Source organism: Amblyomma maculatum, chromosome 7, assembly GCF_055883805.1.
Source record: "Amblyomma maculatum isolate TAMU_Amacu chromosome 7, ASM5588380v1, whole genome shotgun sequence".
In the NCBI taxonomy this organism is placed as follows: domain Eukaryota; kingdom Metazoa; phylum Arthropoda; class Arachnida; order Ixodida; family Ixodidae; genus Amblyomma; species Amblyomma maculatum.
This window is the reverse complement of record NC_139350.1, coordinates 128,473,849-128,610,163: the sequence shown is the minus strand read 5'-3', so window position 1 is coordinate 128,610,163 and position 136,315 is coordinate 128,473,849. Positions and strand designations below refer to the sequence as shown.

Here is a 136,315-nt window from a genome sequence, read left to right as displayed (position 1 = left end):
AACAAGACAACTGTGCTACGACCACTATATACCAGGGCTGGGACTCCACAAACAAATAGCAGCAAAATGACGTAGAGACCAGCAGTGCACTGACACAAACAAGAAAAAGTATGGTCATCTGGATTCAAAAACCGCGTACAAACCCAACCTTAATGACTTTTAGTGTTCTATAATGCAAAGGCCCCCCCCCCCAATGTCGGCCGCCAAAATATTACCTCATGGATAGCCAACTTTCAGCGCAGGTCTACAAGATAGCTGTGTGTCTGCCACCTTCTGAAGGGTCTATACAGTCGCCCAAAGCATCTTTTTTTTGACCAAGACAGATGCACATGGCCACCTTAACATGCTTTCACTACATTAGTTTTCTTCATAGTGGACGTGAAACAGAAGAGCAATGTCGCTATTGAGAATAAGAATACCACTGATGAGCACGTAAAACCTAAGCGTAATGAAAAAGATGAGAAAACTGGCTCTTTGTCATGATTGCACAACATTCCATGTTCAAAGTGAAGACAACAAAGCGAATATTAATGCCAATGACACATGCCAGTTTACATGCTCATGATGCAAAATCAAATGTTACATGTCTCGATTCACCTTGCTTGTTTTGATTTACAAATTTCACAACGGCACTAATTCATTCAGGTCAGTAACTCAAGCCTCAATTGTTACTTGGCCACAGCTCATTTTGAAACAGTGTCATAAATCTCTAGACAAATTGTAAAAGTGTTCAGCAAAAGAAGGACAGGCATTTTAGCATATAAAGATGGACATGTGGCCTCGCCAGAATTGTAAACATATTCTAACGTCGCTAGAAAATGAACCCAAAACACAATAAAAAGACAAACACAAAAGCTCCAAATATATCCCAGGCATCCAAATATATAGTAACATTCATTTCTCAGCACTACAAAACTCTGATGGATTAGCAGCCTGACTGATGGATTAGCAGCCTGACTGCCACATGTAAATAATTTTTTATTCTTAAACGTGACTTGCAACATTTCATGCAACTTCCAAGCTATGCTATAATAAGCTATATCGCTGCGAAAAAAAACCAAGCACAGAAACTAAAAATTCTTTTAAAGAGTATGGCAGACCATCATGGTTGAGAAACCCCTACATCAGCCACATATATTTTCATCCCATGTAAACATACCCCCCTACTTATGACATCATTTTACATTTTCGGGTTCTAGAAACTGTGTAACACAGAAAACCGAGCTCTCCTTTGTGGTTACACTTAAATATCCAGCTTTTAAGCTTAACGCTGTAGTTGTAGACCGGTAATACTTTGCAGATTTTGAATACTGTGAAAAAGCTCAGTGCTTTGTATAAATGATTGTGATGGGTGAAGGCAAAGGTGTTCCACTTTGTCTTTCAGTGAAACAAGTTTTCACTCCTAAAACAGTCTTTGCTGTCAATGAACTCTTGTAAGTTGATTTTGTAAAACCAAAACATAAGTGTAAAAAATTCTACCATGATTGGCTAGAACACTGAAGTTTGCTAGCCAACTTTGAATTCTCCTGAATAGTTAGACCAATCAACTAGCCAGCCAAAGGAGACACGTTTGATACCAGCTGCATTTTAGTGGAAACAGAACCTAATGTGCTCGTGTACTGTGCGATGTCAGTGCGCATACATCCATTGGCTTGCCAACCGCTGAGATGTCCCGAAGAATGGCTATTTTTGACAACAGTACATAGATGGTAGCACAATTAAAATTTTATGCTTCTTTGCGTTACATGTTTTCCACAAGATGAGATGTATAATAAAACCTCGCTGATATGTTATAAAAAATTGGGGAAAGGAACATATCTGGGAAAATGTATGATCTAAGCTGGCAGATTATGAGATACTTTAACTGTAAAATGAGGTACAATGTCATTTAGAGTTGACACTTTCACTGCATAAGGGTGTATATTAGCATTTCTTGGCATCAAGAGTGAACAGCTCATTTTTTGAAATTCTCGTAGAATTCAGTCTATATTTCAGTTGTCCTAAATGTGGGCGGGATTTAATAATCCAGTTTACAGATGACATTGACCAGCTCAGATTGTTTGCTTGGTTGCTTTCGGATGCTTCACACCCTTGCACAAGTGACATGTGGAAAAGCCATCACGGTGACTTAGTCACTGTATTTTTCTTCATGCTACGTCCCCCAGAACCGGCCCGCTCGTAGGTAAGCCTATAAATGTGCTTATCAAATGGTTCACCCTTATGCGCCGAAGGCATACAAAGAAGCCACCACATTTCTCCTAGTCAAATCATGTTTCCTCGGGAACGGGCACCTCGTATGTTAGCTCGTTGGCCTTCTTTGATGCTTCGCCCCTTTGCACCGAGGCACTGCAGGAAAGCAACCGTAGCGAGCAAGCGCTGCTGTTTTATATCGCAAGTGCCCAGGTTTAGCCCCGTTGCACATTAGAACATGTCCAGTTGATCACCAAATGAATGATACAACCATAGTTTGTCGAGCAGGTGGAGGAAGAGTAAGAAAGGCAGAGAGGTTAACCGGAAGAAGAAACTGGTTTGCTACCCTGCACTGCAGGAAGGGGGCGAGGGGATATAAAGGTGAAGGACAAAAGGGAGTATAGTGTGCGGCAAAATCCGTGGTTCTCAAGAAGCGGCAGTTGGTCAAAATTTTGTATGTAGTAACTGGGAAATCGTGTAACTCTATGGGAGGTTTTATTGCCCACGATTTTGAGCGTATGAAACAGGAAATTGTAAGAACCGGGAAAGTATCAACGAGGCTCTACAGTAGTTGCCCACATCTGAGGTGGGTGTATTTTTTTTTTAAATGGCAAAAAGTCAACGCTCTCACCTCATGCGAATCATGCTGTGGAGAAATTATGGTTTGATGGCAGAGCAAATTCTTCAACTTGTGTTTGACAGTGATGCCGAGAGTGACATCTGCAGTGATAAGGATGCTCCTTTCAGTGATAGGAAATAACAAAATGCAGATGGTGACAATGATAGTAGATAGAACTGGTGTTCAACAAAATATATGTTGTTCTCTTTACACTTCATATGCCTATTATATTCACACCTTTAAAATGTTGTCACGGAGTACATAACTGAGAACAAAATAAAGCGAAGCTTGTTTGTCTGCACATTTTCTACCAAAAATTATGATGGTTTTTATACAGTGCAGCAAGTGGTCAATGGCAGAGGAATTGTAGTGCGGAAGCCAAGGGCTTAAAGAACCCCTGATAGTTAAATTTATCAACAGCCCTCTATTACGATGCCCTTCCTAGCTTGAGCTGCTTGGGACATTAAGCCCCATAAACCAAAAAAACTAAACCATCTGATGCAAAAAGAAAAAAAGCTTGTTGCAAGGGTCACCAATACACCACTGCATGTCCACCATAAAAAAAGAAAGAGCTGGGAAAATGTATCCAAAAGAACTTGTCCAATGCAACCCAACACATGTTTTGAATGGCCATTCACTGTTACTAGGTGGGACCCAACTGATAACTGCAAAGGGTTAAGGAATCTGGCACACCCACAGGACACTATTAACAGCACTGATGAAGCCTTGCTTTACACATATATACACGCACAATGACACCCACACACACACATGCATACACATACAAACACTTTAAAAAAAAAAAAAAGACGGCACAGTGAAGCTACTGAAGTAGCGGCACTTGATTGCAATGCATAGGGTTTTGCCAGGACATCTGAAATGCACATGGCAATATAGTTGTCTGGCCTGGAAACTAAGTGTGAAAAAAAAAGACAGCAGAACCTGGCACAACAGTGAATACTGCTCATGTGCACTTTCAGTAAAGCTAGAGCCCATTTGCCTAACACAGCTTCCACAAGAGCAGGATCATGATGCTAGCCTGATGAGGAGCACATCCCCCAAGATGAGTACAGTAATGTTTCAGACTTCGGTAACAAATGAGTACAAATAAAAAATGATGCCCAAGAGATTCCACAAGGCAGTTCCACCCACATCACTGCTCTCAGATGCACACTATCTATTTCCACTTGTTACAGCGAGTAAGTTCTTTGGCAGCACAACAGTGCGGGGCGAGATAGCTTCAAACAAAACGAAATGCAAAATTAAACACATGTGCAGTGTGTCTTTATTTTTTATTTGTCTGTCCGGGTTGTAAAAATTTTCTTGCGCGAACTATTTGACTATCCTGACTCAAGACACTGACCACAAGGTAACTTGTAATGGTAAGTTTTTTGTAAGTAATTTAACATCTGAACTTGCATTTTCTGGAATCGGCGAAAAACTGCAGTAGGCTGCAGCAGAATTTCTCGTCATAATGAGCAGACCACCTGATTTGACAGGCTGCACCATCTGAACAGCTGTGAGGCAGCCAATGTCCCAAACAAAGCGGGGCTGGGCCTCGCAGTTCACCAGATGGCACAGCTCATCGAATCGGTTGCCGCACTCACCACAACAAAAAGTTATTCCATACCCAATTGGAGTTCTTTGCAGATTCCAGAAAATTCATGCAATTTCTGATTGTTAAATTACTTACCATAAAATGTAGACAATCGTGAGCTATTTTGTAGTTGGCGTCTCACCCCAAATACTAGTCTCATATTTGGAACAGGACGATTCTTCATAACCAATATATATATATATATATATATATATATATATATATATATATATAGAGCACACAGTAGCTAGGGCACAAACAGGCTTTGAAGGATACTTAGTGGTCGTGCTTAACTACGGCAGGTTATGTGCTTCCTTTACTTGTACCCAACACTGCACAATTCTCAAACAGCAACCAGAACCAATGGGCCCCTTTCATAAGCAGTAACTCGACTTCACCTCAATGCTGCATACCCCACTAATGGTGGACCAGTAACTATTAGGAATTTTACATCGCAACCACAATTCATGAGATTTATGCAGCAGATTATGTTAGCAAAGTTCTCCTAGAGCACTACATGTATCTGTGGAGCAGTAGCATGCTATGTTTGAGGGAGTACAAAATGCGGTAAAGCCAAATTAACGAATTATGAAAGTTTTCTACTATAATCCATGAATAAGGCTAGACAAGGAATGAGAATGACAGTGAACAAAAGCTACGCCACTTACATCTCTAGACATCAATGATGTAGAGGCAAACTGTTAGCTAGCAGGGCAGGGTGCGAACATGAAATCTCGCTCAAAATTTCACGCTCTAGAATTCTCACTGCTCCACTTCCAAAGCTTGTACAAGGTACACCACCCTGACTGCAACTTCCCGCTCCCATCAAGTATGCCTTCCCATGCTAGTGGACAAATTCAGCAGACAAAAGCAGATGAAGTCATATGTTAGGTAGTGAATGTGGCACTTGGGAAGTAGCAGTCGGGAACACATCAATTAACGGAAGAGCAGTCACGAACAAGCATGTATTCCAGTCTTTCTAGGTAGGTTTCACAAAAGCAGAAAAATGCATGGAACCACTCTACATGCCCACACATTTGGCAAGCCCATAATGAAATGGACACGACAAAATTAAGCGCGGCAAAACCACCAACACAGTGCTACTGTGCCTCTTCTCGATACCGCTGTCTCAAGAAGCCCAGTGCTGCAAACTTTCACCACTTTCTTTCACTTCCCTACACCTCACTGTCCTTTTACTCTCTCCACTTTCTCAGCGGCTCACAATGCATTTTATATTCACAGCCAGCTTTACTTTTTTGCTTCTCATGCATGCCTCACACTTAGCTTCACAGCCCCACTCCCACCGTGGCATTGCAGAAGGTGGCTTCTCCTTGCAGCTCACAAGCCCGATGGTTAAGCCATCTGAAAGAGCACCGTTTCATTGCAGTCAATATTCGTTTGCCTCTGAATGCTGGCTTTGTGCGATTACACCATTACACATGTGTGGCTGTGAGATGTCCTAGACTGCATGCATGCCATGATGTCATTACTCCACTGAAAGCATGTATGGTCACATGCTTTGTTGCTTTTTTAAAGGTTCTTTACTATATAAAAAAATAAAATAAAGTACAGCCTTCAATGGAAGGCAAAATGAGGCCGCAGTTTCCCTTACAATATCCAAGTTTACTATGGTGGGGTTCTACTGCATGTCTTTCCACGATTATTTGGAAATCACTGACAAGTAAAACAATTTGGAGACAAGTGGTTTTTCATTTGTGTAACATGTTCTCCATCACTGAGTAGCTTCAAAGCAGCAAGCACAGAGCTAGCTGAGACATGAATTTTACTGACTTTCTAAGAACAATGCTTTTCTGTGCAGTGCATGTGGCCCACAAATATGCTGAGTAAGTTAACTCTCCTCGCCCAACAAGGCTGCCATCAATTCCACAAGTGACAAAGCAATGAAAATGAATATTATTAAATGTGTGACGTAGGAAGCACTGGGACACCAGAGAAGAGGCAAGTGGCACTAGAGGTGGATTCAGCACAAAAAATAAAGAAATACACATACTGCCAACATGTCAGTGGTGAGTAGTACACTGCTTCAGGTTCACTGGCAATGAATTTTAACAAAACGTTCCACATGTTCAACTAGCATGTTTGAGGACACTTTAATAAAGCTGCTGACTGCAGTCTGCATACAGGTAAGAATGAGGTGCATTAAAAAACGGAAGCATGGTGGTCATGACAAAGCAGGGATGTCAGAACTAAAAAAAAAAAAAAAAATCAGTCTAGAGGCCGCGCACCCACCTTGACTGCATAGAGGGGTAAGGTAGGAAGGAGGTGTGTTACTGAAGAGCCTGCCATCAAGTCCCTCTCCCTTTTGCAAACACAAATTCTTACTAGACATTCCTACATGTATGCAAGCCTTCAACAATAAAAACTGCACTCATTAATTACTGATGACAATGCAAAGCATGCATTCTATGTTTGGCGGCAAACACACATGTCACCACCATCTGCCTCTTCTCTCAATTCTGTGCTCAGGTGCTCTTGCTTCAATCTCATGTGGCTTTTGGTGGGGCATTTTTCTGCTGCCGCTGCAGGACGAGAATGCACAGTGGCATTATCTGCCATTCCTGATGGAATGCACCTTTTTTGTTTGTTATATAGTGCACAGCTCAGAACAGAGAGTACAGCAAACATCCAGCCAAGCATGCGAGCAGTGCAGCAGGCCAGAACTCCCGAAATTTTGTGGGTCAACCCATGGAACTCTTGATGTTGGAAAGTGCCTGATGAGAACATTAGAACAGGGTGCCCATTTTTCACAACTTTTGTAGTTTGGGTATAATTCAAGGTGCATGGTATTGCAAATGCCCTTTGAATGACCTTGAGCAGAAAGGGAGCCTAAAATGCCTAACTTCATTAAAACAGCCTTCAAAAGAGATGGAGAACATATCTTTACTCCTGGACTATTAAAAAATGCATTTGCTAAGAGAACCCCAACCTGCATGAGTTGTCAAATGCACCATTGTCAAAGGACATAAAGTAGTTAAAGCAGGCAACCATAGCATAAAGGCAGTGAGCTTAGTTGGCATTGACAAGTTAGCATATTAAAGAGCACAGGTGCAGCTTTTCCAACTACATAACAGGTTTGTTCTTTTAAGAAAGCCTGTCTGCATACTAAAAACTTGGGCATCTCAGCAAGGCTGCCCATCGCATTAGTTTGGAAATTGATCAGAAGACGATGACATCTGGCTGGCTGTACTAGATGGATGTCTTTGAATATGTGGCAGGGCAGTGAAAGTGGTGTGCAAAGAAGCCATATGCAAAACTTCGTGTATTTCTTTCATCCTCAAGTACAGTCGACGACCAATTTTTCGGACTTATTAGGGATCGCGGAAATGCCCGAAACATTAGACTCCCCAAAAATTCAAATGCTATAAAAAATTACTTTTCATAAACTTCCAATTGCCCCTACAGTGGAGGAAGGTGTCAACAGATTTGTGCCCATTCTGATGCTTCACAGTCTCGTCGCACAGTATTTACACAGACGACAGGTAGCAACCAGCATTCGATGGCCGTGCTGCTATTGGTATGTCACGAGCGAATGCACCGACAAAAGTACAGACGCGAAGGCAAACCTGCCACCGTCAGTTTGCTGAACCATCATGTTTTGAAACTGCTTCACTGCACTATTCTCACAATGCATGCAGTGAAGCATACTCAAAACACAGTAGGGCCATCTGTGAAGAGGCACCGCTGCTATATATGCTCCTTTATGATTTGAATGTTGCTTTACTCGATCACATTTTTGACCCCCTTGAAGCTTGCGTCAATGCATTAATGATGTTCCACTGTTCATATTGTATAAGCCCGTTATACTTCCGACACGGGCAGAGGCACATTACTTATTATTAATTTTGGGTGGCATCACATATTGTATGGAGGGTTGGCTAATTGCAGTGGTGCCGCTGCAAGTGCGAATGAGGTCCGAAAACTGGAGCAATCAATCACTATGCATTATGATATTTCAGGCGTTCATTACACTAGTTCTATGGAGCATGTCAAGGTGCCACGAAAAAGTCTGAATAATCAAGCATGTCCGAATATTTAGTTGGCAACTGTATAGCCATTCAAATCAATGAACGCAGACCCACAGTGGGGGAAAAGAAAGAAAGAAACATACGAGGAAACAACAGGTGAGGACTGGCCATAAAAACGAAACTCTGTCTACACGAAGCACAAGCAACATGAACTGAGACATAATATGCATAAGGCAAGTGAGCAGCTTGAGGCATCGATTGTGGCATGTGGGGAGGATCACTGAATTCAGGTGGCGCTGCTTTCAAAATAACTTCCATGTCAGAGTAAGCAGAGTAACTTTTAAAAATTAAATGTAGGATTGCACGACTTTGTAAGTTTCTCTCCTGCGTAAACACATACACGAACAGAACAAAAAAGTGAAGGCGGCGACGGCAGCTGAAAAGTGGTAAAATGTCAAAGTGACATCAAAGTGTCAATCAATCATACTACAGTTCCTGAAGTAAGAAAAATGTCCAAGTGTCCCAGTGCAGTGTCCCAGTACAGTGCTGAGTGGAAGGCTGGGTGGCAGCAAGCATAAGGAGAATGTTGACATGAAAAAGCAACAGGCAAGGGGCAGAGTGGCAGCACATAGGATAACATTCTCAGATAGAAGCAGGATATGGCATGTCCTAGCGTGATGGATTGCTGTCCCTGTCCTTGCTCGTAAGTTTCTCGATAAGCTCTTGCAGAGGCACTAGCTCCCGCCGATCAATGAGTCCAAACTCCTGGACAAAGAAGATAAAATGCTTGAAGCTCGTGTTGAGGTGTGCCTCCTCGCCCAACTGCACCACCTCCGAGAAGTGCTGGTGGTAGATGTGCGCATACACCCGGAACAGCCGCTTCAGAATGGTCTTGGCAATGGAGAAGAAGTTCTTGGGGAACGGCACGCCTGCATGTCATACAAGCACACATATTAGCACGACCACGGAACAGGCTTGAGAACCCTTCAAGAAAAATTGCACTCACAGAACAATTTACTTCTATCACGCAATCACTGTTAAAAATGCTTTCCTTCAAAGCTAGATGCACGAGAGCCACTATTGGTGGCAGAATTCGAAGTTGTTCATACTAATGCAGACATCTACTTTGCACAAAGAAGTTTTCAATGTGTGTACATCATCTTTGCAACACTTTAAACACTCAGTACTTAGCTTCACAATCAGCAACTCATTATTTCATGGTATGCCATTACATATAGCACATACTGTTCAACGGTGCAAAAAACATTCAGCATCTGTGGCTACACACCCCTACAATGACACCACATACACCATTAGTCACCGCATTTGCAAGGAGTTTCATTCCGAAAAAGGCACCTCCATGCAGGGCAACCTGATTTTACTTTGCGCAGTCCTCCGCCTACTTAAAAATACAACACAAGTTATAACCAATTTATAAAACAACTATTCTTTGCACTTAATTACTACAAGGCAGCGCCAGAATATGTCAACCAAAAAGCACCAATTAGAGTAGACTCCCACTAAGATAAAGCTGGTTAAGATGTATTCTCGAATAAGATGAACACTGTAAGACAACAGGTTGGTTTACAACAGGACTCAATATAAAAAAAGAAAAGCCTGCTTAACATTAACTGTGTGTGTCCTTCGGTTAAGACGGATTTTCGCAGCGAAAGCGAACCACGGCAACCCCACCTAGTGGCACTCGCACTGACGGGGTTCCACACAGCACCGTCAAGGAGGAAAAATAATAATAAATAAAAATCCCCACAAAATGGCTCCCACACATTACGGCGGAGGACTGCGGAACAGATGTTTTGCAGAGCACGCTTGTGTTGGTGGATACTTCACACGGTTAGACCTCAGCAATGTGCAAGTGTCATGCGCCGCGCGTTGCCTCCCGTAGGCTAAAAGGAGCACATGCACAACGAGCCGTTCATTGTTGAGGCTGAAAGCCCCAGGGCTGCATTTTCAAGGAGACAGTGTTGCTACGAGAATTGTCACGGTGCAGAGATGGCCAATATGGGCACTACACACATTGCTCGCGGCGTACAGAAAGGCCCGTGGTATGCCTGCTCATGAAGTAGGTAATGGCTACGCTGCAGGAGTGAGATAAACAGCTACCCTACTGGGCATCATCATTGCTTGGGGCAAAATGGATAGTGAAAATAAGAAGAAAAAAAAGCACCCACTTCAGGATACAGTAGAAAAATGAAACTGTGAAAAAAAGAAAAGAAAACACTACACCAATGCAGTCTTTAAGAAGGATAATGTGAGATGGTTACATGCCTCAACCTTCAGCTTACTTTATGCATATCCAACATGTCACATGACAGGATAAATCCTTCAAGACATATCTCGTTTGCCCTAGTTTGCTCCCCTGCTCTCCTCTTACACAAGCAAACTATTGTGAATAAATTGTCTGAAATGCTTGCGTGTGGACAGAAGGAAGTCAACAAACACATCTGAAATGAAGGCACTGAAGCTGGAGCCTGTGAACTTGTCTGAAAAACTGAAGAAAAATGCTCAAATTTCTGTGGATGTGAGCCCTTAGTGTCTTCAAGGACGCTGATATGAAGAATGGCATAACTCTCCTCGTAAAGGATAGCAGTTTGCACCGAAGTATCCTCGCTGTGGAAAGCTTATTATTTAATGTTTTCCATACCATATATTTGGACACCTGTTGCACGACCACATATTTTGAAGGGACACTTCTCTTTACGTGAAACTCCTGATAACACGAACCAATTTCCTGATCCCTGCAAATTTGCCTCAAGTCTACTTAATTTATGGGAAATTATAAAAACAGCACTGCAAAGGATGGGAAGTGGTAAGGACATTCATTAGGAAAAGCAACCTCGCAAGAACAAAAGTGATAAATCAAAGGCAAATATTTTATAAAAGCGACTGCTCCTGTAAAGCTAAATTTTAATTTGATTCAGTATTATAATATCCAAACATCCGACTTTCTCTACCCAACACAAAAACATGTGAAAAAATTTGAAGCCCAATGCATGTCTAGCTCAAGCAAGCAATTTTCACAATTACGAAGACATCAGTACTGCTTGCTAAAATGAGCCTACGCTCAAATCATAAAGATGTATGTACCACTGCTACGAAGCCCTTTACTGCCTTCGAAGGTGCTATGTTCCCATTTATATTAACGCGAGCTGGCCTAAAATTAAACTTCAGAAGATCCTACGCAGAATATCAGTTGATATTGTTTAAAGAACCCCGCTGTGGTGGTGCAGTGGTTAGTGCGCTTGACTACTGTGCCCAAGGATTCGGAATCAAATCCGGGCCACGGCAGCCGCTTTTCAATGGAGGCCAAAAGCAAGGCGCCCGTGTGCTGTGCAATGTAAGTGCGTATTAAAGACCCCAGGCGATCGAAATTACTGCAGCCCTTTACTATGGCATCTATCATAGTCTTAGTCGCTTTGGGACGCTAAACCCCACAAACCAAACCCTATTGTTTAAAAAGCTAGCCAAGGTGAGAATTCTAAACTTGCTCATTTGGTTTACCTTCAAGTTCCCAGCCAGTGGCACTTTCATATAGAACCTCTTCGCATCAAATCAAGCTCAATCGATCAGTCCTTCTTCAGCACTTCCGCATGGAAAGTATTTATTAAATTCAGTCTTTCCCAAGCTGGCTTTTGCACTTTCCAGAGTTCCCACAGAATATTCAACCTCAAGTTCAAATAGAAGTGGCAAAGTCTAGGTTATAGCCACCTAACTCAAATGGCCAAAAAGAAAATGTTCATTTTTTTCATTTTCCAGTGTTCGTGTCCTTTGTGTCCTTCAAATTTACATACAATTCGAGGAAAATTATAGGGTTTCAAGGATACAAAGGGGTAATGACCAGGAGGGCAAGGAGACATTTTTTTGGATCACAGACATTACGAATCCTTTGACCCTTACTCAGTTCCCACTTCCCTCCCAAAGGACATAATCGCTGCTCCCTTTTCTCTGGCCTTTCAGTGGAAATAGTTGGCCTTCACAAAGAGAATTATGCCATTCTTCAAGATATCAGCATCCTCGAAGACATTAGGGGCTCACAACCACACAAATTTGAGCATTTTTCTGCAATTTCCTTTTTTTTTTAGACAATTTCACAGGCTCCAGTTTCAATGCCCCTTCAATGTCACTGACTTCATCTCAGTCCATGTGCAGGCACTCCAGACAATTCATTCACAACAGTTGGCTTGCACAGGAGGGCAGCAAGCTAGGGGAAACAAAACGCATACAAAAGCAATAAGGAAAGGGGACCTGGAAGCACATCTTGAAGGATTTATTCTGCTGTGTTGCTTGTTGCTGCTTCCAGTTTTGCCCATGCTGTCCCTGTCTTCCATTGTTCATCCAATGGGTACTCCTATAGCAGCCTACAAATGTAGCCTTTTTTTTTTTTAAACGAATAAACCAGCTTAACCCTAATTTTCCATGAATTTAAGGAATGAATAAAAATTTAAGGAGATTCAAGGGTACCTGAACCTCTTTTTTTAAAGTTAAGGACATTTCAAGATTTCAAGCCTCTGTGCAGACCCTTGCACTTTCAAATTTTCCTTTGATATATTCAAGCGAAAAGCTTCACTAGGCTAGTCAACTCTAGAGTCTCGCGTATGCCGTGTTTTCAGAATAGCCCCAGCTGTGAGCACCAGTTGACCTTCGCCGGAGCCGTGCGCTCCACTCATGCATCGAACCAAGTGAAGTCACGGGAGAGGCGCGGGCTGTCAAAGCCGCCGCTACCGCTCAAACGCAGGCAGTCGACATGGAAGACGATGCTGAAGTGGCGGCTTTGAAATTGGCTGAGAAGAACGCGAAACGCAGGGTTCAACGAGCTGCTGAAACGCCGGATGAGCGGGAGGCTCGCCTTGCTAAACAGCGACAGAGAGAGGCCGAACTGAGGACGCAGAACAGACTTTGCGCAGAAAGGAAGAGCGGAATGAAAGGCTCCAGGAGAAACGAGTGACGAAGACCCCTGAGGAAAGAGAGGAGCGCATAGCGAAATGGCGACAATGAGAGTCTCAAAAGCGGCTATCAGCCGTGCGAACCACCAGTTTAAGCAGCCAGCAGAGTGACACCGACGACGCTTTTCGCTTCTGATATCCAGGCTTAACCAAGCTAAGCCACCACCAAACATTTTTTATACTCTGCAAACTGCACTGCTACACAAACTGGAACTGCCACCAAGACTGGGTATTTTTCTTAGGTCTAAAATTAAAAAAAAAAAAAGGAACTTACTTTAGATAATTATTGTTCCAATCCACAATCCGATGAACACAAGAGAGCAGAAAGAAGACAGCCGATGACTGTGAGATGATTTAATGAATCGCAGCAGGCCTAGCGCGAGCGCTCCTGCCCGCGCCGCTGCCCGCTTCTTCCTCGTCCGTAACAATATTAGCCCTGGTGCTATATAGGGGACTACGGCGTACACCAGGTAAGAGACAAAAGGCTTCAATTAGTTCACGAACTAACTATGTTAATTAAATTTCTTAATTTTTATGTTTATTTACAGAATTCAAGCTCATTCTCTAAATAGTATTGCCACGCAAAAAGATTTTCTTAAAAAATATTTTAAGTGTTACAAGGCCTACAAAGCCACCCTGGTAGGCAGCTTCACATAGTTGCACAGCGACAGCAGCCCGGCCACAGCGCAGTGGCTGCGCTGTGGACATTTCCTGTCCCCCTGCTAGGTAGCTGTGACAGCGCATTGTCCTGTCTACCCTGTTCCTTGTGTCCCGTTGTTCCACGCTTAAAACTTACTTTAAGGAGACATTTGTGGGCCTTGTAACGCGCGTTACAAATTTTGAAGAAAACTGGTTTTCATGGCTATACGTTATGAAGGATGAGCTCCAATTCTGCAAATATAACATGCCCCCTAAAATGAAAATTTAAAATTTAATTAACATATTTACTTAATTAGCAAACTAAATGAAACAGTCTACCTCTCACCTGGAGTCCACCGTAGCCACCAATATAGCTCCAGGGCTGAAATAAACCTAAAGCCAGTTAGTTACCTTTACCTGAAAATTTTGGACCTTCTAAATAAACAGCCAGTATACTGCCATTTCACAGACAAGTCAAACCTACCAGTACACTGAGTAAAGTAAAACTTCATCAATGAATGAGCATATATGCACTGTCATTGTAACATATATGGGAATGTAAGCCAGTTCTAACAGTCCAGTTCTTGCCAAGGAGTGACTGTCCAATCTTTATCTTTGTCAGCTACCTCAAACTACCAGTTAGAAAGTCAACCTGCTACAAAAAGAAAAGAAAAGTAAATATGAATCAGTTATGTGCACTCAAAAAACTTTTTTCCCAACCACTGACAGCTGTTCAATCATAGATGCCAGTGTAAGCAATCAGTTACCATCATCACTCTTGAATCACTGATAAAATCTATTTCCTAAAAGACATCAAAATGAATACAAATGCAGCTAGAGCTGTCCCTGAAGCCAATGCTTATACAGCCGAATCTAGAATTTGCAATGTCATAGCCACCGTTCAGCTGTTGACTGCAGTGTCATAGACATTTACACATGACTGGGAAGCTGGTTGTTTTCACTGCTGTTCTATGGAAGTGGCTCCTCTCATTAGTTGGAATGCAGCGACATCAGAAAAAAGATGTCAGTACAGTTCATATTTCACGGGCACTTTGAATGTGGATGTTTTTTAACATTCCATTGTGATTTTCTCAACAATGCAGCCACCTTTCTATGCAGTAAAAACATTGGCCATGTTCCTAGGAAAGGGTCTCAACTTCTTTATATATATGTTTCCCTTGTGGCCCTCTAAGAAGTGGTAACATTGGGTATGCCTTTTGTTGTCCTTGTGCAAAAATGCTTGCATTTTACTGAACTGGTGGAGGTGCGGTCTTGCACAATGGAAATTGGCAAAGGGAGTGCCAAGTGGCTTAACCCCATCATGCCCAAATTATGAAGTAATCTGGAAAAAAATAAATCTTTGCCTGCATACTGTGCTAGCCAGTGTACTCACATTCAAGGACCAATGTCAAACATTTTTTAGCTCTGCAAAAACGTTAAGAAACAGGAATGTCGCTAACTTAGAAGAGTTAGCATTTGGGCTATTTTAAACAGTTGGCATGAATTGTATGAAAAACAATTCGACAGCCTAGAACCAACTGAACGACCCAGAGACAGTAAAAAGTTTTTTTTTCTCCAACAAATACCTTCAAATTTGTCTCCCTGAAGTTGCCAGAAAACATTAAATAGTACATTTTTTCATGTTGGCAGGAAGTCACATAATTCCTCCCCGCCCTTTTTTTAGGTAGGTTCACAATGATGGCTGGAAAGCAATGAGTACTGAGAATATTTTTGCAACAAAAGTAGAGTTTCACATAGCTGGGGCATCATTTCAATTTGCTTGGTTTGAATCCACATTGATAAACACTTACTACTTTATGCAGCATTTATGAATTTCATATTTGCCCCCCTTTTTTTCATGGCCAGAAGTAGCATACATTTTTGCCACCTGATCAAAGTGCATACATTTCTGTGTATACTTTTTTTTTTTTTTGTGATGCTGAGTCAGTCTAGTTTGTAGTTTGGCTTACTTTTTGTGTGTAACAAAATCATACTATATAATATTGGGGGAAAAAGTAAGGTAAGCGTTTACCTACTTGCCTTTATGATTTTTTTTTTTTTATGCTGAAGCACGGCCGGTCTCGAGGGAGAGCACGTTTCTCTTCTCTTACGGCCTCTCCAATGGGGTCTGTTTCTACCGCCCGCCGCGCCTCGGTGGCGTCGCCACCGCTCCACTGCTGCTCCTCCGCTACAGCCGTTCACGCGCAAGGGAAACGCGCGCTCGCTTCCCGCGTCAGTTGCAACCGGCAGATCCTGACATTTCGCCCTTACAAAGTCTGTCATCAGCATCGAACATTTATCATGTACGACGAATAAAATACAGTCAACAATCCGCTCACGCGCGCACTCCTTCGTCAGTGCGGCCGAGCACGGTCGAATGAAGCTTCGGGTACACTTCAACATTTTTTACCCCTAAGTTTTGTACAAAAATAAATTTATCAGGCTATGTAATCTGCCTTTGAATGTTTTAAGCAGGTGTAGCGCGACGTGACGTGAGTGCATGGTGAACTGTTGGGTGGAGATTCTGTCAACCACTAACGTTTTCGTTTAGATCAGAAGAGGCACTGGCAAAAAATCATGGCACGTCCCAGATTCAGAGTAAAGAACAAAAATTTACTCGCATAGTAAAAATTTCACTTGTCTAGTGGAGTGGGCTGTTCTAGCTTCGTTCAAAACATATCAGTCGGTTGAAAGACCGAAGATGTATATGTAGTATCGCGACTACTCTTAATCAAGGAAATGGGCATAAGCAGTTAAGCAGAATCGAAAAGAGCGGCAAACAATAAAAAAAATTGTCCTTCAAAGTTACACATTGCACTTATACTCATCAATTCATCAAAATGCGACCTGCGTCTGGAAAATTCAGGCTCAAAATTTTCCTGCACGGCTTGTACACATAAGGAGTTGGCCTCTCGGTCTTCTCTGTCACTTTCCTGGTATAATTAATTGAGAAGAAGAATTCTGAGAAATTTTTCAAATATCAAAGAAGCGGACCTAATAACATAGCTATTGTCAATTCCTTTCGGGCAACTCAGTGTTGAGTTCTGAAATGCTGGCTGAATCAGGAGCTTAAGTACTTCGAGAACATTTGTGTGTAGTAGGTGCACGGCAGCTTTTTCAAAAAAAAAAAAAAAAAAAAAAGAAAAGCTTGTCCAATAGGGCAACAAGCTCTGGTTTCGGATAATGCAGTCCACTAGAACATTGTCCTCGTAGAAGAGCGTACTATATGGGGCTGCTTCTTTCCCTAGTTTCAAGAAGAATAGCGCAAGCGTCACACCCGAAGTTGATTAACTAAACGATATGTCCAGCGACGTAAGGTGAACCGGAATATGTGACAGTGGGAAATGGGATGGTAGGAGATGCCATCACTTCCTTCAGTGCCTTGATTTTGCTCTCAGATGAAACGCCGGTCTTGACAATGTAGTCATGTGCCGCTAACTGTTCCGGCCCTCGCATCTAGCCTATGTCATTCACTTCCGCACATTAACCTATACTTTCCCGAAGAGAGTCTCAATGGGTCGCTATATAAGGCTTGAAATGAGTCTTCAGTGAGAGTGTCCTTCTTTAACGCTTTAGAAGTTTCTTGCATACTTTCGATATAGCAGGTGAACTCATTTGTAAGTCACTGCATCGATTATCACCATCATTTATTGGCCTTTTTTTACCACTTCGAGCACAAGTGGTGTCATGAATATCAAACCGTTTTTTGCTTTCATAATAAGTATAATATCGTGTAAAAATTTCATTAAAACAATGTGTATTTGCAAAATTAAAATAATGTTTATAATACCACACATTGCCTAATATATGACTTGTAATAACATTTAAAACTCAACCCTACAACGTTTACTTTGACTGTTATACTAATAATTTATATCATGCAAGCATTTCGCAATTTACATTACATTTTTATGAAATTATTTTCATCTTTGGTGCTACATGAATGGTTTCGCATCTAGCGCTGAAAGACGGTTTTGCTGTTGTAGAGTTGCTGTCATGTTAGCCTTGAAGAAGCTTCGATGTGATCACTGCTCATTCAGTTTTCTTTTTGTTCCTATTCTTGTACAGGCTTGGGGAAAATTTGGATTAAAATGGACAAAAGTAGCTACCGTGCCGCAACGTATGCCATGCTTGTCGAACGTTTGCTGAACGACAGTGTTTTTTATATCTGTTCACGTGTGGTACGTTGACGACATGCCGCTGCAGCATCTACCATCTGTGCTTTTTAATCTCGGGGCTGCACTCACCACGAAACTCGCGAGCGACAGCGCGAAACCAGGCAAAAGCCACCTGCCGCCGCTGAAGCAGACGCGGAGCGAACGGTGAGCAGGTCGCGCCCCTTGCGGTGGCGGAGAGCGTAACTCAAGGAGAAAAGTTCCCATTGTTCCCGCGGCGATTGAGAAGGCCATAAGAAAGAGCGCGCAGACTGGCCGTGGCTGAAGATGTACTCGAAAGCTTTTTTTTTTTTTTCTTTTTTAATATTCCATTCATATTCAAAATTTTCAGTATTCGCCCACATCTAAATTTAAGCTGCTGCCCTCTTTGCGCCTTTTCTTCTCTTCTCATAATACCTGGTAAGTTTTGATGCATCTTACCTCTCTGCTAGCCGCATAAAATAAAATGTCATAACATGAACATTTTTTTTTTTTTTCCCTTTCTTTTAATGTATCTCGCGAAGCAGCCACTTCCAGCCATGGCACACGTGATTGGCCATGCTGCCTACACTGTGTGACGGCAGGCACTCCATGTGCTCATTAGCTCAGAGCCTGTGTTGCTGTACAGCATTCATGTGTTGTCTGAATGTAGGTCATAACTAGCCATTAAGGCAAGTAGGTAAATGCTAACCTTACTTTTTTCCCTAATATTATATATAGGGGTTGGACTTCTCCCGAAAAACATCGATAAAGGTACACCAAAAGCATTTTAAAAAGTTCGGTTTAAACCGAAAAAGGTCAGTACCTTTTCATGCACACCGCAAAACTGTCGAAGACGGGAGAACATTACAACAGTGTTCAATCCAGGGGCATGATGTGGGACAGTAGGATTGTTGGTTTAAGCACAGCGGTTGAAGGTTTTAAGGCATAGTTCATGGCCTCATGAATGGGTAAAGAATGGCAGCCGTGCTTCCCGACCCTCATAAACATATCAAGCGTCTGAGGAGGGGCACTTCGAGCGGTGGAGGTCAGACCAGAGCATTTGCAGCGCAAGTGCTTCCAGAAAATCGCGAAGACCAAAACCCGCCAGTTTCTTGCCACGTGACACTTCTCAGACACAAGCTGAAAGAAGCGCATTTGTTTTTTAGGTGATTTGGTATATCCAAAAATTTGATCATAAGAAATAATAATTCAGTTACTCCTTTGTCTAACGGGTGGATTTGTTTCACATATGCGTTTTGTCATAACGTTAATTTTCATCACGACAATATCATTCTTTTCCAGGAGCTTAGTTATATAAATGACCAACTGTACATTAAATAGAAGTGCATAAAACAACATGCAAGAAAAAAATCCAAAATGAACACTACTTCACTTTTAACTGTAGACAAATCCTTCTTATCTCGCCGAAAAAAACTAAACTTCTTCAGCAGAAAATAATATTAACCAAAAAAATCCCAAAGTTGTATTTGCAAATATAAGCACCGAAAAAAGTCAGCCGAATATTTTGAAAATAAAAACCGAAAATTACAACCTCTAATTATATAGTACGATTTTGTCACAAAAAAATAATAAACCAGACTAGACTGACTCAGCATCACAAAAAAAAAAAGAAAAAAAAGTAGGCACTTTTTGGCCTGAATTGTATGAAAAACAATTCGACAGCCTAGAACCAACTGAACGACCCAGAGACACTTTTTTTTTTTTTTTTTGTGTGTGATCCGATGCACATGCGCATAGCTTTGATGACCGTGCAGTGGTGGTTCACGGTCTTCTATCACATGTCTGCCAAAAGCAAAGAAAGTGAAGTGCATTCAAATGACAAAGCAGCATTTTTGTCTCCTTCTCATACGGCTTGCATGATCTACTATTACTGCCATCTTGTCTCTATCCGAACTCGTTAATGATGCACTTAACAGCAATTTTATAGCAATAGGCATGTTTTTGGACATAAAGAAAGCTTTTGACACTGTGGACAACGAATTTCTATCCAAAAAACTTGAAAGACTTGGCTTTAGAGGTTTGGTGTTGCAGTTTCTGAGAAGTTATTTATGTGATCATTCCCAAAGGGTCCAAATTGATGACGTCTCGAATGTGCTAACGGTGTTCATGGGAATTCCGCAAGGCTCGGTTCTGGGACCTATTCTTTTTTCCCTTTATGTGAATGACCTTCCTTTATATGCACAGAACTCACATGCCATGATGTATGCGGACGACACGACTATGGTAGTTACCGCCAAATCGCTAGAAGATGCAGCAATTGTGCTTAATAAGGAGCTTCAATGCATTAAAAACCTGGTTCCAATCTGTCTATCGCTGAACACCGAAATAACAATATATGACTTTTAAATCACCGCATAAGCCCACGTGCATATCACCCTGCAGCTTGCATATCGAAGAAGATGAGTTACAGCAGGTTGACACAATCTCATACTTAGGAGTGATCATGGATAAAGATTTTAACTGGCACCACCACATTGATGCCCTGTGTAAAAAGTTGTCATATTCTTGCTATACATTAGCAAAAGCATCTAAATATTTTCAGACTAATACTCTAAAAACATTATATTTCAGTTTGTTTCAATCACATCTGGCATACTGTATTGAGGCCTGGGGTCTTACATACCCATCGTATATTGATCCTCTGGTAAGGCTGCAAAAAAGGGCTCTTAGAATGATCAACTTCGTTGCACCTAGAACTCCATCGCGGCCTTTATTGAAACAAAATAACATCATGTCACTAACTAACCTAAGAGACTATCGCTTAGCAATTTTTGTAAACCACATTGTTTGAAACCCTATCACCTTTCTTGTAGTTTCATTCAAGTCCCCTCCATCCAGTTCTCGTTCAGCTGCACACGGAAAGTACTTACTTACAACATCTAACAATCATTATGGCCATAGATTATCTCCGTTTTTGTGGAGTTAAAATTTGGAATGCTATCCCATGCTCAGTCATATCCTTACCTAATACATTTAGAGCACTGAAGAATTTTTTCCTCCATACAGAAGTGTCTCAATAAAGTGACTACATATTTGCATACTCTACCTGTGGCATAATAATCTGAATATGATACTTTTTTTTTTTTTCCTCGTTTCATTACTTTTGTCATGTAATAGAGTTTTAGTTTGTATAATGTTGTTTTGTATTGTAGTTGTTTCATCCCGCGCTGGTAAATCTGTATTGTACTTCCTTCCCGAGTCGTCAGTGGACATACTTACATCCATTTTGGGATCCACGACTAGCCTCTGGCTAAGGATCCTTGAGTGTCTGATGTAATCCCTTGTCTACTTTGAAAATAAATAAATTAATAAATAAATAAAGAAAGAAAGAAGCAAATGTTGTCTCTCAGCTCATCTGTGATGTCATGGCCCCCATTGTGTGGCTGGAACAAAAACCAAAACTTGAGAGAAACTCTGAATCAAATTATTTAGCGGATGCAGGTGAATTCCATGTGGTGATCTATGTATACCAATGTCCCACACACTATTTTACAGAAATAAATCCTTGATGAAAAATTTGGTGTCTCCACTTTTTCCTTATTACTCCTTAGTGTCCCTTTCCATCAGCCCCTGAATGTCAGAAAGGGCAAAAAGGTCAAGCTCAATAGCAGCGCACCTATTTTAGATGGAAACAGGGCCTCGTCGTCAAGCTGGTCCTGTACCCAGGTCATGAGGTAATCGATGTACTTGGGGGCCGAACATTTGATGGGTTTCTTGACAGTCTGGCCATCCGCCCAATGGTATTCGTACTTGGGACCCGCCGACATGACAGCACAGCTACCCTCGGTACAGAACTCAGTCACTGTCCCGTACAACATGTTGATCTGGTTGAAGAAGTCCACCGTGTTGACAGCCACCCACTCGTTGAGGTCTTCCCCCTCAGGCAGCATGACAGCCAGGCGCAAGTTGCCCGAGCCCAGCGTGGCTGCTGCTTGCTTCATCAGGTCATACTGGTGTGTGCCTTCGGGGATGTTCTTCTTTGGCTTGAAGGTCTTTGAGGAGCGGCCCCCACTGCAACAGGAGGAAAGGGTACAGTGACCTGGTTATTACAGGCATCCCATGTCAGAAAAGTTGAAAAATGTGCAAGTGCCCTTCCATCATCCATTATTGTAAAAAGTCTAAGTCAAACTGACACCCCAGGAGCCTATGACTTATATCAAACCCTTCACTAAACAAATTATTGAACACCTTTGCATTTTGGGGCCCCATTATAAAGATAGATAGCCTTGATGCTCCAGCTTTCTCCTGCATTAATTTTTCAGACGTCAAAATTTTTGACAATGGGCAAAAAAAAAAAAAGCACTTATAATTCCTGTATATTGTGAGCCCTCCATGGATCTTTCATTTGTGGAAGAAGGCCAGGTCGAGACGACAAGGCAAGGAATGCCGTGTCTGGCGTTTATTCCGATGGACAAAACCCAAGCGCGTGCCGAAGCCGGCGCCGCGGGACGATGATGATCGTATGTACAAGAGGAAGATCATGGTATGTACAAATGAAAGAAGATCCGTGGAGGGCTCACACTATTCATCAGTTCGTCATTATGGCTGCCAGCCTAGACGAAATCAATCTGAGGGACAGTCCATTTGCTCATAACTATCTCCTCAAATCATCCAAATATACTTTATGACAATACAACTATCCTAGGAGCCATTTAATAAAGTTCTTTGTCGACTAAGGCTAATGCATTACAATCACATTACTCAGCTAGCTTTCATCAGTTTTCCTTTTTTTACTGGATTCAAGCCTTGCCCATGCAGTGCATTGCAACACTAGGACTTTCCATGGGTCTTTGGCTAACCAGAAATGAACCCTTCCTGAAATGAAAGCCCCTGGGTCTGTTACAGGCTTCCAAGGAAGAACAAAAAACTGGGAAAAGAAAATTGCTGCCACAAGGCTGCTATCACATATAAGCCTCATGCAAGCACTCTACACAACATGAACCAAATACAAACAGCACTTGTAAAGTAAAGGCCTAACACACATTACATTTTTGGTCATGCCAGCTTGACCTTGCATTCAAGCTGCTATTAAGATCTTGTAGGCATGATGTACTACATCCAAGTCATGACAAGTGTTAAAGCTTTAATACAAATCAAGATTTACCAACACACATTCAATGGTCAGAATAGGGCAATGATATGCTCTTACTGTCATCAACCTCCTAATCCTGCCAGGTTATTTAGAAAACATTTTCTTGAGCATGCTCCCTTCTTAAAACAACTATGAAAGTTGAATTCTTTGCAGCATAACATTTCCAATTGAGTATGAAATGTCTCAAACTTTTTTCAAAGCATTTATACACATTTTCACGAACACAGCTAGTAGTAGTAATAATATGGTCCCTTCATGCCAGAGAAAAGCATGGCTTTTCCCAGAACATTATATAAATATGGGTGACCTGAAGTTTTATGGTGTGCCTAGGAAGTGCTGTAACTTTTTTCTTTTGTAACATGAAGGTGATTTTTCGCTGTGGATGATGAAGAAAATACCAACTCTGTATAAACATGCATTCTGAAGAAAAGGGCGGCAATTCCATGAGCCTGTATGCGCGTGGCATATGTGAATTCCTAGTTTTTGAGCCATTCATGTTCTTTTTGAAAAGTAGGTTATTCCAAATATACATAAACAACTTTCAGATTTTTCTTGAGAGTCAATGTGTGTATGAAAAGGTTAAGAAATGTGCTTGTACACCATAAAAAGCAACCTAAGACGCAAAACTTGTAAACACTTCAGCTTGCAGTGCTACCTTCACCTTGACAACGTAGAAACCAAATGCACCGAAACTGTCGCTACAAGTGTACACATTGCAACAATATTGTGATATACTGATGAAATGTAAAGACTTCACAACAAAATTGTTTTAATTAGCAGTCTAGGTTCTCAAGTCAACCTTGGCTGTCTGGATCAGCACTCTCGGTCTCTACTTACAAACGTAAGTGAAACACTAGAATGGTTTTCTCAGGCCACCTGTACAGGATGATCACGGTCGGGTAGCTAGCATTCAATTTTTCAATAATTACTCCATCAACAGAATAGGGCTTATTCAGCCAAGTGGACGAAAAAAAATCTGGTCTCTTTCCATTTGCTGCTTGAAAAGTGGTTGTAATCAGGGGCTCCGAGTATAAAGTAACTGGATTTCAAAACTTCACCTGCAACTACACCTAAGCTTACCACCCACCACTGTTTGAACCATTGTTATCTTAGCAACAAATATTCTAGTGACATCTACAAGTACATTAAACACAGACAGTCTGCTTATCGGCTAGTATCACTTGTGTAATCATGCACAAGCTCATAAACAAAGAGGATGAATTCATTAACATAATTAGACCAGAATGTAAAGTACATTTAAATTATATGGCCTTCATTGAAGGGCCACCAAAGACTTGAAACACATCTCTAGTTGAATAAAAAAAATCGCATCCCATAACCAAATCCACCGATTTTAATTATATGCCACCAAAGACCTGAAACAAATCTCCAGCTCTATAGGTGGTATGCAGTGGCACACACGTGGCGCCCAACTATGCCGCTGGCCGCCATACTTGTGGTGCACGTAGCAGACGAACATAGCATGCTTTCTTCACTCAGCGCATTCAGATTGCCTTTTGAAATTCGCGAGCCCGAAAGATTCGGCCGGCCATCGCCGCCGGTGAAGCAGCAAGAAATTATGTAGCAAATAAACGCCACTTCGGGTGGACAGCTGCACTGCTTAGTTCCGCTTGAGCTGAGCTAGACCTAGAAACAGGTCCAAGGACACCATGGGCTGACTTGAAACGCAAATAACGGTCAGGGGCAGCAGCGCTTCCGTGAAATCGGAGAGTCGGAATTTGGAAGCGTTATTGTTACCATACTGGAGAAATATTTTTTTTTTTTATACAAAAGTTGCTGTCCGCTGTCGCAATTATGTCGCTTATTAAAGCACCAAACTGGGCTAAGTGCATGATCGTGGTTCCTTTTTAAGTTGCGCGCCGTACGTGTACTGTTAACAGAAGTCGAATTACGAGTGTGCAGCCCATGCTCGGCAGTCCGCGCTTCATCCCTGTTGTGTCTGCCTTTCGTGTTGGCATCTGTAAACAGTGTTTGTACAGTGCAGTGATCGAGTTAAACTGATGGGTTGCCGAGCTAGGTGGGGAGCTTGCATTATCGCCCTGGCGCAAGCATAGATACTAAGCATATGCACAAGAAACAAAAGTAATTGCCAGGGTGTCTATGACATCCCTGGGAAACAGCGCATGTCCCAAGGACTCAATAATTTCAAGGTCCAAAATAGGACGAAGTCACATATTTCATACCTACAGCTTTTGGGATAACTTAATTGGTGCCCATTCTGCGCTTATCCGGGATGCACCTTGTCCAAAACGTTCGCAGGTAACCCCGAGGGTAAACTCTGAAGCGCTATATATAGGTTTCATATGCAGAAGAGATCGAAATCAAGGGCAGCAGATACGTCGTCTAGAGTAATGCAACAGTCCCGTAGACCCGCTACAGAACAACATACGGCTTTCCAGATTCACGGAGTGGCTATTGTCACCGTTGCCCGAGCTTTTTTTTTTTCCGGAACAGAGGGAAACCTAGTCCCACGAACAACGTTCGTCGCTGCACCATTTTCGCGTACCTCGGTTCGAGCAGCGCTAACCAGCGCATGCACCCACCCTAAGTGCCATTTCTTAAGACTCATTTTCACGAAGCTATCAAGCGCGGCAATTACAGGCCCGGTTAGAAATGCATGCGGAGTCTAAGTGACCACATGAATGTGGCACACGAGCCACCTAAGACGACGAAAGCAGGCTTTTGGAGCAGTACTGGCAGGAGTTCGTCTGCTACGTGCACAGCAAAAATGGCTGCCGCCGGCATAGTTGGGTGCCATGTGGGCACAGTGCATACCACCTATAACCAGATCCATAGATTTTAATCACATGGCCTTCATTAAAGGACCACTAAAGACCTGAAACAAATCTCCAGGCCAATAACAAAATCGCATCCTATAACCAAATCCACAGATAAAATGAATTTCTTCTGGTTGCAAGGTTTGTCAGATCATGGCAAGGCAGTCCCCTAAAGAAGGGCACACGCATTCTTGACCATTTTTTTCAGCTTCTGCCCATGTGACAGATGGCTCAAGCTCATCAGTGACATACTTTTTTGTACGCATACTTTAGCATTGTTTCCAAAATAAAGAAAGCAACAGAAATTACTAGAACTTGAGCAGACATGGCTATAGAGGCACATTTGCTCATATCTTGTCATTTTAGGCTCATATTCTTAGAAAAATGATGTGCCTATCAGAGCATATATGGTTCATAAAGGTAGATATTTCAATACTTTAGAAGCCTAAGTACAATGTATTTTTTTCCACATATTTCCAATTAAAATTTTCTAATTTACACAACTCTAATAAAGTGCCTCCGCAGCTACATCCTTCGCTGCTTGTTTCCTAATTGCATAAGCAACACAAAGTTCACCAAGCTATCACCCAATGTCTGTTGAGGTGTCACTGCACACAGCTTCAATGATGCATATTTCTAGCATGACCGAATGACAGCCACTCGACAACCAGACACGAGAAATCTGTCAACAGTCACATTAAAACACTGGGAATAGAAAACCCGCGTGCACTTCAACCAAAAACTCAGCGATTGTGTACCAGCCCCGTCTACACTTCCGCACTTATTCCCGTCGTTTCTCTACACCTATAGATTGCGATTGGGCTGCTGTAGCGTCGCCGCCGCCCGAGTACGACGCCACCCACGTTTGACAACGGGCGGCAGTTGCCCTCGACGCCAGGCCGGCTTATTTTTGGCAACAAAAGTGGCTGTCGTCCGCTAGCCGAGTACGGGTCAGCAAAGTTCACAGTGCACAGTTTCTCATCCTCCAGCTCACATCACGGGTGTCGACCAGACCGCATGCAACGTCACGAAAGTCGCGTAATCGAAGACTGACCGCCATGCGAACCAAGTCGACGCGACACGCGTCGACTTGACTCTGTTCGTTGGCGTGCCTCTCGGCCGTCTAAAGACATCTCGAGAGCACACACTGCACCATTTTTCTATGCAAAACAGGTTGCCGAACTCCTCACCAGATCGCAAGAAAACGACGCGCAACGGAACCGTAAAGTTGCTCGCATTTACCCTTATACGGTATGCATTATGTAGAACACTAAGCTGGAAGTTTAGATGCGGGCTAAGGGTTCTCTCGTAATAATCCTACTGTATCCCTGTATCTGTATGCTGATTTTATTTCCAAAGAAACACCAAGCAAGGCGAAGTTACGCGCGCCCCACAAATCGGTCATACAGCTACACCGCGACAACAAAGTTTTCAGAGTGTAGACAAATTTTCAAGGGAATGAGTCACTTCTCATTCAAAGCATGCACAGGTGAACAAAAATAAATAGAATTAAAAAGTAATACATGACCGAGAAATTATTTCAGTTCGCGCGGTTCGTGTACTTTTTTCGCCCCAGCCTCAACCAAGGACTGTCAACTGACCCAAACAATTCCCCAATGCTAGCATATGCCAGATAGAGCCAGGCAATGGCAAACACTGGTCAGACGCTGCGGAAAGCCAACCATCCATAGAAATCATAGCTTACGCATAGCGCGAGACCAGCGTAATCTAAAGCACAGGAAGTAGGGAACCCTGCAAAGTCTCAAGTAACAGCAACACAGACCGCAAAGAAGATGAACTCTGCAAGACTCGCACGAACAATCGAACATAATCGGTACGTACGCTGGAATTACTTCTGAAATGGCCCGAAGGCAACATCGTGCTCCGAAACAAGCAAGCTTGACTTAGGACTTAGCCAGTAATAGCGCGACGTCCTTGCTCTCCGGATCTGTGCTGTTCAACACAAATAAGGTCACATAACACCAAGTCAACAAAGCAAGAGGCTTTCCCCTCAACACATCTATTCAACCGCAGCTGATCTAAGCCTACCAAGTGACGTTTAATCACAGAACTGAAAATAGTAGCTCGCGCGAGAAGACAAAACGGCGCTCCCCCACCACGACCCCCCCCCCCCCCCCCTCAGACAACAAAGACGTCCAAAGGTGTAGTCTGAGCACTGCCAAGGCCGCACTGGAACGCATCGAAACTTACAAAAGGAAGCTCATTTCGAAGTCGAACGTCGATTGATGTTCTGATGCAAAGTACCAAATCCCAGCGATCACAGCCACTCGCGTTATCCGGAAGTGACCATGTTACGCACGAAACCGTGACCAAAAGTACCACCACCAGTAGCTGGCTGCGTGCGATTTCCGAAAAGTGTATCCGGCAGTTCCGGCCGGATTCACGCAAGGAGTGCTCATCGTGCACAAAACGTTGGGTAATTGTTACTTTCTAGAGGGCGCTAAATAAAAGTACACAATAAGTTGTAAATTTATTTTGTTCAGTTTACTTTCATTGTTTTGCATTTGTATACACCATACCATATTTGAAAAGTTTTATTGCAAGTTTATTTGAAATTTATGGTGCCAATATGCAAAAAGCACGATGAATAGGCGCTTAGGTGCCTATGTTTCGCATGGTTGAAGCATGCAGCCAGAAAACAAAAGCAATACAAATTGATGTTTCAAAGCGTGAAGTACAAATGCACGCATACATTTTTCATTCTTAAATACTTTTCCATTTTTTTAATAATAATTAGTTTCGGTTTCATTTTGCGATGACGTTGAGGTAAAAGTAAATGATCGGTCGAGTAACATGCGGAGCAGAGCGTCTTTATTGGTCTCCTTCGTAAAGCTGCAGTTCTCTAGAGGGATAGAACTGCTAGAACACTGACACCGTGACACTGACACCACTGCAGCCACAGAAGAAGGAAATAACTACAGCAGACTGGCGAGCGAGATTCGCCTCGGCGCGCAAGCTTCCGGTCGGTATTGGTATCACTGAACACGCCGCCCGCATACTCGCGCTAAAGTGCTCTAGAATATTTCTAGAGCACTTTACTCGCGCTACGTGTACACCTACACGTGTACCTGCACATAGTCCGTATTTTGACGACCATGGGTTTTTGGTTGCCATGCTTCTCGAATTCTGACGACTTGCCCTTCTCTGAGCGGCGGTAGATCGAGTGTATCGAGAGCGCTGGACCTGATGATTTAGCACGAGCGTGCCATGGTGCATTGTTGAAGTCGGGCAACGAGTTCAGAGCCATTCTTTCTGCAGTATTTCAGCTGGTGGCCGACCCATCGACCATCCTCTAAAGGGGTTGCTCGATCTGTAATTGAGCAGGTCGTGCCAAAAATCATATTTCCCTTCTGTTGTTTTCTTTACTATATTTTTTCCGCGAGGCCATTTCATCTGGGTAACCTCGATTGGGCTTGATGTCATGTGCTTGAAGTCGCATACCTCGTCGCTAAGACTGCGAACTCTCGACATGCAAACTGAGGGTCACTGTCCGTGCACCTTTCTGCAAGTATATCATATCTGGTGAATATATGGCACAGTTTTTCGACAACTGTAGCTGCTTATATGCCAGGAAGTTTGAAAAGGCATCGTGCACGCTGCAGGGTTCGGCGCGGTGCCGTTTTTTTTTTTTTTTTTTTTTTTTTTGTGCCTGTGTTTGAGAACATTTCTTAGCAGGGTGCTGTGGTGTGTACTGCGCGGAATGTTCTGTTTTCTTTTAGTGAGTGCTTTAGAATTACTCGAAAGCGCGCGTTCTTCATTTGGCCTCCGCTACACTCTAAACTCTCTGCTGTTCTCAATCCAGGACCGCCGTTACACGCATCCTCCTTCTGTCCCATCGATTCGAATTTACTGCAAGGACCCTACAAAAATCAATGAGTGCGTCTCAAGCGTGAGCACCACAACTACCAGATGCCCCGCAGAGCAGATGTCGAAGCGGAACTGGTGGGAGCCAGTGTTTTCACTCGTTTAGATGCCAGTTCTGGATTTCATTAAATTTCATTTCATGACAAGACGGTGAGAATTTTGCATGTTCGCCACTCCCTTTGGATGATATCCATTTTTGAGACTTCCGTTTGGCATAGCACCCGCTCCTGATATTTTCCAAACGATCCTAAGTGAAATCATTGATGGGTTATCAGGCATGATCTGGGGCTGTACAAGAAAACAGCACGTTGAAAGGTTGGAAACTGTGTTGGAAACAGCACGAAAGGAAAGCCCCCGTTTGAAGGCAGCAAAATTCAAAATTGGAGTCAGCAAAATATCATTTTTACGGGATGTGATTACTCAGAAAGGCGTACGGCCTGGTCCAGATTTTATTACGTCCATGCTTAATATGTACCGCCACCTACTGATAAGCAGAGGTCCAGAGATTACTAGGCATTGTGAATTACTTCGCAATTTTCTCCCCTCACTGGCAGAGAAAACAAAACTACTTCGGGAATTGATAGAGAGCGTTTTTTAATGGGCTGAAAATTATACAAAACAATGGCAGATGCTTTGGAACAGCCCTTATAATATAACGCTACAATGACTATTTGAAGCTAGTAGCTTACGCTACGCTTCACGTGTATAAGAGGAAGCAGGTGGCGGTGGCCGCAACGACAGGGTACGACCCCACGTCGATGAAGTGGGCGCAAATTATTCCTCCTGAGGTGGATCTCGGCTCCATACACGGTGAGGTCGAATATCTGAAATCACGGTGAACCACGTGCGGAAGAAACTTGCGAATCCGAAACTACGAGGGGTGGTAGAGTGCGACCCCCTGTCAATGAGCTGGGCGCAAAATCATCCCTCCTGAGTTGGAGCACTGTCCCATACCGAGGAAGAATATCTTGAAATTATGGTGAACCAAATGCGGAAGAAGCTTTCGAATCCGAAACTACGAGGAGCGGCAGCCGCCGCCCAACAGCAGGCGAACAAGTTGGGGACGGCCCCTAAAGATATGGAGCCATGGCAGAATCTTGGGGCTCCGTACTCAGACGGCACCATGGAAACCGACGCAGACACCGCGTATCCAGACAGACGAGCTCGTCATCGTTTAAAAGCAAACACCACCTTGAATATCCGTATGATTTTCGGCCCGGGGGACCTCGGGAAGGCGCTGAAACACCTCACCGGTGTCATGGCGGGGGATATTGATTTGGCCGGTTCCTGGACCAAAACGTTATCATGATCGGCACGGAGAATGGAGCATTGGTTATCAAGATCCTCGGCAACGTGATACTGAACGACGGCACGCTACAGCTCCCGCTCCGCGAAAACTTAATTAAAGCCCGCCGGTGAGTGATGTAAAGGCACGAGGACAGTAGACGAAAACGAGACGACCGACTCCCTCCTTCATGCGATTGGGTAGAGACACCGACAAATCCTGACGGTCTGCAAGCTCGGATCATCGATTGTAGCAGTGGTAACCATTCAAGAGCCTCTTCCAAACGCACACCCCTGAGAGAGCCGGGCGCCGGGCCGGGGGACGCTTGTACCCAATTTTACCGGTGGGTGTCCGGCGGCGGGTTTCGAACTGACCACCTCCCGCAGCCAAGACGGGCGCCCAAACCACTCGGCCACGACTGCGTCCAGTAGTAAAAATAGTACCCAGAAATGTGGCGCACCAAACACAATCACATGAGAAGAAACACAACATAGGCGCACACTACCAACTATAATATGGATCTGAACACACACTTCCTCTTCACCACTCATGTGGTGGAGGTGTACTTGAGTGTAGAATTTGCGACTGTCATGCTTGGACGATGTTTGAGTTCTGCAAGGAAGAAAGTGCTTCTTCTTCTTCTTCTTCTTCTTCGTTATAACTATCTCTTTGGCAAAGAAGAAAGAGCCCCGCTAGGGTGGTACAGTGGTAAGACGCCCGACTACTGTGCCGGAGCACCAGGGTTCGAACCCGGCCTCGGCGGCTGCGTTTCGATGGAGGCGAAAGGAAGAGGTGTCCGTGTGCTGTGAGATGTCAGCGCACGTTAAAGATCCCCAGGTGGTCGAAATTACTCCGTAGTCCTCCACTACGGCTCCTCTTTCTCTCTTTCCGCTTTCACTCTCACCTTCCTCCCTTCCCTTACGGCGCGGTTGAGGTGTCCACAGAAAACAAGTGAGACAGTTACCGCGCCTTTCCCTTCTTATAAATTAATCAAGATGTGTGTGAAGAAGGTGTACTTGGGTGTGGAAGACGATGAGTGGTGAAGAGGAAGTGCGTGTTCAGATCCATATTATAGTTGGTAGTGTGCGCCTATGTTGTGTTTCTTCTCATGTGATTGTGTTTGGTGCGCCACATTTCTGGGTATTGTCCGGTAGCGTTGGGTCCAGAGATTCCCAGAACCTGGATGCACTGCTTGCAGGCCTGGTCGAGGAAGTGATTTGCAGGGGGAAGTTTGTACACAACCGGGTAACTTTATACAGGCTATTTGCAAATGGGTACGCGAGTCTATCTATCCGCGCTACGCTAGCTGGCCGCCAAACGCCGCAACAGTGGTCCCCGCGTCCCCGTAATCGAACTGGCGCGCCTCACCAGCTCTCAAAAACCGTTACTCACAGCGTTCGGCTGGGCCAAGAGCTCTATCGCACGGAGTAGCAAGAGACAAGTCACTCGGACGCAGGACACGCGCTCGACATATCGAGCCAAAAGCGCGCCCTTTTCCACACACACAAATAAAATACAGCAACAGCAGCCTCCCTCCTAACCCCAGTTTTGGCGAATAGGAAAGCTTGAAACTGCAGTAAAATTTTCATCCTCACACTGCAACCGTCCGCAAAATGCACAAAATGTGCGCTACACATTGGAGGCTATGTGGCCCTTTCGCCGTCTCTCCGCATATCCGCAACAGGTCTGAGCCATTACCTCTCAGATAGCTTCTAGACTGGCACGCGCCTCTCTGGCACGGGCTGCATAATTCACTTTACCACCACTACCACCGCTGCGCCAACTCTACCGGCCGTGGTTGCACGCGTAGTACCACTTCTCTCCTCACGGACGGTCTCGAGGGAGAGCGCGGCGCTCACCCCGAAGACAGGCCGTGCTCTCCGTTCTGTCAGAAAACATGCGCTGCGTCGCGGAGTAAGACTTCGCGGGTAGTTCTGATGTTCTGGTTGGGGGGATGGTAGAAAGGGGGTAACGTGGTGCTTTCAACTGTCTCCTCTATTGAGGGAATCACCGCCGTTGCACCACGCGGGGAGTGGGAATTAAAGAAAAGAAGGGTTGGTCGTGGCAAAGAGGCTACTCGTGGCTCTGCAGATAGAAAGGAAAGGGAAGGAGACACGCCTTTGTCGCCATGCCGTGGCGTGTATTGTCAGAGCAGGGATGCGGTGGAGTGAAAGAGGGAGGGGGGGGGGGGGGGGGGTTGAATGAGGTTGCCCATTCTCCGTCGGATTAGGACAAAAGCACGTCACCTTCCTGCCTAGATGGATTTATTGAAAGGAAAAGGCAGAGAGGTTGGCCCGAATAATTCAAATCTGGCCTGCTACTCTGCACTGGGGAAGGGGAAGGAGAGAAGAAGGTCATGATGGGTGACGATGTGGGAGAAGGCATATGAAATATATATACAGACACAGCAGGTTGCTTTACAAACGTGAATCAAGTCCGCTGGCGCTCAAATAACGGCAAAGAGCGCGCACTGCCTGGACGCCCTTCCCCTTGTCCTGCCAAGCGCCCAGCAGCAGTTCCTCCGACAGAGGCCTCTTGTCTAAACACTTCAAGGAAGCAGCTAGCACATTTCTTTCGTTCGCATACTCTGGGCACACCAATAATACATGGTCCACAGTCTCTGGGATGCCACAAGTTAAACATTCCGGTGAGTCCATCTGTCCAATTAAATGTAAGTACTTGCGCGTGAAAGCCACGTTTAAACGAAGTCGATGTATCAAGCATGTCTGATGACGCGGAATATCACGCGGAACATTAAATTTAAATGTTCGATCGAGCCTTCTTAGACGGATGTGTCGGGCGTCTGGTTGAGCCCAGTAAGCTGCTGTAGCAATATTCATATAACTCTTTAGAAGACACGTCGTATCCGCTCTTGAAAAAGGCACAGCTGTTTGGAAGCCATTGATGAGTGCGCTTTTCGCTTCAACATCGGCCTGCTCATTCCCATGGAGGCCGCAGTGGGCAGGAATCCATTGAAACATTATCATGTGGCCTTGCAGCTGGGCAGATGTGACGAGCTCCATAATGTTTAGTGCCAGGGACTGATAAGCAGTGTGGCGTAAGAAGTTTTCCAAAATTTGTAATGCAGTCTTCGAGTCCGTGAATATACACCATTTTTGAGGTGGTTCCCCACATATATAGCGTATAGATTCCTGAATGGCTACAAGTTCGGCAGCGGTTGATGTAGAGGTATGTCCCAAAAGGAAATGCAGAGTAGTTTTCTGAGCTGGTATGACCACAGCTGCAGCGGATGCCTGTGCTGACACAGATCCATCGGTGTATACGTGAATATAACTGGGATATTCTGACCAGATGTGTGCCAGAGTAAGTTGTTTGAGTCCACTAATTGGTACCATTGATTTCTTTAGTATTCCGGGAACACGAAGGTGCACCAAAGGTTTATCCATCGTCCATGGTGGTTGGGTAGGACGATATGGGAGGGCAATCCTGTCGGTACTTGCGACTGATGGCAGCGGAGTGCACTTGTAAAACTGCAGTCCGGCCTCTCATCCAGAATCTTGCTGAGTGGGTGAAAACGGTGTCTTGTAAGTGCTCGTAAATATACACGAAGTGGTTCGTGTGACAAGTATATGGACATTGGGCGAGCTTGTGCCTCTTCAATTGTGCCTTTGTTAGAGGTGCATCTGGGCAGTCCAAGGCATATTTTCAGTGCCTGCGCTTGCACGCTCTCTAAGTCCGCAAGCAGGAAATGCTCATACTAGAGAGTACTGGGAGACTGTACCGGATGTAGCCAACAAACAGACCCTCGTAAAGCCGTATTAAGGAGCGCTCAGTTGGACCCCATTTGATGCCAGCTATGTAACGAAGTACATAGCAAAAATTAATTAGCCTCTTCTTCACCATAGCAATATGTTTCGACCAAGATAGTCGGTGGTCAATAATTACTCCCAAGAATCTGTGCCTGGAGACGTATGGTATTACGACTCCATGAAGGGTAATCGGGTAGCGGCTGACACATTTTCCCGTAAACGCGATCACTGCACACTTTTCTGCCGCTAAAAATAAACCTTGACGCCGTAAGTACATCGATGTTGATGACACAGCTCGTTGCAGTCTCGCACGTAGTTGTGGGCGCGTCGAACCAGAGGCCCAAATGCAGATGTCGTCAGCATATGCACTTATGTGGATGTTAGTTGGCAGTTCACTCACGAGGCCAATTAGCGCAACGTTAAATAAAGTTGGGCTGAGAACTCCTCCCTGTGGAACTCCACGACCGACCTGAAAGTGGGTAGTATTTCCTTCAGGCATAGTCATGTAGCGGCCGCTGAGATAGCTTACAATCCACAAGTACAGCCGGCCACCAACTCCCACGTCGTCAAGTCCATCAAGAATAGCTTCACGGAGGACGTTGTCGTAAGCTCCCTTTATATCTAAAAATGCAGCAGCTACTAGTCGACGGTGACGCTTTTCGTGTTCTACTGTCGCCACAAGGTCGATGACGCTGTCAATGGAAGAGCGTCCGCGGCGAAATCCAGTCATCATATTCGGATAAAGATCATTACTCTCTAGATACCACTCAAGTCTTGCCAGCACCATGCGCTCCATAACTTTTCCAACACAGCTTGCTAGGGCAACTGGCCGGTATGAGGTAAGTTCGAGAGGAGGCTTTCCAGGCTTCATAAGAGCAACCAGGCGGCTAATTTTCCAGTGTTCAGGAACAGTACTAGAAGCCCATATATCATTGAAATAATTAAGTAGTGCAGTTTTACCATCCTTGCCTAGGTTCGATAAGGTTCAATAAGTAATCCCGTCAGGACCAGGTGCAGATGAATGCCGACAAGAAGCAAGAGCGGCGTCTAATTCAGCTATTGTAAAGGGCACGTCCTATTGATCATTCGGCGAAGGTGGTGCAAAAACCTCTGAAATTGGTAACTGTGCCTGGTTTGTGCCCACAACCATTTTACAAAAATCTTCAGCTACGTCAACTTCATTGCAGCGTTGGTAAAGGGCCAGGGCACGAAAAGGGTGCCTTTCTCGCGGAGGTGTGCGCAAGCTTCTCGCAACATGCCAGATACGCGACAGGGGCTTACGGGGATCCAGTGATGAGCAGAACTGTCTCCAACGTTGTCGTCCTAACCTCTCCAGGTGACGCAAAACTTGTCGTTTAGCTCGGCGAGAAAGTGCGAGATCTTGCGCGGATTTCGTTCTTCTGTACTTCCTTTCAGCCCGCCGACGGATCGCGCGAAGCCGCTCGAATTCCACGTCGATGCTGGACACTGACACCGGCACACTAACATAGAGAGTGTTCTCACTGAGAGAGGAAGTAATGAATCCCTCTATTTAAGATGGTGACTGGAGGTCCACGCTGGAAGTCTCCACCGCTGCCCTAAAGGCGGGCCTGTCTGTGTATTGCACACGAGGTGAAGTGGCAGGTGCAAACCACTTGATGCATATGTACGTAATTGGTATGTGATCACTCCCATGTGTTTCCACATCACTACACCAAGAAACGGAGGGATGGAGGCTTCTGGAAAAAAACGCCACATCCAAGCAGCTGCTGTAGGTTGTTCCGCGTAGAAACGTCGGTGAGCCGTCGTTTATATTGACCTAACCTGCCTAACCTTTGCTGTAGAGCCCCAAAATGTTTCTATGCAGCGTGACAAAAACCAGACTTCTCTGGCTGGTTTTATGGCCGCCGGCCGCTCCCTTTCGGACGATGGAACCACGAACGAGGGTCCTGGGTCGAGGCCTGCAGATACAGAGAGCTTCTCCTGCCTCTAGAGTCAAAAAGGAAAGAAAAAAAAACACTCAGCGGGAGACCAATCGAATAGCGCGCGTTTTCGAGCTAATGCTTCCCTTCCAAGAAGAGCGCGCACCAGAAAAAAACAAACCTGATGCGCAGTTCACTCCTCGGAAACCTGCTGAGAAATGTCCCCAAACACAATAAAGCGTGCACAGACAATGCAACAAATGCTAAGAGACCGAATAGAGGAGGGACCTAAATCATGTGCCTACTCTTAATTTAGATTTTTTCTTACTTATAATGAGTGAGGGACTCACCCAGTCTGTTGGTTCATCTACTTTACAACGATACCATCCTTCAGCATGCGGTTGAAGTCATCTTGCAGTGGTTGAAGCAAGGATTGGAGGACTCGACGCGCTGCCTGTACACTATGAGGCTTGCCATATTCACGCAACACCATTCGGTATCGGCGCTTGAAACAACCGGTGCCGCTGAGAAGCTGTCCGTGCTCGGTACTAGTTCCTGGCTGCTGTTGGTTGTAGCGTAGGTAGTCCACTAACTAGTGGAAGTTCCCAGGGTTTCACTTGCTTGTACTCCCAGTACTGATAGCGTTCTTTCTTTGCCAAAGAAATCTCCTTCCATCGTCTTAACGCCAATTATTACTTTTGTTTTGATGAGTCTTCCCCTTTAGGAGCGGAGCACTGAGTTTTTAGCCTTCAGCGCGAACCTTGGCTCTAGACTCTCGAATATCACGTACGGTAGTAGACTGGCTCGAGAGCCCGTGTATAAATTGAAATCTATAGCTTTCTTAGCAATTTTCACTTGGACTATCCAGTCGTTTTTATTTTGTTTTTTTGGCCTTGACGCTGCAATCTGTGACATTGAGGATCTCGGCGTCCTTTTCACTGTTTCTGACTTCACGAACTACGTCTTAGATCTGCAGCACGACGCAAAATTATTTTTTCGTGGACGTTTTCGGCATTTCTTTTTTCAAACGCAGGGTAGCTACGTGAACCATTTGTGCGTCCATACCTGTATTTGAAGGTACTCACATACTGTCGCTGAAACTTTCCTTCTCTACGCTGTCGACTTGTTGTTGTTCCTTAGACCAGACTCCGCTCTTTGCAGCGGTCACGAATTCTGCTGCCTTACACACTTCTTCCACTTTCGCTATGGTAAGCTGATTGTCGCAGAGTAATTTCTCAGACTTTTTCGTTGGTTGTCCAGAAAACAGTTTGGTCATGAATCACCGAGCCTGTTAAACTTCCAAGTTGCATCCATCAGAAAGTTTCCTTAAATCCCTGGTGAATTGTTTCGAGGTGTCATCTGCTGCTTACGTCGATCCGATGTATAAACAGGTAACGTCCGTGAACTTATTCCTCTGCGCTGCGCAGTATTCGTCGAACTCGCTTATGGCGGTGGCGCAATCATTCAACTTCTCTTCGTCGCCGAGCGTGAATTCATAGACTTCGAACACCTCGTCGCCGGCGACGATGAGCAGCAAGGCTATCTTCGTCACAACTGTGGCTTGTCATCATCCGTCGACGCTGTGTTCGATCTTCTGCTTGAAGATTTCCTAACTTCTTTCAATGCCCGCCGTTAGTCTTAACCGGTCAATTGACGCTTCCGAAAATCCACAGTGCACTTTTTCAGTTCAGGATCTGGTTTATTCCTCGTCTGTGGGTCTCGCAGCAACATTTAAATTTCTTCCCCCCTTCCCCTTCGACCTATGTCGTTGAGAGGCAAATGACGGGCCGAGTAGCATGCGCAGCACACTGTCTTTATCGGTGGGCTTCGAACAGCAGACTGGCGAGCAAGCAATGAGCGAGAGGAAGGCACCTCGATTGGCGTGCGGGCTTCCGGTCGGTATCACGTATCACCTACCACGTCGCTCGCGTTCCCACGCTGCGCGCATCCATGGTGCAGATATTTCGCATATGACGACAAAATGCGCGCCTGCAGTTGTCCTGTTCCAATTATTAATTCGCGTACTCGTCGCATGTGCGTGGTAAAAGAATGGCACTCGCAATTAATATTTTGTCTTGATGTAGTTGCTTCATGCTTGAACAATTAAAAAAAAAAGCGCAAAAAAGAGGGAGGTTAGTTTGCGCTGTCAAGCAAGGCGCGGGTGATGGGTTTTTGAACTTAGGGGGGGGGGGGGGGGGGATGGCAAGGACAGAAGGGCGCAGCGGCTGGAGAACGCAGCAGCTGATGGACATTCGAGCTTAGGCATCACGCTCTAGCCAGGTAGATCACTGGTCCATAGAGGAAAAAACTCGCTTTCTTTCCTCCGTGGGATAGGGACTTCCCTGACTTTTCTTCCGTCATACATTAGAGATTCAGCTGCGCGGCACTGCAACGCCGAAATAGAGGGGCTTTAATTAGAACAGCCAATACGGAGTTCAAGCGCGAGCACGTTGTGACTGCATCCGCCCCACAACGACCAACCGCAGTGCGACGCTCTGGGGGCCGGAATTCAGACTCCCGCAGATAATTGAGATATTGGCTTCTCCAATGCGCGTCTCGACACAGATGCACCGAACATTAGAATGTTATAAAATGCAAGCTGCATAACGTTTGTGTGACATAAAAAATGTATAACATTCAAAATGAAGTATATTCTGATGCAGTCTTTTCAGTGTTATGAATTAACTAATAATGTTTTATGCTGTATTATAAACAATATTTTAATGTTACAAATAAACAGTGGTTTAATAAGAATGATGTGGTCTAAGCGTGGTTTAAACTTAGACGAGCGAAAGCTATACGAAGCATGGCTTCGCATGGTTTAGCATGGATGTATGCAGTTTGACGGTCTGAACGAAGGAGGCCCGCTCAAGCTTCTCCTTAAAAGTAGACAGTAGATGCGATACCGCCTTTAACACCGCTTTTTCATACCGCGACTTTTTAAAATATAACTTTTAGTTGTTTTTTGAGGAAGGAAGATTTATTTTGTCTCACTTTTCGGCGCACACATGCATTTTATTTGTAAATAGTTTGATAGGAAATGAAAAGAGTAGTATATGTCTCACTTTTCGGTGAACACCCACAGAATTTGTAAATTGGACTACATATAAGGAAAGGAAAGGCGCAGTATCTGTCACAGTCTTCGGTGGACTGCTGAAAAACGCCATAAAGGATGGGAAGGGGTTTGTAGTCAAATGTCAAGATTATTTCGACAAACCTAGACACGATTGTAAGTTGTACTCCGAATAGTAGAGCTCACGCTCTAATAATCATCTGTAAGTTATAATGTTTGAATAATATCTACAAACAACATTGCAAACATATTTCAAGCACTGAGTCCCAGCACTTTCCTCCTTTTCTTATAGTAAAGATGATTTTAACTATCATTTGTAACTAAATGTGTGAGATGCGATGCTTGTCATATAAAGTGCACAGACAGAACCATTACTTTGTTAGAAAGCTTTGCTTATTGCCCATTCGCCACTATTACTCATAACACCCCTCAATGATGAATATATAAGCTTGATCTTATATGGTGTTTGTTGAGAGGTGAGTTCTGTGCTGTACTCCAGAGCTCAGATATCACTCTCCTTTCTACCTTTCCTAAAGCGTTCAAGTGGCGTGCCATCGCCAGTGGTAGGACAACAATGCTGTTTTAGCATGTTTAGAAATGTTACATTCATGTTGCGTACGTGTCTGCATAGGCGTTGTTTAAATGTGCAATGAAAGGTTATTCCAACGTATATTTGTAACATTGCTAAAGCTTTGGAAAAAACGACATTAAGAACATCTAAATAACGGTTCATCCGAAACAAAGATTTAACGTTGCTGTAATGCTACGCTGGGTGTAGTTTGCTTGTTTGTTTCCTGACGCCGGGTGTCCAAGCTAACTTGACCAAAGGGCTAAAAAATAAAATACCAAAGACAGGCGAATGAAACCAGTTGCATAGTGTTGGTAGCCACCTTGCTTACCACAGGCATTTTTTTTTGTTTTGCAACTAATTATTTATTCAGGTTTAATTAACTAAATTACTAAATATTCTCTTTAGACAATAAACCGTATCTGCAAAATCGAAGAGCATCTTCACTATTCAATTATTTTCGATAAGGAAAGCCTTATGTGTATCCCAAAGACGAAACCCGAGCGTGCAGTGCCTGCAGCGCCTGCAGTGCCTCTCGGATGCGTTGTTTTACTAATGTTCAAGAGACGTCCAGTTTCCGTGTTACACAAAAGCGCATTTCTTGGGTGCAGATGCGTCTGCCGTCCGATACAGACAAGACGCAGGAACTTGCACCGAGTCTTCACTGCGGTTAAGTGAAGCGTGGTAGAGGCAATAATGTTCCGATTTTCTGGCTTTAACCCAAGAATACATCCTTGTTAACGGAAAATACTTGAGGGTAAATCGCGTCAGCTGCCTAAGGCGAGGCTGGTTCAAAAATGACTAGCCCTATAGACTATGGCAGAATTTACATGAATAAGCACTTCGTAGTTTTTCCACGTTCGCAATTGAAGGCCCTCCTGAAGTCTGAGGCGTTGACGGCAACGCTGCACATGTCAAGGCCATTCGGATGCCCGCAGAAATGACTGCAGTAACTAATGTAGAACGTCTGCGCTGGCGAAAACTTTTCTAGCGACTGCAATCTCATTGCAGAGAGATCATCGCCGGAACTCCGCCTTAGAGCGGCCAGAGAGACCTCAAGGGCGAAGAGGTCAGCCACGGTCGACTTCTCAGCTCTGGAATGCGCCTTGTCCAGGGCGCACGGTGTCTGCTGTTCCCACCACGAAGTGTTGTGCCCTTCGGGGTCTAGGCTCCTTCCGCGCTCGTCCACAGCTCTCACTACCTGCCTTGCCAGCTGAAAGCCGAGGCCACTGAAAGTCATGAGGCCGGATCCCCCGCTGAGATAGGACGGTGGCAGCAGCGCTGCGATACCCAGCTGGACAGTGTTGAGCGAGTAGAAGTAGACAGCAGTTCCGGAGCGCCATTGGTACCTGGCGGCCAATAAATTTCCGTAGTGCGGGTTGTGAAGCGCCGCCTTTAGGGCCTCCTTCGACAGGAGCCACGTCTGGAAAAATGTTTCGTTGCGGCTGCGGGGGAAGGAGGCGTAGAGCAGGTTGAGATGCTCGACGTCCATGAACCCTTCCGGCGGCCAGAGGCTGGCGCGGAGACGTGTGCGAAGCTTTGAGGGGGCCTTATTTTTTGTCCAGTTTGAGAGAAGCGTGGAAGCGGCCACTTTGCCGAGCAGCGTTTCGGATGTGCAGTTGAGCACGTGTGATATCTTACTCTGCTGGCCAGCGTCAAGCTTTTCATTGAAAAGGCGTGCAGCCTGGACGATACCAAATGACTCGTGGACGGCCAGGAAGCAAAGTGCGTAAGTCATGTCGCTCCTCGAGGTACCTGTGTCGAAAATGTCAAAGCCGGTATTCGCAATCCAAATATAGACGTACGAGAACATCCATCCTAGAACGTTCCACAGTCGAGCGATAGGAAGATCATCAATCAGGCGGAGTAATTGCGTTAAAGAACGGTAGTTTACGATCATTATCTGTGTTCTAAATGGCGACTTGATGGTCGTGTTTATGTACTTGTCGAGGAGCCGATTCCAGTCTGTCGAAGACATTGCCTTTAAATAATTCTGAAGCCTGTACAGTGTTATAAACATGTCGTATTCTGCACCAGCGCCTAGAAAAGTCTGCCTGACAGCAACTTCGTCGCGGTGCAGTTCTTCAACCTCCGCATCTTGGAGTCGTACCGTGCCGTTGCTCAGGAGGAGTGAAACATGTCTTACAAGGTGCGCGTATACTGGCTCGTCGAGTATAGACAGTTGCTCCATACGCAGAAACTGCAGGGGTCCGGGTTCGCTCAAGGTTATAATACTGCGGCCGTTCACGGAGAGGACCTTGAGGTCGAACCACAGCGCCGCCCTCCAGTTGACTGCAAGGTCAAACAGAATGTCGAGAACGTCCACCAGAAGCAGCTTAGTGCTCATCGCAGGCCAGAGTATTCCTCTCTCAGTCATAAAAGTAACGAATGCCTCCATAGAATCGACTTCAGAGCTCCGACCCAGGCAAGCCGACAGCGCCATCAGAGCTTTGGCAGGTGCCGAGGTAGCATCGTCTAGTGACACATTTGCTCTACTAAGGCTTGAAATGATGTACTTCGCGTAGAGCTGATCCTCGGTGATCTGATGCGGTGGTCGTCTGTCACTTCCGCACACGTACCCGTAAAAATCTGTGCACGGGTTTACCGACGTGTCAAGCGTGCGGAGCAGTTCTCGGGCGTGTTCGATGCAGTCGTCGGTGGAACACACCGGTCCAGTAGCTTTGTGTACCCGGAGCAGCAGGTAGGCGGTGTAGCTGACCACGACTGCGGCGAGGCCGGCCAGGACGAAGCAGCTGACACGCTTCCTGATTGGGCAGCGCTTTCTCTCGCGCATGGAGGAAGAGGACAGCCGCCGGCAGCCATTCCTTCGTCCCTGCGTGGGCAGAATGGGGATGGGAACAAACGAAGGTGAGCAGGGTGCACGTGGTGCTCTGGCCCCCAGCGGTCAAATTTCATACTTTTGGCATAACCACTTTTAGGGGAAAAAAAACAAACGAAATTGAAGCGATTGTTTTGCTGGAGAAAGTACATTTAATGGGGCGTATTTGGGAACCTGCTGACATGGCTGTTCTAGTGCCCGCCGATGTTTCCGGATTACAATCCACAGGCTATACAAGTCCATAAGTTGAAATTTCGCGTGGCTATCTGTGTGTGGTGACTACACGATTTCCTTTTTAGAACGCAGCTCTTTGGCGCACGTTCCTGGCTATCTGTGTGTGCTGACTACACGATTTACTTTTTAGAGCGCAGCTCTTTGGCGCACGTTCCTGGCTATCTGTGTGTGGTGACTACACGATTTACTTTTTAGAGCGCAGCTCTTTGGCGCACGTTCCTGGCTATCTGTGTGTGCTGACTACACGATTTACTTTTTAGAGCGCAGCTCTTTGGCGCCAGAGGTGGGCATTTGACCTCAAAAAGTGCAACCTCACCTCAACCTCAATAGAAATTTCCTGACCTCACTCAAATTCAACCTCACGCTTTGGTTGAGGTTTGACCAGATGACCTCACCTCAATTTTTCTGATGCCACCACCGACCTCACTCAACCTCACCTCAAACTCAAACTGTGTGTTTGAGGTCGGTCGCTCGACCTCAAAAAAAGAAAAAAAAAAGAAAAGGTTTTTCACTTGAGAACACTAACTATAAAACGTCATGGCACAAGCCCTGTGCGGTGACACGCCAGAATCACGACATAAATTTTAAACAACATTGAATATGATGAGGCTTACTTGTAAAGTAAAAAAATTGAAATGAACATTTGCCAGCGGGGCTACTGATTCATAGCAGGCTGACCTAATAACGGCAGTATAATTGGTCAGTTTCAATCTTCAAATTTTATTTTTATTTGTTTTGATATGGTCACTTTTGACATAATTCCAGCTGTAATGCTTGTGTGTCCTTGGCGCTGCTGGATACGAACCCCCGAAGGTCTGCAGTGAAACGTCGCACATATCTGTGACCGTCAAATAGTGTTTCCTGATAACAAGCAAGTCATAATTTCTTGGTGAAGACATTTTCTTTCGATTTGAGATCGAATCGGATGACAAAATCACAAGCAATCTAATGTTTCTTCAGTGTTACGTCTCTGTTACAAAACAAAAAAAAAAAAGGAGATCGGCGACTTACGTATATATGAAAGTTGTAGTACCATAACATTCTTTTATCAAATTGACTTTTGACGTGGGACTTATCACAAGAGGCGGACAGAACAAAATGTTGCCATATGCAGAGACGCTTAGTTACGAAAAGGTAAAGCGTGCTTGACTTTTGACATTGCGCTACTTTCGATAATCCTGACGAGTGGGTTGTGCTGTATGGAACAAACGCCGTGACAAATTATTGGAATGATTACCCTCCCTTCTACTTATAATAACTAACGGTGAATTTGCAGCCCCAAAACATTCCTTTTATCATTTATGTAAGTTAAAGAAATAATACGTTGGATTAGGGATAATTCGCACATTACCTTGAGATGCCGAGAGAAGCTCAAAAGCTGGTTTCCTTGTCCACACAGTTTCTTGTCGCAGTGAATGCATTCCAAGTTTACAGTGCTTTTCGTTTCTTTTGCGTGGCTAATGTAACGGAAATGGTCTTCGATGTCTTTGTCAATTCGACAACTGCGCGCGCACACATCATCGTCGGTATATTCAGATTTTTTCGCTATATCTGCCATAACCACACCTGCCATAACCGCAACCATGTCATGCACCCTCGACGCCGAACGCAACAATGCGATAGACCTCGAAGAAGAAGGGCAGACCTCAGCTGGAAAGGGCGGAAACTTCCGTCATAAATTACAGCAAGTCGCCGACCACGGCATGGCTGCGTGTCTTCGCTTGAAAAAGACGGCCACGGTAAATGGCGAAGAACACAGCATGTTGTTTAGATGCTGCCTTTTTTTTTTTTATTTTTTTTGCCGATTTCGGGCGGCTCACCGACGCCGGTTGGGGGCGACTTCCAAGCAGACGCGTTCTAGGAACGATTGGTGTCGATGAGAACGTGGGGCTGAGACACCAGCTTCTAGTCGCGACGAGAGAACCACGCCCAATGGGAGAATGAAGCGCGAACACTTAACCCATGCTACGGGAGTTGTTTCGTTTTTCTTCGACTGCACAATATCCGTCAAGAGAGGAAGACTAGCGGGTGGGTAGCAGGGTGGCAACGCGTCTACACGGGGGAAGAGCAGAACACTGACTGTCGTGTGTCCCCCCTGCGAAACGATGAGATGGCTGCATGGTCGACAACAAGCGACAGAAGTCCGCGCAGCCGCCGCGGTGTTCCGAGAAGCGAGAAGGGCCTGTCTTTATATTTCTTTAGACCAACAGGGATACGCCAGTCGGAGGTATAGTGCACACCCAAAAGCTAAAGAAGCAAAAAAAAAAGAAAAAAAAACGTTGCGAAAGGAAGAATCTGAAAATTGTCTCCTGATTTTTTTCTTTTTTTTTCTTAGGTGGAAGGGGGGGGGGAGGGTACGACTGGCCGTACCGCGGAAAAGCGGCCGGTTGTGAGTAAACGCGGGTGCACAAACGCGAGAGGGGCACTGGTAAGTGACCACACAAAACGAAAATAAGAAGTGAGGAAAAATAGTGGTGGTGCAAGTGTACTGAAAAACTAAAGAGAAGAGGAGACGCAGACCTTCACTCGCGCTTTCACACGCTCGAGCACCGCGCACACATCTCGCTCTCTCGCCCAGTGCCACTTTCCTTGTAACTCTCGGCCCCGTTGACAGAAACGCACTTAAAAATACGTAAAACTCACAAACTCCCACAGGCGCGCATATGTGCAGTGGCTTACTTTCCAAGAAAGGCCGAGGGGTTCCCGGGTCCGCGCTTTGTCCGCTAGTTGAGATCGGACACCGGCTGCGGAGCCGAAGAGCAGAAGCCAGCTTACGAACAAATGGCGCGCCCGCCACTTTGGCTGCAAGCTGTAAAACGGAGGGGAGGCCCTCGACAAACAAACATGTAAATGAAAAATGCGCATGCTCATGTAGGGTATGAGAAAGGAATGACTGCAAGCAGTCGCCCGTCACCTGTCTGTTCAATGATTCTTCGAGAAGGACAAATTAAATTTGTCTTTTTATGTAAGGGCTAATTTAATGTCTAGTGACTAATAATAATAATAATAATAATAATAATAATAATAATAATAATAATAATAATAATAATAATAATAATAATAATAATAATAATAATAAAAGAGTAGATTGCACTGATACAACTACGATCTACCGTCCTATTGCTTTCTTTCGTTTTAACTCGTACCATATACAATAGCAAAAGCAGATTTTATTTACTAAAATACAGCCTTCGTGGGGTGACTTCTAGTCAAGCCATTAATCTCTCGTCTCTTCTGCATCCTTGTTCTTTCCATATGCCTCTCTGAAACCTCCTCTCTCGTGCCATCCTCCCCAAGCAATTCCTTGGTTGCTGGATCTTGGGCTTCCCTATTTTCTACTATTCTAGCTTTTTTTTCCCGAGAAGCCGACACACCCACGTAGGTCTGGAAACCCTTCGAGTTTGCGCAGACTTGCTTTACTTCCCAAACTCGGTCGGAATGGTGGCGGGATCTTGTTTCACCTTCTTTGGAGTCTGCAGCCGTCGTCCGACCCCACTCGTTTGCCGCGCTGCCCTATACGCCCCCCCCCCCCCCTCTTTTTTTTCGTGTCGAACGCAAACGCACAGACGCAAACTGTTTGTTACGTGCGCGTTGGTAGCCAAAAGAGTGTACACGACAGGCATTATGAAAGGTGTTTTGCCGGCTATTTTATCGCTGTGGGAAACAATAATTTCGACCTCACAAGCCGACCTCACTAAGTTACGACCTCACTCAGCCTCAAACTCACGCATGAGGTTGAGGTCTCATTTGCTGACCTCACTCAAAAATATTTCAGGTGTTGCCGACCTCACCTCAACCTCACCTCACTCCGTGAGGTTGAGGTCATTTTGAGGTTGAGGTTGACCTCATGAGGTCGAAACCTCATGAGGTTGCCCACCTCTGTTGGCGCACGTTCCTGGCTATCTGTGTGTGCTGACTACATGATTTACTTTTTAGAACGCAGCTCTTTGGCGCACGTTCCTGGCTATCTGTGTGTGCTGACTACACGATTTACTTTTTAGAGCGCAGCTCTTTGGCGCACGTTCCTGGCTATCTGTGTGTGGTGACTACACGATTTACTTTTTAGAACGCAGCTCTTTGGCGCACGTTCCTGGCTATCTGTGTGTGCTGACTACACGATTTACTTTTTAGAGCGCAGCTCTTTGGCGCACGTTCCTCGCTATCTGTGTGTGCTGACTACACGATTTACTTTTTAGAACGCAGCTCTTTGGCGCACGTTCTTGGCTATCTGTGTGTGCTGACTACACGATTTACTTTTTAGAGCGCAGCTCTTTGGCGCACGTTCCTGGCTATCTGTGTGTGCTGACTACACGATTTACTTTTTAGAACGCAGCTCTTTGGCGCACGTTCCTGGCTATCTGTGTGTGCTGACTACGTGATTTACTTTTTAGAGCGCAGCTCTTTGGCGCACGTTCCTGGCTATCTGTGTGTGCTGACTACACGATTTACTTTTTAGAACGCAGCTCTTTGGCGCACGTTCCTGGCTATCTGTGTGTGCTGACTACACGATTTACTTTTTTAGAACGCAGCTCTTTGGCGCACGTTCCTGGCTATCTGTGTGTGCTGACTACACGATTTACTTTTTAGAGCGCAGCTCTTTGGCGCACGTTCCTGGCTATCTGTGTGTGCTGACTACACGATTTACTTTTTAGAACGCAGCTCTTTGGCGCACGTTCCTGGCTATCTGTGTGTGCTGACTACACGATTTACTTTTTAGAGCGCAGCTCTTTGGCGCACGTTCCTGGCTATCTGTGTGTGCTGACTACACGATTTACTTTTTAGAACGCAGCTCTTTGGCGCACGTTCCTGGCTATCTGTGTGTGCTGACTACACGATTTACTTTTTAGAGCGCAGCTCTTTGGCGCACGTTCCTGGCTATCTGTGTGTGCTGACTACACGATTTACTTTTTAGAGCGCAGCTCTTTGGCGCACGTTCCTGGCGCACGTTCCTGGGCGCACGTTCCGGATATATATTATCCATATGTCGCTTGTAGGAGAACGTCTTGGTGTACGGTGAAAGCAAACTTTGTCGCCCCTGTGACCATCACAATCGGGCAATCCGAATTTAATAACGGCAAATAAAAGGATAGAAAGGCGTTGATATTGAAACATCACGAATTTTTTTGCTGCATTACCTTCACTCGCTCGCCACAATATTTCGGTACACAGCACATTCTCAAAAAATTTGACTAGGCATCATAAATATTTGCAGACGGCTACGGTACACCCTAATGCAAAAGTATTCAGCAGCTCAGATGTTTTGAGTTTGCAATATTCGGGCTGCTTCAGCGAGTGCCTTCAAAAATCCGTAAAAATAACGGCTTTGTCATATAAAAATATTTCTGGTATCGCACCTATAGGCCACGACGCACACTATTTGCTACAAAATTGTCCTAACTATATGTGTAATTATTAAAAATAAAATTAAATTTTTGTTAATGTCTTTAGATAGTTATGTGCTAGTTGGGGGTTTTATGTTAGGGGCAAGGCGATGTCGTACTAGCTTTTGAGTCTTATAAAAACACTACACCTAAATGCAATGAATTCGAGAAATTCCGCCAAAATTTTTTCGTACGAAAGCATAACTGATTCACGGCCGTTGAGTGGAAGCGCACTAGGTGCGAGCCGTCTCGACGGCTGAAACAGGGGTGTTGCGTCTTGTGCACATCGCCTGCCGAGGTGCCACTGCTACCTGACAGGTATACGGGCGAGAGCTATGCTTTCATCTTGCGTCGGTACGGTCGGCGTTTGATAATTTCCGGATCCAAGACCTGCGCTTAACAAAATATGAATGATGATGTCATGTGAGGTTTGAGATAGGTCGCAGCTCCTCGACATCTCTGTGCTGCTTCAACTGACATTGCAAATGCATTTGCACTTGCAACGAAAGTGAACCGTGCCGCAGTGCGCGTCACTTGAAAACGCGCTTCGGCCAGTGGTCGCGGTTCTGTTACCAACGCTTTGAACAAACGAACTCGTCTAACAGCTGTGTTAATTTATTACATATAATTATCCAAACTGGAGACATGGTTTGGGCCGATTATTAACGCGGTATACTTTGTGACTCACGATTCTGGGCGCAGCGCTCAGCATCACATTTGAACAATGGTTTGCACGCAACTGCTTTAAATTTGGATTCTCCTAATGGGTAACAATTAAAAATACTAGTGTGCAGTAGACGAAGGAAAGAAGCCAACAGTCGGTGAGGCCAAGGAAAGCATTGGGGATTGTGTTTTTTGTCTTTTGTTTATTACTTCGGTTCGATTCCCACCATCGGTACGTTGTTTTTCCTTCTACTTTGTGTTTATCTTTCCCCTAAACAGATTACCTTACTAATTTATGTGATTACCGAAGTAAAAAAAAAGTAAAAAAAGCACAATCCCCAATGCTTTCCTTAGCGTCACCGACTGTTGGCTTCTTTCCTTCATGTATTATAACGAGTACCCTCATTACCCCTTCATTTATCTGCTTGTAGCCTACGGGGGTCTCGGTTCTGGCAGTCTTGAAGCCATAGGTAGCGTAAGAGGGTTCTAGCACAGCTTTCGCCCTTGCTCTTGATCACGTTCTACGTGACGCTGGCGGTAACAAAGGACGTTCCACGTCCGCCGCTATGGTTGAGGGTGGCGCTGGTGAACACTCTCAAGGTTCGTATACAGACAAGGAGGTTATATACAACTTCTGGAGTGGAGGCGGTGCGTGAAAAGTGAAGCCGGCGTCCGCCATCTTGCAAGGGGCAAGAAGGAGGTATCGCCAAGGGGCGCTTCCATATATAAGGTCCCATTTGCGGCTCTACTTTACTTTGCACTTGTCTGGATATCTTCATGCTCTTTTGGATCGCATGGCATAAACCTTCAGCTAAAAATTTCTGAAAAAAAAAAGTGTATATTAATGAGCAGCATTATTGGATCCTAGGCACAGCGCATTCATACAGTGTGTATAAATGTGCTGTGTTGATTATGTCGAGTATGAGAGCCTCAAGTGTTAAGTCGTTGAATAGCTTATGTCAAGTATAATTGCACTAGACTTCTTGTAAGTCTTAATTGCAATCTATAATATAATAAAATAAATAAAAATAAATAAATTAGTTTTTTGTATTAAATTCAACTTTCCGCTACTGCATCAAGTCATATATCGTTAAATGGCTTGTATCGAGAACAAGATATTGCACTATACGATTTGCTGGTATTAGCTAATGAACTTTAATTAGGTTATTTCATTAACAATTGAACTTTACGCTATAACATCGTCATATATCGTTTAAAAATTCTCTACGAGATTCAAAATGAAGTGGTAAACTACGCAAAACGATGTAAAACCGAGCTAACGCAGGTCTCACTGGGTTAAAATAAACGCGCGATAGAAGCGAAACTGTCTCAATGTTTACAGATTCACAGCTCGTATAAGGAGTGCTAAGGGCTCCCGATATTTTTTTTTTTTTTTGACCGCTTGAAAGAAACCAACATCTGGCGTTGGCACGTGCATCCCCTCGGTTAGCTATTGACAGAAACATCTGAAAGAAGACACGATCATTCGTTTCTTTGCTGCACTTCATAATTTCTGTAGCATCATAATAACACTTTTGCAACTTGAAACATTTTTATTAAAGGCTGTCATTTTTTCTCAGAATGCTACCCAAAAGAGTTTGAAGATGTCGCACTAGTTCTAGAAGTTGCAGTGTTAATATAGTTTTCAAATGCTATTAATATAAATAAAGTAACAGACTTAGTTGATTCAGCGTTGGTAAAGCAGGCAACGAATGCCGTTCATTTGGACCGAAAATTTCCATACCGTCAGCGAAGCATACGTGCCGCAGTGCAGATTTAAGGGCATATTCTCATCCCGAAACACTCTTCGTGAACTGCGTGCTCCAATTTTTCAACTCAGTTTACGGATGTGCTATGTGCGCCGCAGCGCAAGAGTGTTTTTTGGTCCAAGATGCAGTGAAAAAATCTGGAGAACATTATAATAGCTCGGCAACGATTACACCCACTCTTATCGCAATGTAAGACGTATGAAACAAAAAATTGGCAGTCTAAACAATGGATTTTGACGACAAGATGATTTTATTAGGATTCTCTTAAATTCACATGTGCGCAAGTGCTCGCGATGCGCTTGCGCTGGCCGCGTGCTTTTTGCCCCTTGCAACATGGCCGCCGCTGGATCGGCCGGCTTCACCCGCTCGCATTGGCGTCCACGGGGGACCGCCACTCCCGAAGTTCTATATAACCTCCTTGTATACAAACAACATTAATACCCAAGAAAGTAGCAGGTGGGACAGCGGCCGATGTAGCTCAGTTGGTAGAGCACCGGACGCGATATTCGGAGCTCGTGGGTTCGGTTCCCACCATCGGCACGTTGTTTTTCCTTCTACTTTGTGTTTATCTTTACCCTAAACAGATTACCTTACTAATTTATGTGATTACCGAAGTAAAAAAAAAAGACAAAAAGCACAATCCCCAATGCTTTACTTGGCCTCACCGACTATTGGCTTCTTTTCTTCATGTATTATAACGAGTACTCATTTCCCCTTCATTTATCTGCTAGTGTGCAGTAGGCGTCGCAGAAAAACAAACACAATACAGTCAGTTTAGCAATGTGCCAAGCTCAGCCAAGTTTTTCTTCGCATTTTGAAGTCATAGGATATATGAAAAAGTTGGAAGTTTCCTTGAAATGTGAACAGCTTTCCTCGAGATAAATTTAGTACAAGTACGGAGGTGAACAGGCTTGAATGTCTGCAATATTTCCGCAGTTGCTTTCGAACTGCACTTGGGTTTATTCGCGTCTGTATATAGCTACACGGCAGAAATTAGGTGCAAAAATGACATATAAAAGCCACTATCTGCTTTAAAAATTGTCATATTGCGCTCCGTCGACCTCATTCCCAGACGGCCATAGACGTCCGACGGTCGACCGACGGACGTCCGTTCTCGGACCTTCGGACATCCGACGGAAGTCCGGTTATGTTCGATATACGTACAGCGGACGTCCGTCGGACTATCGTTCGTGGATCCGGATCGCGTCCCACGGACGTCCGACGGGCAGCCGGAGGCGGACATTCGGACGTTTTCCGGAACATGCTTGCAGGGCCCGCTATTCGTTTAAAAACTTGCCAATAACATTCGTGTAAAGCTCAGCAAGCATGTGCCATGGAAATTTCAGTCACATACTAGTGCTCAATGCCTTTGTCGTGAGAGTAAAGCAGACAATAGAATATGCAACAGGTTCAAGTTTCCTGTTGTCTGCTTTACTTTCACACACAAAGCACTGAACAGTAGTGTGCAATTAAAACTTCCATCAAAGAGGCACATATGCTAGCTGAGCTTTGCACAAATGCACCATTCCTGAAAACATGCTAAGTGCATAGGCATACCAGCATGCGAGGTTGTAAAAAAAGCATTTTGCAAAAACTGCATGCATAAATAGTCTACACTAAAAAAATATCGATGTTAAGGAATGGCATGGTAAAATGCAGGCCAACTGGAGTATTAAGAATCTACTTGAATAATTTTTTTTAATTATCCTTGGCCGTGACAGCTCTTCCCTTGGGGAGGTGGTGGAGGAAAAGGTATTTATTGAAACCTAATATTTCGGAATCAGCGAGATGATCGAGTTCTGTGTGGGTGGCCTCCGCAGGCCGGGATTCCAGGAGCAGTTACTATCCTGTGCATTTGCTCGATCAGCTGTTGCTAGTCTTTCAGGCCTAAGATGGAAAGAGCAGGCTGGACTCCTCCTGCAATAGAAGGGAAAATGAAATTCAAGTTATCTGTGCTGAACTTTGATTACCCATCTCCAAGGGCAACTGCCAGTTTCTCTCAATTGCTTTTTCCAGATGGCACTGTACGCATGCATCTCCATTCAGAACTGTCACATACTATATAGAAAGGTCATATAACTGCAGCAAAACCCATGCAGAATAACAAAAGATACAAACGTAGTTTGACCAGAACCTGGCATTCAGTATTTTAATGTTTTTATGTCGTCTCTTTGAACATGCCACTCTGAACAAACATGGCATGTTATGCTTGCTGCTATGCGCCCTCAGCAATGCCCAAGACATGGTGTGCACATGCAGAGAAATTAAGCATAAAGGATGCTGTATATGAACATAAAGCACAGCCAGAGCATTGCAGTATTACACAGGTACGCATTGGTGGCAGAAACCTGCATTTTGAGCGGTTTAACAGGCAATTTCTAAAGTCATTGTTCCTGCTCTGAAAAGAAGTGATCAATAATAAAATCATTTAAAATTGTTACCTTTTTGTTCTGTAAACTGCACATTTCGCTGGTTTCCATGTACCCTCTACTGAAGACATTCCCTGGGCGTGTCGGGGGTATATCGACATCAACATCTAGGCTACAAGCCTCTAGAAAGCGTCTCCTTAGAGCAGCTGCGACGAATTAACTTATCTGATAACATGCAAGCTGCTGCAGCAGAATAATGATAGACATTTGACATGTGGCTAAAGCCCAATGTGGAAGCATAGCCCGCCGCAGTGATTGCGCAGTGTTCATGCTTCTACAAGAGTTAAAAGTAAAGTTATTTGTTTACCCACAGCGCTATATGTGACATTACAATAGCAAGGCTTATAGTTACACAAAACACAAAAAGCTGATAACCACAAGCTCCTGATGTATTACCGGCAGCATGCAGCATGGATGTATGTCATGGATTTCTCAACTGCGCACAACAAATTACAAAAAAATAATGGTATTTATAAATGCAGCCAGCTGTTCACAAGAAACACTGTAGCTTTTTTATGGGGAAGGTAGTGGGCGCCAAAGAAACTGCCCCTGTAAAGGTGCCTAATTTGCCCCTATGTAATATCGGGGACAAGTGTGTGGACTACACAAACTGCAATCAAAGCACATAACTTTCACATCGACCAGGAAACTCGGACCATACTTGTCGATGTGAAAGTTGAACGTTAGTTCTTTCATGTGTGCAAGAGAAATAAGGTCACAATTCGTTTACATCGCGATTCTAGTCCAAAATCTACAGACATACTGTCCAGACTTTCGCCCCCGCAGTATAAGCTACCACTTGGGTAAGAGATTAGTAAAAGAAGTGTATAAAAGACATTAGTGCTATTGGACAGCCATAGCTATAAAAATGGTATCGACATTGGAGTACTACCTTAAGGCGGGGCCTAGGGCATTACAAAAGCAAGAGTTAGTGTCCGCTGATCCTCATTTGAACGAACAAAAAGAGGGGGGGGGGGAAGAAATCTACCTCAATTACATGTTTTGAGTGACACCAAGCCGCAGTTAGTATTAAAGATATCACACAGTTTAGTGGAAGATTTGGGAGCGCTTTGCAGCTTTCTTACACGATTGGACAAAAGAGCTCACCATCTTCAGAAAGGCACATTATATAGAAATGAAAATAGTGAATTTACTGCATCTGGCCACAACAACTTGCACACGGAGAGGAAGATGAACTGAAAATTTTATACATGAATGTACGTATTTACAAGTTACAACAGGTGAAACAATGACCATGATCTATGCCGAAGAGTAAAGAGATCAAAATCTAGCTCAGAACGAGTTCTCCAGGCCGCGGGGCCGTTTCATTAACTTTGGCATTTTGGCATGTCTTTCCACTTTCATAAGTTCTTCACCCTCTCCCTAATACAAGCAATGCAAAAGGGACAACAAATTTGTTTCACAACAAACGGAATTTAGAGAATGGACCTCGAAATGATTGGCTCACTAGGTCACATGCCAAACTCTCTCCCCTAGGAAAAAAAAAAAGAAAATAAATAATTAGAACCCATCAAAACGGTGTCCCACGTGCGCAACCATTGCCCAAAGCTTGCATCCTTGGCGGCTCCTTTTACAGGGCAATTATTGCAATTATTGGCGTCCGAGTCAGCACCATTGCGGACCACATCAGAAGAGCCAACCCACATCATACCGTCACTGTTACACACTTGCCCTTTTTCAACGCCGCTATCTCCCACCATTGTTAACATCCAGGGTTGGAATCCTCAACGAGACCCCACTCAGCGCGCCTGCACTGAATAATTGTCACTTTTATGGGCTCCCCAACAAGGAAGAGGGCCTTACACCCTTCAACCTGACAGTGTTTTTTCTTTGAACGATAAGCAGTTCTTTCAAAAGAGGTGCTCGTTTCAAAGCTGTGCTGCCTCCGGGTGATGGGTCCAGTCAGCGTACTAAGGATCCCTTAGTACGCTTAGTACTAAGGACCCCTTAGTTGTATACTGTTCGTAAAGCTCCTTAAATAAAAATGAGCCCCCTACATGACACAGCAACGACAACAAACTGTCTGTCCCCGCGTCTTTGAGTGCGACAGCAAAGTCCTCGGAAGAGGGGACTTCTTTCCCTCTCTGCCTACGTTTCCGTTAAGCACTGTAGCTGCTGTAGCTGCCTATCTGTGCGCGTCTCTCCGCCTCCTGTCCGAGGGCAAGTGGGAGACGGCCGCAGCTGGGCATTGAACAGGTGACCCAAAAAGAGCAGACTAATAATGGTGCCTAGCATACCCACCGATCCCTTACAGAAATCATTAAAGAAATGAAAGCAACACATCAGATAACACTACAATGTTTCTAAGTACAAAGTCGACAACTCCAAGTCATATAAATATATGTACATCTCCGCACATTAACTAGACAGAAACAGTGCAGAGTAAACTAGTAATTCAGTGTCTAGCAACACTATTAAAAGGGGATAAAGGCCACGGGGGGCTACGATTATTAGTACCGTTTTGCCTTTAAACTACAATAACATACTTGTTGCAAGCTTAAAATCAAAGATTCACGCCTGTCCCACCCACAGCAATGGAACACACATCTGACTCAAGTCTGCAGAGAAAGAGCAAGCTAGACTATTGCAGACGCACCCTTGGTTATTTTTCTGGCATTTCTGAGGGTGAAGAATCTGACTTGTCAGTAGCATGTATACGAATAAGAACCCTATGACAGTAAATGCATCAGATTTTCTGGAGTGGCTTTTCTTTGCTGACCACATATGAGGAGAGCTATAATTGATCCAACTTGGCCTAGGTTTATTCTATGAATAACAAAGCTATAGCAGGTACACAGTCGTCCACTCAGGCTGAACATGCGAGTGTGTGGCATCCACTTTTTGAGATGCCACTGCATCCATCGCAGCTGCACACCGTAGCGAAGAGGCAGACAGCGTGAAGTACCAGCCTCTAGTCCCTCTACCACCACTGGGGTCCCAAACTAGGGACCCCTTGTTTTTGTCAGGACAGGCCCCCTCAGGGTCAGCTAGTAACCTCCTGTATTTGTATCTGATGGCAATGTTTTCCACCACCACCCATAATACGCAGCTGCGCATCATAGCAGATGTGAAGCAACAGCTCCTGGTCCTTCTATGCATAAGCCACTTTGCCTTGATGCATGCCTGCGCACCATAGTAAAGAGGCAGACGACATGACGCAGCAGCTCATGGTACCTTTACACATGAGCCCCCCATTGTACTTCGATACGCACCATAGCAAATATACACACTACGCCACACAGCTGCTCCTGGTCCCTCTATGCATAAGCCATTTTGCCTCAATACGCACCTGCGTACCTGAGCGAAGAGGCAGACGTGAAGCTGCAGCTCCTGGGCCCTCCATGCACAAGCCACTTAGCATCAATGCACGGCTGTGCACTGTAGTAAAGAGGCGAAGGACGTTAAGCAGCAGCTCCTGGTCCCTCTACACATCAGCCATTTTGCCTCAATGCGCATCTGCACACCGTAACAAACAGCCAGATGTGACAAAGAAGCTCCTGGTTTCTCTACAAATAAACCACTTTGCCTCAATGCACGTCTGCACACCGGAGCAGAGGCAGATGACGTGAAGCTGGAGCGGCTGGTCCCTCTACGCACAAGCCACTTAGCCTTGATGCATGGCTGTGACGGATGCATTGCTATTTTGCAAACTGCATGCCACACAATCCCATTCAAGCTAAGAGTGGACGACTGTGTCCAATGACAAAAAGTAACATGGTGGACAATGTAAAAAGAATTTGCTGCATAAAGTTTGTTGAAACCAGTTCTACATCCTACATGTAAACAAGCTAAAACCTTAATGTCGAAGGGATGTCCTGTGTGTTTAAAATCATCACGCTCAAACAACTTCAACACTGACAATCATGATTCAATATTAATAATATAGATAATGATACAATACTCACTTTTAGCCATACCAAAGAAATGAGAATGCAAAGGGATGTTGCTGTTTTTCCCCCGTAGATGACAGTTTTCCATGTTCAAAGTGCTGCTTCCTGTTGGCCTACGAAATCGGCTACAGCAAATGGCATCTGAAAAATTTTTGGAAGCCTCATGCTAGTCTTCAACGAGAAAAGCATTGCCATACAGAAGCAGAACACAAATACTTTTACAATACATTAAAAGCACCAACTGCGGTGCTGTTTTTAGGATGACTAGGTAGAAGTTTTGCTGTAGCAAACCAAATGTTAGCCTTCTATAAGGAAAGCATTCCCATACAGAAAGAGAACACAAAATCTTTTACAACACATTAAAAGCATCAATTGCACAAATGCTTGTAAGATGACCAGGTACAGGTTTCTGCTATAGCCCACATCATGACCAGCGGTTATCAGAAGCCTTGTATGTGAGCATGATGCCCTAGATTCAATTTATGGCTATCACTGTATTAAAAAGCATGGGTTTAAAGCTACTTTAATATGATAATCTAAGAACATGGTAAGAGCTTTCAGTGCGACACATAAGCTCAGTATCATGCACTATAAGGTGCTGCATGGCTCTAGTGCAGCTTCGGCATTATCTCGCTGTCAATAATGCAGTGAAGTTCTGAGGAGCCTTTGAATATCTGTAAGGACAAAGCAACAACAATTTTGTTTTCATCTCACTTTTGCTCAACTCGTTTTTTGTTTTTTTTTTCTTTTTTTTTTTAGCCCGCGGCTTGCATGGTTTCCCAGTACGCCTGTTTTGCATAAAAGAAGGCGTTGCAGGCACAAGAGCTCACAGCCCAACTGTATCGCGGCGGCGGTATGTCAAATTCGTGCCAGAACAGCGCAGAACGGGTCAAGAAAAAGACAAGTGCTGACTTTTTTTTTTCTCTCATCTCCTTGTCCGGTTGTTCTGCGCGGTTCGGTCTCACATGCATAACCAAAATGCGCAAGGTGCTGTCCTGGTTTGTCAAAGCTGAAGGAGAGTACTAAACCTTTAGTTATTTAGTAGCTACAGCCGTTCCTTCTAGAACTGTAGTTGCCGTAAAGCTCGAAAGAGAAAGATCAGCGGCTGTCCATTAAAAAAAAAAAAAAAAAAAAAAAAAACTCGCGACGTTTTCACAAGTGTAGGCATGTCGCACGATAGGCTCGAGGAGCGCAAAAGTTTTCTCGTATAGTTTTTACAACTCAGCAAGTTGCGCATGGTTAACAAATTAACTCCTTTAAAGCTCGGGCAGGCACTCCTTTATCAGAGACAGAGAAGTTGCGCTGCTTACTGGCGCAGCGTCCAGTAATGCCGAAAAGATGGCCCTCAGACTTGAGGCTGCACTTTAGTTAGTCGGCGCGGAGCCATCCTGTCAGTCTCGCCTAAAACACTCGACCGTTCGGCTGCTGTACAGAGCTGTTTCCTTACGCAAAAGCTCACCACTATCGGTGCATAGAAAAGTTCAACTAAAGAAACAAAAGTACTCGACCGTTCGGCTGCTGTACAGAGCTGTTTCCTTACGCAAAAGCTCACCACTATCGGTGCATCGAAAAGTTCAACTAAAGAAACAAAAGTTCGGTGAAATACTTACTTTGGAATCAGCGGGTGAACAAAGTGTGCCAGCCGCACTAAGCCACAGCAAAAACAATGCTAGCAGTGCATTACAGCCGTAGGTATTTGTAACTGCGCAGAAAATGCAGAACACGGAAACGTGAAGCCATCTTCCATGACTAAACTTCAACTTGTCAGGTGGATTGGATTGGCTCATTTCAGATTTTTTTGAGGATAGGTTCGGTTTCGTTCTTTTTGAGCTTGCTGCTTGCTGCGTCTATTCAGCCACTGATTAAAATTTCACCGAAGCATCATGATAGAAACATGTTTAATGGTCATTTAACTTTTAATAAAAAATTTTGGATGGAAGAATTCAACGATGAAACATGCGGAAAATAAAAAAAAAACTGTTTAATGGAAACGCTTTCTATCGCATCGATTCGCTCTGGCATCATATAATGCAGACTTGACGGCATTACTGATTTATACGCAGTTCAGGCGAGCACGACGACTACAAACTATATCATAGCTGTGTGAAAGCAAATCCAGTGGCGGACGTACGGCGGCTGTCCGCTGGGCGAACGGATTCGACCATCCGCTTTCGTACGTACGCCGGAATTCCGGCGGACGTCCGAAATCGGCCGCCGAGTTGCGGCCGAGTTCGGTTGTCCGTCGGACGTCAGTGGCCGTCTGGGATTTCGAGCGCTATAGACAAGCTTGTTCACGTCGATACAATCTTTTTCACATTCAGATTAATACAGCCTATTTTGTGAGTAGTATAGTCGTATCGGCTTCCTCAGAAATTTTTTACAGAGGTCCATGGTGTGTATTCGGTTTTCTTTTTCACAAATAAGCTGTGGAGATTGTATGACATGGGGAATAGGTAAAAACAAACATGCTCATAGCTTGTCGCTTTGTCTCACGTCCAGGCAGTACATAGCCTTACTAACAAAGGTGCACGTAAGGTGCAAAGGCCGACTACTTCCATCTATGGGTAGATCAGGTGTTCATCACGTATGCTTGGACTCTCTACAGCCGTCGCATTGAGCTGGAGTTCTTCGAGCCGCGCCATCAGCAGAGAGGTCAATTCGTCGCTTCTACTTTTTTATTTGCTTGCTTTCGTGCCACGTGCAGTGCGAATAGTTCGGAAACATAGCTAGTGGGAAGCAATGAAAGATGTATCTTTTTTTTTTCTGTGCGTCTTACAGTGCTCGTATTTAAAGTAATGCGACAGCCACACCGCTATTGGCGTAGTTGATAGTACATCCGAGAGTGGAGCCGGCCGCGTCATCTGATCTGCTCGCCGTGTGTCCGTACACCCAGTCATCGCGTCATGAATTCGTTTATCTACGGTGTTTGCATCGTTGCATGAACGGCATTCCTTGGGTAAATGCTCGCTGGAGATTCTATTTTCTCGCCCTAGCTCGGCGAGCAGCACGACCGACAGCGCACTATTTGAGCTCATTTCGCGTTAACAAGTCGCTTGTTATTCCTGTTTACATTTCGACATGAAAGTATTTGAAAGAATATCGGTGTGTCATAATGATTTTTTGCGTTCGCTACCATTTTAGTTTAGATAACGGAAATAAAATATGTTGGCTACTGCCTTACCCTGTAATAGTTCCTCTATTTAGTAGAATGCTGGGTATTTTGTGGCGCTTACAAGCGATTTCACAGGTATTGAATGAAGAGTAAAAATGTATATGATGAGTGTGAGCTACGGGATTTAATGAATGCGCTCAAAGGGCATGATCTACAAGCCTTTAGTGGTTCTATACACGGTGCTTGTTGGTGGTCGTATCTGTAAATATTTTTCGTCTTGTACCCTTAAGCTTTACGAAGCGCAGAATTTACCGAATGACATAAGTTCTCGCTTATCGTGTTTCACTATTTACGACCGTAGACATGATGAGGAGGGATAATTTAAACATGGGGGCGCTCAATTAAGCATAGCCTTTTAAGATCAAAACGCGATTGTCTTGCCGGGCACCGCCCGCATCGCGCACTCAGTAGGTACATTTATTCAGCTTGAACCAGCAAGCCATTGTGGCCTATGAGGAGCGCGTCTATCTCGCAGCCTCATGTCCTGGGGCCGTATTCCGAGTTTGCGTCGTTGTTTTAAGGGTCGCGATCTCCCCGACCTCGAGTAATCCGATTCGCGGAAACACCAGAACCGGATACCATCATCATTTCCGATTCCGGCGATTCCTCCAATAAGATCCCGAAGTCGGAGAGATAGCGACACTTAAAACAATGACGCAAACTCGGAATACGGGCCCCCATGGTTTCGACTTCCACCCTCACTCGAAACTCACCCATGCAGTTTTCTTTTACGCCCAATTACTTTCCTTTGGTTACAGGAACTTCATTGAGGAATTTAGCATTATTCCGAACATTTCGACCTGACCCTGTCGCTGTGGTGCAGTGGCTATATATGGCGCTCGACTGCTGTGCCCGAGGGTGCGAGATCCACTCACGGCCGCTGGTGAAGCAGATGAAGGTGAAAAGCCCGCTTTTTCGTATGATGTGAGTGCACCTTAGGTAGAACCCTAGGGGGTCGAAATTTCTGGAGCCCTCCAGTATGGCGTATCTCACAGCCTGAGTCGTTTTGGGGCGTTAAACCCCCAAAATCAAGACAATTAGACCTGTTCTAGAATTTTAATGAGGCAAGGGTATTTTTCGATCACAGCCAACGATGCTGATGACGCCGCCAGATTTTCTGCGAGGCGGGACCCTTAACGACATTGTGTTAAAGTCTTCTGAATTCGGGAGATGAAGTGATATCTATAAAAAATATATGCTGGCACAATTATGTATTGGCCGGCGATGCACGTCTCATTCGGTCGAGGGGCTTGAGTATGCGCACATGGAATGTGCTTAGAAATCAAAGGGAGGGTGAATTAAAGAATAGCGAAAACAAAAAGAACCCCGAATTTCTCTGTTGAAGTAATTCATCAGCCGGTGAAGCAAACTCACAATTAAACTAGGCTCAGCATTGTAGTTAGCCATTTAGCTTTGGTTTGTTGGAGGCACCTGGCGCGTGTAAAGATTAGTCATCTAGGTGGCTGTAGCGTCTGAATGTTTTCGCTTCTACACAAAGCGGTAACTTAGTTTTATGCATCAGGCCACCTTAGAAGAAATTGGCAGAAGCTAAAAAAATCACTGCCGCGAAAATCGGTGATTCGTGCAGCGACGGCAGAGCAGCGGCACATAATATCCCAGGACTTTCAAAAACGACCTCTAAGAGAATTTCTGTGGCGCCCCTAAGCGGTGCACAGGGTGGATAGGTCATGTTTATGGTCAGCCAAAAGAAAAATAGACAAAAATAAAATGGCTGCACGTAACGAAGCTCGTGCCAAGCGCTCAGACTAGAGCATCCAAGCGAACCACCAGAGACTCTTACATGCCAGTTGGTGGTGCACCTGCCTGGTGCGTGGCCGATGCACTGAGAGCTCCGGCGACGGGTGCTGCTGGAGATCCGCGGCAGGATCGAGCCTCGATCTGTCGACGTGCTGTACTCGTGCACGGGTCGTAGGCGCATTTCGTCGTCCATCAGGGAATGGCTGTGATCGCTGCCGAAAGGCTCATAACGAAGGGTTCTGGCTGGGCTGCTTTTGCGTGGCGAGGGCTTCCATGGCACCAAATGAGGACCGGCCAAGAGGTGCCGGAACCTGCTTCGTGAAAGGTCTCCGTTGGTGTGGGATGTCCTGCCAAACTGTGTGAACGAAGAGTAGTCGCTTTCCACAGGCCAGCTTCCGGGGGACAGTGTCAAGGGGGTGATTACTGGGTAAGACTCCGTAGACACGGCACTTGGCACTGGTGTCTCGCAATCTTCCTTGATGGCGGCTGGGTCTATGGTGACACGGCGACTTGCTGATCCGACGGATGCTCGGCTTCCCATTGATATACGCCTTGTTGTAGGTTCCAATAGCTGTGGTTTTCCCGTGATAAGCTCGGAACCCGCGGAATGCAACGAAGCAGGAAAGAAAGTGGGCCAGGAACCAACTGCCCGGTTGTCCTCGACATCCATACAATCTGTCGTTGGAAATAGTTCTATGTAACTGCCGCGGGATCTCTGAAGCCGTTGCTCTCCTTCCCTAAGTCCTTCTTCTGATGACAGCGCTGAAGGTGAAAACATTCGGCCGCTCAACGATGGGTTGCGGCTCTGTGTTTCGGTTGGGAGCTGCGTCGTTCCTTCCTTACTCGCATCCACTGCCGATTTTGATTGACTGCAAAGTACAGGGCTTCTAGTGAATGCTAACTGCGCGGCGGTAGCCGACAGGAATAGGCCCTCAGGGAGGGGTCCTACCATCTGAGAATCGAATTCTGAGGCTGACCTCCTCTGGGAAGCCCGCTTGATAGCAGCGCTCTGCACACCATCTTCCAATTCCAAAGTGTTATCCTGCGTAGGACGTCTGAGGGCGCTTTTCAGAGGTGCGGATTTGCGTTCCACCGCAACATTAGATTCCGGGCCACTCTTGCGTCTTATAACAGTTTGCCGGGAAGACGTATCTTGCGGCGGGAGCCGATCCATCCTTAGCACAACAGACCGTTCTCTTCCTCGTTTGCTTCAATTGTGGCGTGCACGTTCCCGGTGCGAGTATACAACTAGCCGTGTGGCCAAACCTGAAGGTTTTAATAAGTTTTCCTCACCGCAGAGATAACAGAACATTTTTAGGTTGGTGGTCAACCAGACACGTCTGAAAATAGTTTTGCTTTTACAGATGTAAGGTGCAATATTCTCGTTATATGTGTTACCAGTTAAGGGGTAGACGGACAACAATGTATACCATCTCGCCTCGGCGGCGTGTGGTTGCCATGGTGAACGGCGCACGTGCCGAAGCGTCATGCGCATTGCTGACACTGAGGAAGGAGATGCGGTAGTTGAACGGAGGTGAACAAGAGCATAGCATGACGTGACATCGGTTAAACGCCATGTTGTCAGTGTTTCGCATAATCTCGTACAACCGCGGAACGGATTTGTAGCTAACGCGTCAGAGGTTCCGCGGCCTACTTCTTTAAAAAAGATCCGGTGTTGTAGTGGTCGTTCCACCGGTGTTTAACAATCGTTTTGCCATATATTTTGTTTCGCCATGGAACTTTGCGGCGTTCGCTCCTCTGCCTCGCCATGCCTAGTGCGCCAGCCATTTATGCACTCGCTTCAGCGCAAGCGTCAGGCCGAATCCGATCATCCAACGAATATAGCGAGGCGGCAAGCCACTCACGCTAAAGACAGAGAACGTTGCCGTGCCAGACAGACTGCCGAGACCATCGAACAACGAGAAACGGTGGTCTTACAGTCAGCCTTGGATATTACTGCCAATTATGTTAAATCTGTCAGCCTAGAGTTTTCCACGAGCAAAACTATGCTCACGTCGGTCGCCAGCCACTGGGGTCGCCGTAAACTCTCTGCGACGTCGATCCGTCTTCAACAAGCAGGAATCCGGCGCACTTCACGAATGTCCGACATTGAAACTTATGGGATTGTCGATCCATCAGTCAGGAACGGAGGCCGCCTGTCTTTCTCAGGCTAAAAGCAGGTGATGCAGGCCTTCGGCCTAATCAGACGTATTGCTCCTAAACCCGGTGGCGCTCGCTCCCACGCCGCACGACATTTGGTGACAGCGGTTCTGCAGCCACGCCTTATTTATCAAGCCCAGTTTCAGCACTTGACGAGAGCCCGTAGCGGCGAACGATGGCGGCAGGAGCGCGCGCTGCCCCGGCTTCGGAGCTGGTTACGAGGGGCAACAGTGACGACGACGCGAAACGCAGGACCGGGCGCCAGAGCTGCGCTCTAAAAAAAAGCTTACCAAGAGCGGAAGCGTGTCAAGATAAAAGAGGCGCCAGCGCCTGCGGCCGATGTCTTACGCTTGTGAACTCGATTCAAGGACAGTTGAACCCCTACAATATATTTTTTTGTCGCAACACCTCTGTGCTTGCATCAACTACTATCTGTATCGCCTTACTCGATCAACCAGGGCCATCCCGTCCATGATTACTGCATTTCCTTCACTGACAACAGTGACGATACCTCAGTGAGCGTTCCTCTAACTTCTCCCAGAGGCCGCGGGCTCTACCCGGTTACCTTTTGCGTCTGATCGCTTCTGCACACCATTTTCTTCGCCACCTTTCATTTCGCCCAAACTTCTAGTTCGCGCTTATAACGAGCATGCCTTCGGCAGGTTGAAGTTAGCAGATGACAAACACCATGCAAGGCCTTATAATTTGCGTTTCCCGTTTGAAACCACACAGCCTTGAAAAATCATTAGCCTGCATTGGCAGATGGATGGCAGATGACAAAAGTCGGGACCCTTGCACCCCCGTTTGAGGCATTGCAGCCTCGCAAAAACGATGGCCGCTCAACTCAGTTAAGCCTAAACGAATTGTTCACAAAGTCCGACTCGAACGCCTCATCGCTGGTGCATGGCTGCAAAACATGTGGTGTGACTAGCGATTCGCGGGAGAATGTTTTTGCAGATTGTCAATGCGCAATCACGTGACACATGGGTGACGTAGCCTACACGTCACGTATGCCTATTTCGCGATGTGTTTTTTTTTTTCCTGGTGAGAGGAAGCGCTCGCGGCAGTTTGTTTTGTCCCCGCCATGACTCCTCCTCCAACACAGTCTCCTCCCCTCCCCCATGCAGAGCTGACATGACTATGGGCAGCAGAAAAACAGAATTTTCCTCTCCCGGGGGCAGTGAGCGCAGATTCTGTGCGTTCGCAGTCTTTTGTTTTCGTTCTTTTTCTTCCGGTCGTCTGGCGAGGGACTTGAAGCCGCGAGTCTGCTTCTTCGCAACGTGCTGCAGGGATTATGAGTTTACTTCCTCACTACAACGAAAACGTGCAAGAGTACTGACCTTATGCGGGGCCGCAAATATATTGAATACCTGCGTATGAGTTATTCGTACACACGCGCGCCCACAAACATGCAGTGTTGTAGTGGCAAAAAGCAAATAACTGCATGAGAGCATCTTCTAAGGGCGCGTGAACATTGATGTTTGAAATTAAGCTGTGAAATTCTACAAGATGTTGCTTAACTTATGGACAAACAATTTTGCGTCACTATATGCAATGCTCTGCAAGTTTATCATTCTGAACCGTCTTTGAAAATTTTCCCTCCTCGACCGGTGGGAAAATTTTCAAAGACGGTTCCGATAAAGTTAAAGCAGTTAAAGAACACTGTGTGCATGTATGTATGTATGTATGTATATATATATATATATATATATATATATATATATATATATATATATATATATATAGACAAGCGTCATGTTTGTAAACAAAGGTGGCGCTGCGATCGGCAGCGACATGGGGTGTAGGCAAAAGCGCGGCGTGCCTACACTGCGCAAAGCGACGCTGCCATCGAAACCAGTTCGCGCGTGCGAATATATTGAAACGTAAGCTTCGCTTATACGTAGAAATAGATTGGTTTATGCCTGGAAAGTATTTCCGCACATTATCAGCCGATTACAGCTAGAATTACTTGGTGAAGAGCGCTGCATTGGCTTCCTTCTCCGTGGCCTCAACAGCGCGCGGCTGCGGTACGTAGGCGACGGCCGTGAGTGATTAAGTTAAATAAAAACGAGAAAGCGTAATGTATAAGAAAGACTAATAGTTCACCCTGTTCAACTCCCAGCCTATTCCTAGCGCATGCAAGGAGGACGAGAATATAAATTACTGGAAGTGTGTTTTTCATATGACGAATCTATTGAGTGCCTTTCTGTTGCTTCAAGCACTCACTCTAAAGAACAATATTATCGGCAACTATATAAAGTAAACTAGAAATCACATTTCTAGCTCACTTTACCGGCAACTTAAGTCATAGAATTTCGTATCTAAAAAGAACTCAATCTTTTAGATATTTTTAACATGTTGGCAAAGTGCACTGCCAACTTGTTTTCGCCTGCCCGATAAAAAAGACGTTGACGTCTGTCTCATCTTACAGATGTAGCAAGGTCATTCACAGGTTAATATGTACATGTATGCCAGTACGAAAGCTCTAATTTTGTTCTCTTTGCTCTATAGGAGAGACGCATGAGTGCAGATGAAACGTTCTCCACGATCGCTTGCAGCGAAATTTGAGTGATCTGCTGAGCTTATTTTTAATATACATGGAAATTTTTTATTCAAATGCGCATCATCTTATTCTGCTTATTTTGCACCCCTCATAGTCGATTCCTCTTTGAGACATTGAACTCCATGTACCATATATACTTAAATATCCTGCTCGATCAGAGCTATAGATTGTACGTGGATATTTAATTCGTTCGTCAGGATCTTATAATGACCTCCAAAAATAAAATTTAGAAATGAGAAATAATGCTGCGGGACTGCCCGGATCATAACAATGTATACTATAGAACCGGTGATGAAGATACTGTTTGAAACTCGTGAAAGTACAAACAGAGAAAAGCTATACTTTACAGGTCCGGGCCTGTTATAGCCAGCAATATCGTACTGGAGTGACCGCGCTCAAAGTAATTGCAATTACCTTCACAGCAGCGTTTGTGTCCTTTCTGTGTGAACATATGCACGGGCAGCACTGCAAGTGAATAGAACTCACAGTGCAGCTTCCGTGCGGGATCATACGCACACGGAATATATCGCGTCTGAACTTTTAAAATGGGCACGAGCTGCAGGCGTTTGTTCTTGCGCTATTCGTCGTGCCGCCAAAAAGCAATCATGATAATTAAGGGTTGGAAACGAACTGATCTAGTTTCGGTGAAGAACTGCAACGCATATATATGTTAGCCGCGAAGGCAATCCGTCACCAAAGAGTCTACTTGTCGCGCTCAATGCCGCTGCCCTTCGCTCTCATCTTTATTCTACCGCAAGAAACATGTTAAAACAAGTGCCATTTTGCTTTTTGTGCCTCGTGGCGCAATCAACCGCACCACAGCTCGTAGAAATATTGGGATTATGCCCGAAAACACAGCAATCGCCGCGCATCCAATGCAGACGGCCCGCGCTTTTGCCTACACCACGAAAGTCACTACTGTCGCCAGCGCCACCGCATCTCCGCTGACGTCACGGGCTGACGCTTGTCTATATATATAGACCTCCTTCATGTTTGTAAACAAACAAGGCGATCGAGGTGGCGCTGCTCTCGTCAGCGATCCCACGGTAGGCAAAAAGCACGACCGCGGCCGGTGTACAGTGGCTAGTCGGGGCACTGTGGCCGAGCTTGTCAAGGCAGTGTTATTGTGATTTGCAGGCGCCTTCTAGGCAGACGAAGTGACCATGTGCTAGTAGTGCCTCAGCGATGAGAACAGAAGCGATACACTGAAAAACTCTACGTACACGGCGTGCAGCGTACGGACCCGCACGCCGTACCGATGGGGATTGGGTTCAAGGCGCACAGGAGAAGCGTTGCTGCCAGCCGAGGAAAATGAGCGACGTTGGCATCTATTTTCTCCCAGAAAATTATGCATGGAACGCATCGAGAATTACAAAGCTTCGGATGCTTACAACTACTTTGAGTCGAGTAAGCTGACGGCGATTTTTCTCGCTCATAAATAGCGCTCGCAAACCGCGTACGAATAGTCCGCTCGAAGCATCATAGCATAATCGGAGGATTCTTCACACCGAGCGGCAAATGAGCTTTCTTGGTAAGCACGAAGCACCTCGCTAGCGTCGAGCGGCTGTATGGTTAAGATGATTTAGGTCAGCGTGGCAACGGTAGCCTTGACACCGCACGGTTTGCGTATCATTGCGTTATTGGTAAAGATCACAACGCTGCGCATCTGTTATATTTGCTTTGTTCGTGGGCGGCTGTCGTCGTTAAAGGTAGCAATTTTATTACGGGTAGTCGCGCTGTTAGCTTGCATTACAATTACGAGCTGCAGCGGCCACTGTGGTTCCGTGGGTTCCGGTAAAAACGTCCCAGGAACAAATGGCCCCGGATAAAACCTCTCCAAACAGATGCAATGAAACGTACTGCAAAGCCGAGCTTTCCCCTTGCCTGGTGCTTGGCTTGTCAGCGATGAATTACGCTCATTGTAATCAACTTTCACTGTTTTTATCTTACATTGTGTTTATTGTTTTAGCGAACATTATGTATATTTTGAACCCCGCCGTTTTATTTTTTTTTTTTTTACGTTCTGTAGTTCTGTTTACTAAAAACGTAGACTGAGTTTCCTTGTGTCTAGCCGTCATAATGTATGCTACAGTGCTTTTTTCTACCCGTCCGCTTGAAATTTGCAAAACATGGCACTGATGCCGTGTGTTCGCAAAGAAAAAAAAAAACGTTATGGCGCCGAAATTTGTGCTGTCGAGGGCAAACACGTCTCTCGAATGTGTAATATTAGCCGGGTGATTAGACCTATATTAAAGAGCGATATTTCCCAGTTTGGAAACTGGGAACTATGCACTGTATAATACTCGCTGGATGTTATAGTGGTGGGCTTTTTTTTTCTTTCGTTTTTTTTTTTTTCTTTTTGCAATGCTTTCTCGCCAAGCCTTCTCCAGTTCCTGTAAACCTGTAAAACACCCAGAGGGCATACTGCCCAAACAATAGTTGCATCTATTCTAAAAAAAAAAAATAAAAATAAAAAAGGGCGTTTAATAAGATGTTCAATTTTTCGCGGAGTGAGTTCCGGGCAGATTTTCAGCCAATTTCTTCGGTGACATTTTTTCCTAGGGGCCGCTTCCTGATAGGACCTTTCTGGACGATTATTCCGGGGCTATATATTTCAGGCACCTTTTTTTCGGGACTGTATCTTCTGAGGAACTCTTTTCTGGGGCCATTTTTACCTTCACCCGTGATTCCGTAGTTAGGGCGGCCCAGTTCGGTCTCGGCCACTGTGACCGCGTTGCAATGTAGGATAAACCCCACAACTCGCATTCACAATCAGCCGCTGTGAATACAAATAAAAGCGCTCGGCATAAATACAAAATGCAGCTCCAATCCAAATCAGTAGCTGTCAACGTGAAGTGGCAATCTTCATCAGGAAGTAGATTAAAATAATTTGGAGTGAACGCGGCGAAGTTTAGCCATGCAATATGGTACATCACGGATCGAGGAGTGCTACACAGATCATTTGCGTAGCAGCTCACTGCGCTTACATACACAGCGAAAAAACGGGCTTGAGGAACAGTTTACAAAGGTAAAACATCTACGCATGCTCCAACAAAGAAACGCGCAGGTACATATGTTACCTGCGCACCCGCGCCCGCACCAGCACTAAAACAGTACCAAGATCCCATCACGCGTCGTAAAAAAGCCAAACTCGAGATATTCGCGACCTTCGATCCGGTAGACCGCTCTGGCGTAAAGGTGAATAAGTTTCAGCTTAGCCATGACGAAGTATTTGCCACATATTCGATGAGCAGGCGTCGGTATCCAGCCTTGGCGCTTCACCGCGGCGGCCCACCACTACGGCGACAATGGTCGCCGTAAACAGTGGTGGGCCGCCGCGGTGAAGCGCCAAGGCTGGATACCGACGCCTGCTCATCTAATAAGCGGCAAATACTTCGTCACGGCTAAGCTGAAACTTATTCACCTTTACGCTAGAGCGGTCTACCGGATCAAAGGTCGCGAATATCTCGAGTTTGGCCTTTTTACGACGCGTGATGGGATCTTGGTACTGTTTTAGTGCTGGTGCGGGCGCGGGTGCGCAGGTAACATATGTACACGAGGCAGTCATATATATGTTGTAATGCGTAGGCCTGTTTCTTTGTTGGAGCATGCGTAGATGTTTTACCTTTGTAAACTGTTCCTCAAGCCCGTTTTTTCGCTGTGTATGTAAGCGCAGTGAGCTGCTACGCAAGTGATCTGTGTAGCACTCCTCGATCCGTGATGTACCATATTGCATGGCTTAACTTCGCCGCGTTCACACCAAATTATTTTAATCTACTTCCTGATGAAGATTTCCACTTCACGTTGACAGCTACTGATTTGGATTGGAGCTGCATTTTTTATTTATGCCGAGCGCTTTTATTTGTATTCACAGCGGCTGATTGCGAATGAGAGTTGTGGGGTTCATCCTACATTGAAACGCGGTCACATTGGCCGAGACCGAACTGGGCCGCCCTAACTACGGAATCACGGGTGAAGGTAAAAACGGCCCCAGAAAACAGTTCCTCAGAAGATACAGCTCCGAAAAAAGGTCCCTGAAATATATAGCCCCGGATTAATCGTCCAGAAAGGTCCTATCAGAAAGCGGCCCCTAGGAAAAAATTTCACCGAAGAAATTGGCTGAAAATCTGCCCGGAACTCCGCGAAAAATTGAACATCTTATTGGATGCCTTTTTTTTTCTTTTTTTTTTTAAGAATAGATGTAACTATTGTTTGGGCACTATGCCCTCTGGCTGTTTTACAGGTTTACAGGAACTGGAGAAGGCTTGGCGAGAAAGCATTGCAAAAAAAAAAAAAAACACCGCTATAACATCCAGCGAGTATTATACAGTGCATAGTTCCCAGTTTCAAAACTGGGAAATATCGCTCTTTAATATAGGTCTAATCACCCGGCTAATATTACACATTCGAGAGACGTGTTTGCCCTCGACAGCACAAATTTCGGCGCCATAACGTTTTTTTTTTCTCTTTGCGAACACACGGCATCAGTGCCATGTTTTGCAAATTTCAAGCGGACGGGTAGAAAGAAGCACTGTAGCATACATTATGACGGCTAGACACAAGGAAACTCAGTCTACGTTTTTAGTAAACAGAACTACAGAACGTAAAAAATAAAATAAAATAAAACGGCGGGGTTCAAAATATACACAATGTTCGCTAAAACCATAAACACAATGTAAGATAAAAACAGTGAAAGCTGATTACAATGACCGTAATTCATCGCTGATAAGCCAAGCACCAGGCAAGGGGAAAGCTCGACTTTGCAGTACGTTTTATTGCATCTGTTTGGAGAGGTTTTATCCGGGGCCATTTTTTCCTGGGACGTTTTTACCGGAACCCACGGAACCACAGTGGCCGCTGCAGCTCGTAATTGTAATTCAAGCTAACAGCGCGACTACCCGTGATAAAATTGCTACCTTTAACGATGACAGCCACCCACGAACAAAGCAAATATAACAGATGCGCAGCCTTGTGATCTCAACAGATAACGCAATGATACGCAAACCGTGCGGTGTCAAGGCTATACCGTTGCCACGCTGACCTAAATCATCTTAACCATACAGCCACTCGACGCTAGCGAGGTGCTTCGTGCTTACCAAGAACGCTCATTTGCCGCTCGGTGTGAAGAATCATCCGATTATGCTATGATGCTTCGAGCGGACTATTCGTACGCGGTTTGCGAGCGCTATTTATGAGCGAGAAAAATCGCCGTCAGCCTACTCGACTCAAAGTAGTTGTAAGCATCCGAAGCTTTGTAATTCTCGATGCGTTCCATGCATAATTTTCTGGGAGAAAACAGAAAATAGATGCCAACGTCGCTCATTTTTCCCGGCTGGCAGCAACGCTTCTCTTGTGCGCCTTGAACCCAATCCCCATCGGTACGGCGTGCGGGTCCGTACGCTGCACGCCATGTACGTAGAGTTTTTCAGTGTATCGCTTCTGTTCTCACCGCTGAGGCTCACGAAATACTAGCACATATGGTCACTTCGTCTACCTAGAAGGCGCCTGCAAATCCCAATAACACGGCCTTGACAAGCTCGGCCACAGTGCCCCGGCTAGCCACTGTACCCTGGCCGCGGTCGTGCTTTTTGCCTACCGTGGGATCGCTGACGAGAGCAGCGCCACCTCGATCGTCTTGTTTGTTTGCAAACATGAAGGAGGTCTCTCTCTCTCTCTCTCTCTCTCTCTCTCTCTCTATATATATATATATATATATATATATATATATATATATATATATATATATATATATATATATATATATATGTGTGTGTGTGTGTGTGAAGGGGAAATGAGGGTGCTCGTTGTAACACATCAAGGAAAGAAGCCAACAGTCGGCGAGGCCAAGGAAAGAATTGGGGTCTGTACTTTGTGTTTTTTTTACTTCGGTAATCACATAAATTAGTAATGCAATCTGTTTAGGGGAACGATAATTAAACATAAAGTAGAAGGAAAAACAACGTGCCGGTGGCGGGAACCGAACCCACGACCTCCGAATATCGCGTCCGGTGCTTTTCCAACTGAGCTACATCGGCCGCTGTCCCACCTGCTACTTTCTTGGGTTTTAATCTTGTCTGTATACGAACCTTGAGAGTGTTCACCAGCGCCACCCTCAACCACAGCGGTGGACGTGGAACGTCGTGTGCTACCGCCAGTGTCACGTAGAACGTGATCAAGAGCGAGGGCGAAAGCTGTGTTAGAACCCTCTCACGCTAACTATGGCTTCAAGACTGCCAGAACCGAGACCGCCGTAAGCTACAAGTAGATAAATTAAGGGGAAATGAGGCTGCTCGTTATAATACATGAAGGAAAGAAGCCAACAGTCGGCGAGGCCAAGGAAAGCATTGGGGATTGTACTTTATGTCATTTTTTTTTACTTTGGTAATCACATAAATTATACTGCAATCTGCTTTGGGGAAAGATAATAAAACACGAAGTAGAAGGAAAAACAACTTGCAGATGGTCGGAACCGAACGCACGACCTCCGAATATCGCGTCCGGTGCTCTTCCAACTGAGCTACATCGGCCGCTGTCCCACCTGCGACTTTCTTGGGTATTAATTTTGTCTGTATACGAACCTTGAGAAAAAAAAAAGTACAAACCCCAATGCTTTTTCCTTGGACTCGCCGACTGTCGCTTCTTTCCTTTATATATATTGTGGCCAGATGCCGTCATCTTGCCCGCCTCAACACAGCAGCGTGCCAGGAAGACCGCAAGAGTCGCTACGATTCTACGCATCGCGTGGTCTCTCATCGTCCCGGTGACGAAGTACTGCTGTATACACCGCTGCGCACCCCTGGTCTTAGTGACAAATTCTACCACCGCTACCTTGGTCCCTACGAGATTATCAGCCAAACTTCTCCAGGTAACTACAAAGTCACGCCTGTTGATCCCCCAGCCGATCGACGCCACCGTGGAACTGAAATTGTTCATGTTTCTCGCTTGAAACCGTTTGTGCGCCGCGGTACATCGGTTAATTAGGAGCGACCAGGCTGGCCGCTTCCGACCCCCCGGGCAGATTGTGTGAGCCTTCTGTGGACCTTTTTTCATTTGTACATGCCATGATCTTCTTCTTTCATTTGTACATACCATCATCATCGTCCCGCGGCGCCGGCTCCGGCGCACGCCTGGGTTCGTGATCGGATTAACGCTAGACAAGGCTTGGCTGTCCTTGCCGTCACGACCTCGCCGTCTCGACCTAGCCTTCTTTTACAATATATATATATATATATATATATATATATATATATATATATATATATATCTGATGAAGGCCAGCTTCGTCGAAACGTCGAGTCCAATAATATGTTTCTTTAAATGAAGCGTACACTTCGCTCTCTCTCTCTCTCTCTCTCTATATATATATATATATATATATACACATAAGAGTCATAACTTTTAAGGTGCAATAGTGGCCGATTGAGCCAAGTACACGCGCACAGCAAGTCTTCAGCACTCCTTCCGCTGCCGTTCAGACCAAACCAGCTCACACCTCACAGCTAGGGGAAAAGAAAGGAAGAAAGCGTGCATACTGCTTTGCCGAGTGCAGCTCAAAGCTGTCACTCGTTTGAAACCACGCTGTCTACGTTCTGCCCGCCCCTCCTTTCAACCATACCGCACTAATAGGGGAAAAAAAATATACAGAAGAAAGCGTGCGTGCTGCTGAGTGCAGACGGCTAGATGCTCTTCCTTCTCCAGCTCGAAGCCGCGACCCGACGACCAAGCGCTTTTCTCACTACCCCCCAGTAAAAAAAAAAAAAAAAAGAAAAGAAAAAAAAAGACGACAAGACATACGGAAGTGACGTAGCTCTACGTCACTTTTGTGTCACACGATGGCGCGTTCAGAATCTGCAAAAATATCCCCCCCCGCGATTAGCAGTGTCTTCCGAATCTCCTTGTTCCATTTGACCGGCTTCTCTTCTGCAGATCGGAGAAACTATAGTTGTCATGGTTATGGCGCATGCGCAGTAGGGGCTAGCGACGCTTACCTGAAATGCGCCACTGTCCTAGTGTAGCTTTCGCTACAAAAACACGAGCATGTCTCTAACAAGTGATAGTTGACGGGTGATACGGCCGGCCTCAGATTGGTTGGAGGTGCACGGCGCGCCGGCGCTCACTTCTCTTTCGCTCATGGAGACCGTCGGTCGTGTACTGGTTATGGTTGGGTGACGTCGAGAGACCAGGGGCCGATTTACCTCCACTCATATCTGTTACAAACCTGTCACAAGCCGATCGGCTAGGCGCGTTCCTATTGGTCGATTCTGACCGGCGGACTTGTCGACAGGTCCTATTAACAGAATTTATTAACAGAAATTTAACGAATGTTGTTTCTACCGGTTCTTTATATATTGGCAGGAACAAATGAGTCTAGCTGGTATAGAGCTGCAATACATGATGTGCAGTGACTGACTAGCAATATTACATTTTTGTTTCAGTCGAACGTTGTTCTGATGTTGTTAAAGTCCTTTATTAATGTCCCACCGCTCGTGATGGTACGCGACTTGCACGCTTTGAGTTGTGTGTCCTCCTTTTTCTTGTTCTTCGCCTGGTAGCGTTGTTTTCCGTTACGCTTTAGAAAGCCCACAATACAGCACAACTTCATAGTACAGTAAAACCACTAACTACACTCGCCTCTGAACAAAGAGCATAGAGTAAGCTTTTATATCCGCGACGCGAAATTCACGCGATGAGCGTGCCTGGTGCCCTGTGCCACCCCCTTCAAGAGCCGCGACGGCTGCACACCAGTTGCATGTAGTGTACGGTGCAAGAATATATCTTGCACCGTGATGTAGTGCATCGCTCTCCTGTGCGCCTCGCCGGCTCCCGTCCGTCACACTGCCCCCTTCTAGCCGACGTTAATAATATTAACATTGCTTCCAGCCACCATACTATGGATATGGTCGCTGCAGGAGGCACTGCCCATGAGGAATAGTAGATAAAGGATAACAAATTAACAAGCAAAGCTTCTTAAGAAAATAACAATAATATACTTACACAAGACAACGAAACAAAGCTAGTTTGCTTTACGAAACCGAAACCGATACATCAACATCACTAGTGATTGCGGCGCTACGGTGCTTGTGGTGCGGAGTACTTGGAGGAAAGGGATATGGGGAGTGGAGTTACTGACTCACTGAGTCGAGGTTTGCTCGAGGTGGCTGGCGGATTTTGAAGTGGCTGATCCTTTTATCTTTGCTCGTAAGCGCTTATTCATCCGCGAGCACGGTTTTGGTACTTACATTGCGCCAACTGAAAGACGCCAACTTAGAAGTTCGTAGTAGTAGCATTCAGGAGTTCTAGATCTGTGCTATTTGCTCAAGGAGTTGTGTATTGTTGAAACTTCGACCACTCGAAGCTCTTTTGGTAGGACGCGTGCGTTGTTCGCCAAGTTAGCGGTGGGAGCTGCTGAGCGGTCATAGGCGGTAACTTTGAGAAGTTTGCGCGTGCAAGCGGTTTTACAGGATGGCCAACATGAGTGGAGACAGCTTTCAGGGGAACGACAGAAATGGTACGTATGGTGAAAGAAGCTTGCTTTCGAAACTTTTGTGGAACGTTTTTTCTTGTCAACGCAGTAATACGTTCAGGCGTTCTTTGCATGACTGTTTTCGATGCCATACATCGTGCTGGGTGTAGCTGGTGCTGCTTCATCGTGGCTGACGATGTTGCACAATACGTTTCCGTTTTACGCCATCGGTAGAATTGTAGCACTCTGCAGCGGTGCGTATTTTGTTGGTAAGTTTCGCAACCACATCGCATTGTCGTTCGCAAGCCGATTTCCCGTGATTAATGCACTTGCGTTTGTACCTCAACAGGTTCGGTTTGCTCATTTGCGTGTGGTCGTTCTGTAAATGGCAGTAATATGTTTGCCACGGATTCCTTATTTTGCGCGTTCACTTAGTCGTTTGAAAAAAAAAAAAAAAAAAAGAAATAAAAGGAATTCGCCTTAAAGTAAGGCAAATTTAGTATTTCTTTTTACCCTGAACATGTAGCCGCATATCTCGGTTGACTCATATTGTCGTTCTATATAGGACTTGTACCCCGCAAAAGTATGCACCCGATGATGCCCCTGGGAGTTCCCCTGTTCCAAGCTCCTCAGTGCTTTATTCTGAGAAGTCATGTGACCAAACGGCACATTCAAGGTTCAGCCAATGTGGCCTGTGTTGTTGCCAAAATAAATATGTGGTCTCAAGTCTAGAGGAGTGCTGCAAGTCCTGTCAGACAATGTATTGTCGCTGTTTATAGCTTCCAACAGCCTTATCTGTGGCCCCTTATCACTGCATTGCCATTTCCATGCTGCAGTGGCATCACTTTTTGATGTTTAATTTAAGGTTACCTAAGAGGTAACCATGTAACAATGTCATATGATACCAGCCTGGTCTGTACGTGCGGAGGAAAAAAACAGGCACAGTAGCTTATCTTGGCATGACACATTGTGCGAGAGCACTTTAGATGACAGTCACTGCTATTTTGTTCCCTTACGACTGTTGGAAAGCCCTGAAATATGCATTCTAATTTTTACTCAAATGATATGAACTCGCCATGTAGAGCTTGCTGCTGCCAATTCAAAATCGGCCCATTGTTATACTCCTGTCACATGGGCAAGCCTTTTGATCCTTATTGAGTCAGTGCTGATTGGACTCAATCCAGCTAAGAAGGTGTCACACGGCCCAATTGAGCCGGATCCTGCTTGGCATGATCATGATTCCCCAAACGTATTTGAGGTCTTGACTGTAATTGGAAGTGGGCCTTGACGTTCTTGCCAGCTCCTAGCTTTAAAAGAAAAGCAACTTAATAAAATAATAAAAAATTAGCATAAAATTAACTTAAAGGCATGATAAAATTTTATAGTGCACTCTGCCTGCTTATTGCAACGGAATACTATTTATTATAAATCTTAGCAGCGTGCTCTACCATTGGTGTACAAAAAAAAAAAAGCTATTGCCAAGTTTGCCTACTAATGCTGCAATGATTTTAGCTGTGTCTTCTTGCACTACTGACAAAAGTCTGTCAACAAACAAAAAAAAGGTTTGATGAATCGGAATTTTCTCAATGACGCAAACCTGTGCTGTTCAATAAACTGAGAACAAATTCCCAATGAAAATTGAAGGTGCCAACATAGCACCGTACGCTTCGGTCGTGCTTGGGAACCTCGGCACAAATTGAGTTTAGTTACAGTCAGGATCGAAAGTGCCCGTGGGACAGCATATTTGTCTTTGTATCATACTTAAATTTAATAATTTGTGTTTTATGCTTGTGTTTTATTCAGTGTTTTGCCATAGTGAAATTACAAAATGTAGATAGCAATAATTCACTGAGAATCAGTGTGGTATTTATTTTCAGCTCTGATTACTTATTTTTGCTTGTTTCATTTCATTGGTTAGAGGCTTTCAGTTTTAGTAACTAGCCTGAGGGATTTTTCGTTTTCCAAATCTGGTGCAGTCTGCTATTGTGGTATAAGATATGGAAGCAGTTCTGGATGCCTAACTGCCTTTCACTGAGGATGAGATGTCTAGATACTCAGTTACTGGTATGTTGGAGCATAATGACCTCTGATTTAATTTTGTTGCTTGTGGGAACATCCCATACCTCTGTGTATCTTGGCCTGCTTAGGGTGCGATTTAGTGAGGCACGAGTGTATGTAGAAAAGATGTCACCATTTATGTACGCTCAATAGAATCATCTGTGATGACGGATTCGGAATGAAAATTTTCACTTGTTATGAAGGGGATCGTGTATTGACATGCTCACTCAGGCTATGTTGGAGTTGTCCTCCAAACTATACTGTTTATGGAAAAAAAAAAAAAAAAAAGCTATTGTCATAGTAGTTTCTATTGAGTGGTGCCTCATACCTGCTGGAGTGTTTACGTAAGGGAACTGGGAACTCGAATGCCATACCCCCCCCCCCCCCCCCCCCCTCCTCACTCGCAATGCAATGGGTTTGCCCCCTCCAACAAACAATCCTGCCGACGCCTATGGCTTCATACGCTTCTCTTGGACCTATCTATGAATGGCATGTACGACATCATTGTTGTCAAAGGTGTGCGATATTAAAGTCCCGAATTCACACAAATAATCTGGGTCAGTGAACACAGATACCTACTTACCTGTTAAACTGACAATGCAGGTGTCACACTTTCTTTATAGTGACTTTTTTTTTTTTTTGCTTATGTGTGTGAGTTTCACCCTTAGGATTGAATTTAATCGGTAGTATAGTGACTATTCTTGCATGAAATTAATCATACTTTACTGATGTAGTCACTGAAAATCACAGAGGTTGCTTTATGAGAAACTTAAACTTTCCTCATTGAGAGCAAAATATGCAGCTTTTATGGTACTGGGGGTGCTGTGAATCCACAGGGAGTGTGGCACTTGTTCACTCTGCCTCTTAATCTGCGACACATTTGTAGCGCTCCAGGTATCTTAGTGCACTTCTCTGATTGTGTACTGGGTCCCTCATGCTGCTTGAGTGTAGGGGATTAGAATTACTTTTATACATGCAAATTTTGGAGACTGAATGGGAGAGAAGAAGAGAGGGGCAGAAATTGGTGCGAGTTGGTGCTGGATTATTTTTTTTTTTTTTTTTTACAAGGGGGGGGGGGGGATGTGTTGGGGACTAGTGCAGATAGTTTATAGGCTGTATAAAGCAAGCACAATTTCACTTTTTCTGTACAAAGTCTTGAACTAAGTTCTCGCTTGTTGTTTTCTTGGGCTGTGGTTATGCTTGGCCATGTCTTCTCTCTTTACTGAGACTAGGGATTTATGCTGTGGCCAAGAATGACATGCAGGAACCGTTGTTTTGTCTGATTAAACCTATTGACGTGCTGCTGTAGGTCACTGTTTCTTTTGTTGTACAGCCTCGTCCACTTCTAGCTATAACACGGTCACTGCTTTCAAGGTGTCATTGCATCCGACCCGGCCACGCAGTAATCTAAAGTGGCTGGCCATGTGAAGCAACACATCCGTGTCTCTGTGTGCTTGCATCGCTTTGCATCTATATCTGCCTGCGTCAGATACAATGTTGCTTTAAAAGCAGTGACCGTGTTCTAGCTAGAAGTGGACGACCCTGTACATAGTTCTTCATAGTGGGCTAGTCATTGTAAGTGTACATGGTGTGGCAGATTATTGGAAAAAAAAACAAAAACTTTTCTCTGCAACAAGTGTGAGGTAGTTTATGCTTCTGGTACACACATTGTTTTCAAATATTAATTTGTTTTTTGCTTTTTGTTCTCCAGCTAACAGCAACAGTGAAGCTGATGCCAGAAGCATTTTTGGGGGGTAAGTGGCTTTTGTTTATTTTCTGACAACATCAAATACAAGGAAGAGAAAGCAGACAATGAGAGATTGCTGAAACAATCTATGATTCATTTGAATGACATTCATATTGGTAGACGAGCCTTATATGGAGGGTAGCCTGAGGAACCATTTAGAGTGGCCTTCAGTATTGAAATTACTTGAATAATTGTAGCATGGGGCTCAGTGCTGAATCCCTGAGGGTCACAGCGCACTGTTTAATGAATGAACATTGTGCAGTTTGTGCCTTGATTGAGGCATTGCTAAGGAGGTTCACTGGAGCTTAAAAGACCTGACTAAATGCAAAGCTTCTGTACGTAGTATTAAGCACGTAATAATAGTGCAGCTGCAAGTATTAATATTGCAAATTTTAATTGAGAGCTGTGGAATCTGCAGAATTTGTTTTATTTACTGTTCCGTTTTCAGTGGTGAATGGTGATAAATAGAAAGTGCAGTTCAATTACTTTTACAAAATTTAGCCACTTTGTAATCTTGATCAAACTGTGAACCAAGTAAATGGGGAGGCGAGCTCACAGAAAAAAAAAAAAAAAAATCATGTGCTTATAATGTGGTGCTTATGCGTCTTGCTAGCGGGTGGCTTGCGTCAGGTGGCTGCTTTTTACTGATATTTGGTCCCCGAAGTAGCCCATTACCTTTAGTGGCTCACACTAAGCCCTTTAAACATGGTAAGCAATGCAGATAGAGTATGTCATCACAAACATTTTAGCAAAGTGACATGGTTCTTTTATAGGGTGCACCACTCTTGAAAGAAAGGCAAAATAAGTCAGTCTGTTTTCCTGTGGTGGTATTTTATCTCTGGTTCACGCTGTCGTCTAGTAGCCTGCCATTTGGTCAATGCTGCATGCTTAAAAATAAGCTCCGCATCGCAGAAGCCAGTCCTAACAAACAAAAAAACCCATTCCAGTCCTCAGCACAAAAGTGCATTTTTCAGTCTTGATGCAGTCTCCTTAGTGCTCAGTTGTTGACTCAGTAGATAGGGCACTCAGCTGCCAAATCGGAGAATGCGGGTTTGATCCCTCCGATGGTGGCTGCATTTCGAGGTTGAGGCAGTTTTCCACAACCTCACTCACTGACATCAGCGGCATTTGAGGTCATTGTATCCCTCTTCCTTCTCTCACTTTCACCTTTCTTTCAAAAGTTGCTGTTTTTGCTTTTTCTGGGCCAGTGACAGTGCTTCTTCCTTGCACATGATTGGTCCGTAGTTAGCTGTGTGCTACTGTGGACTGGAGCTGTGGGTCTTGAGTCTGAATTCCAACAAGGAAGGGGGTGGGGAAATGGCGTACATGTATTGTCCACCGAGTGTGACAACGACACAGACCTTTGTCACGCTTGGTGTGCACCTATGATTCGATCTGCTACGACACTGCCAAGAAGTACTGAGAACAGTGGTCTCTTTCGGTCTGTTCCTGGCATCGTTAGCATTTCTTAGTAACATAGAACGGACACCAAAATGTGCTTTTGCCATTTATCTATGTTATCTTCTGTCGCATGCTTAACCAAAATTAAACCGATGTGTTTGTTCCCGGAGGTAGAAGAAAACTGGCACTAGGGTTGCATCATTCCCTGAAAACCCTGACACTAAAACTGTCAGGCTGACTTGCAAATTTTAGTTGAGGGCTCAGCGTTAGCTTCACAATTTTCTTTTAATACAAAGCAGTCTGAGTGCCATGAAGGCAAAAACTGTCCCTCATCGATACCTGTTGTCAACTTGTGCGTGAAGCCTTGGCAGGTGGGGTTTTGGGGGGGATTTCCTTTTCTCTCCCTGCCAGCTGTGGCATGTGGAAAGGGGGAAGTTTCTCTACTCCTAGAGGAGAGTAGCAAAGAATGTGAGGCCTCCAAAAAGACTAAAACTATCCACTCGGCTTGTAAGGGAGAGGAGGGAGAGGTATGACTAAGAATTATGCAAAAATGAATCAGAGAAGCAGTTACAAATAGAAATGGAATACGACAAGAACCAGAATTGGAATAGAATTGGATAAAGTAGTATCATGGAAATTGGAATAGGTTTGTGAATGAAAGATGGTGGGATCGTAATTGTAGTGTATTGGTGAGCGAATGAAAGATGCTGTCCCATTTCCTTCGTATCAATACAGTCAGTTGCCCTTAAATATTTTTTCTGCTTAGTTTGGTGTTGTCTTTTGGGTCGAAACCTTTTTGTAGTTATCCTCCAAATCAGAATATAAGAACAGATGGAAACAGAAGCTTTAAAAACATACTTATAACCAGCTGGAAAGGATTTCAGACCAACTGGAATGTGGTTAGCTTGAAAGTTTCAATTTTGAAGTGAAAGCTTTGCTACGCCAGGTTTTTGGGCTGTCATTGTAGCGCCGGTTTTCGCATTCAAGTGACCTTGACAGACACCGCGCCTTTTCTTTCTTATAAGCCAGTTTACAGTGGAAGGGAAAGCTTTACTATGCTGGCTATAGCAGGTCATCATGTGACACTAAATTTTCTCTTCAAGTGACCTTGACCTAATGTAAGCGTGGCTGTCCACAATTTCATGGTGTTCACCCAAATGTATTCTACGCCTTCCTTTCCCCAAAGCCCAACCTAAACGGAGAGGCAGCCCTGGGTTGGGTGCGATGTCCGCGCACGTTAAAGGCCCAAAGGTGGCCAAATTACTCCATAGCCTTCCACTATGGGGCCTCTTTCTCTCTGCTTCCTCTCCCATCTTTCTTCTCTCAAGTCTGGCAGATACTGTGCCTTTCCTTTCTTATAAACCAAGGTACAATATACAAGAAAAAATATGAAACATGATCTTGACCTGGTTAGGTGTAGGTCCACGATTCTGGGGCGTCCACTCGAAAGTATAAGGCTCCTTCCTTTTTCCAAAGCCTAATTTAAATAAAAATTATGGAAGAACCATGGATTGGAAAGTGGATATTAAAGAGGCTATCATTGCAACACTCACAGCTTTCGCTCTATCACTAGGTTCAAGCCATGCTTAAACCCCCACAACATTTTTTTTTCTCATTTCTTTAAAGTCCATTATGAACAGTGTGATTTTGTCTTTAAATGTTGGCTATCATACATAGCTGGAGAATAATGTTTTATAGGTGTTTGGCAGTATGCTTATGCCTTGCATGTTTCTGTGATGTGGTATATAAATTCCATTCAGCTGCAGGTGTCTGCATTTTCATCTGAAATTTGGCTGCACGGTTGTAGCTCAACCTGTACAATGCAGCCAAACGTGTTGCATTGCTGTATGCTAGAGGGTGCATCAGAAAGCTTTCAATGCAAGTGTACATGACAAGTGTGAAACAAGGACTGCCAGGAAACGGAAAAAAAAAAGAAGACTTAAAGAAACATATTGTTACGTGGTGGCATGACAAGCGATAGAACACGGCGACACAACAAAAACAGAACGAAGTGATGACATGACGATGAAATATGCTTTAATGGCCAGCGGGCCTGGCGCGAGCGCACCGCCCCGCGCCAGTGCCCGCTTCGTCATCTTCGTAGCACTACCCGGGGCCACCGAGCAATCATCCCGATCGATTGCTAGAAATCCATTGCATGAAGTGACGATGAACACAGACACAGGATTAGGATATGAAACGCTGGACATCACAATGAATGCGAAGATGGGATGAATGCTTGCCCCGGATCATCAGGTCCAATCTTCACCATTTTCGGAAGGCCAAGGCTCATGGACACGCCGAACGGCTTGGGCGGGGGTGCTGTCTTCGCTCGAGTGGTCGTGAGGTCGCTTCGTCGTAGGGTCGGTCGGGTCGGTTTTGGGCTCTTTCTGGTCGTCATGTGTTGTGGTCAAGGCTGGGGACGGGGCTGGGGAGAGCGGCTGATCGGGTCTGAGCACAAAGAGCTTGGGTAAAGCTGGGCGGCGATCTCCACGGGTTCTCGGCCGATGGACCCGGCGTACGGTTGGCTTCGACGGGGCAAGGCAAGGATGGGGGTGAACCGCACCTCCAACCAAATGTTACGTGGTGGCATGACAAGCGATGGAACACGGCGACACAACAAAAACAGAACGACGTGATGACATGACGATGAAATATGCTTTAATAGCCAGCGGGCCTGGCGCGAGCGCTCCGCCCCGCGCCACTGCCCGCTTCGTCATCTTTGTAGTAATATGATCATTAAAAGAAAACTATATGGGAAGTGACTATTTTCTGAAGCTTTTTTTATCCTGAGTTTATCATTGCCTATGTTGGCTGGCAGATTTAAAGAATAATGCAACCAATTAGGCCAGTTTGTTTTCTTTCATTTCGGTCTATGCATTAAGTTCGTAAGTGAAGACTGACGGAGCATGAAATTTTTTTTTTGCACGTGTTTGTGTGTTATGACCTATGAGTTGAAGGTTGAACAGAACATGACATTTTCAGAGAGGTTTTTTTGCTTGAGTTTTTTGTATTCTTTGCATGCATCTTCTGTATGATGATTTTCTCAGTCAGTGTTCTTTGTGGTGTCCCTTGTTGGCTTTGCACTGTCATGGGTGCGGTAGGTTTGGTGCTTCTGTGTTGTGGTGGTTCCTGTGCTGTCCTTCCCCAATGTCGCAATGTCGGATGTGGCAGTCTGTCTTCGGGCTGCTGTATGCCCAGAATGTTCACCAGGCGGCCGGCCACTCAGTACCCAGTGCTGCCCACATCGCTGGAGGCAGAGGAGTACAACATGGCGCACCCCAACCGGGGCAAGTGTGTCATCTTCAACAATCGAGTAAGTGATGATTGAGGAAGTACTATTGGCACACTACTTTATTTTCACTAGAGAAAAACTGCTAGTGAGGTGCATTCGTGATTGTGGGTGCGAATACGAAATGTTTGCATTATGCAAACCAGCAACATTAGTAATGTTGCTTTACTCCCATCCTACCTTCTCTGTCCGGTGAGGCTTATACAACTGAGCAGGCTGTTGGCTGAATTGGAATTCATGCATTCTAATGAAAAACATGCGCATGTGTGCCGTGTAGGACGTAGTGTATGTCTTTTCCCTTAGTAGTTGTAGTGGTTTATTTTAAAACAAATAGAAAGAGAAAGAAAAGAAGTTGCCTGCCATGGCAGTTGCTGTTCAATATGTTAAGCATCTCTGAGCTCGGATGGTTTAAATAAGAGGAACTGGGATAAGATAGTGAGGAGAAGTGTTGGGAGGAGTGTTGGCGAAAAAAGGACGGAGGAGAGCTGTGCACACTGTCTACAAAGCAAAAAAAAAAAAAAAAGCACACACCGCTCACACGCAAGTGTTCATTCATTGTTCAAAACATAACTATGCACGAGCAACCATTGTGCATAAGTGCACAAAATGTTAATAGATTGAACATTTAAAAGCAGTGTGCACATAGTGTCTGTCACTAATTAATTGCAAGCATGGCACACTGCTCAAACGGCTAGTGCGGGGTGTCCAAGTGCAAATCGTCCCAAATAGCATGCTTGAAGCGTTCACATCACACTGCGCACTTCCTGGAGAAAAAAAGTGCTACAACCAGCCTTAGTTCTCAAGAGGCGGCAGTTAAATTTCAGTTTCTAGGATCCTTGAGTCTTGAGTCGACGCAGCTATGCTTGATAAAAGGCGTCTTCATCAAATAAAACAGTGCGATGTGCTCGTCTGCTCCTGTAGAGCGGCTTTTCTCATTTACTCCACTTATAGCATGCCCACATTGCGAAGTCCTTTCGGACCGGTGGTTTGACGAAATGCTGTTACCTAAGACCTTCAAGTAACAGAAAAAAATTTGTTTTTCTTAATGAAATCTTTCAGCTGTTTGCTTTTTGTTGTTTTCCTTCTAGCTTTAGCGAATAATGTTCAACTTAAAAAGTCTGTTATCGCAGTACTGGCAAAATAACTGCTCAGCTTCTGAAGCAGGCGGAGCTTGCCCTATTTAGCACAGAGCAAAGGCACCGGACCCCAGTGAGTAATGTACTAAACAAAAAGCAACAGAAAATGTTTCAGGTTTATTCGTTTGTGTTGAGGTCCTCACAAATTCGCTCGTATGAGGTGCATTAGATTGAAATATTTCTTGCTAGGCTATGCGCGGAAGCAGTCGCTTCAACGAACCCGTGGCTGTGGTATAATTTGAAGTTCTAACAAGGCCAGCTGCGCAGACAGCAAAACTTTATTAAATTGGTGCAGTCAGATTTGTTTAAGCCCTTTCAGAAAAAAAAAATACAAAAGGGGGGTTGCGGGGGGTAGTAATAAAATGTGAAGGCAAAACCATAGTTGGACGCTGTGTTAAATGTTTTGCATCTTTCATTCACATTCTGTGAAATCCAACTATCTCAGTACACAGCTTTACCACCACTGCACATATTTTCTACATCCATTCCCAAATAGCGGTTACGACTGGTGTGTTGTCCCCCAAAGTGATGTGGAATGAAGCGTTCTGTTGTTCTTACACACAAGGAGAATTTATGGACTCGTTCTCAGTAATCTGAATGCTTAGTGCGCTCGGTTGGACACAGGAGGCTGGTAGTTTTAGTATTGGTGTAGACACGATTCGCATATTTTCTGTACCTCGTGACACAGTCTTAAAACATAGCGATTCAGAGCTTTCCCCTTAGAAGTGTGCTATAGGAATGCATTTAAGGTTCCAAAAACCACGAATAAATTGCATAACTCCACTAATGATATTACCACCTTTACTGTATTGACATTTCTGTGATGTAAACTTTGGTAATTATAATGCCATCTTTATTATTTTGGATATTTCAGTGATGTAGCGAAGTATCAACAATACAGTATCGAGTATTTGTATCATGAATCGATTTCAGTTCTGTATCTTGTATCAGTATCAGAAATGCAATTTTTCAGAGTATTGAGTATCAGTATCGGAGATACTTTTTTGAAGTATCTTGCCCAGCCCTGCTATGTGATGGACTTCATTGCATTTAAGTTTCTATTTCCATGATGACTGGTTGTCTGTACTTTTCTAGCACAGATATAACAGCTCTGATTAGCTGATTTTGAGCCTTGTGTTTTGGTTTTTAAAACTTGCTGATTGCAGCCCGTACAATGCCAAAACATTTTATGTTATGAAAACCTTATTTGTGCTTGTTAAACTAAGCACTTGAAGCTAGGCACCTAAAACTCTTTAAAAGTTGGAGTCTTTATCGTTGTGTGGGCTGCGCAGTAGTCTCTAAAAAAAAAAGAAATTTGTAAATGAGCCGAGAGAAAATTGGTCTTTACATAAGGCAACCACTTTTCCAATAATTAGGTTATAGTGTGCATTTGCTTGAAATAAAAGGAACTTAACTTAAGGGTTGTACAAGTGAAACAGAGGTTACTGGTGACTATGGTGAGCCTTGCATTTAAAAAGGGGTAGTTATGACCTTATATAGTAAACATCTTGTTTGTTTATGACAGCTTTATCAAACAAGGACAGCATAAACCGGCTGAACATGTCATCAGCATTTACTGACTGCGCCATAGTTTTCAAGGCGGAATCCTTTTTAGCGCAACGTACAAGGGCCAGGACAGACGCTAACACCAGCTGTTTAAATAGAAAGAATGCATGCACATTCAATCATCATTCAGTCATCATATCACAGCTCATAGTTTGCACTTATGGAAGGTTTATTTGTCCCAATTTATTCCTAGGGCTTGAAGAGTACTGACGCTGCACTTCTCATCTATAGTGTGACAAATCTCGGCTCAAGTGTTAGGCCAGTTCGAATCTCGTGTGAGTGTGAAACTTTCACAAGCTGCTGGCACAACCAGGGGTTGTGTTGAAGCCAGTTCTTTTCTTTTTTTCCTACCAAAAGCCCAACTGCTCCCTTCAAGAGTGACTCATAAATCCACCCCTGGCCACAGCGTATTGTCAGCAGCATTTGCGTAAATTATGAACAAGTCTGAGATCAGGCTTGCATTTCGTGTTTACACTTTGCTTGACAAGTTGCATTCTGGGCTTGCCACTTGGCAGGAGTGGCTGATCACGAGCAGTTTCTCTACTGGTAAACATCTAAACTTATGCATGTAGAACATAAAGTGAATGGGCTGTGTCTGGCATGGTTAGGCAGGGTGCAGTTAATAAAGGAAGGAGCCATTCATGAAATGGGCATGGGCTCAGACTTGGAACTGCTTCATATATGTGCGGATAGTTTGATGATATTGATAATACACAACTGATGTGGTTTATCTGCTGTATTAAGGCTCAGGGCGGTTGGTTATTGGACTGGAGTTCCCAGGTTCAGACCCTACTATGGCGTCCATGTTTTGATGTAGGCGAAACACAAAGGGGTGTTTGTGCTGTGCGATGTCGGTGCACATTAAAGATCCTCAGGTGGCCAAAATTATTCTGTAGCCCTCCAGTACAGCACCTCTTTCACTCCCGCTTTCCTCCCTTCCCCTGCGGCGCAGTTGAAGTGTCAGCCGAGAAGTGTGACAGGTACCGCGCCTTTGCTTTCCTATAGACCAGTTTATTATTTATGAGGCTCCTGTGCATCCGTGGCCAACCCTGGAAATGCAGGGGCCTGTGTGAATCATTTAGTAAATTGCATTAGTTTTTTTGCTATGACACCATAGTATTTTTTAATATCTGCTTCAGAAATGTGACTTTGGTGTGTGGGGTGTGGGAGTGCTGGTGGCATATATTATTAGGTCCTACCTATTATGAATGTAAGGTATGGGAATGAATGATTGTTTAGCCAGTATCAAACTCCTACTATAGTTAAAAATACCATAGTTAAAAATAAAAACACATCAAACGGCTATATTTGACGTTTGCTATATTTGGTATTTATTTGCTCTCCATGATAATTATCGTGTTCTGTACTGAGCCTTCTTTTGTTCCTTTTTGTGAGAAGCTTTTTGACTGCATAATAATAAAATTTCCTACAGCTCAGGCTATGAAACCAAAGTCTTGTATTTTTGTGCTGCTCTTCTCTGACTTTGCAGTATTTTGAGTCCCACACGAAGCTGAGTGAAAGACGAGGCACAGACTTGGATGCTGAAAATCTCTACTATCGCTTCCGGGAGTTGGGTTTTGACACAGTCATTCATCCAAACATGTGTCGTAAAGACATGCTGGAGGAGCTTGAACGGCGTAAGTTGAACCACTAGTCTTGCAGGGCTTTCATAATGGGGAAACAATAGTCATTTATTGGAAAAATGGTGAAAATGCATTGAATCGTGCTTCATTTAATGTGAAATGTTGTGCAGTGTATACTAATTGCAGTGTTATGCCATTTTAAGTGTTTAGCCAAGGTGTGATTTCTGTGAACATGAAATTTGGACTCATTGGAACCAACATTACAACTCTAGTGTAGTCAGCTAAAGAATACTGGAGCGTGCAAGTGAAAAATTGTCCGATGCCGCTCATCAAACATTTGGAGCAGGCTTGGCATGTCCGGTACCTATCAGGCAGATGGTCAAAACATGAGCAGTATGCACTGATGGAAGGACGCAAACCTGCAATACAGACTGGGTCTAACCATTCTTGTGGGCTTACAAACTAAACCTCTATAATGTAGAACAGAGTGCACAATAGAAAAAGCAATTTGTAATAGACAACAACTTTAGAATATTGGGAGTATGGAAGGCTTTAGCATTTAACTGATTTGCATGGAAGGAAAGTGACCTTTGTATCAGAAGTTACTGTATTTGCTCGAATGTAACGCGACTGCGAATGTAATGCGAGGGGCGACTTTGCATATTGCCCAATGGGAAAAAATAAAATCATGAATGCAATGCGAGATAAGCGCTTGAAGAAGTACCTTTAATAGACATTGTGGCCCTTGCAGTCTCATACAAAAGGGCTCATTCGTCACTGTCATCGGAGGCCAACCTTTTAGAAATGGAGTCTTCCTTTTCACTCTCGTCCTCCCAGACGATGTCGTCGGAAGCCTTTGCGGTCAGGTTCATGTTTAAATTCACTTCCTACTGCATTCACCACTTATGTATGGTATATTAGTCAATGTCCACCGAGCTGCTGCAAAATTTCGAATTTCTTTTATCAGAATAGCTTTTTCTTTGAAGCGAGTGTCGTACTGTGCACGGCGTGTTGCCACCATGGAAAATGCGATAGCAACAGAAATAATCGTACTAATCCACTAAGATAGATGTGGGATAAAAGTGACAGGATCTTGAGCCTACAAGCAAAGAGTGCACCGTTTCGACTTTGGAGGGATTGGGATTTGGCTGATTTGGCTTCCCTGGTACCCACGTGGCCAGCATAACATCGTAAAATCGCGAACACCGAAACTAAGTGGTGGCGGATTCAGTATGGCTACATCAGGGCGCTGCTTTAGGGCAACCGAATCTCAGTATTCAATTATAACGTGAGGGTAAACTTTGAGAGTCAAAAATCTTAAAAAAAAACTTACTTTACATTCCAGTAAATACAGTACTGCTAACAGTCTATGTTGGTGTTTTAGAGATGGTGTTTCTCTGTCCGTGTACAGAGTGAGATTTAGTTGCATGCCTTGATTTAACACACTCCTGTCCGCGGGAAAAGTAGGGGTTTTTGAGTGGTATCTTTTTTTTTTTTTTACAAGAACTTGTTTGGTAAAGGAGTTTATGGTAGCAAATGTAGAGGAGGAAATTCTCTTCGCAATGGTATTTGTCACAATTAACATCTTTATTGTGTAGGTGATAAAACAAAAATGAACTGAAAAAAATTGCATTTAAAATTTAAAAAATTGATAAAAACAGCAAAAATTCTTCACATAAAAACAAAAACCAAAAAAAATGTGAGAGATACGTTTTTTAGAACAGGGACCGAGGTAACAATGCTGCAAATTCCAGCTTTCTAAGTACAGTATAACTCAAGTTAGGAAAGAAAACATTACACCATATGACTATCGTGCCACCGCGCAAAACAGTTTCTTATTGCCGTTAAACAGAGGTTCGCTGCACATGTCTCACAGAAAACATTTGTTTCTTGTTCCACCTTTCTTTCTTCATAGCACAATTTGCAGTTCTTATACTTCTCCATTTTTTGGGACTTGTGCTGCAGCCCCTGAGGTTGATCATGAGGCGGAAACAGAGGGCGAACATCGGGGTCTCCAGGTTGTGGCTCACCAAATCCAAGCAGTTGCTCGGCCAATTTTTTATTTTTTTTTATCTCTTCTGGTGCGACAGCTCGCTAAGTTCCGTCTTTTTCGCCGTAAGAAGGTTTTTCCAAAATATGCATCCACGCATATTTGTTCGTGTTCACGCATATTTGTTCGTATTCACGCATATCTCCTTGATGATCTCTGTGGTGAGGAATAGCAGAAAGAAATCGATGGCTCTGGAGTAGCGCCATGCGGTGCTGCAGCACGCAATGCAGAAGTCGACCCCTGGCGGTCTCCTAGGAGCAAACGGGACTCTCTGCGCTGCCATCGGCAAGTAGTCCCGCCCGAATGATGTTGAGACCCTGCAGATAACAGTTATGACTTTAAAACACTCTGATTTCTACCCATTAGCGCGCAGCAAAGCCGGAACTTTTCGAAAAAGAAAACGAAGCCTACCGGGGCATGGCCGTTGACATTCCTGGTCGGTTTGACGCAGTTTCGCTGTCGGTGCTGAAGTCTGAAGAGCTGAATTCGTCTTCCTAGTCATCACTGTTGCTGTTAGCATCCGCAGATGAGCACTCAGATGCGTCAGTATCCGTGGAAACGGCCCGCTTTCGAGCAGCAGCAGCACGCGACGTCGACACCATTTGCAAGCAAGGAGCGCCGGTTACGTCACTCGAAAACTATAAGAACGGCCGTGACGCGACGAAAAAAGTAAAATCGAAAGCGAAATTGAAAAAAGGGTTGTTCTGTTACCCACTGGATGCCGCCGCTTATCAAGGAGCGTTTCGAAAGCGGATCGTGAAACTATCGATAACGGGTTCTCGATTGGAATAGGCGCGGACAGGAAAGTGTTAATGAGAAAAGAACCACCTTTTTTTTTGTCTGGGGAGACTTTAAGCCCATTTTTTTTCTTAACCAGTCTGGTAGTTTGTTTAATGTAAGTTGTAGGCTTCCTTTGAAGAGGCCAAAACATTTGTCTGGTTAGTTTTTAATGGGAGTATGTGAGTATACCAGGTTCGGCCCTATATACAGCACGCAAAAGCATTGAATAAAAATGACCGAAATTTTAGAAAGGATAATTGTAAATACTGGATTTATTGCACTGTGCATGAAAGCTGCAAGACTAAGAGCATCAAGCAGGCTCACTTCGTCTTACTTGAAAATGGCATTGCTCCTCTTTTCTCACTGTGTCCCACAGCGGCTGTGTTTTCCTGGTTGTTACTTTCCATCTTGCCCTAAGCACACCGAAGGTGCCCAACCATGCATCTCTCGCTTGTATCACTCCTTCTCTGGAATTCTGATGAGCAGGCACACCATGTTTCTGTCTTTGCCTTCACCTCAGGCAATGTGCGTGGCATTGCTGTCTGGTGTCCTCTGTGCTGCAACAGCACCCTTACAGTGTTGCGTCTATGGAACATGCAGTCCCAGAGTTCCAACTCGATGTGGCGCAACGCCAAGCCCTGATTATGTCTGGTCTCTGCACCATTCTGCATTGGCAAGAAAGCCCCCCTTTCATAAATGTTGAGTCAACTTCACCTCCACATTGTATTCCCCACTATTTGCGGAACAACAACTTTTTGAAACTTTGTATTATGGCCATAATTCGTGAGATTTATGCAGCAGAACATGCTCGCATAGTTCCCCCCTAGCAGCACTACATGTATCTATGAAGCGGTAACATTCAAATTTAGCACTTTATCCCTGCCAGCCATTGACACCATGTTTGGGGCTATGCACAATCTTGGAAAGCCAAATTAAGGATTTATGAAAAGGGTGTATTGTGGCCTGCTTCTTCTGCACTGGCAAAAAAGCACCCCCCCCCCCCCCTCCCCTCTTTCCACACACAAAAAAAGTGCAGTCTAACAGCACGGCTTTCCCGTGCTACCATACCCGTGCAAAGGTGATGGAAGCCATCCTGGGGGGGTATGCCTGCTGCTAAGCAGGTTGTATGTATATGCAGTGAAAACTCATTGATATGTTTGTTAAAAATTGCGGGAAATAACATACCTGTGAAAGCGTAAACCGAAGTACCCCGTTTTGAAAAATGTAACTGTTAAACAAGGTACAGAGGCATTCGTCGACACTTTCACTTCATAAAAATGTCGATTAGCATTTTTTGGCATGAGGTATGAACAGCACCCATTTTTAGTTCTTGTAAAATTTAGTCCGCATTTGCGTTGTCTTTAGCACAGAAGAGATTTCGCAACACATCCGCTCAATCGAATGCAGTGGCGAGCCAAGATCGTGTCCTCGTTTACAGATTCTTTGCCCCCTTACACCATTACATTATGGACAAGCATTGCGATTGCTGACTATCAACGCTTTTTGCTTGTCATGCTGTGTTCCCTAGACAAGGCCAGCTCCTATGTAAGCACACAGTTCTGAGGTGTTCGCCCTGCCGTGGTGGTGCAGTGGTTAGGGCGTTCGACTGCTGTGCCCAAAGATGCAGGATCGCATCCCAGCTGTGGCGGCCGCTTTTCAATGGAGGTGAAAAACAAGGCTCCCGTGGGCTGTATGATGTCAGTGCATGTTAAAGAACCTCAGGTGGTCGAAATTATTCCGAAGCCCTCCACTGCGGCATCTCTCACAGCCCAATTTACTTAGAGACGTCAAAGGGCCACTGTCCAGGGTATGACGTTTTAAGCAAAGGAGCCCAATGCTTCTGTCAGGTTTCAGAGATAGTCTGTGCAAAATGCTACAGCGATATGCTTGCGCTAAGCAGCAAAAATACAAATCAAAGCTCTCTCATCCTCCCCTTCGGGAAACCAGCTTCCTCGTTCTCTACGCTGGTCCGTCGGGCCGCTAGGCTGACGTCAGAAGGCAATGACATCCAGTGATCTGTCTCACTGACTGACGGGTGAAGAACTGGTATACACTATTAATTGTGCTGGACACTTTTCCCTCGCCACGGCTGGACTGAATGCAATGAATACAGCGGTGCACGTTCCCTCGCCCGTTTTGTTTTCGCGCACGCAGAGTGCCATGCCCCACTTCCCGCCAAATGCGGAGGAGGAAGGAGAATTTGGCTTGTGGAGGCTAGACGACAGAGCAGGAGAGTGAAAAACCTTTGCGAGGGAAAGGGAGGAGAGAAACACGACAAAATCAGGTGATTGTGGTGGCGGTAACTGCGTTATTAATTACTCTTTTCAAAAACATTTTTTTTCGGCCTTGCGTTCAAAGGGAGAAGCTTCACAGTCACCAGGGAAGGAAATATTTACGACCGGAGGGTGGACAGTGGCCCTTTAAACCCCATCAATAAACCAAATTAAACCAGTTCTGAGATGTTGCACCTCCATCACCCTGGGCACTATGAACACGACTTGATACTGCATTTGTTCTTTAGGCGTCATGTCTAATAACTGTGGCAAATGCCCTCACGTATGTTAGCATGTTGTCGTTCTGCAGTGCTTTGCCTCTTTACACAAAAGCACTGCAGAGAAGCCACCATTGTGGATGAGCGCCATTTCTCTCCTCCAATGTTGCATGTCGCATACCCCAGATTCGGACCGCTCTTGTGTTAGTGTACATGTCATTAATCGCTAAAGATATTGTATGACTACTATTTGACGAAGTCTTGAATGTATTAGTCAGCAAGTTGTGTTATTGTGAAACATATTTACTGGGAGAAAAATAGTATAACTACTATAGGATATTTTTACTGTCCACGATTTTGACCTTATGAACCGGGAATGTATGAATAGATTTTGCTGTTTATATTTTTTCCCCGTATGTGTTGTTAGGCGGGGTCGTATGGTTTGTGGTTGGTGTGAAAGTTAGTCTGAACTGAAAATCTGAAACAGATGATTTTAAGTGGGGACACGGCTCTTTGTGGTTGAAAATTGGGCTAAAAATCGGATTTTCGATTTTTCATTTCCGCGGTCCTGAGACGTTTCTGCAACTACCTGCAAATTGTGGTTGAAAAATACCATCTATTTCGCACGTTACAACATTCCAAAGTTGCAAATCTAATCTGAACGCTTGGCCCTTTAAACTGAGGTCAAATCACGCCGTTTTGATCGGCCTCAGATCGAGAAATATGCACTCCATCGGCATCATTCTGGTCTCATTCGAAAGATCTTGATTCAGGCTATTGCCGTGTCACGACTGGTGTCCCTGAGCGTGCACCCAAAGCGTTAAACAAAGGGACAAAATTGCGCGAAACGCTTGCTGCTATTGGGCTCCAAAATCATATCTTGCAAATGGGCCCATAATTTAAAAAAAATATTGTTCTAAGAGGGGTGTCTCCCTTTAAAAGAGAGTTAGGTAACCTGTTTTTTTTCCCGTTTTCTCAAAACACCCATTCTTGACTTCTTGCTCATTTGCACAAGTGATATCTCTGCCTTGAATGGAGGTAGAACCATAATTTTTGTTGTGGCATGTAGCTAAAAGTGCAAAGCACACAATGTTTGGAACAGATTTTGCAGTTTACATTTCAAAACTTTTTCAGTTTGATTTAGATCAACAGTAGGACACCCACATTTGGAACAGTGAACTTTGAACTGCTGTAACGTCGCTAATATTTGCTCTATCAAAAAAAAGCTCCAAAAATGGAATCGCTATGCTTTCTAGTACCTAGCAAAGTGTCCATGTTTTGTAGTGCGGTTATTTTTTCATTGTTTCCGCAGAATATGAACAATTAATTTTATGTATCGTATGAACTAACTGACCAATTGGCAAAATAGTTACATATTTGAAATTAGTGCAAGAAAGTGAATAAGAATGCCAAGTTTTATCAAGTTTGGTAAAAAATTTAGAAAATTAAGAGTCATGTCCCCAAGCAGATGTTTTTTTATGTTGAATCCCACCAACCTAATGGTCTGACATTGTTCATTTAGGGGCGGCATACTGTATTTGTCCCCAACACATCGGTATGTCAGAGGAAGTGCGGGCTATCTGTAGATCATTGACATAGACTGAGTATGTGATCAGCATAGGTGCTATTTTAATAGAGAGTCTATTTTTACCATGGCCTGATGCTTAAGATGCACCTGTGCAGTACATGATTTTCTTGCATAAATGTTTTTGAAAGGGTTGAGCCTAGGCATACCATAAGTGTGCATTCCTAAATAAAAGAATTCTACGGCTTAACTGCTTGCTGCAAGAAAGCCTAGCTTTGCTATCTTGTGGCATAGGCCTGTTTTCAGGTAAAGAAAAATGGTAACAGAAAACCGTGCATGTATGGAGGCTTCTTGCACTGTGCAGTTGGAAGTTTCTTTTTGGTGTTGGTGCAAGCATATGATTCTATGGTGGAGGGAAGGTTGTAGGAAACATATTGCAGCAAATGGGTCAAACAGTGCGAAGGAAAAAAGTTGACATTCATCTTAGCATTGTGGTGAAATCTAATTGATATGATTCCGCTTAAACGTTTTTTGGCAAAATACAATATTTTTTTTTTTATTCCTGTGCAGGCAGTGCATTTTCGTATGGCTATTGGATTATATTTTCACTTGGGTTTAGATAACACAATTGCGAAAATATGCGAAAAAGCCACAGGGTTTCGAATTTTCCTCCTAGAGGCAACGAAAAAGTGCTAGCAGGGAGCGATAGTAGCCGCAACAACAGTAACGCTTGTGGCCAATGTTTCAGTACCGTGTTTTGCTATCGTAATGAATCGCCCCTCCCTCTTTTGTTGTGGAGAGCCGACTTTCTATGTTTTTGTTTTTTTGAAGTTTTCGTTGTGGATTTTTTAATTTCTCGCTGCCGCAGTCCGCAGCATGAACCTTAAGACACAAAAGAATATAGCGCGAAGGTGGTTCTTGAACCAATTAGCCCAAACAAGAGTTATTCTTGACCTTGGTGGCTTACCAAGATGCTGCATGCTGATAGCATCTCCATCTCGGGGTGTTTATACAGTCGAACCCGGATATATCGAACTCGAAGGGGATCGCGAAATAGTTCGATATATCGATAATTCGATATACAGAAATCGCCTTGTGACGGCACTTACGATGCGAAAAAACGATACCGTATTTGTCGCGTAATCGACCCACTCGCATAATGAACCCACCCTCCACTTTTGCACCCGAGAATTTGAAAAAAAAAAAAATGCGTTAAGGCCAGCCCACTCACATGCAAGCGACTGAGCGATCTCAGCGACGAGCGGCAGCGACAGAGCGGAAATTTTCAAACTTGTTGGAACTGCGTCCCTCTCGCCGCTCCAGTCACCGCGGCAGCTCAAAACAAGGTTTCTGCGGCAGAAATCGCGAGCATTTTCGCTTACATGTCGATGGCGCGCGTCAGTCCGTTTCGGTCGTCTTATCCACAGCTCATTGGCAGCGTGCCAAGATGCTGCGCAGTGATAAGCGATAACGTCCGGGCGTGTTTATCTTTTGATAGCTCCTGCGTTGGCGGGGAGCGAACTTGGCAGAGTGCCCGTGATGGCTTGATTGCACAGGCCTGGTTCGGTTTATCACGCCGCGCTTGGGGCGGGCGTCATGATCGCAGCAGCTGACCGCGTGCTTTCGTTGATTCATATATGCAAGGATAAAAAAAAACTGCCGCTTTTTAACGTCCGCAGCCGCCATAACTTTCGCTACGCCACGCGTACAGCACAACGATAAGAAAGGATGACTCGCAAAAAAAAAAAAAAAAAACCAGAGAGAGAGCTGCCGTTTCTTAACATCCGCAGGCGCCATAGCCTCGTCAGCCGCGCGGCGCGCGCAGAGGGTTCGCAACACACGCTGGAGAAAGCGTCCGACGGCTGTCTGATCTGAAAACGGGCTGAGCTGGCTTGGCGCATGCGTAGCGCGTGCTGAAGGAGAGAGATAGCTAGGCAAAAGAATGGGCACACCCACGCGCATGGCTTGCAAACGTCATGTGTTGGCGTTGGCGCGCGGGAAACGATAACTGCAGATGCGCGCGCCTTTGGGGAATGGGCGCAGCGCTGCCCAGACCAGCGGTCGCCGAACTGTCCCCTTTCATTCCTTCCGCGCGTGGCTTGAAAACGTCACGCGGCAAACGGCCATGGGTGATGCGATCGCCTTTGGAGAAGGCACACTTTCTAGTGCGTGGTGCGGAGTTCGATATATCGAACGACCGGTGAAATTGAGTTCGATATATGACGTGGCTTTCCTATACTTTTACATGGGATTTTCAAGGGTATATTCCGTGAGTTCGATATAACCAAAATTCGATATATCCGGGTTCGATATAACCGGGTTCGACTGTATTGCGATGAGAGCACCTGGGGAGCGATGCTCTTGGTGAAGTTGGCAGCGTGCCAACTGTTAAACACTCTTTGCAGCTTTGTAGTGGGTGCAGAGCTAAGCAATGAAGCTGCGACTGTTTTCAATGAATTTCAGAAAAGCTTGCTTCTGGACATTGTGAAACAATAAGTCCAGCGCAAAATGACAGATTATTCAAAATGCAGTAAAAGTAAATCTCTACCATGTATGCTTGATTCCCGACTTTTTGGGGCCTTTTTTTGAATGTTACGATTTTCGAAGAATACGTCTTAATTTTTAATCACCACGTGAATCATATCAGCAAAATTCCACTCTGTACCATTCAGTTATTGTTTTGTTACCCTTCCCCCTTTTTTCTTGCTTGCAGTGGGCAGGCAGGACTACTCCAATGATGATTGTTTTGTCTGCTGCATCCTGACACATGGTGATCGTGATGTCCTGTATGCAAAGGATGGAAAGTTTCCTGTAGACAGTGTGATGGATCCTTTTCGTGGTGACGTCTGCTCCACCCTTCTTGGCAAGCCTAAACTTTTCTTCATTCAGGTAAGCAGGTTTTGATTCTTCAAAACACTACAATATGGCGCTGCTCTATTAATCTCTTTACACTAATCTAATCTCACTAAGTACAGTAAAAGATTGTTATTTGAACTTCAGAGAACCAGAAAAGAAATGTTAAAATTACGAATCAGCTCAGAGAATGTGGCAAGAATCACTTGCATCACAACATATTTATTTGATGAGCGGTTGCCTGTTTTGAGATGAAAACTGTGCAGCTGTGGTTGCTTCAGATTTCACTCAATTCTTTATCGGATGCGCACTCATAAGCATCAAAGCAGAGTAGCTCTGGAATGAAACTAGCCTCTGCTGCATCCTTCACGGTGCAGCACGGTAGCGGTAGGACCCGCTCATGAGTGGCTGCGTCATGTGTGAGAAAGCTTCACTACACAGAGTGAACGGCATGGAAAAAGCAGGCAGTCTTGGTGCGCTTGAAGAACCATGCAGATGGAAGTGAGAAAAGTGCACAGAGGCGTGCAAGTGAAGGCGAGGGATGAGGGGCACTAATTGGCACACAGTTAGCTGCAGTTGGTGGCTGATGCATAGCTGATGTATGGCCTGTAGCCACTGTCGCTGCTGATTGGCTTAAAGCTCAGAAATGCCAAACTTGCATCCTCAGTCATTTGTTGCCGTTCAGTGAACAGTATATAGTGACTTTAACAAATTTGCCCTTATTTCATTTTGACATCCTCAGTCCTTTGTCACCGCTCAGTGAACAATATAGTGACACAAACGAGTCTGTACTAAACTCAGTGGCCGGGCTATTCTAGGAGACAGGATCTGCTTTAAGAGGTGCAGAGACAACTCTCCAGTTCCAGTTCAGGTTTGACTTAAAGGGCCACTGTCCAGGGAAGGCCCTTTTAAGCAAAGGAGCCCAGTGTTTCGATCAGGTACCGGAGATAGTCTGTGCAAAATGCTACAGTGACACGCGCACCGCAAAGCACCGAAAATACAATTCAAAGCTCTCTCATGCTCTCCTTCGGGAAGCCAGATTCCCCGTTTCCTGCGCTGGCCCGACGAGCCACGTAATGACGTACATACCGCGAACAACGTTCATTGGTCCGTCTCGCGGACTGACGGGAGAAGGATGGGTGTCTACTGCTCTCTGCGCGCTTTTCCCTCGCCACGGCCAGACTGAATCCAGCGGCGCGTGCTTCCTCGGCCGTTTTTTTTTTTTTTTCGCGCTCGCGGAGTGCCACGCCCCACCTCCCGCCAAACGCGGAGGAGGAAGGGGAATTTGTCTTGCGGAGGCTAGACGACCTCGGGCAGGAGAGTGAAAAACCTATGCGAGGGAACGGAAGGAGAGAAGCATGACAGAATCGGGTGATTGCGGTGGCTGTAACTGCGTTATTAGTTACTCTTTTCAAAACATTTTGAGGCCTTGCGTTCTAGGGGCGAAGTCTCACAGTCACCGGGGAAGAAAATATTTTCGACCGGAGGGTGGACAGTGGGCCTTTAAGCTATATACTGTATTTCACGAATCTAAGCAGCCCTTCCCCCCCTTCGCAAGAAAAGTTATCTAAGCTTATCTAAGCACTCCCTTTTTTGCAAAGAACTGTGTGTACCCAAGGCTGCCAAGTGCATTTGCTCTCTTTGTCGTCAAGCCGTAGCTGTCAGAGACTTGACGTAATGTAACAGGTGTTGAGCTCGCAGCCTTATCTTCGGTTGCATGTGTTGGTGTGTTCTGACAATACATGACAGGTGGCGGCACAGAATGCCGAAAATCGGCCAAAAGCGATCCCGACAACTCTATCAAGGTGTTGTTACATAGGCCTGGTGTAGGTGGCACTTGGTATGTTTCATGGGCACTGTGGGTGTACTTTGCCTGGTTAGTATCAGTTGTTGAGAGCAATACCGTATTTACTCGCATAATGATCGCACTTTTTTTTTTAAAATACTGACTCAAATTTCGGGGTGCGATCATTACGCGGGGTAAATTTTCTACAAAAAAGTTTTGAGCACCGAAAACGCAAACAAGTTGCAGGTCAGACGTCTTAGAACATATATCTCGATTACAACCAAAAATAAAAGCTGAGTAAGGCTTACCTTCGCAATAAACACGCACATTAAGCATCACATGGAGTGCACAATGCCCATTTATTTTTTTTCGTCAGTACTCTAATCAAAGTCTGAATCCTCGCCATCCTCGCTTTCACTGCTGCACGACTCATCGGAAACGGCAGTGTCGTCGCTGGGAGCATCTTCACAATCCCACTTGAAGTCATCTTCCATTCCATTCAAAGCGTTAGATATGCCTGTCTTCTTAAAACTCTTAGCCACTACCTCGTCGGGGATACTGCTCCACGCTTCTGTGATCCACGAGCACAGCATCTCCACGGATGGCCTTCTAATCTTTCCGCTCGGCGTCAAATCATTCTGGCCCATTGCCATCCACTCAGCATAAAGTCGTCGAACGTTGTCCTTGAACGGTTTGTTCAAAGACACGTCGAGAGGCTGCAGCAGCGAAGTCAGGCCGCCAGGAATGACTGCAATGTCCGTGCGCAGCTCTTTCAGCTTGGCACGCACGCTGTCCACAAGGTGACCCCTAAAACTGTCCAAAACCAGAAGCGAGGGAAGCAGAAATGCTTCTGGTCTTCTTCCCCAAACAGTCTTGATCCAGTCGACCATCAGGTCTGCAGTCATCCACCCTTTCATCTGTGCACGTATATGGATGCCACGGGGAAAGTTTCCCTTCGGAATAGTCTTCCGTTTGAAGATCACGTATGGTGGCAGCTTCCGCCCGTCGGCCGTCACGGCAAGCATGACTGTGCATCGCTGTTTTTCTGCGCCAGACGTCTTCACGAGGACGCTCCGAGCACCCTTCTCGTTCACAGTTGTATTCCGGGGCATGTCGAACGTCAGTGGAGTTTGATCGGCGTTTCCAATTTGCGACATGAGGTAACCGCATTTTTCGCAAAGCCTAGTGACGAAGTGATGGAAGTCTATCACTTTGCTTTCATACGCGGCTGGGAGCCGCTGGCACAACGACGTCCGCCGCCTCAGGGAAAGTCCATTCCGTCGCATAAAGCGAGTCGTCCAACCGGAGCTAGCGCGGAAATCCTTTGCGGCGATTCCCAGCTTCCTGGCAGTTGTGCGCGCCTGCGTCTGTATCATTTCTAATGACACTGCACAACCATCCTTGCGCAGGTCCCTCACGTATTCTAGGACCGCCTCCTCAACACGAGGGAACTTGCCCGTTTTGGGTCCACGAAAAGCCCGCCGTGTCTTGTTCGTAGCCATCAGCTTCTCGCGCTGCTTCTTCCAATAGCATATCCTCATTTCGTCCACGCTGAAATGCCTACCAGCAGCGCGGTTGCCATGCTCCAGTGCATAGTCGACAGCCTTGAGCTTGAACGCGGCGGTGTAACTGGCATACCGCCCCATGGTGAAATGGCGTAAACTCGCACAAAAACACAAAGCACGCTACGACGCTGCCAAATTGCAAAATGGCGAACGCCGCAAAGCATGGAAGCATGGGAACTCCAACGTTACTAGACTAGGTTGGGAACTCGTCGGAATGCATTCGCTGCGGGATGACTGCAGATCAACCACCAGGCGGCTCCATGTTCGGGGTGCGATCATTACGCGGGGAATTTAAAAATTGAAATTTTGACCTCAAAATTCAGGGGTGCGATCATTACGCGAGTGCGATCATTATGCGAGTAAATACGGTAATGGAGGTCAGAATAAGTTACCTACAGGCTCAAGTTTAGGTGAACTTTAGTCGCGTTTGTCGAAGGTGTTTGCCAAAAAAATTATTTCTTGCACCAATGTCATTGAGATATTGGCATGAAAAAAAGGGAGGTTATTTTAGATTTTTCGAATCTATGTACCCCCTTTACTTTTGGCAACTCGATCGTGAGAGAAGGGTGTGTTTAGAATCGAGTAAATATGATAGGTTTATAAGGTTTATAGTTGTGTAAGCTTCAATATCATATAGGAGGAGGCAGCAGTTCAACATGGCCGTCTCAGAAAACACCATCACTGAGTGACAAAAAAGGGAATGGCCTTTGGGTGCCTAGCCTTGGGTGGCTATGAGGCAAGGAAGGAGATGGCATCAAAGAGTATAAGGAGCTGTCCTTTGTGCTAGTGAGGAAGCATCTGTACCAAACTGTAATCAAGTGAGAATACTAAATAATTACAGATAAAGATGTAGGAGAAAGTACAGCGCACAGAGATACTGTTTTAACGTGCTGTGCCAATTGTACCAGACTGCCCTAGACGACGAAGCCTGCTTACATGCTGCCACATTATGACAAAATATGAGTTTTCTGTGTTGAGTCTGTGCCAGAAGTTCATATTTTCTCAAAGGCAAAGTTCTCGATGAAGCGTATAGTCCTACATGTGCATTAGATGGCTCTAGTGGAAAAAGCATTTTCTCCGAGAATTCTTCACTCAGTCCTTAGTACATATTAGAGTGGTACAGGGGTATACAGGCGTACGTTACTCTGGCCAGGCCCGTTGTCAGCTTGCATAATGAAAAAAAGAGGTGCAAAAGGCTTACAGCACATTTACTGTGGTCATCCTGTGGTGTGGAGGGCATGCAGGAAATGTGCATGGCACAAATACTCACAAAGGGTGTCGGTGTTAGTATTTATCTCCTTGCTTGGTAGAATGGGGAAATGGCACACTATCTTAGTGGGCATAGGTTTTGGGGTTTGCTTCATTGCCCTCTCAAAAAAGCAAACTTTTGCACTTCAGGCGTGCGTGCCGTGCTAAGCGTGGCAATTGGTAGACCCTTCATTGCCGAAATATAGGCTGGCAGCATAGTTTATTTATTCCGCATTGGCTAGTTACAGGTACAGATGCTGTGCACGTCACTGGCTTGTTTCGTTTTGGGATGGCATCGTTCTGTTCTGGCGCCTACTCATATTCTCCCTCTCTCTCTCACCCACAAGCTTCCTCCTCTCAAGTATGCTAAACTGAACCGTTGCGTTTTGAAGATTTTTCACTGCATAGTCCACAGTTCGTGCAGTGAAGCATCCCTAAAACGCGACAGGGCTGGCTGCTACTATGAAAAGGGCAGTGGAGGCACTTACGATTTTGGAGGAATCCTTCAGCGCCCCCGGCAGTGTGCGCAAATGCTAAAGATTATTGTTGTGGCTTTGCTTTCAACTCAAAAGTATGGTAAACCACAGTTCATTAGGTAAGATTACTCGATGCAAGCTGTTCTGTGTAGTTTTTTAGGGCCATTTGATAATTTGAACGTTCTTCTTGGTCCCTTCAAGGCTGAATTAAGGAGATTTTCAGTATGCAGTTTTGGTATAACATGATCTGTCCACGGGAGTTGTGCATGCACAGGTGGTCCCAAGGAGCATGCACCTACCACTGTGCAGGGACAGCTGAATCCCTGCGGAAGCAGATCGCAATAGTGGATCACGATGCACTCTACCTCTCTAATGATTCCATTTTTTTTTCTCTTTTAAGCATTTATCTTTTCTTCCCTAAACATATATACTGGAATGGCAACTTATTGCGTGCACTTGCACATCATTTTTTATAGTATAGTCTCCTGAAACTCGAGATGATTTCGGGTCAGCTTTTCCTTAGGCTTTCAGAATAAATCAGCAGGATTACAATGGTGGAAACTATTAAATGTTTTCCTAATCACAATGATTGTTTCAGCTCAGTGCAATATTAAACTTATCGGAGAGACAGAGCAAAAAATGCATAAAAGACTAAGGTAAGTGAGTGCAGTTGAATGACAGCTTCCATGCATTCGCTGTATTATTGACGTTGATTCAAAACAAAAGTTGCACTCTGAAATTGCATAGAAATACTAGAAACAGTACTTGCTTCTCGACATAACGCTGTGGTGCTGAATGTCACCATTCTGCTGCTCAGTATCCTGGTTAGCTCAATTGGTAAAACAATTGCCTCGGAAAGGCAGTGGTCCCGGTGGACCCAGAAAGCACATCCCTTGAGCGTCGACACACTTTGGCCAATGGATTTTCCACGACTCGAAGGCATCCCGATAGGCGGATTCTTCGACGACACTTTGGATTCCATGATGGGGTCTTTTGAGGGAGGATTTCACTTTTGGCAATAGGAAATAGTGTGCTGGTGCTAAGTCGGGACTGTAAGGTGGTTGGCGAATCGTTGCTATGCCGTTTATCGTCAGGTAGTCGCCGACCTTGGTGCAGTTTCCATTGTCCATATCTATTGATGGCTGGCCGGCTGACCCTTCTCTTCTGACTTCTTAGCACTTCTAGGTAAAATGAACCATTCACTCTTTCCATCCCTTGGGTACAAATTCGTGGTGACCACCCCCTTTGCGTTGTAGAAAATGATGAGCATGGCTTTCACTCTGGATTTTGCTCATTTGCACCTTTCTTGGACGAGGTGATGCCGGAGTGTGCCATTTGAAAATTTAGTAGTACTTTGTTTCTGGGTTGTATTCAAATATCCAAGTTTCGCCTCCCGTGATTACATTGTCCAATAAGCCGAGGTCTTCTTGAGCGTGAACAACGGGTTGCAGAAGGTCTTCACAATTAGACTCTCACCTCTGCTCTTGCTTGTTCATTAAGATCTTTGGGATGAGTTTAGCGCAGACGTTTCGCTTCATCAAATTATCAGTAAAAATGCTGCGCACCATCATCGTATCAATGCCGGTTTCATCTTCGGCCATTTGCACAATTAAACGATGATTTGAGTTGAGCACTTCTTGCAGAAGTTGCACGTTGTCGTCGGTTCTTGACGCCAGTGGCCGTCTAGCTAGGGGCTTGTCCTCCACACTCTCTCAGCCATCTTTGAAGAGGTTGTGTCACTTTAAAGCTACAGTTCGTGGCAGGCTTTCATCCTTGAAGACTTGGCGAATGACACCCTACGTCTCCACTTCTTCTTTGCCTTAGTACGATACAAAATTGAATGGTGTACTGCTGTTCATTCATTCGCTGCATTTTGTGCTTGCTCTCAGTCATTCAAGAGGAGTGCACTAAAAACACAATCTAGCCTGAATCAATGCTAGCAGACTACTGGCGCTTGGCGCGCCGTGAAGGTCACATCCCCCCCCACTACTGCTGCAACATACAGTCGCTTCAGGAAAATATTATTTCCGATACTTTTTATACAATCCCTGTATATCATTCTGGTCGCTCACCTTTCTGCATCAAGAGGCATTTTTGGCTGCTCCAAAAAATGTTTGAAAGTGACTTCTGCCAGTCACATCATTGCATTTACTATAGTGAAGTAGTAAAACGTTGTAGCTTTGCAGCAGTGCATGGTATTCTCTGTGTGCTCTGAGAGTCTGTTGGTCTGAGGGTGCTGTAGTGATCCTCTAAAAGGTGTTGTCACTACCAGAGGAGTGCACATATCCTGCTTGTTATTGCCAAGTTGAGCAGTAGTCGATATAGCTTGGGAGCTGCACCACACTTAGTATTTTCTAATAGTGGCGTTTTGCTGCACATGAATGCTTTAGGGCCTAGTAATGCAATATGACATGCCAGAACAGCCTGGTTTAGGCCAGTCAGCCTGTGGGAGAAAGCATTCTTGCCTGAATAGCTACTGGTACATACTTGCTTAAGGTTTTCATGGACTGTTTGCCTGGGCATCTGTATAGGCATGTAAGCCACTCTGCATTTGTCAGATGAAAGTTTTTGAAAGGAAAGGGTGCACAAACTGGCTCATTCTCAGTGGACACCTCAACTCTACAGTGGTGAAGGGATGAAGGAGGGACTGAACGAGGAAAGAGAGCAACAGGGTGCTGTAGTACAAGTCTTCGGCTTAATACCTGCTGATCAACGTGCACTAACATTGTGACATTGCACAGCACGTGGGCATTTTTTTTTTTTTTCTGCGCTCACTTCTACTGAAGCACAATCACCATGGCCTTTATTGAACCTGGGTCCTCCGGCTGAGTAGCCAAGCGACCCTGGTTCAGTCCTGGCCATGGTGGGCAGGAACACGAGGAGCTTGCAACCATTGTGTGGAATGTTTTCAGGCTTGGGCTGCATCCTTCAGTTTATGGTGTGCCGGCTCTTTTCGCATGCTCTGGAAACACATGACCAAGGGCACTGAAAATGCATCATAAAATACATAGTGTCTTATTGTCCTTTCCCAGCTCATGTGCTCCTGCTTAGTACAATGTCAAATGTTTTTCGAATAGTGGCTGGATGGTATGTTTCTTAATGAATGAACAATACACGGTTCTTGCCTCAAAGTGTGCAAAACTATAGCAGACCAAGGTGACAGCCAGGCTGCTGCACTGGTGTGGAAAATCGAAGCCTATGTTTCATGCCTCGCTTCACATTTCATTAACAGGTACAAATGCACTGTCCTTTTGCACATTGGGGAATCATAACGCACGGGACTGGAAGAACTTTCACAAAGCAGATTTTGGCACCTGCCGAAAACCTTGAGGCCATAACACAGCAAAAGCACCGTACCCATGCTGCACATGCATGAGGGTGGTGAATGAATGAAACGCTGCAGTTCTATCTGTGCTAAGATCTCACGTGCATGGTTCGCCACAGTCGATGACTACCTCCTGCAGTCGGGCCTATAAAGCATAGACGTCAGGGTAGAGGAGGTAGATTCTTTGAAAAGGTGATGGTTACCAGATTTGGTGGATGGTAGAGGTGCACCTTGGCTTAGAGGAATTGTAATGTACTTAGTTTCTTATTTTCTATTTAGTAGCTGCAAACAATGTGCATGCTTTCACCTTCTGGCAAATATTTTCCTGCCAGCCCTTTTCAAAAGGGATACTAAATGGAAATACTGACTCTAATTAGGCTGAACAGGTTTGGGCCCCAACATAAAAAACTGGATTCCAAGGGAAGGAAAGCGTAGCAGGGGGCGACAGAAAGTTCGGTGGGCGGATGAGATTAAGAAGTTCGCAGGGGTCAAGTGGATGCAGCTAGCACAGAACCGGGTTAAGTGGAGAAATATGGGAGAGGCCTTCGCCCTGCAGTGGGTATAATCAGGCTGATGATGATGATGATGATAGCAACTCTCTTAAGTTGTCCATAGTAGAGCCTAGATAAGCTCCAATGCTGTGCAGTGTCAAGATTGCAGCTATCTCGATCTATTTGGAGTAGAGGTTAGATAGGCTGCAAAAAGTAAAAGGCCTTCCTGTAAGTGTGCCTGGTAAATCGAATTCTTTGCTGACCATGATTGGTTCATCACTTTATCGAGCAGTGCTATTTCAATGGGCCAGTACCATGGAAAATGGAGGAAAGCAGTGCTGTGAGTGGTGTTACGCATGCCTCCTACTTGAGGCATCATGCGTATCAACCTCACGAGTGCAAGATGAGTACAAACTCTTAGGGGTCTCACTCTCTCGCAAACAGTGAGGCCACTTTGTCTTGAGAATAGGGCTTCAAGGCATAACAAGGGATAGAGAGTATGGTGGTGCGACCTGTTGGTAGATAGACATTGGAGACTTCTAGCTTGGCACTACCGCTATCATGGGACCGTCAGTAACATGTGCACAGATCACCCCGAGGGCGATAGATGGCGCCCCATTCCCATCATATACTGGCGGATTCGGCACTGCTTTGGAACTGCGCACGTGCACAGTTCTTAATATGTAATTTATAATCATAGCATTACGTCTTGCTTGCCTTGTTGTCTTTCTATAGTGTTCCTATAATCATATCATCAAATTATAGTTCTACCATCAAGCCCAATATAACGAATTTGACAGTCACATAAATTTTGTTCGTTATACCAGAAGGTTCTAGCATGTGGACTTCCCGTATTATGGTAACTGCTTGGTAGTTTGGAATTCTGGATAATTCTAATTACTGCTGAACTGTTTCTTAGTCTGTTGCCATTCTACTCGAAATGCATCCGCCAGTTGCAGCAGAAAAAAAAATTTGGCTTAACTTAGCTTCGACCTATTTGAACTCTACAACTTCTGCTGGCGGACAGTGGCAGTCAGAGACCAATTGGCAGGTGTGGGCTGACTGGCGACCTCAAAGCCCGTCGTCACTGTAAGCAAAGGTGCCGCTGATGCTTCCACATGCTGAGTGGTGATGTGGAGGCTACTTGGGCCAAATGAAATGAGTTGCAGTTAGTCATCACAAGCATTGCGATCACCCACATATTTAAAAATGTAATAGCACTCATCATCTTATGCAATTGCGCTACATTGTTCTGTGTGCAACCTCATTGGTTGCCTAGCATGTGGGAAATACGGCAAGTGTAGGAAATGTTTACTGAAAGCATGGCCATGGGCCCATCTGCTGCTTGTCTGTTATGGAGCGCTCTAGGCAGTTTGCACTACTTGTATGCAGAGAACTTGTAAGGAAGCTAGTGCAGAAGGATATCAGATCGAGTGCGGAAGTGCAGGTGGGGCTAGCAACACTGACAAACCAAACGCGAGAGTGCTTCAGTGCCTAAACTGGAGCAGAAAGTGCAGCCAAATCGAGGAGACATTGTATTGTAGAACCCCGCTGTTGCGTTCTCGGCTGCTTCATTTTCCTGGCTGCTACATTGTTGTAGGCAAGTCCCAGCATGGCCCTTCATCCGTTAAAAACCCCGCTGTTGCGTTGGGGATGTTCCCACATGATGCGTTTTTAATGGGTGCCAAAAGCTGGGTTGAGTGAAAAGAACCAATGGTTATGCTTACTTTTAAGATGGCCTGGCCTGTGTTTATAGGTTCATCTGCACACTCCAATGGTGCATTGTGCACTACGTAGGGTAGAGGGCGTTTGGGTGAACTGCTCCATCATCAGCAGCAACAGCGGCTACGGCTTTTCTTTTGTGCCTTTGCATATATTTGTTCTTTTGTGCTGCCAATGTTATCATGCAGTTTGTGCTTCATCGCATCGGTTCCTTTTGCAGTTGGCTCAGATGGGATCACATGCAGCGTTCAAGCGCGGCACGCGATTCCGTTTGCGCTAACTGCAAATATGAGATTTGGGGCTGAGTGACGCACATAACAGTGATGGAAAGGGCAGTAAACCTCTGCTGGAATCAGCCTTTACATTGGTTGTAGTGGCATTATAGGCCTGCTCAGAAGGTGTATGGTTCACTGCAATGACAGTCATGAGAGCCACTGGCACTGCAAGTTCTGGAGTAATGTGTTGTGCTCATTGGGTGCGAGAAAATGCAGCAAACAACAGCAATAAACATGTTCAGTTTGCCACTACTCTCAGTGTTCATTTTGTTGTATTTTTTTGCTCGGGTTTCCTGGCTCTTCAGGTTTTTTTTCAGTCCCATGAAAAACGTAACAGTGGGGTAACAGTATGTACACCGAGTTTTTTTTCTGCTTGTATGTTGGCAACATGTGGAAGTTTACAGTGCCATTGCTTAGAGGGCAAACATAGTTGATTACGTTCGGGCATCAGGCTATTTGATGGTGGTTTAAAAAAATATATATATAGTCAAACCCACTTATAATAATACCGCTTAGAACAATATATCAGATAGAACAGTGGACTAACGTGGTATTGTCAGCTTCTTGATGTTTTCTGTGGTAAAATAAACTGGTTGTAACAATGCTGTCTAGCAAGTTATCGGTTATAACAATCAAGTCTGGTCCCTAGGAACCAACCATAAAAATAAAAACACAGAAACACTGCAGCCACACTAGTCAAACCACACACATAATGTGAATGCTTTCTTTTACACTCTCACTGTTTCCTCAGTCCTGCAAGCTCATTGGATTTCGTGTCAAGAATTTCTTTTGGAAAGCGAGCTTCGTTTGGAATGCCAGTGATGTGAAGGTCCGCAAATATCCCAACTATGTAATGATAATGGTGGGATGTCAAGACTTTAATAATTCTTGCACGTTGACAATGCATAGGGATGATGATCAGGAGGCTGTGCGAAAGACTCCTTACAAATGATGGAATTTCTCCGGGGCATCATTTTTGCTAAAGGTTACCTATTTAGGCAGGTGCAGAATGAGGCACCCTACTGGGAGATGTGAACTAATAATGCCGTGAAACAATCAAAGCTGACCAATAGAGTTTTTCTGCAAAGAAGTTAACATTGTATGCTGCTTTCCTATCATTAAATTTTATGAAGTTTGCCATTTTTTTTTTTGCATAACTCGGTTATAACAATTATTGGTTGTAACAATGTTATTTTATTGGCACTTCACATTATTATCAGTGGGTTTGACTGTATAGTACTTTGAAAGCTCATTAATGTGAACTTCAGTAAGTCGAATGTTTGGATAATCATAACTCTATGACTTGCTTTGGCCAAGGTTTATTAGAAGCAGATGAACTATAAAAACGCCTGCTAATTTGAATATGTGTCAGTTCTGCCATGGATAATTTGAACTGCGTACCGCCATGCCCAGGCCTGGCGCACGGGCACTGAAACACCCCCATGATGGGGCAGCTCTGCCATTACATTGCCTCTGTAATGGGGAGAGAAGGCAAAACCGTAAACTGGCACCATGACTGGCACGGCAGCCGTGGTGGCATCTGCCACCTCACTTTTCCGCTTAACCTATTAAGACTTGCAACTAAAGCAAAAACTGGCTAATTTGAGTTAATTTGGACATCCAAATAATTAAAAATGTATACAGGAACCTGCACCCAATGCCCATGTAGGCTGTGGCTTTGTGCTTGCCTATTCAGACACAATGGGTCTCGCAATGCTTAAATTTAATGGGCTCCTGAAGGCGGGATACATCTGGGCACAATCAGCATTTTAAGCAACAGTAAAAAAATAGCCCTTATCAAAGCTGAGCAACTGCATGCTGTGGAGGGAAGCCTCGCAGAATGAAGTGCTGTGTGAAGTGAATTAGTTTTATTTGGGGCCATTGCCCGAATGAAGTCTTGCTGTTTTGATTGTAGAGAACGTTTGCTGCTAACTGCCGTGCATTTCTCCATCCTTTGCAGGCCTGTCGGGGTGACAGGTTGGATGCAGGCACTCCTGCAGTCTTGGAGACTTCTGATTCACCTGGCCAGATTTATCGCATTCCAACACATGCCGACTTCCTGGCTGCTTACTCTACAGTGCCTGGTAAGCAAGGGTCAAAGGTCACAAGGTTGGCACTGCTTGTGCAGTGTGGTGTGGTGTCTGCCTAGTTGACAGCACATGGTACAAGCGTTGAATTCAGCATATTCCTGTTATTATGGGATGCCTGGTATTAGGTGCAATGCTTGAGTGGAGAGCGTTTCATTTCTAATTGGGCTGTTGCTCTATGTGTCTGACCTTAGAGTGCTGTGAACTTAGGTCTGTGCATTGCTTGACCTGTGCACTGAATTAAAAGGACACTGACGACAATTTTTATGCTAGCAGAGCCCGACAGTGCGATATTTCGTGACATTGCTGTCACTTGTCCGGCAGCACAAGGTGCTTCAGTAAGATATGTTGTCGGCCTAGTTGGTGCAGTACTTCAGATATCTTATAGTTGCGTGAACAAAGACACACACAAGACAGGGTACAGGACGAGCGCAATCCCTGTAACCTGTCGTGTGTGTGTCTTCATTCGTGCAACTATAAGATGTCTGAAGCAAAAGATGCATTTATTGATGAGATATTGCGATAAGAAGTTGAGCAGTTTTTTTTTCCCACCGGTTGAATTCAAACAGTTCAACCAGCTACATAGTTGGATAAACTGATGCCGTCTATGACGTAATACAGACTCCGTGATTGATGGTTCGCGGAAAGCAGTGGGGTCTAGAAGCTGCCCAAATGAAAGCATGAAATTTACCGCCGGCCTTTGCGCCCTGCTATTGTCAACACTGTGAGCGGTGCGCACGGAGACACAAAGCAGTGTGCAGCGGTCTAGCGTAAGGTAGACTGCGGTAAAGTCAGTGAAAATATGTCGCAGGTGTGCTGCAAAACATGATCTTCCGAAGAGCACTTAGCTGTTTCAGCTGCACGTTGAAAACGAAACTATGTGAGCACGCCTGTGCCGGAACATGACCGAAACTCTAAAAACAAGGCCACCTGTGGCGCTGCCAAGTATGTTTCTCCTTGCCTTGTCCCATTTAGGTTGACTTGTCGCCGTCATCTCCATGTGATAAAAGCATGTTATTATGTTGGAGATGGAACCTACTGCCCAATTCAAACATGCAGTGTAATTGAAATTTGTCAGCCTCCGAGATTTGTTGCGCGTCACGTGGCTCGCAGTTGCGAGCTTCAGCCGTTTCAGTTGTGGCGGCGATACCTGTATCTCTATTCTTGCTCTTTTCTACCTTATTAGAACTTTGTTCTCAGTAAAACATTAGATTTTTTCTCGTGCTGCTTTGCCATACGTGCTAGGGCAGGCTTGTTGCCATTCGACGGGCTGAGATATAGTCTGGCCACATGGGTTTCATTTCTGGAGTCTCTCTGTCAGCCTGTGGCGTGTGGAAAGAGGCTGTTTACATGCTGTTTAAATGATGACTGCATTTTTACAGATAGTTTTTTCCTTAGAAGCCATCTTGCCATTCTGCCACCAATATGCACTTGCCTTGATTTTGTGCGTACAGTCGATCCCAGATATATCGTACTTGAAGGGGGTCGTGAAGTACAGTAGAACCTCATATGTTCTTGGTTCATACGATTTCTCGTTTCATACACTCAAAGTCGCAGGCAGTGAAAAAACCTCCCATAGAGTTATGCATTTTTCTCCCAGTTGATACGTTCTCATATAACACGATTACTGGATTGAAAATTTAGACAAATTTTGGTCATATAATACATTTTGCGATCAGCTGGACATATGCTAACATGTGAGGGGGCCGAACTTGGGCGCTCGTGGCATGAAAACATTGAACAGCAGCACAAACCCATCGCGGCTGCTCCTGCAGTGCCTAGGTGCAAAGGAGCAAAGCATCAAAAAAAATCAACGAGCCAACATGCAAGGCGCCCGGTATTGTGAAACACGACTTTATGAACACGACTTCATGAGGAGAAATGTGGTGGTTTCTTTGCAATGCCTTCGGGGCATAGGGATGAACCATTTGATAACTACAACTATGCGCTTACTTATGAGCAGGGCGGGTCTGGGGGACACAACAGGAGCAAAAATGCGCCAACTGTAAGCCAGCACGCTTACAGGCTTCTCCACATGTCACTTGTGTAAAGGTGCGGGGCATCCGGAAGCAACCAAGGAAACTATCTGAGCTCTTCATTGTCATCTGCGAACCAGATTTGTTATTGAATCCCATCCACATTTAGGACAACTGAAATATGGACTGAATTCTACGAGAACTAAAAAAAATGAGCTGTTCATCCTTGATGCCAAGAAATGCTAATTTACACCCTTATGCAGGGAAAGTTTCAACTCTAAATGACTTTGTACCTCATTCTACAGTTAATATTTTTCAAAATCGGGCAGCTTGGATGCTAATTAAAATTTGAAATGTGTAATTGATCACTTAATGGATTGAAGCCAGTGTTTGCTGATGCTAAATATCAGTGTATAAAAACATTAAAAATAAAGTTATTATAAAAAAAATAGACAAAAAAAAATCATCCATGTGTGTGTGCAACGCTATTGCATCATACCCTTAACGGCGGAGCTTAAATGTCCCTAATTTTTGTTGTTCATTATGATGTCCTGTGCTTTCTCATTTGTGCAGGCTTTTACTCGTGGCGCAACACATCACAGGGTTCCTGGTTCGTACAGGCCCTGTGCTCAGTGCTTCAGGAGCGAGCAAGGTCTGCCGACCTGCTCTCCATGTTGACAGTGGTCTGTCGTCGCGTTGCTCTTTACTATGAATCGTGTGTGCCTGGCGATCCCACCATGGACCGCAAGAAGCAAGTGCCTTCCATCACTTCCACACTTACACGGCTAGTGTACTTTGGGCGGCGTACCTGAAAAGGCTGCATTCTCTCTGCCTGTGTGTTATTGTGCACGCTTGTCAGCCCTCCCGTTTTAAACCTTCAAGGAGGCAGGGATCAAACCTGCGTGCATGTGAGACAGTGGTTCTTTCTTGATTGCTTGCACTGGCTGAACTAGTCACCTGCAGCTTTAATATGATGTAGTGATCTGGGATATATGACCCATTGTTTTTAGCCCGCTCATAGGGCACCATGCTCTCGTCGTATCAAGGTACGCACATGAACAGGTAGGCTTTTTCCTGTGTGTGAATCAACCCAGATTTGTGACTGTATGAATCGTGGCCTTTGGGTATGGTGAGAAGTGCCTGGCTTTTCTCACAAAAAGGTCAAGTATTCACATAGTTTGTTTTATGCAACATGCAACCTTGGGTATGTATAAATAATGTGTGGCCTACTTTTTAAATTCTATGACTGTACAGTGCTGAGGCTTTGCTCAAAAGTTGCTAAGACTTTGCTCATGGGATTGGCTGTAATCTCTTGAGCGATGATTAGAAAAGTGTGACTACTCTGTGAAGGGACACTTGTAGGAGAATAATTGTTATTCCTATGCTGGTTAGTATTTGTGTTCCGGAATTCGGCTTCATAATTATCCCCAGGTGCTCTCCAAGAGTGCATATCATTGCCAGTGTCCAAATTGTGGTTTTGTTTATTTGTAAGCAAGCATTTTGAGAGTATTCCAACTTTCTGAACAGTACTGTTTGGTTCAGAGCCGAGTCAAATACAGCATTATTTTAATTCAGTATATTTGCGAGTTGCCAATATTCACAAAACCTATGCACTGTGTATGTTTCTGTGGTGTGTTGACTCTGGCATTGCTCGTGCATTTTAAGGTGTGATGATGAAACATAATGCAATTCTTATTTTATGAGCATGCCAGCCCTACGTGGTTACAATGCATCTGTTAAAACTTGTCATTCTGCGTTGCTATGAAACTGTGTTTTCTGCCTGCATTTTCAGCAGTAGCTGCTGTAATGTGTTTGGCATCATTGCAGGCTCCTGTGAAACGGAGAGCCGCATTGCATGTGTGGCATTAAGAAGTAGCACTTTTTGCAGCACTATGGGATGGTGGCTGCTTTTAGATTTTATGATTTAATGTTTGTTTTTTACTTGTCATGTTCCTTTGTGCCAGCAGATCTGTGTGTGAATACCTTTGCAAATTCCAGGTTCTCCTTTCTTTATTTTGTTCATGCCTAATTTCGAGTCTCCCCGTAGCTTGGGCGGTGCAAGATTTGCTTCCCTTGGGCAGGAATATTGCTGCTTGAGTCCTACGTAATGCACTTTATGGAGGAAGCTTGAGTGCTAGGAAAGCAGTGTTATTTTTGATGTGCACATGAATACTCCCGTAACATAGGCTCTCACTGCAGAGCATTCTAGGCTGGTGGAAACCACTCTCCGATATCCTGTTTTACTAATTCTGCTCAACGCTATAGAAGCTTCAAATGACAACCACTTATTTTCTATAAAACAGTTGTGTGCTCTGTCAGAGGTAAGAAAGGGCCTCTGGCACATGCAAAATTAGGCAGTGTGGGACGGTGCCTTTTGAAAACTTTATGAAGTAAAATGCTTGGACGACTCCAGAGAGTGCACATACGGCAAAATTAGTTTTTGAATGCATTCTAAGCGCATACTGTATTTACATGTAAATAATGTGACCATGGCTATAACGCTGTGGAGTGTTTTAGACCTCACGGAAAAGAAGAAGAAATATTACCATTATAACATGATCATGAGTTCATACCAGTTGTTTCCAAGGGGCCGAGGGATCAGAAAACAAAACAGCCACAGTTCACAAAAATATAGCTGTTATCCTCTCTCTGTAAGGCACATGGAAGGAACTTTTTAGGTTTTGACGTGATGGCACAGCTAGCTTGCCCACATACTGGGCACTTCTGTCAAGACGAAGTTATAACAAATTTTCTGTTCTCTTCAAGTTTGTCTTGAAGGAAGTCTACAGTAGTTATTGTTCTCTTCCACTCTGCTTATAGCACTGTAGCTTTTTGGGCCCTCTCATGTTAAGGGCTAACCGATTCATAATTTTAGTTGTGGCATCAACAGCCCCTATCCTTAGGCACTGAACTCGGATGGTGGCTGAGACAATTTTGCTACACAGGGCCTCTTCTCACGTTACCGAAATGTAAGCGTGGCTGCTTAATCCTGGCTTTTGCTGCTTCATTACTTTGTATGGCCTGGAGTGTTGTAAACTGTCCAGTTAGCGTTGGTGCTATGCAATTGCATTTTGATAACGTTGGATGTCATCAGGAAGCCGAGCCAATTTTTGTTTTTGGCTTGAAATATGGAGTTTGATACGATTTTAAGATTATGTATTGCTATTATTTTGGCAAAGCAGGACTGATAGAGATTTTTCAGGTGTGTTGGTCACTTCTTCACCAATTATTACGACTGAGTACAATACAAGAACCAGATGGGTAGCAGAGCTCGTATATTTCATTCAGCCGTCTTGAAAATACAGACTGCGTTGTAGCACTTTAATTGTGGTAGGTTAAAGTGATCACCCTCAAATTGTGTCTGACTGTGTGACAGTTTTTAAGTCATCATTGCCCACATTTCTGAGGACAGAACATCTAGATAGCTTGTAGTAGTGAGGTATGAAATTACTAGTTTAGTAGAATGACTGACTGCCAGTTTGCACCTGACTTCGATTATTACATAGTAGTAGATTATTACAGATTAGATACCTAGTTGGATTGCAGTGCCTTTGACAATGGGTAGGAATGCTGCCTATCCCATTTCCAAAACTTTTTGCATGTAACACTTTGCACTATCCATAGCCAAGAGAAAGGAGGAGGAGTAGGAGGAGGAAAGGCAGGGAGGTTAACCAACAGCCAAGAGAAATCTTATCTATATGTAACCAAGCTGCATTTTGGGTTGGGAAGCCTTGCCAAAAGTTGTGGCTATGCAGTGAAGTGTTTTGGTACTTTATCTTGTGTAGCTTGCAGAAGTGGCGCTTACTGCTGTGTGGTGGTTGTCATTGTAGTCTGGTTAATCATTAATCAAGCAAGCCAGTGTACTAGGCTTATGTCACAACTGTGGCAGTCGAAAGCTGAGTATAATTGCTCGAGCATGTGTTGCATTGCTGCAAGCATGTCTCTATTGCAAATAGAGTTGAGGTCTGTTGATTTGATATTTCGTTTTTTCAAGTTTGTGAGCAGTGTTGCTGAAATTACCGTATATTGCTGTATGAAGTCAACTCTGAATATAAGCTGTGCCCCCAGTCGCTATCTTTGCTGACAAAAATTTGGCCCTAAATATGGTTAGTTAGCGAGGTGCTGGGAGCGGCAGGGGAATAAGTCTACTTAGGGCAGGTAGTCGCTGTAGATCTGGATCACGAAAGAGAAATAACTACGCAAGTACTATCGCATCATGAATGGCAAGTTACCAGTTTCCCTCAAGATGAAGGCATATAATAGGTGTACCTAACCAGTACTCACCTATGAGGCAGAAATGTAGAGGCCAACAAAAAGAGTTCAACTTCAATTGAGGACCACGCAGAGAGCATACAAAGAAAACTGGTAGGTGCAATGCATACCTGCCGACCCTTCCAATATATTCGAAAAAACTTCGGGTTTTTGACCAAACTTTCTGACTGAATGACCACTGCCCTAAGTCTCCTGATAAGTGACCCCTGCCTGTGTAAGTATAGTATTTTTTTTGAAACTCTGCACTGAGGAATCTGTCGCCATATCAAAATCGCCAGAGAGAGAGAGTCATCTACATAATTTGGCTAGGGCACTTATAAACGCTTTTTCGTAAGGACCACTCGTAATAAAGGGGAAGACACATATCGAAATCCAAAAGGCTGCACTAGCACCATTGGCATCATCGGCTAAGCAGCAGATCAAGGCTAATTTGAGCAAAGCAGAAGTAGCTGTGGCTTGCGTAAAAATTATGCCATGCCAGTTTTGACTGGTGGCAGCGTGATGGTCGTTCCTTGTAGGCGGTGGCAAATTGGGCGGCGGTGGTGTGCAGTCGGTACAGCGCAGTAGATGTAGAAGCTTCGCCTTCGATTATCTCTCAGTGCGCTTGGCGTTCAAGGGTCTTTGCTGCGGCTGATCCTTCTGTATCGTGCTTGGCCGCATGCCTGATATTATTGGGCTTCTTTACACCCGATGACGATGAGATAACTCTATCTTTCAGAACCGTTGTAGTCACTGATGGTCGCTGATGGAATTGTGTGTAAAGGGGATAGTAGTGGTTTCACATTAATAAAAAAACTAATACAACAGCAATTGAGCCGCCCCAATCAGTTTGCATCGGCTGTGGAGGCGTAGTGAGAATACTCGGTGGCGGCATGCAGATATCTTGGTGCGCACCTCTATGACTCGCATTTCATGTGCTTGCTGCTGCTCGTATGTATGTTTAGGATGCTTAGATTAGTACTCATTGGGCACTGCTTGAAAGTGCCCCCCCCCCTCTCTCGTTGGTGCGAATAAAAAATCTTCTGGTTTTTTATCTCGCCAGGTTGGCAGGTATGGTAATGTTTAGAGGTAGGAAGCGGGCTGAATGGGCCACGGAACAAATGCGAGTTCATGATATTCTAGTAGAAAGGAGAAGAAACGTGTGTGGGCAGGGTATATAATGCGAAGGCAAGCTAACCAATTGTCCACAAGAGTAGCAGAGTGGATTCCAAGGGAAGGTAAGCCTAGCAGGGTACAGCAGAAATTTAGATGGACAGATAAGATTAGGAAGTTTACAGGGATCAAATAAATGCAGCTGGCACAGGACCGGGTTGGAGGGATATGGGAGAGGCCTTTGTTTTCCGGTGTGTATACTCTGGCTGGCAGTGATGATGATGAGTCGACACACATGGCCCTCCTCTGCGGGATTGTATGCAGTGTGTGAGCAACTCGAAGCAAAATACATGTAACAGTGCAGTCACAGGCCAATGGAATGACACCCGATCTTGCTTTCCACATTTGCATATGGTCAGCTTAGGGCAAACCAAACTTTCACCAGACTGGTTGTTTAGCTCAAAACTATGTTCCGTAGCCGAAATTTGCTGTCACGTCTGCCTCATCAGTAAAAATGACTGCTGCTGAGGGCGAGCCAGGCAAATTGCACACAGTTTGAATTTTTTTCGTGGAACTGATTTGCACATTATATATATTTTTTGACATTGTAGCGTCATGTGTCCTGTTAGCAGTGGGCACCAGCATAAGACACTATCTACAGCTCCGCTAAAACTATTGCTTAAAACTGTAAAATAGAGAGGCTTCGCGTATAGGTTGACCCCGCGATTTCAGATGATCGTTTTGATAGAAAAAAAAAAAAAGTGGACTTGTGTGCAGCACTATACGGTAGTTTTGTGCCACTCTCATACTTTGCACTTATTTCGTAGCACTCACTGCAATTTTTCTTTAAATTAAAAGTGTATTCTTTTGGTAATAGTCTAGTACAGAATATAAGCAAATGCAGTATAAGTGTGAACACAAGGCCCACGTGTTCTATGCAGTGCCAGTGCACGTTGAAGAACCCCAGCTGGTAGAAATTTGCAGACCCTCCCTCTGTGGTGTCTCTCATAGCCAATGTGACTTTGGGATATTTAGCCCTATAACTGTTTTTGCTTGTGGGGACATGTGCTACGTTTATGTATCTCTTCTGTGTTCTCATGCTTGGTATTGCACTGTCACCACTTTATCTTCATGTTATTATCTTCATGTTATTAAATTTGGGAGTGTTCATGCCTGTGCAGGCCATTCATGTTTTTGCTGTTTGTATTTTTTCTTGTGTGTTTTTATTGGGAAATGTGTGCTGAAATATGTCCTTATCGAAACCTCTCAAAGTAGTTTTGGATGCTATTGCTTCTGACCAACTGTGCCAAGAATGCAGTGAAACTTCGTTAATTCAATCATTGTTAAACCTGTAGGATTCCTGCCAGAAGCTTGTGCATGTTTTGCCACGGTGACGACGAATGTCGGCCATGTGTCGATCAGCCAGGGTAGGCGAAGCCAGGCTGGATACCATTTACATTGAGGGTCCATGGCCATTTAGCACTTGAATTAACTTGATTTTTGTGGGTTCTTTCCTTTTTTTTCAAGGCATCAGGCCATGCCAGCATCAATTTGCTCCTCCCTCCTTCCGTCTGTATCATTCGTTTGTCCTTCAGTTTGCCAAAATGGCACATTCATCACAGAAGGCTGCACTGCTATCGCTTCGTACTGTGAAAGAGGCTGTAGAGTCCTGCTTCTGAATATTCTGAAGATTCTTTTAGCTGCATAGTTTTCATCTCAAAAGCACATCACCAGTGCCTAGTTTTTCTGCATATAATTTTGCCATCATGCGAGTAGTTTTTGGCAGTTGTCTAGCAGCAATAAAATAATTAAACTTTAAGGTAATTTGACCATTTTCCTCTTCCTATGTAGTCAGATTGAGCATGATTTTCTGGTTTTAGACAGTGCCTTTATGTGCCATACATTTAGGTGTTACTAAAGAATGATTTTTTTTTTTTTTAGATGCTCATATACAGGTGACTAGATTCTATTTCATGCAGTGGGAGTTAGAATTGCTATACTTGTGTGTTTTCACATACCAAACTGATGTGTAGCCTTCAAGGGACATCAGTAACAATGGCAGACTGAGTCGTCTGTTTTCTGACTTGCTGATATTTCCATTAGGCAGTGCAGATCACATGCTGCAGGGTTGCACTGTATTTTTTTTTTTCACCTAGAGGGAGTTTTCACACTTATTAATGTGTTATGTTGCGGTGTAATTTTAAAACTGCAGCAAATAGGAAGGCATAAGAAAGAGATATAGGCACTCTTTCAAAGTGCTTATTCATAGTTCCTTGTCTCGTATCTTTTGTATGTCCTTAGTATGTCTTGGAGGAGTGCTTTGGAGCTTTGGTTGCCACAGGTAAATACTTGCCATGCACAAGATAAGTGCTGATTGCTTTTTGCTCTGATGTGAGGGCTTTATTCCTTTGTAATGAGTGGAAACATAAATTTTGAAGAAAATTTCATTTTTTGTGTGTCTGTCTCTACACAGGACTGCTTCACTGTCACTACAGAAAATGTGTGGTGTTGCTGGTTGGAGGCATGGGGCAGTAACAACGAATTTCCACCCACTAGACATGCTGCACTGGAGCTGGCAAAACTTGATTGTCAAGACTTTTGCATTGTAGACCAGGGGCCGAACTACGCAACCAGCACATCACAAAAACTCGCATATATGTCACAAACCGATGAGCTAGCCTCGCTCTTATTGGTTGATTCTGATGAGCAGACATGGTGACTGATAGGAGCGAGGTATAATGGGCGGGACTTGACAGTTTTTCAGAGGTGATCCTTGCGTAATTTGGCCCCAGGTACGACAACAATTGCATTGCTGTTGCAGATTTTTTGAGAACCTGTGCACTGTATACTTTACACACTTTAGTGTGCACTTTTACACACGATGTGCAGTAGCCTTCTGCGTGCTTTCCAAACTTTGAACGTTCTTGGTCTCTGTGCTGTCAAATGACAAGGCTGTGCAGCAATTGCTATCCACAGGTTAACATGATACGCGTTTGTTTATTCTGACAAACCACGTGCAGTAATTCAGGAGGGCTAAAATTTGGCATAGACACAAGGTTCTCTTCTGTCTCCCTGTGTCGATGTTGAATTTCAGCGCTCTTAAAATGATGTTGAATCACTAACTAGCTTGATCTGTCACTCTTGCGGACCCTCATAGACAGCGCCCACCATGGTGGTTCAGTAGCTATAGCATTCAGCTGCTGAGCCCAAAGGTGCTGGATTGATTCCAGAACTGGAGGCTGCATTTTGGTGGAGGCGACCTGTGAAAATGGCTGTGTGCACTGTGATGTCAGTGCACATTAAAGAACCCCAGGAGCCAATTATGGTTCAAACTGTTCACAATGCCCCGCTCTCATTTGCTAGCCCTGACTGATCACAGGGTGACAAACAGGACTGAGGCATTGTGAGTATCTTGGGAGAGTGGTATGTAATCTGGCAACAGATCTCAAAGGGAGAGAACACTGACCAAGTATGTCGTGAGATTATGGTGGAAATGAAAAGATCTTACCTCATGTAGCACAGATCAAGCACTATAATGTAAAAAAAAAAAAAACTGGTTTAGAATCTTCGTTTGGCACCGAAGATGAATTGAAACAGAAATAACCTGCGGCAAAATGCGGTTATTATCACTGTAATACCCATGTGATCAATTTCGAGAAAATATCACTGGTTTCCTTAAGTGCCTAGAGTATTTTTTTCTTTTCAGAGGTGGTTATCGTGTTTTATTGCATGACTGCCAGCCCATCTGATTTTTGACCGAACTTTTCGATTGTACTGTCACTGCCGTAAATCTTCTGATAAGTGGTCTGTCCGTGTAAGAATGCCGTGCTGGTTTTGACTGGGGATTTCTTGGTAGCGCAAGATATGGTGTTAACGTTGGGCAGTCATCTCGGCACCTGTGTTTGTGTTCGAGGGCTTCGAGGAGCACTGAGGACTTATTGGCTTTGGATTTCAGTCCCAGTTAGTTAATGTACACAAGTGGAAGCCTAGGTGACGAGCTGCTGGAGGGCATCTGGATTATCTGCAAGCAGCACCAGGTCGTCAGTGTACGCAAGGCCCGGCAGAACCTAAACTTCCGGTGTTACCTCGTACATATATGGAAACGGGAAATCAAGCTCCTGACTTGAACAATGTATGCTCAAGGCCTGCAACACAAAACGCTTACAGTAGCGGCGAGAGTCTATAGTAGCCCTGTTTGAGGTCCTTGTTCACGGACACGAGCTCTGAGTGGGCACCACTAAACCAAGCCACAACTGCGTTGTCACTGTATAGTTGGCGAAGCAGGTCGATCCCCACAGGCGGCATTGCAATTGAAGAAAAGCGATTGAAGAGTGGCTCGGGGGGGAAGCTATCGTACGCGTTGGCAATGTCTAGGAAGCAGCCCACCAAGCCTTGGGAATCTTTTCGAGCAATCTCTATCGTCTGGATGACCACAAATTGGAGTTTTCCAAGGCTCCCAGCCCCCAACTTCTCCCGTTGCTTCCTTTCCACCTGGCAACAGGTTTCTCCTCCGGTCCGCTAACTCAAACTTGTTCAACCTTCCGGTTTTTGCTGCCACACACATGCCGACCTACGGCGTGCGGAGGGTCGTGCAGTCAGCAGACTAATTTCTTTTATTGTGACAGCAATACTGTTCTAGGTTTCGAGCGCTCAGCGTAGCGTGGCGGTAGCCACGTACGTCTTACTCACGTGACGCTGTGACGTCACACCCCACGTGACACTAGGGTGAGAGCTGCTAAATAATATGGCAATGCGCCGATTCCCTAGGCGCCGGAATTAACATTGATAGTAGAGAAGCCTGGGAGGTTTGGCTGCGGAGCGGAGATCCCACCGTTCAGCGGCACGCGACCCGCCTGGCTGCTGAGGCCGTGAAGAGTGCTTGTAACCTCACCTGACCTCAGCCTGCGGGGCCTTCCTGACCCGCTCCCCGGTCTGCGTGCCGGGGGCGGGAGATGAAGGGCTCCTTTTAGGTGGAAATAAAGTTTTCATTCATTCATTCATTTGGCAAAGAGCTGGGCTACCAACTCAAGCGGTCGGCGTAGCGCGGCGGCAGCCACCTCTTACCCACGTGACGCTGTGACGTCACACCCCACGTGACACAAAAGCGAGAGATGGCTCCCAACTCAAGCGGTCGGCGTGGCGCTGTCGGAGCCGCGGCTCAGTTGGCAGGAGCTGCCAACTTGGGTCTCTCGTTTCACAAGGGATGGTTATGTCAGAATCAGCCTGCTAGGACCCTGACATTCACGTTCATACGGCTTGGTTAAAGCGGGGCTTTATATGTGGGCTGAGGAAGAAGAAAAAGAAGGAGAACGCTCGGTCATCCGCAGCTAATGCTTCGCTCAATATTTGGTTCAGCAACTTTGAACTCTTTTAATTTTTCTTTGCATACCGGCTCGATCCACCCCTGCCTGCCCACTCATGGCCTCCGAGATCACCCTCGCGCGTGCGCGCGGAGGTCTTGCGCGAGGCCCACGTTACCAGCCGCATCCTAATATTCTACCCCATATCTGCACCGCAGCGCAGCCAATGTGCGACAACTCGATATCATCCTTAGGAAAGTGGTGAAACGGGCATTGGACCTCCCAATCATAACTTCCATGGACCGAATTGTGCTTTGGACCTTTCGGGAGTTGCGGGAGGCCCATACCGTTACACACGCTTGGCGCAGAGTTTAATTCATCAATTAATGCAATGATTTCTTTACCTCATCATCGCCCATCACACACTATTAATCACCAATCACTAGAGCTAAAAATTACCATTATACAATTTTTGTATGCAGCCCTCGATTACAAGCTCTTCACAACTGAATGAGGCTACTGGTTAAAAAACAAACTTAAGGCCCTTAGAACGCTTGCTTTGCATGTAACTGTCACTGTAAATTTGTGAAATAATGACAACGAATTTTTGTCGTCAGTGAGGTATGGGAGACGTGCGTTGAGCTCCTGTGGAGCGGAGATTTCAATAGTGCAGTCGCATGTGCGCGCACTGATCAGCCGACTACAACAAACATGGCGGTGGTTCAACTTCCGGAAAACTGACGCATGCGCAGATCGGTCGGTGGGATCGGTCTATTGTAGTGTCTGCTTGAGCTAACGGTGAATATGGAGGCTCAAGACCTAGACCTAACCCACCTCGCGCACAGGCCTCTCGCGCAGGGAGATGTTTATCGAGGTGAGATCGGTCTTGGCGGCCCACTAGAGTTGTTTTCTCAAACTGCTAATAGATGGCGCTGAAGTCGCATCAAGCAGAAGACCTGACTCTAGCAGAACAGTTCCTGACGGCTCACTGAACGACGGCTCTCCAAAAGAACCACCGCTCACGGTTCCTGAATTTCCTGACGGCTCACTGAACGGGCAGCTCTCCAAAGAACCGCCGCTCACTGAATGACGGGTCTCCAAAAGAGCCGCCGCACCCTTGTTGTTCAACATAGACATGGGCCTCCCCAAACTACTGCAGCAGGTGAAGGGGTTGCACCATGCACTTTACGCAAATGACATTACCCTCTGGGCCAACACAGGATGCATTGGCGCCATGGAGGACAGCCTCCAGCAGGCAGCCACTTTAGTCGAGACATATGCTAATGCCTGCGGGCTCATTTGCGCCCCCTCCAAATCGGAACTGTTACACATTCGCGCCGCCAAGACCGATCTCACCTCGATAAACATCTCCCTGCGCGAGAGGCCTGTGCGCGAGGTGGGTTAGGTCTAGGTCTTGAGCCTCCATATTCACCGTTAGCTCAAGCAGACACTACAATAGACCGATCCCACCGACCGATCTGCGCATGCGTCAGTTTTCCGGAAGTTGAACCACCGCCATGTTTGTTGTAGTCGGCTGTCGGCTGATCAGTGCGCGCACATGCGACTGCACTATTGAAATCTCCGCTCCACAGGAGCTCAACGCATGTCTCCCATACCTCACTGACGACAAAAATTCGTTGTCATTATTTCACAAATTTACAGTGACAGTTACATGCAAAGCAAGCGTTCTAAGGGCCTTAAGTTTGTTTTTTAACCAGTAGCCTCATTCAGTTGTGAAGAGCTTGTCAAAAGTAATCGAGGGCTGCATACAAAAATTGTATAATGGTAATTTTTAGCTCTAGTGATTGGTGATTAATAGTGTGTGATAGGCGATGATGAGGTAAAGAAATCATTGCATTAATTGATGAATTAAAGAAAAGAAAAATGAATGAATTGGATGAAGGGGTTTTCAAAAGTATCAAAATGCTGAGAATGAAAACCCAATGCATGATGGCGCTAATAGAAAATTTAGATAATGTAATTCATGAATTAATTAGGTGAACTAATTAAAAAATGAGAAATTGGAAAAAAGGGGTTTCAAAGGCGTCAAAATGCTCACAATGAAAAGCCAATGCTTGATGATCTAATAAAGAAAATTTAAAGTGTGTAATTGTTCAAATATTTGAAATAACAAAAGGAAAAAGAAAAAAAATGGGACTCAAAGGTTCTAAATTCCATAGAACGAAAAGTAAATACTTGATTGATTGATCAAGAAAATTTAGAGGGTGAAACTGACCAATTATTCGAAATAAAGGAAAAACTGAAAAATTATGAAGAGAGACCATATAATAATGAAATAATAATACATATAATGAAAGGTATATGCTTGATGATGATAATTAAAAATTTAGTGTATAAGTGACCAAATAAATATTTCAATGCTTGTATGAAATGAAAAAGTGCATTGCATACTCTAAATTTTCTTATTAGCACCGTCTAGAATTGACTTTTCATCCCGGGCATTTTGACCCCTTTGAACCGCTTTCTTGGAATTTTTACTTTTTCAATTATTTCAGTTAACTAACCAATTACACACTTTAAATTTTCTTAGTATCAACACGCGTTGGGTTTTCATTCCGAGCATTCTGACACTTTGAAACCCCTTTTTCTAATTTTTACTTTTTGAAATAATGCAATTCTTAATTTACCAATTACACAGTCTAAATTTTGTTCTCTCTCCGGCTGTCCGGGCGGCTCGAGCGGCCGGTTGACTACATGTACCAGCATGCACCGCAACAGCGGTGGCGTCGGGAAACTGACCGGTGGGATCGGTCTATTGCTAAACTTAAGCGCACTGGAGACGTGGGGCCACATGCTGTGGCGCGTATCGAACCGGCGCGGGATCTCTGGGGAAACGACGCGCTCCGTCTTGCGCGAGGCCCACGTTACCAGCCGCATCCTAATATTCTACCCCATATCTGCACCGCAGCGCAGCCAATATGCGACAACTCGATATCATCCTTAGGAAAGTGGTGAAACGGGCATTGGACCTCCCAATCATAACTTCCATGGACCGAATTGTGCTTTGGACCTTTCGGGAGTTGCGGGAGGCCCATACCGTTACACACGCTTGGCGCAGACAGCGTCAGGACAATGTCTGCTCAAGCGCCTGAAAATCGCACCACCTTGCGTTCCCGAGGACGAAGCTCGCAGTATCCCGGAGGGTTGGCGACACAAGCTGTAGGTGGGCTCTGTCCCATGCAATATGAATCCGGACTTCACGAAGGCCGTCGCTTAGCTCGAGTGCGTGCACTGCACTCTAAATACGGCTACAAACCAGGGGTCTACTACGTCGATGTGGCTGGTCCGACCTGTTCAGGCCACTACACGGCGGCGGTAGTGCACCGCAACGCACAGTCCAACCGGCTCTCTCCGAGCCGAGAGTGCTCTCGGACTGCAGAAATCGCAATTTCCCTCGCGATTTCTGACCCCTAATGCCAAACTGTCATCACCGACTCGAGGTTCGCCTGTGAAAGTTATATGTGTGGTGAGGTGGTCACACTGGCTCACCGTTTGCTTTACAATGCGGTCCGCGACGTGGGTACCCCAGCCTAGGCGCATCGTGTGGATTCCGGCCTATCAGGGACTACCCAGGGAACGAAGCGGCAAACGCCGCTGCCCGCACGCTTATCCTCCGGGCACCCACCTCGCGATCCCTCGATGACGAGCTGGGTCGACCGCTGCTGCGGTTCCAAGAAGTTATTGACGACTGCAAAGCTCGGCACCAGCAGTACCCTCCTCCGGCGTAGGGGCTGTCGAAGGCCGACGAAAGCGTTCTGCGACAGCTACAGACCAACACTTTCTGGTGTCCGGCCCAGGCAGTACGACCCGCATATTAAACCAGAATGCCCACACTTGATGAGTCATTGCTCTTTATTCCACATGGTGTGGGCATGTCAATCTAGTCCCCACTTTCCTTCCCATCCCACCACCACTGAAGAGGCTTGGGAGGCCTTCCTTCTCAGGTGCTCGTCGGTCCCTGGCCCTGGCCCGCCGTGCTTGCGGGGCGGCTGGCACTTGCGGCGGCCCGGACTGGGGCTGCTGACTGACTGAGACCGACGTTCACCATCTTCGCCGGCTCGCGTACTCTCACTGAAGAAAATAAAACATTTCACAAGCAAGCAAGTCCATGCAAGCAAGCAAGCTCAGTGAGCCACCACTCACTCGCTCTTTTGAAAGAGCGGCTCAAAAGAGCCGAAGGCGAGGGGATGTTTGCGACTCTAGTGAAGAAGGGCAGGAGGCATGACCTCCGAGATCACCCCCGCGCTTGCGTTTCTCTCTCATGCTCGCGGGAGTGGTCTCGGAGGCCATGCGGGAGGGCAATTGCTTTCCGAATCGCTAATAGAAGGCGCTAAAGTGGCACCGAGGAGAATATCCGGCTCTCAAAAATCCGTTTGACACGAATCGGATCACTGAACGAGAGAGCCGGCTTGGCCGGCTCATCAGGAGAACCGCCGCTAGCTTTTAGTGAGCCGCGGCTCACCCGTTCTTTTGAAAGAGCCACTCAAAGATCCGGCTACTTTAATCCGGCTCGCCTAACGCGTGATTAGCTGCGTGAAGAGACATGATCGCTGGCGTGAATCTCGAGTATATAGAGAGGTGCGCCTCTGCCGGAGCCGCGCCATGGATTCGGATGAAAGGCAACTCAGCAGCCACACTCGTTATGATGGTCAGTTGGTTGCATCTGACGATCCGGAGGACATTGCGCTGAGAGCTGAAAAATTGCGGCGAAGAGAATGGCCTAAAGTCGAAAGAGCAGCGGAAATGCTGGAACGACGTGAGGAGCGTCTTGCGAAATGCCGCCGCGACGATGCTGCAAGGCGTGCGCGACGAGCAGCATAGGTGACCGCTGGCGCCGCCGCATCTGCATTCCATATATTCTTTAGCTATCGCTTCACACTTGGTTTAACCGAAGCTAAACAGCCAATATTTTACAGCCCGACGATGTAGACGGATGGCCTCGTGGCGCGCTTGCAGCGTCGCTTGCACTTCGTCATCCCACCAGCTTTCGCGTCGCACTCCCCCCCAAGAATTCCTCCGCACTTTGTGTTCTTGCATCAGGCGGCGTAGCTCACTAACGAACTTCTCATAGCTATTGAGAATATGCTGTATCCTTCGATCTCGAGTTCCGCTGCGACCATTTCTTACGTACACACTCACAGGTAGGTATCGTCTGTTCTCGATTCTCCGCGCATCGCGCCAGGTGGAAGATGTGAGCGTCACCTGCAAGCGGTTGTGGTCGCTGCCTGCACTGAAGATCCCATCTTCGTCGATGTGGATTCAGTGCACTCGCCGAGCCAGGTCTCAGGGCGCAAGTGCATATATTCAATGCGACTGCAGCTGCTCCTTGCACACCTAGTGAACTCTTTCCGGGGAAGGTTTAACATCTCAAGCGATAGTGCGTTGGCTATTTGCAGCAGGTTATCACCTTTGAAATCTTGGTATTGGTAAGCCTCGATCGTACCACATCGCATGACCCTGTCATTACCTTCTTGGTAGCCATAGATGACTGTGAGATAGACAGCACTCACAAATGGCACATAATGAGATTTCCACTGATCAAGAATTGCTAACTGTACGTACAGGGCATTTCTTCCCAGGATGTGCCTTGTCGCCATAAGCCGATTCCGCCATATTTTCGGTCGTCTGCGCTACGGTTGCGTCCGATCTGATGCCAGTGAGGATGTACTGGCGGTGTCTCTAGGCCGAATTGATGCCTTTAGCTACAGCGAATAGTGACATGTCCTCCGCGTGTAGGATCCTGTACAGTAACTTCCACTTGTTCCACTTTCTCGCACGGCGCATATTCAGCCACCCAAAAATCCTTTCGGCTTTCTTTCGACAGCATTGATGGCGGTGTCAGCGACGAAGGTGCGGTTTCTGGCAGTGGCGTTCAGGACATTGTCCACGAAAGTGTACGCCCCTTACGACCGCTGTCCTGTGTTGCTGAGCTCGTGGTACCACAAGCGTTGCCTGCCTGTCCCTTACTTACTCCTGTACTTGGAGCGCCCCATACGGAGATGGTTCCTCCTCCTGCTGCTGCTGTGCCGCCCTCAGTGACTCTACAGTAGCGAGTTTCGGATTTGACCACACGGGGTTCACTAAAGGGCAAGGTTATGAATGATATTGCCGGGTGAGCAGCTGGGACTGGAGCGGGACCTGGTTGCAAGGTCGCGTTAACCTGTTCTATTATCCAGTCACGTTCGAACTCACCATATGTTGCCAGCCGCTGGTGTCTGGTAGCCTCGGTTGGGGCCTGCACACATTGCTGTCGGCATGTATCCAAGACCGGTAGCATTTGATGAGCAGGAGATATTCAGGAGCCACTGATGAGGGCTCCCTTTAAAACTCATCTGTGTGTGCTTATGTGCGTGTGAAAGTGTGCGACAACGATTCTCTTTTTTTTTCTCATTTATTTCCCCTTCCCCTCCCACACTCTGTCACCCTCATCCCTCAACCCTCATCAGGAGTAGCATGCTAGGCTTACCACCAGGCAGACATCTCCTGTTGCCATTAAAATATCTCTCTCTCTCTCTCTCTCTCTCTCTGATGAGGGCAGTGAATTGTAGGCAACATGTGATGTTGGGACTGGGGTCTGGGGCCCGATAGGCGCGATTCTGTCCTCGGTGAGACCATGGCCGGGCCTTGTGGTCTGTCTGAGTCATGTGACATTCCGGGGGTTGCGGTGATGGGCTACTTGCCGTGCCATGTGGTGACGCTGTCTCATATTTCATGTCGGCGTCTCCATTCCACTCCGGCAACATTTGACTTAGGAATGTAGCGCCGCGCTATCTGTCGTACGTGTACATCAAAACCTGTGGTGCGGAAGCTGCGGGACGCTTCATGTCATGACGTCACCAGCCTGTCGTAACGAGAAAGTGCCACTCTTGTCACCACTTCATGGCTTGACAAGTCTTCACCACTTTTGTCAAGCGGTGCTTCGTCGCTGCATGGCTGCGACTGCTGCTTGGTTTGCTGTGCAGTCCCCGTAGGCAAGCACAAACCCAGTGTCTACGGGAACGAGCCACACCCATGTGGCTGATGCTACAGCTACAAGAATTCCCCCGCCTAGCCACTGCACTGATGCAAACATTGAAAACGGGTGATGATGGTGATACCCGTGGCGACATCGAGCTGCAGCTTTGAGAGTACCAAATAGGTATGATGGGTCGCGGCGATAGCATATATATTTGAAGAAACCATTAAGTTCGGAAGCACAGTCATAAATGTAACCTACAAGAATGCTCCAAGAATCTGATAAGAACAATCGCGAAAGAAGAAAAAAGGGGGCAGCTAACTGCCTCACATACGGGTGCACAAAGACCCCCCCCCCCCCCTTATTTACTGACCATCCTTATTTACTAGAATTTATGCACGGAGTTTATGCGGTTATGCTTTGGTGCGATTTTGATAGTCTGGTGTTCTACTGAGTATACTACTATTTCGCGCAAGGGTTTTGGGGATTCACAATCCCCTTCCTCAATTATAACGCCCGCGCGTAATTAACACGCGTGGTTACGCGCGCTGGTAGAGGTTGGCGGAGGGGAGAGGGCATGCTGGCCACCCCCCGCCGCCTCCCGGGCCCTCCGGCGACGCTGCCGCGGGCTTCCCTCTATCCAGCCGGCGTAACCGGGAGACCTCCTCTCTCGTTCCGTGTCAAGGAGCGCGACTGTAGCAACTCGCTCGGAGTTCTTCGGCGGTTGGGCGCGCACGCGCGCGGTTCATGATTTCCGCCGAGGAGACCACCGCCGTCACCGAGAATCGCCTCTGACCGTAGGCACTTACCGCAACGGGATGTGAGTGCGAAGCCGTGTCACGTGAGAAGACTCTTCCTCTCACCTCTTTGGCGCGCTTCCCCATTAGGTGGTTTTTATTTCACCCCCGTACGCGGCGTTCGCTCGCTACACGGTGGTTGTTCTTGATTGCTATTCCCTTGCCGTGTACTCGAGCACAATAAACTCTGTTCGAGTACGCAACTAGTGTTTGTCTCCTCTGGCCCGAACCCGCCGCAGTGGCGATTTCTCGCACCGTGGTGTGGGGTCACAGCTCTGTCTGCTAGGACTGGCACGTCGGGGCTAGAAGGCGACTGTAGCGTCTAGCCTTCCCGTGGCGCATTCCTGCGAGAATGAACCTCCATATTTTTGGCGCCCAACGTGGGGCCAGAGGTGTTGACAAATCGAGTGTCTGTGTGTGTACGACACCGACACATAGACTAGCCATGGCAGTGAGCAGGACTGACCTTCCAGTCTCTTCTAATACTGCAGTGGTGATTGCACAATGGTAAGCAAGCAAAACCACCTTAACTGTTCTTATTGCGAGAGATCAGGAGCTGGGGGGGGGGGGGACGCTAGCCACTGTGATCTTGTAATTTTCTGCGAGAGCAGGATGTCACACGACTCCACTGCTCTGTAGCAGGGTGACGCGCGGATGCTGGCGTGATGGGCATTATCTCGTAGTGTTTTGACTTACCATGCTCTACGGGAGAACGGGAAACGTATGCACTTTTGCGCGCGCACGTTGATGGCATGAGCAATGTTATTACTATCCTTTCTGCCGCGCTCGTTAGCCAGTTCGTCGCGATAGCTCGCAGCCTCAGAGAAGGGGCGGCCTACCCGGCTTCTCTGAGTGGTGACCGCTTTAATTGCGGAGCCTAGTCAGCCTTAAGGGAGCTTTAGGAAGAAAGCGGTAGGATCCTTTTTCTTTTTATTTTTGTCGACTAATGTTCGACGGGCTCTGGGAGCCGAGCGGCGCGGCCGCGGCGCACAAAGGGCACGCTGGTATTGCTGCCTGCGCGGGCGTTACACAGCTTGTATTGTTGTGAGTGCATTGGATCCCTGCCGTCTGTACTCCTATAGCACCTTGCGCAATCCTTTCCCTACGCGAAGGATACCCGTGAGTCCTTCAAGGTTGGCCACGCCACGCTGAGACGAGCTATATCGCTGAGCATGCGAACGACCCTAAGACTTTTCTTCAAGTTGTGTCATTTCGCTGCCTAGTGATGTGCATGGTGACGTTGTCGAATGGGTAGAACTTGCTCTATAAGTTCGCAACAACGCCACGGTTGCTGCGTTGGGCATACGCCGACGCGCGACAGAGCTGCAAGCAAAGATGGCGGAGCTAGACTTTACACAAAGCGCACCGCAATTCGAGCCCGCTGCGTGGCCCGAGGACGCACTCCCCCACCAGTAGGCAGCTGCAGCGAGAGGCAAGGCTTGGGATTTCGAGCACCGCGCCTCTTTACGACTTGCGCCTACGGCAGACGTAACTCTGGCCAACGCGCAGAGAGTAATTTCTTGTGCTGAATATAGATGGGACGCTCTGTCGATATTCAGCGCATTTTACTTCGAGAGCAAGCACGCGCTTTCTCTTGGAAAAGATCGAGTGGGGGTAGATTTGAAAAAAAAAAAATGTAACTAGGGAAAAGACAGCATTACAGCCAGCAAGAAGGGGAGCCGGCGGAGGCCACGACGACCGTTGCAGCATCGAGGAGCAAGCCGTACAAGGAATGGAGTTCCCGCACCCAGAGCCTGCTGTCACCGTCAACCGGGCCAAGACGGACGGCTTCCGGTCGGCTATTGAGTGAGCGGGCCGGAGTTCGTGGAATTGGCCCCTGCGTCCAGCACGACGAAAGCTGCAGCAGAGAGCCCGCCTTGGCGCCGTTCGGTGCTTGCGGCCGTGGCTTCACCAGCGGAAGCAGCTTGGCATCTCGCAGCGCTCGCCATCGGCGGCGTCTACGACGGATGGAAAAGAGGCCGGCTAGAAGCGAGCGGCCGATCCGCTGAGGGAGGCCTGCAACACGCTACGCAACGCGAAGGCGCAGTTCCTGCCCGTCCCCCGGCATGCTCCCCTGGGTGACCGACGATGAATGCAGTAGCGCGCCTGCAGCCATCGACACTTCCAAGCCTGGCCGAGTGACGGTGAAGAAGCGGGACCTGCGGCCGCCGCACGTGTGCCCCCAGCTCCAAGGTCGTCTCCTGTGGTCGTCGGCCTTGCCTCCCCCTCGACACCCGTGGCTGTGAGCTGTCTGCAACTTTTTATATATTGGCACTTTTCTTTGGGTTTAAACGGTTCTCTCGGGGTTTAAAAGTTAAACGGCGTTTAGCCGGCCCCCTCGGTATATCCCTCGGTGAACACGACTACTTTTAGCTGCACGGCGGTTTTAAGGAGGGGGGGATGTGGGGATTCACAATCCCCTTCCTCCATTATAACGCCCGCGCGTAATTAACATGCGTGATTACGCGCGCTGGTAAGCGGTTGGCGGAGGAGAGGGCACGCTGCCCCCCCCCCCCCCCCCCCCCCCGCCGCCTCCCGGTCTCCTGCGGCGACGTTGCCGCGGGTTTCCCTCTTTCCTGCCGACGTAACCGGGAGACCTCCTCTCCCGTTCCGAGGGACGAGCGCGTCTGTCGCAACTCCCCTGAGTTCTTCGGCGGTTGGGCGCGCACGCGCGCGGTTCATGATTTCCGCCGAGGAGACCACCGCCCTCACCGACAATCGTCCACTGACCGTAGGCACTTACCACAACGGGATGTGAGCGCGAAGCCGTGTCAGGTGAGAAGACTCTTCCTCTCACCTCCTTGGCGCGCTTCCCCATTAGGTGGTTTTTAGTTCACCCCCGTTCGCGGAGTTCGCTCTCTACACGGCGGTTGTATTTTAGTGCTGCTGACTTGCCGTGTATGATTACTCGGACAGATTAAAGCTTGTTCGAGTGCGCAACTCGTGTTTGTCCCCTCTGGCCCGAACCCGCTGCAGTGGCGACTTCTCGCACCGCGGGTTGGGGGTCTCAGCTCTGTCTGCTAGGGCTGGCACGTCGGGGCTAGAAGGCGACTATAGCGTCTAGCCCCTACCCCCCCCCCCCCCCCCGTGGCGTATTCATGCGAGAATAACCCCCATAGGGCTTATACGGGCAACTAAAATCTATGCTCTTTCCAGCGCCATTGTATCGTTCTTTATATATTGGTCTTAAGGGTTGTGATATGCTGAAGTGAGTGAGCAAGATGCGAATTCCTTCGTGCACGAAAACGTTTTTCATTAAATTACACCGAAGCTCTCCCTGTGAGCATAGCATAATTACATAGGAAAATATTTTTGTATATTCTGTCAACTACCGTGTGTGTGATGTGCTTGAAACAATTGAAGATTGTTTCATTAATTGCAAAGATGAAATTCTCGTTTGAGACGTGCTACAAAGAACTCTAAAGAAGTATATTGTTCTAAATTCGTACAGTCTGTGGTACCTTGTATAGTTACTCAATCTGATTAAACCCTATGACATGATTCTCCTTATTGAATTTTGTGAAAAAACGCACATGTTGGATTGCAACGCCGAACCCGTTGTGCCACCAAGGACTCATTTCA

At 45.4% G+C, this 136,315-nt stretch overlaps 3 protein-coding genes and 1 long non-coding RNA gene across 5 annotated transcripts; 1 reads left to right on the top strand and 3 right to left on the bottom strand.

Moving 5' to 3' along the window:
• Window positions 1–6,612: 6,612 nt before the first annotated feature.
• mats (MOB kinase activator-like 1) lies at window positions 6,613–28,439 on the bottom strand. Its single transcript, XM_084609457.1, has 3 exons — window positions 28,251–28,439; window positions 21,766–22,160; window positions 6,613–9,321 (listed from the first exon to the last, which is right to left on the bottom strand). The coding sequence occupies exons 1-3, from the start codon at window positions 28,262–28,264 to the stop codon at window positions 9,062–9,064; spliced, it is 669 nt and encodes a 222-aa protein (XP_084465583.1). The 5' UTR covers window positions 28,265–28,439; the 3' UTR covers window positions 6,613–9,061.
• A 12,908-nt stretch (window positions 28,440–41,347) lies between these two features.
• On the bottom strand, window positions 41,348–43,315 carry LOC146184715 (neprilysin-2-like). Its single transcript, XM_084608607.1, has one exon. It carries the CDS (start codon window positions 43,313–43,315, stop codon window positions 41,348–41,350), a length of 1,968 nt encoding a protein of 655 aa, XP_084464733.1.
• Window positions 43,316–55,080: 11,765 nt separating this feature from the next.
• On the bottom strand, window positions 55,081–59,735 carry LOC146184714 (uncharacterized). The gene is made up of 3 exons (XR_014708909.1): window positions 59,358–59,735; window positions 57,763–57,888; window positions 55,081–57,313 (listed from the first exon to the last, which is right to left on the bottom strand). It is a non-coding gene; the product is annotated as an uncharacterized LOC146184714 (long non-coding RNA).
• Window positions 59,736–76,507: 16,772 nt separating this feature from the next.
• On the top strand, window positions 76,508–122,107 carry LOC146184713 (caspase-1-like). 2 transcript variants are annotated; one of them, XM_084609455.1, is made up of 7 exons: window positions 76,508–76,908; window positions 80,633–80,675; window positions 85,244–85,385; window positions 89,553–89,700; window positions 99,206–99,381; window positions 112,194–112,317; window positions 114,870–122,107. In XM_084609455.1, the coding sequence occupies exons 1-7, from the start codon at window positions 76,863–76,865 to the stop codon at window positions 115,106–115,108; spliced, it is 918 nt and encodes a 305-aa protein (XP_084465581.1). In that variant the 5' UTR covers window positions 76,508–76,862; the 3' UTR covers window positions 115,109–122,107. The 2 variants fall into 2 exon arrangements, with proteins under 2 accessions (XP_084465581.1, XP_084465582.1); XM_084609456.1 differs by having other exon boundaries at window positions 76,510–76,908; window positions 85,271–85,385.
• Window positions 122,108–136,315: the final 14,208 nt, after the last annotated feature.

Excerpts from the sequence above, each read along its gene's own strand:
- LOC146184713 (XM_084609455.1), top strand. The coding sequence starts at position 76,863 with ATGGCCAACATGAGTGGAGACAGCTTTCAGGGGAACGACAGAAATG. Across the intron at positions 80,676-85,243 it reads GCCAGAAGCATTTTTGGGGG|TCTGTCTTCGGGCTGCTGTA; the intron begins GTAAGTGGCTTT and ends CGGATGTGGCAG. Across the intron at positions 99,382-112,193 it reads CTAAACTTTTCTTCATTCAG|GCCTGTCGGGGTGACAGGTT; the intron begins GTAAGCAGGTTT and ends CATCCTTTGCAG.
- LOC146184715 (XM_084608607.1), bottom strand. The coding sequence starts at position 43,315 with ATGCGCGAGAGAAAGCGCTGCCCAATCAGGAAGCGTGTCAGCTGCTTC.
- mats (XM_084609457.1), bottom strand. Across the intron at positions 9,322-21,765 it reads CCTGTTTCCATCTAAAATAG|GCGTGCCGTTCCCCAAGAAC; the intron begins GTGCGCTGCTAT and ends TATGACATGCAG.